This window comes from Myxocyprinus asiaticus, chromosome 37 (genome assembly GCF_019703515.2).
Source record: "Myxocyprinus asiaticus isolate MX2 ecotype Aquarium Trade chromosome 37, UBuf_Myxa_2, whole genome shotgun sequence".
Taxonomy (NCBI): domain Eukaryota; kingdom Metazoa; phylum Chordata; class Actinopteri; order Cypriniformes; family Catostomidae; genus Myxocyprinus; species Myxocyprinus asiaticus.
In genome coordinates, this window is record NC_059380.1 from 19,920,526 (window position 1) to 20,026,495 (window position 105,970).

Genomic DNA, 105,970 nt, shown 5'->3' on the forward strand with positions numbered 1-105,970 from the left:
GGGGTGGTCCTGGGTGAGGAGGGGGGAGTTTCCTGATATTTCTCTTAACTGGCTCCAGTTTGTGGGTTCTCTCTTCCATTCTCCAACCCGTCCAGCCTCCATAATGCATGTCCAGCTCACCCCAGCGTTCCTCACTGCATTCCGCCCCAAAACATCATCTTTCTAAAATCACTCCCTAAAATCTTTCGGCTTCCCACAGCATTGTTCTGTCTCCAATACCAATTCAGCTATGACTCCTTATATACTGTACTAATGTCATGCCCTCTTTATAGCGCTACTAATACTGTACGGATTTGGTTAGGTGTTGATTTTAAACATGTCATAGGAAGTCCATAGGAAAGAAAACCTTCTAATCACTGTTCTCCTAAACAGCAATGAGATTAAATGGAGAATAAATGGAGACTTTAATGTCCTGCATCTCAGATTTTTATTCATAGTAATCTCAGAAGTGTCTGCTTTAGAGTTTCAGAAAAGATCCCAATAATGTCAAAACAAACTGTGCTCAGATTTACCAAGATTCATGACATTTCAATATGAACTCAAACATTTACAGTATGGTAATCAAAATTTTCCATGACAAATTATCAGAACTGTGCTATCCACATTTATTGATATTTACTCCTGTTATATGTCAACATTTGCCTCTTTTGTTCCTATTTTTAATTCTCCTTAGAAATTTCAATGCAAAACATCTGAGACAAAGTGGATACATATAGGAAACATTACTGAGACCTCTAATACCTCCACTAAAGGAATATTCCAGGGATTAATACAAGTTAGTTTCAACCTAACCCTTACCACAATAGTCAATTTTGACTTGTCCCTCCTTTTCTTTCAAAAATAGCAAAACTCTGGGTTACAGTGAGGCACTTACAATGGAAGTGAATGGGGGCCAATACGTAAATGTTAAAATACTCACTGTTTCAAAAGTATAGCCACAAGATGTAAACAATATGCGTGTTAGCTAGATTTTAGTTTGTCGCTTATTAACCATTTCTGTATAAAGCTGCCAATTTTACAACTTTGTTGCTATGATGACGTTAACCGACGTAAACCCTAAAACTCTAAAATGACCGTAAAAACAAAACAACTTTTAAACAACTTTACAGCTCAAATAATATGTACGTTTTAGCAGGAGAATTATTGTAAGTGCTTTTATAAAATAATAAGCTTTACATTTCTTCCTTTAAACCCTACAAAAATTGGCCCCCTTCACTTCCATTGTAAGGGACGAGTCAAAATTATTTTTTGTGATAATTTATGTTGTGCCACAAATGCTGTCAGTTGAGCTTAACTTGTATTGAACCCAGAATACTCCTTTAAGTCTTCTGGGCTATGTGAGGACAATCTCTGATTTGTTTGGTTCTGGGCTGGCGCAGGCGGAAGTCGGCTTTAGATTTTAGAGGACATCATGTCTGGTGGTCAGACACTTAGGTTGGTGGACGGGTAAATTAAGAGCTACATGGGAAGCAGCTGGGAAAGGAGGTCACTTCCAGTATGTCAAATAGCTCTGAACCTCAGTCTTCATTATGTGTCGGTGGGCAGCACACCTGGCCTCACCTTCACGTTCCGCTCTGACAGGTAGAGGGCAAATAGTTAATGCCGAGGGGCAGGGCCAAAAATCTGGAGGGGAAAAGAGAAAGAGAGCAAGTGAAAGTATGAAAGGAGGACATGGAAAGATGTTTTGAAGTGTCAGGGGACATAAGCAAAACTCTTTTGGTCTGTGCTGAGCTCAGCGGGCTATCTAAGTTTCCTATCAGCAGCTGAGTAGGGGAAAAAAGCTGCCATGGAAAACAGAGGGTTAGACTTATGGCCAATGGGAAGTGACCTTGCCCTTCCAATCATTCCAAGTTTATAAGAGTATTGAATGTGTGTGTGTGTGTGTGTGTGTGTGTTTTGGGTTATGTACACAGATGGTTATGGTTTTGAAGACATTAAAAAATGATCAAATATGCATCTACATATCTGTGTGTGTGTTGTGTCCTGAAATGGCTGGACTATTGTATGAGTATTTTGACAGGGAGCTGAGTTGAAACTACATTTGGAGTCATGTTGAGACAAAGAATAACACACACTCATGAAAAAACATTAGACGGGGATCTGACACAGGCATGCTTCCTTCAGAGATGAATCAGAATGGCTGACTCCTTCATAGAGCCCAGAGTGAAAGAGCTTTGATGAGATGCCATGTGGCAGAAATCAGGGGGTCTTAGCTGGAGCTCTGGACAGTGACAGAAATGGGGCGGAGAGCAGCAGGATTAGACAATGATCAACACACTTCTTCGCCCATGTATAACAATAATTTTAATTAAAATATGCACTTCATATGATGAATCAGGCATATAGATGTAACCAGTCTGATCAAAAAGTAATTAGTAACTATAATCAAATTACTTTTTAGTCAACAGTAGTGTAACACACCACAATTTAAATTCTTGTGATCAGATTACTATTACTGACTTTCAATTAATTTAATTAGTTTTAAGTACATTACTAGGGTTATAAATATATCTAAAATAACATTATGTAAAATACTTTTAAAACATGAATTATGTTAATATGAAAGCCTTGTAAGCCTAATATGTAAGTATTAAGTCTAATATGTTTTCTTTTCTGTTTGTCTGTATGTTTGTCATTATAAGATAGAAATTTAATATGCTGTTATTTCTTTAATGTAACATGAAAGTAGAATGTTTTGAAGAATCTTTCATCTTCCTATGCAGCAGTTCATAGTGACAATGTTTGTCAAGTTCCAAAAAAAGACTAAATAGCATCAACAAAGTAGTCCATACAACTTCAGTGCTCTAAGTCTTCTGAAGCCATACAATAGCTTTGTTTGAGGAACAGACCAAAATTTTTATCACTGTTATGTTGGTTTGACAAAGCCAATATGCTTTTATTACAAAAATGGTTTAGGTTTTTTAACTAAGACCAACATTTATAACACTACCTCCTCCTAGAGCTTTTAAGTTACATCCACCAAACTTGGTACAGACGTTCAAACTGTTCTGAGTTAGTGTGTTATGTCTTTTCTAACAGATCGGAAATACAGTTTTTGCACAGCACACGATCAAATAACGAAAAATCCCATAGACTTGGTGATTGGCTCTTTTACCTGCAAGGCGGGACTTTCATAACTACACCCGCCATATTGAGTGTTCCATTTCTTTCATTCATTTTAAAACAAAGCTATCTTGGTTTGTCTTTAGGTCCAGCACCATGTTTGCAGATACACTTGGTTTTATATTTTGTTATCTAATGCAATGACATTAAGACATTTTTAAGAGTGATTTAATTGTTCAAATACTTTTTGGGGCCACTGTGAAAATATTCTCTGCTGAACATCAATAGTCAGGCACACACACTTGCACAAAAAGCAGCATTACTCTTTCCTATATACCTCTTTCTTCCACCTGCCCCTACCCTCTTTTAGAAAGAATGCGTCTCTCCGCACCCAGGACCCAATCCGCCGTTTGATGTATCACCGTCAGAGCTTTCCTTCCATCTTTCTGTCTCTCTCCATGCCTCTTCCCTCCCCTCCTCTGTCGTGTCTGTCTATCTGTCAGCTGGACTCATCTCCACCCCCTGCAGCTGTGTGCGAGAAACAGACCGGTCCTTTGTGTCCCTCTGTTCCTGCCGTCCCTCATCTTTTACCGCCGTGATCACACCTGCCACCTGCGCAAGGCACCACTCACCTTTCATCCTGCTCTCTCTCTCTCTCTCTCTCTCTCTCTAACTAAAGCTCTGTCAGTGTGGAATGACCGCCGGAGAGGGCAGTGCCTGGCCTCTCTCACATACTCTATTGTTGTGCACTTTTCTAAACAGGCAGGCGCTGTGGTCATGAGCGGACTGAATTAAGCTAAGCAGTGAGCCACTCGAAGCCTTGCATTACAGTGATTTTAAGGTATTTAAGGGTAAGGGGTGTTCTTAAACCCCTTAATCTCTGCTAAAAATACCAGGTTAAACAGCATGCAATTCCCAAGCTGATCTAGTCTGGTTTCTGCTGGTTAGTGCAGTGGTCTAACTAGTGGACCAGCATAGCCATTCTTTTCACTAGCAAAACCTAGCTGGAGAAGCTGGTTGACCAGCATGGTCTTTCTGATGAAGCTGGTTAAGCTATTTTAAAAACCTGGTGGGAACATCAGCATCCCATTCTGGAGGATCAGCATCCAAAACACAACATAACCTGGTGACGAGCAATGCTGGTCTTTACAGCAGAAAAATATGCTTAAACATGGTTAAATCACTGTAATGCACTGCCAAGAGTGGCTTCCTGTGGCTTTTTTAAACAGAGACAAAATCAACATGATAAAAGACCACATGAGAACAATTTCAATTTATTAACAATAATAATTGTCATAAACAATTAATCTGCCAAATTTAATAGCCTGTAGGCTGTTTACATTTGCCAAGCAATGTCAAGTAGGTATAGCTGCAAGCCAGAGACTTACAAATGGGGGTGGGATCTCCAAAAGAGGGTGGGGTTACTCAAGGAGGGGCGTGGTTACTCCAAAAGGGGGTTGCACCAACTTCAAAAGGGGGCGTCACTTCGGTTAAGGTTAGGGAAAGTGTTAGGTAAGGTGCTCCATATATCTAATGGCGGTTTGGAGCTCCCGCCACTTTTTGGAGCAATGCCTGCAGCTGTATCCTTCTCAGCAATGTAGCAATTCGGTAATCATGGTCATGTCTAAAAGGGAACCCGTGATCTGAGAAAAATTGTGAGAGTCACATTTGCTGTTTCTAAGGTTAGGGTTAAGTATAGGGGTAGGATTAAGAATAGTTTCAGGGTTAGGGTTAGCTTTAGGGGCAGGGATTGGGAGAGGCCACACCTACGCTGATCCTTTTTCATTTGAAAACTCCATTTTCAGTTTCTAGCTTATTTTTCTAAAGTATACGGTAATGTAGAACTTTTTCAAAACGCTCCATTTCTGGGGGAGGAAATCATGTTCTTGTGTTGATGAGAGGTGTAAACGTTGTGAAATCAATGCATTTTCGAATAAAAACATATTAGTGTGGACCAGGGTCAGAAATTAAGGGACAGCTCGGAGCAAAAATACTACAAGAAATACAAAAATGCAACCTCTAATATTCCCTCAGAAAAGTAAAAAAATGCCAAATCCAGGGGGCAAATATTGCCCCTTTATATAAATGTTCATTTCGGACACTGGTGTGGACATGGCAAAAGGGGTTCTGTGGGACTCCAAATAAAAACTATGAATGAATGTCACAGGCGAATCTTGCAAGACACAAATGTCACAAGTGGCCGTTTATCGACATTTTACAAGAGGCTTCAAACATGGCTTGTCAGAATACAAAGTTGGAACTATCCATTTAAAATTACATTTAAAGATTTAACAGAAAAATATTTTGAAAGATGTCAAGGAGAAATAAAGAAGTGGAGAGATGCAGAGTGAGCTGCAGCTGGACTTTGTCTTTCTTTATTAAAGAAAAAAGATGAGATAAAGGAGAGATGAAAGTGCGTTTAAGATAAAGGTTCTGAGGGGCCTCAGGCCTACGGGCCACTTTATGTGTGGATGTTCTGGGGTCATACATTGGCCGACTGACTTTCACAGGATGAAATGTTTATTTCCTGTTAGACTATTGGCCTACTACTAAAGGGGTGTCTTATTGCTTTTGGCAACTATGTTATAAAAATAGGATACAAATTTTCATTTAAACTTTATTTAATTTAGCAAATTCATCAAGTGTCCAGTTAATAGTTAGTGTTTTGTGATATACACAGTACCTGGGTGAAGAATTGTTTTACATTATAACTGTAGCATATATTTTAGCATGGCTGAAACTCTGTATCAACCAGTCAGCATCCTGGATTGAAACTGTTTTATAATTGCATCAATATCACATGTCACGATTCTTCTGTTGTGAAAGATCTCAGCTAATAAGTTGAATATTTTTTTGCCACCCCAAGTCAGGTGCCACAATGTAACCTTTCAAAAATGCTCCTTTTATGTAGTTGCACAGCTTGAGGTTTTCTGACAGAGTGTGTGTGTGTGTCATGGTGTGTGGACAGTGAGGGCGGTGTCTCTGTCACCGTGGTGATTTATGAGCATTCTCAGTTGCAAGCTGCACAGTGGAGGATATTGTTCTCTGACACTGACGGGTCTCTCCTCAGGCTGTCAGGGTGTGTGTGCGTGTAGGGGCTGCAGGTGAGCCCGGGCCGGTACAGTCAATCAACGGTGGGTCAGCACAGTCCTGAGGCCTGAGACCACCTCACACTTGCCGCTATTTTTAGCACTCTATCGCTAATGAACACTGGCCAAGTTGGAGTCTTTGTTTGGTGCTGGAGTCTTCTTTAGCTTCTTGAGCTTTGAGAAACTGTCATTTAACTCTCAGCTTGGGAGGTGTGTGTGTGTCGGTGTGTGTAGCCACATGATTCTACCCCAGCTTCCCCCCACCCACACCCTTACATACACCTCTTTTTCTGCATCTCAGCTTTCATAGTACACCACATCAGGATACAGTACTGCTGGTAGATTCCGGTTCAAACTGAATGTGAGCTCCGGTTTGGTCAACAGCTAAACCGCAGCTTTGGCAGGAGCTGACTGTATGTTAAGAGAGGGGCATCACCCATAATGAACTTCATACCCTTCTTTTATCAACCAATCAGCTCACACTGGAAATCAAGACAAACCTAAACATGCATACACACATGGACTTATTCATATAAAATATTTGGCTTAGTGTTAAAATCAAGTTAAAAAAGTAGTTTCTTAAAGATTACAAAAAGCTTTTTATATTTTCTTAAGAAATTGTGAGTGGTTCCTGCCTGGGCAAAACTCGCTTCCACAATACTAGGTTGTTGTGGGTGGTTGCCAAAGCATTGACATGCAATTGCTGGATTGGTGTAGGTGTTTTTATGGTCCATCATAAAAATGAAATGATTTGAAGAGTAATAGAATGCCCTCTTCAACAGGCTGCACAATTTAAGGTATCATTCATGCAAGTTATGTGCCAACGTTTTAATACTTAGAGTTAGGGTTTTTTTTCTAATCCCTAAGCCTAAGTATGTGGAATAGTAATAGTGATGCTTCCCTTGGTTTTATAAATCTCTCAATAAAGTCCATGTGTGTACACACACTTTAGTAAGACCCAAAATAATGTGCTGACAGATGCTATCAAGTTTTTTAACTACTAACATATGAGCTACAGCAAAAGTACTCCAAGAAATGTTCGCCATTAAAAACACAAGCATGTAGCTGCATTCTTTAACCACAACCATTCTCAAAATGTTTCTTATGCACATTCAGATATGTCCACAAAAGCCACTTTGACAGCATTTGTCTGTAAATGTGTGAGAATAAGGGTTTCATAGGGTTTCCCACCCTTCGGTGCAAAAGACTAACCACAAACACAGAGGGTGTGCCATTGTACGGTCTCGCCACCCCAAGCATCAGTGCTAACAGATATTGTCTTGGTTTCCCTCCCATGTGTATTTTCAGAATGATTATTGTACAGCATATACAATATGTCTGCGTTATCATGGAGACGAGAATGGCTCTTGTTATTTTGGCACAGGAAATGGCCCTTTGGTAACCAGTTGTGACCTCATGAGGAAAGTGATGACCTCAGGTTGGCCTCTTGGGTTTGGCTGGGAATGGGATGCGGACACTGTGAAAGTCCTGCGTAGAAGCAATTTAAAGGTAAGTAAGGTGGCCTGCAGAATACAATGATTTCTAACATGTCAGAAAATAATGGAGAAACTGATGATTCCATTACAAAGTGTGAAATTTGACAGCTGTTTATCAAGTGAAGCTACAAAATAGTGCACTGAACATACATTACATTCCCCCTCTACATTCACTGAACACGGCATATCATTGCTATGAACTGACAACGATTTTTAGATATAGTATTCATATTTTAGCAGAGATATCTAGCAGAGGGGTTAATGTCAAAGAACATTAATTACAACGAAGACAATGGTTTAGATAGGTCTTTTTAAATCTCTCTCAGGCTATGAATTGACAACAAATGTCAATAATGCAATACTGCCCTCTTCTGGTCATAACATGCGAGCTCATTATAGGGAGGTACAATAGGTGAATATGCAAATGTTTTCCTTTCATGCATATTTACTGGGCTAAGGTGATATAAATTAAAACATTAAATGTTTATATATATCAGCTATTATCTGGATGCAAAATTGTTAAACAAAATAATTTATGCCTGTAGTACCTTCCCTTAAAGAGAGACACTTTGGCTCAACTAAATATAGTAATCTATCATCAAAGTGGTCTGACAAAAGAAACTTCTTGCAGATATGTTAATGAAGTCAGGTACAGTTTTGGACCGGTGATAGTAAAAAGGCTATGCTGCTTCATTTAATGCCATAAAAATTAAATCAGACCGTAGGTCTGGATTTAAACACCTTTTTTATTTGTCATGGATTGAAAATGTTTCACACACCAGCGAAATCTGTCACATTTACCCTTACAAAAATCAATATTCTGACATTCATTGAACCGAAGTACATCATTTACAAAAGCTGAAAAATCATACAAAAATGACAAATAACCCAATAGAACATTTGCAAACATGCAAATCTGTAGTGAGTGGTGACAATTACAAAATCAGATGTTCAACATTTTTGTTTGTTTCAGGACAGGGAAGAATTTGAAAAATGTTTTTTACATTAAGTGCAAAGATGTTTTTCAGGTGAGTTTTACATTAAGGTTATGGAACTAATATCAATTCACACTTGACCCCAAACCTGGTTTGCTGGACCATGAGACTGAAAACTGCATCTGACATTCAGCAACTTCAAGAAAAGAAAAAAAAACATGAGTACACACATGAATCCCTCTTAGACAATCACACACATTCAGCATACCAAATACAACACAACATACACATCCTGCAGAAATAAAAAAAAAAAATCACTTTATGTCCCACAAAGTTTCACTTTATGTCCCACAAAGGCACCAACATGAAGTGTTCACAGAATGATGCATATTGTATGTATGTGTACACTATTGATCTGTTAGTCCGGTCTGCACTGAGCATACGTGACCGTTTGGGAGGGTGGGGTTTCATGAATGTTTGATTTACAAGGCATCCAGCAGACTGTCAATTCGGCCAACCAGCTCGTGCCTCTTGCTTGCTAGAGTTTTATCCGATTCGATGTAGGCATCCTTCTTCACCTTTCCGGCCACCAGCCTCTCGGCTTCCTGACAGGAACGGCTCACCAGATCCTTCAGTTGACTGTCCAGCTTCTGGATCTCTCCCACCTGCAAGGGGGAAGATACAGAACATTCAGAAAACCAGCTCATGCAATTTGAAGTGCTGTAAAAGACAGACTTCCTCTGCAATATCCACTGCCCCAGGATTTTCTACACTGCGCCACTGCCAAATCTGTTGTCCTCACTGACTGCATGCAAAAAGGAAAATCCAGTGCCTGGATTTTCACAAATCCTATCCATTTGTGAATTGGATCGCCCGATTGGTGTGGTTCTTTTTAATAAATCAGTTGAACTGATTGGTGAATCAGACTGAATCGAGTCATCGATCTGAATCAGTCAGACAACTCACTTTTTGTCACTGAATCAGCTCAGATAACTCACTTGCTTGCTAAACCACAGGTTAAGTCAATCTCAAAAAAAGCCGAAAACATTACTCTTATTTTTACTTTTTGAAAGCAACGTTGAAAATTTGTAAGGTTAGCAAATCTAGTGAAATAAGTCCATAGTAGACACATAGTTTGTTCAAATGGGGGCATGACTAGGGTTGAGGGTTGGTGCCCGTTGCTGCCAACACAAAATCCAGTAGGAAATACTACACTGCCCCGTATACCTTTTCAGCTAGATCAGAGCCCTCTGCTTTGAGCCGGGCTTGTAACGCAGTGATGTCATTGGTGAGGGTGCGGTGTTCGGCCTCCAGGGTCTTGCGGCCGCTGTTTAGAGCTCCTGTATCACGAGACTGCTTGTAGCGGTTCACAACTTCATCCATGTGGCGGTACAGACCTAGACGCTTGTTCACCAGAGTCAAGACCTGCTCGGTGATGGAAGCCACTTTCATGCGCACCTCTGCTGCTGGGTCCTGAGGCAGGAAATTAACAAAGCAATAAACCTCCCGAAAGAAAGATTTCAGTAGCAGTAAGAGGTTACACTCAGATATGGAAGCAATGCACCATCTGAATACTCATTTCAAGGAGTATGTACAATGCTGAGTGCAGTACATTTAAATGACTTTGATTTCAAGATATACCTTTGTGATGGAGAAGTCAAGGCGCACATAGATGATCACGGTGAAGAAGAGGATGTAGAAAGCTCCCACCACCAACAATGGCTCCTGCAGCATCAGGATCTTATTGAATGTGTAGTGAACCTAGTGAGCAACAACACATGTTAGACACATACAGTGCTGTGAAGAAGTATTTGCCCCCTTCATGATTTCTTCTATTTTTGTGTATTTTTCATACTAAATTGTTTTAGATCTTCAAACGAGATATAACATAAAACAAATGCAACCTGAGTAAACACAAAATACAGTTTTCAAATATATATATATATTTTTTATTGAAGCAAAAACATAATCCAGCACCTAGATCACCCATGTGAAAAACTAACTGCCCCCTGAAACTTAATAGCTGGTTGTGCCACCTTTAGCAGCAAACAACTGCAACCAAACACTTAAGATAACTGGAGATCATTCTTTCACAATGCTGTGGTGGAATTTTGGCCCACTCTTCTTTGCACAACTGCTTGAGTTCAGCCACATTGGCGGGTTTTTGAGCATGAACTGCCCGTTTAAGGTCCTACCACATCATCTCAATCGGGTTCAAGTCAGGAATTTTACTAGGCCACTCCAAAACTTTAATTTAGCTTCTTTTGAGCCATTCAGAGGTGGACTTACTCCTATGCTTTGGATCATTGTCTTGCTGTATAATCCAGTTACGCTTGCACTTCAACTCACCGATTGATGACTGGACGTTCTCCTTTAGGATTGTCTGGCAGAGAGCAAAATTCATATTTCCCTAAATTATTGCAAGTCACCCTGGCCCTAAAGCAGCAAAGCATCCCCACACCATCACACTACCACCACAATGCTTGACCGTATACATGTTCTTTTTGTGGAATTGTGTGTTTGATTTACGCCAGATGTAACGGGACCCGTCTTCCAAACAGTTACACTTTCGACTCATCAGTCCACAGAACATTCGCCCAAAAGCTTTGAGGATTATCAAGGTGTTTTGGCAAAATTCAGACGAGCCTTAATGTTCTTCTGGGTTAGCAGTGGTTTTTGCCTCGCCAATCTTCCATGAATGCCATTTTTGGCCATTAGTGGAGTCATCAACAGTGACCTTTATTGATGCGAGAGATGCCTGCAGTTCCTTGGATGTTGTCCTTGGCTTTTTTGTGACTTCCTGGATGAGTTGTTACTGTGCTCTTGGAGGAATTTTGGAAGGTTGACCACTTCTGGGAAGGTTCACTACTGTGCCAAGTTTTCTCCGTTCGGAGATAATGGCTCTCACTGTGGTTCTTTGAAGTCCCAGAGCCCTTGAAATAGCTTTGTAACCCATCCCAGACTGATTTCAATCATCTTTATCCTCATAATTTCTGGAATTTCTTTTGACCTTGCATAGTGTGCTACTGGGTGAGACCTTTTAGCCGAATTCATGCTGCTGAAAAAGTTCTATTTAGGTGTTGATTTGATTGAACAGGGCTGGCAGTAATCAGGCCTGGGTGTGTCTTGTCCAGCTGAAACCCATTATGAATGCAGTTTCATAGATTTGGGGATTTAGTAACCAAGGGGCAAATACTTTTTCATACATGCCCAGTTGGTATTGGATAACTTTTTTGCTTCAATAAATAATATTATAATTTAAAAACTATACTTTGAGTTTACTCACATTGCCTTTGTTTTATGTTAGATTTTGTTTGAACTTTTGATAATTTAGTACGAGATATACACAAAAACAGAAGAAATCAGATGAGGCAAATACTTTTTTTACAGCACTGTACATACAACTATTTAACAACTCATCCAGATTGTAATTCAGGCTTACCACAACATCCTGAATATGCTGCTCCACAAGATTATTCTTGGTGGCCACCAGCACAGGTCTGCCAAAGGTGTCCAGGTAAGTATAATGGAGCTCATCTAGACTGCGGCTGATGGGGTAGGGAGTGTCCATGTGGATATTTCTGAGGAAAACAATGGGGATGTGGTCAAACTATCTGAAAATTCTACTTTAAAATACTTTTGATTAGGGATGTGCAAAACTACCAATTTTCATAATCGACTAGTCCATCAGTTGGTCGGATAAAAGGATAAAAATGTAATTTGGCTCCGTTATGTTCACGTGTCCTGATCAGACACGTTTCAGAGTGATATACGGATATTAAGTGCAGCACTTCAACACAGTAACTAACGGATATTCAACAAAAATATATGGCTAAATAACTATAAACATATTATTGCTTAAAACTATCAAAGTAAGAGAAGAAATAAGAAAGGCTCCAATACAGAGCGGCACAAAATCGATTATGTGCACCCTGAAAGCAGAATGATGAGCTTCAATGTAACCGGAGTGCTTCAGAGAGATACTTGCTGCGCTTTCAAAAGCGCAGAACTGCTAGATAATATTGCAGGTACACAACATATAGTTTACGACATCCAGCAGTATAAACCTTTTTTACTTTAACTGTTTAAGCAGTGTCAGAAAGAACCAGACTTAAATCTCTCCAAAGCACCTCACAAATACGGGAACATTACTCACAGCAGTGGATTTAAAGTCCCACAGTGATCGTCTAATAATGTATTGTTGATGCGACGCTTTGATGGCTGAAACAGCAGCGGTGCATAAATGTAAAGCATTAAAGAGACAACACTTTTTGCAGAAGGTTTTACTGTACAGACCTTTATTCACTTTAAAACACAGCAAGCTATAATCACACAAAACCCCTCTCCAAGATGTTGTGTCTCTATATTAATTTGAGAATTGCATCTCCCATTAAAACATTAATGTTAGTAGTCGACCCCACAAATCGACTAGTCAGTTGTTGGACGACTAGTCGATTAGTTGACCACTGTGGCACATCCCTAGTTTTGCAAAAGTTACTATGTCAAATTACTCTAAACTTGTACATCTTATTGTAAGTGTTGATGCTAGTGCATATCAGTGTTAGATGCTCACCTAGCTCCTTCGGGAAGGATCAGCTTCACAGTTAGCTGATCAATAACCTGGTCATCGTAGACATGATCGACCAGACGCATCTTTAGGGCATACTGATCACCTAAAGCATAGAAAAAACCATAAAGACTTTGTGGAAAGTTACTGACCTGTAAGTTTAGAAAGGATATTTTATTTTCTTTGCCATGTACCCAGGTTGTAAAGATACTCGTAGCTGGGAAGATTGTAACCAATTATGTAGTGCGTTTTCCAGCCACCAAACAGTGGGAAACGAGGCCGAATTTCAACTTCTACAGAATCTTCGAGAACTTGCAAGTGAGAAGTAGAGATGTTTCCAATTTCGTCGCGGTAGTACACATCCTGAGCAGAGGCTGGAAGGATGGTCTGTGGGAGGACAAAACAGACTGATGAGTTGAAGAACAGCAAAGCCAAACAAATGGTGAGATGATCAGCTATGTTGTCTAGTGATGATGGACCAGATACTTTTAAATACCCCATAAAATCAAAACAAGAGTTTTGTGGGGCTTTTCGTCCACACGTTTTCTTTGAGTGCACTCTAAAATGTTGACAAAGTCCCTTGTAGCAGGTATACATGTTTAAAATTTTAGTCTTTTTCTTGCAGTATAGCGGACCAAACATACTGACAACTAATGCTGCACAATATTTATAAAACAGTTTAAAAAATGCATAAATTCTTATTTCTAAAAGTGTGAAAGAACTGTTTGAATGTGGCACTTCTCTTTAATTAAGGAAAATTTTATTAAAAACAAAGTTGGGCAAAAACTTGGCCCATCCATTTTTGAGGCCCACCCAAAAGTTATTTCCTGGCTATGCCCTTGCACTACACAGATGTTTGTCCAATTCAATTCATTCTAAAATGAGAATGTCCCTCCCCCTGCAATAGACAAGCAAGAAGCAAATGATGGTTCATGGCTGTGATGAAACTAAAGCCTACTTAGTATTTTTTAAATAGATTTTTTTTTTAATTATACCAGCCATTTCATGGTGTCTTCAGGGCACAAAAGTGTCAAAAAAGAAAAATAAAAAAAAAAAAAAAAAAGAAAAAAGAGAGATTTCAGACACCTTGAAAGATTTGACGGAGGAAATGCCGCTATCAGACTGTCTCTGGTAGTCATAGCGGGAGAAAGGCCCCTTCAGGTAGGCACCAGTGTGTCTTACATCGATGGTTTCCTCCACAGCGATGTTACCCCAATGAGAGACCTCAATAGTGCGGGTGATGCTGCTGATGGTGAGGAAGGGTGTGTTGTTTTCATAGTGAATCTTCATGACATCCTATTCCAACCAGAAACCAATTTTCAACAAGTTAGCATGATGTAAATAGCTGGAATACTTTGATGAATAGTTCTGTTTGGCCTTTCCAAAATGTAAAACCTATTTTTTTTTTTTTTTTTTAAAGAAACTAAAATGTTTTTCCTGAGGTAAAAGTTGTTTTAAAAATGTAAATACTCAGTCAAAATGATCACCTACAAGCAAACACTGCCTTTTAACTGTCGTTAATATGACTAAATTGTGCTGAGGTCAGGCACCTGGCTGAATGGAGGAACATCTTTGAATGGTCCATACTCGATAACCTCATCACTCTTAGTGGGGTTGCCCAGCTTAGTGTAGGTCTCCACGGTTTTGGAGGCCAGGCGCACACGTGTGGTCTGGGAGTGGGTGGGGTACGGGGAGTAAAAATAGTGGTTCCCCTGGAAGACCACCAGCTGCCGCTCAGCCTGGGTGATGTGAGTGGGGAAGGGCTTCAGCACGTGACTGAGCACAGCCTCAACCTTCACTTGCAGCTTACTGCCCGCAGCGAGAGGAGATGGCAACTTTGCCTCAAAGAACTGACCACTGCGAGGAGAAAGACACATAAGTTTGAGCTGTAAATGTTGTGTGCATCTCAAAGAAAAGGAAACATTGGCAATAAAGCACTGTCCTGCTTTGATGCTGATATACTGTACATGATGAACAACTCTCTATTCTAAGGACTGTTTCACACATTTTGCTTCTGCAGCTTGCAATTGACATTTTCATTTTAGTGCCCATAATAAAAGGTCAAAGCAAGCATGTTGCAAGTATTTTTGTCACCAAGCCGTTTTTGCTTATATTATATTATATTTCAAATAATTTATATAGTTTAAAGCCTACACTTTGGGGTTTGGGTGCCATGTCAATTATTTACCATTTGAATGTAAATGTAGAGTTCCTTCTTATGTAAATTAGATTTCACAACATCAAGTTTCTTAGAGTTCTCAATCGCACACTGCCAATAACCATTTTAAACCACTTTAAGGAATAGTTTAACCAGAAATTAAGACCACGTGAACTCCACCCTCTCGTGAAGCTTACCGGAAGCTATGGATTATAGTTAAATATTGATATTTTTCGCACCAAAAATGATCATGTCACTTTAGAATACATTAATTTAACCGCTGGAGACGTATGGATGATGTTTATGCTGACTGTCTGCTATTTTTGGAGCTTCAAAAGTCTGATCACCATCCACTTGCATTTTAAGGACCTACTGCGCTAAGATATTTTTCTTCAAATGTGGTCTGCTGAAGAAAGAAAGCCATACACACCTGGGATATCATGAGGGTGAGTAAATGATGGGTGACCTATCCCTTTAATGTGTGCCTGCCTTTGCATTTACTCAATGCAGACATAATTTGTGTGGAACAGGCCTTATGAGTATATCTCCAATGTTTACCTTTGTCCATGGATAGTCGTCTCTTTCAGCTCCAGGGCTTCATCCTCCTCTTCCTCCCCTTTTACCTAACGAGGATACAGAATTCATTTATAACGTATTTTAAAAAATGTAGCCTAATAATATTACGAAATACGGTCAATCAATTACCTGCTAAAATAAAACATTTGTCTACAGGAAATAGCATCTCGAAAAGTCAGCTAACAGCACACGTGCTCTTATGTACACATTTACAGTTACAGTTTGAACTATTTATTTACTAGAAACATTTCAAATTGTTGTAGTGATACAGCACGGAAATGTATCCAGCCTCCAGCGCTTACGTGTCACGCTGGCACTGACAGTGCAAGGCGGAAGTGGGCTGCACACCCACTGCTAATGCTAACAACAACACATTACACTTAAATTATGTCCAGTGCATTAACTCATAATTAATGTGAACCATTTATTTGAACCAAGATTGTATCAGAACCATGTTGTTTAAAATAACCTTTGTAACAAATGTGTGCAACTATGCAAATCACCTGGTATTAAACAGCTAGCAACGGCTTTAGTACATGCAAAAGTTGCACCTCCCATTGTCCCTCTACCCAAAAAAAAAAAAAAAAAAAAAAGTCCAAAATTAATTTCTCTCAATTCAATAAAGCATAATATTGTCAGGAATTATAACAAATGTCACAAGCGGGGGATAATCTTGAGTCATTCAGTACCACCCGGATATCACTCACTTCTGACTCTTTGCACTTATTTCTATTTTATTATTTCGCTTTAAAGTTATATTTACTCACAGATGCACCAATGAAGGCGAGGTGCGGCGCGAGCTCGGACTCCAGCGCGAGCGTGAAGCTCTGCACGTGCGAGTGTCCATGATTCGCGAGCTGAATCTCCGCTGAAATCTTCGCGAGGTGAGTACTCAGATCCACCGCGCGCTTCACCTCTTCGTTCACCAGCCCGTCAGCACACAGCGACGCGTGGATAAAACATGAGATTAGCACAAAACTTACTGCTCCGGTGCTCCACATTGTCTTGTGTCTATTTATTGAGAATTGATGGGTACGTTGTAGTTTTTGTAATGATTTGCCCTATCTATGAATGTGCGAGCGCAAGCAGTGAGGCCTCGCGCTGCAGGAGCTGCTTCTGAAAAATGACGCTTCATTCATTCCCTCATGTCGTGACGACACAATCATGGCGGACGTCAACCTTAACCTCTCAAAGTAGCAAGAGCACTGAAAGGTGATATTTGTCTCATAAAAAAATACATATACCCAGCATTATATTTTCTCCAAAAACATTTGTCTTAAAACGGCTATTTTATTTATTCTTCTTTTAGTGTATCCATAGGAAATTTCAGTTTTAGATTTCAACATTCCCTTCGCAAATAAAATTGAATAGAAGAAGAACAAGGAGCCCTATGACATGGCCCCCACAGAGCTTGGATCTAAACATCATTTGAGTAAGTCTGGGCCCTGGGATTACATGAAAAGCAGAAGCAAATGAGACAGCCTAATTAGATAAAAGAACCACGTATAGTTCTCCAAGAAGCTTGGAACATCCTGTTTGCCAACAACCAAGAAAAACTGTGTCCAGGTGTACCTAGGAGAACTGGTGCTGTTTTGAAGTCAAAGGTTGTCACAGCAAATATTGATTTAGCTTTTTTTGATATTTACTAGACTTTGTATCTGGTCAATTGATAAATGAAAACTATTTATTGCATTATTTTAAAAGACATCCTCACTATGCAAACATTTTTGCAAGCATATATATATATATATATATACACACACACACACACACTGGCGGCCAACAGTTCGGAATAATGTACAGATTTTGATCTTATGGAAGGAAATTGGTACTTTTATTCACCAAAGTGGCATTCAGCTGATCACAGTGTATAGTCAGGACATTAATAATGTGAAAAATTACTATTACAATTTGAATTTCTTAAACTACTTCAAAGTGTTCTCATCAAAAAATCCTCCATGTGCAGCAGTGACAGCTTTGAAGATCCTTGGCATTCTAGCTGTCAGTTTGTCCAGATACTCAGGTGACATTTCACCCCACACTTCCTGTAGCACTTGCCATAGATGTGACTGTCTTGTTGGGCACTTCTCATGCACCTTACAGTCTAGCTGATCCCACAAAAGCTCAGTGGGGTTAATATCCATAACACTCTTTTCCAATTATCTGTTGTCCAATGTCTGTGTTTCTTTGCCCACTCTAACCTTTTCTTTTTGTTTTTCTGTTTCAAAAGTGGCTTTTTCTTTGCAATTCTTCCCATAAGGCCTGCACCCCTGAGTCTTCTCTTTACTGTTGTACATGAAACTGGTGTTGAGCGGGTAGAATTCAATGAAGCTGTCAGCTGAGGACATGTGAGGCGTCTATTTCTCAAACTAGAGACTCTGATGTACTTATCCTCTAGTTTAGTTGTACATCTGGCCTTCCACATCGCTTTCTGTCCTTGTTAGAGCCAGTTGTCCTTTGTCTTTGAAGACTGTAGTGTTCACCTTTGAAGGAAATCTTCAGTTTTTTGGCAATTTCAAGCATTGTATAGCCTTCATTCCTCAAAAAATGATTGACTGATGAATTTCTAGAGAAAGCTGTTTCTTTTTTGCCATTTTTGACCTAAAATGACCTTTAGACATGCCAGTGTATTGCATACTGTGGCAACTCAAAAACAAAGACAAAGACAATGTTAAGCTTCATTTAACGAACCAAATAACTTTCAGCTGTGTATGATGTAATGGCAAGTGATTTTCTAGTACCAAATTAGCATGATTACTCAAGGATAAGGTGTTGGAGTGATGGCTGCTGGAAATGGGGCCTGTCTAGATTTGATCAAAAATGCCTTTTTTCAAATAGTGATTGTGCTGTTTTTTACATCAGTAATGTCCTGACTATACTTTGTGATCAGTTGAATGCCACTTTGTTGAACTGAAGTACCAGTTTCCTTCTGAAACAGCTAAACATTATTCCAAACTTTTGGCCGCCAGTCTGTCTGTCTGTCTGTCTATCTATCTATCTATCTATAATTATTTTTTAGGTTGTTCATGTAAAACTGAATGGTAGGTACTTTAAAATTTAGTTAAGTAAAATATACTTTACAAAAATGTACAATGTTAACCATCGTTTCTAAAATACTATAGCCACTACAATTGTTACAACTGTAAAGTCCTACTAATTTAACAAATTAATATGGGATATCCTTCAGAAAGTGTAAGAAGCTTTCTGTCATTTTGATTCATTTCTTGATTTAGGCCTAGGGGTGTAAATATTTGAACTGACAATGATTCATTTACAATTTTTTACCTAACGATTGCAATGTATTGTGAAATCGGAAAAATTTGGTTACGAATCACAATTCAATGAAATTATTTTAGAAAGATTCATAATTATTTCCAAAAATATGCAGAAAAAAGATTAATAGTTTTTACTGAACGTTCTGAATTTAAACAAAACAGACATGCAGCACACTTGAGCACTAGAGTCACAGATAAATTTAGGACCAATTAGGTTTGCTTATGTGTGGCTGCATACATAAACACAAAAATAATCCTAATGTTACATGCATTATAGATTTGAAATGAATAAAGGATAACATTATGCAACAATGACTTGACGCAAACACACACAAACAGATGGTATGTAAACTGTAGAATAAGCATTACAGATTTGCATATTATGTAACGTTAACATTGATTAAATATGTCATGTGCAGACAGATGGCCCATGTTAAAATCAAACAGTGTTATTGTATTAAAAACTATCTATTATTAGCGTATAAAGGTGGTTTTACACGGTATGTTGTACCTGCAAGTTCCCTATTCATTTTCAATGGGAGAGGTGGCAGAATGGAGGCAGCTCCACTTGTCAAGAGAATGACGGTATCTGTATCACATTGGGTATTAATATAGTAAAGATTATAGTTGATTAAATTCCGTAATCGATGTACCAAAACTTCTTTGACGCATCAATGCATTTTTACACCCTTATTTAGGCCTAATTCATTTTTGATGACAGTAGTGGCTAATACCATGTTGCTACACTTACAACAAAGTACCATGATACCACGGTGCTCTATGAATTTCCTTTAAAGAGATTGTTCACCCAAAAATGAAAATTCTCTCATTATGTACTCATCCTCCTGGCATCCCAGATGTGTGTGACTTTCTTTCTTCTGCAGAACACAAATTATGATTTTTAGAGGAATATTTCAGCTCTGTAGGTCCTCACAATGCAAGTGAATGGGTGACAAAAATTTGAAGCTCCAAAATCCACTTAAAGGGAGTATAAAAGTAATCCATAAGACTCATTTAAATTCATATCTTCAAACATGATATGATAGGTTTGGGTGAGAAACAGATCAATATTTAAGTAATTTTTCATCATAAATTGTCCTCCCTGCCCAGTAGGGGGCTATATGCATGAAAAATGAGAATCACAAAAAACAGAAGTAGAATGTGAAAGTGAAGTGGAGATTGACTGAGCAGGTAGGAGAATTTATAGTAAAAAAGGACTTAAATATTGATCTGTTTCTCACCTACCCCAATCATATCGCTTCAGAAGATATGGATTTACCCACTGGAGTCGTATAGATACTTTTATGTTGACCTTATGTGGATTTTGCTGCTTCAACATTTTGGCACCCATTCATTTGCATTGTATGGACCCACAGAGCTGAGAGATTCTTCTAAAACTGTTCATTTGCGTTCAGCAGATGAAAGAAAGTCATACACATCTGGAATTGCACGAGGGTGAGTAAATGATGAGAGAATTTTCATTTTTTGAGTGAACTAACCCTTTAAGTACCATTGTTTTACTATCTGATACCATCACTGTTTTACAGTAGTAGCTATAGTATTTTATTCGGAAACCAAACTGTTTGTTATTTTGCTAGGTATACTGTACATCAACAATGTGATGTAGTGTTAATGTTAGTTTATTGAAACAATAGGCAATGGTGTCCATTCCAAACTGACATTTAGCTAATACAACTGGGATGATATGAAAAATAGGCTGATTAGTTTTTTAAACATCTTACGAACTAAGACAAGGCCAAAATGGCCATTTCTACATTCTTTCAGAACAATCTTACAACAAAACGTATTCCTGTCAACTTACAATGCACAAACATCAGTTCAACACTTTAAAGTTCAAAATTTTATGAAAATGTTTAAATCAGTCTAAGAACATTTAACAGCCCACATACAAAAGTAGCCAACTGAAAGTGCTTTCAAGAAAAGTAAAATTGCAAAACCACTAACAAAGCCAACAGACTATATTTAGCATTACAAAACTCTGAGGACGTTATATCATAACAACATTGAAACTCTAAGAACGGCTCATCTCCTTGTATGAGAACATGAGAACAGGAATGGTTCAGAAATTATACGTCTGTTGAATATTTAGTGTGTCTTGTAGCATTAGGTCCCGCAGTCGCCACAGAGCATCAGCCATCGTCTTGTGAGCTCCCTTACTCTTCAGCCAATGAGAAGGCAGACGGCTCTCCTGCTCTTTTGTAAGGCGCACATCTTTCCTGCGAGCTGGGGTGACATATACACATTCACTAATACAAAGTATAAAATACTCCAAAACATGTGCATACTTCAGATGTGCATTATAAACTTTGTGGATTCTATAAAACTGATAAGGTTTTAATAAAACAACAACATTAAATAGTGTTAGACCAATATAAAACACAGGTCAATTAATCAGCCTACATTTGGCTATGGCCATTTTGAGCTGTGTTAGCTCCCTGTTGTGTCATGTTCCAAAAAATACAAACAGCCTCGTGAAATATAAGGAAACATTCAGCATACTGTATATTGGCATTATATCGGCCTTCAGCTACCCAGCTCTCTAAATATTGTCCTTGCCATAGAATAACCCATAACATCAACCAGTAATACATAACATACATCAACCATGGCATCTCACTCACCAGTGAGTGTCTGGTCCCACTTGCTGACAGTAGTTGACTCAGCACTGAGTCCTTCTATATACTTCAGATATGCCTCTGAATGTAGGAGGCGCTGGGGTTTGGGTGGAGGAGCCACAAATATTGGGGTGGAGGGCTGCTGCAGGGCAGGCTGCCCAACCAGCCCCGGGTAAGGTGGGGGGGCCTGTTGGCCCGAGTTCATTACACCCATCTATAGAAACGCACAAACTCTGATTTAGATCAGCTTAAAGTGAAAAGCAAAATCTGACAAAAATTGACATATTTTATGGAAGAAGTATTACAAAGGTTCGGAAGTGTTTAGTTTTACAGTCACAAGCACAGTATTTCCATGCAATGGCACAGAAATGAAAAATGGTAGATCTTCTATACAAAAACCATTTGCTTTAGTACCCCACCAAGAATTCAAACTCAGAAGCCAGATTTGCACCTGCTATAATTACATCCATCTTTGGTGATGCAATCACTAGTGGTGAGCACTAAATACATGTATAAATGGGGTTCAAAACGCTTTGTAATGATTACTAAAACTATATTCGTAGGTAGTCAGAAACGCATGTGACACTTCGCATTAGTAATGTAAATGCTAATGCATCCTGATGCAAAAATTACTATGCAAGAAAATGTAGAAAGTTTAAAACTTTTTATTTGGAAAGGCCCAAACATATACAGTACTGTGCATAACTCTTAGGCACATAAGATGTTTCACAAAAACATTTATCTTAAGATAGTTCTGTATATCTTCAGCTTTAGTGTGTCATTAGGAAATATAAATTTTAGACTCCCAAACATTACTTTTGTAAACAGAATAGAGTAGAATAGAAGAACAGGGAGCCCTACAACAGATAGCATGGCCCCCACAGACCCCCTATTGAACATCGAGTCAGTCTGGGAATAAATGAAGAAATAGAAGCAATTGAGATAGCCTAAACAGATAGAAGAACTGTGGCAAATTCTCCAAGAAGCCTGGAACATCCGATCTGCCAACAACCAAGAAAAACTGTGTCCAGGAGTACCTAGGAGAATTGGTCACATCAAATATTGATTTAGCTTTTTTATGTTTACTGGACTTTGCATGACATTAATTGATAAATGAAAACTATTTATGGCATTATTTTTGAAGGCATCCTTACTATGCAACATTTTTCACCAGTGCCTAAAACTTTTGCACAGTATTGTACATGCACAGGACCTCAAAAAAAAAAAAGAAAAAGAAAAGAGACTAAAAATGTATGTTTATTTATTCACATTAAAACAATCATGTCAAAATCTTGATTTTAGTCCAAAAATACATTATTTTTTTTAATATATTTTTTTTATTTCTCCCCTTTTTCTCCCAATTTGCAAATGCCCAATTCCCAATGTGCTTTTAAGTACTCGTGGTCGCGTAGTGATTTGCCTCAGTCTGGGTGGCGGAGGACAATCCCAGTTGCCTCCGTGTCTGAGATCGTCAACCCATGCATCTTATCACGTGGCTTGTTGAGCGCGTTAACACAGAGACATAGCGTGTGTGGAGGCTTCACGCCATCCACTGCGGAAACCATGCTTAACTCACCACGCACCCCACCGAGAACAAACCACATTATAGCGATCACGAGGAGGTTACCCCATGTGACTCTACCCTCCCTAGCAACTGGGCCAATTTGGTTGCTTAGGAGACCTGGCTGGAGTCACTCAGCACGCCCTGGGATTCTAACTAGCGAACTCCAGCAGTGGTAGCCAGCGTCTTTACCACTGAGCTACCCAGTCCCCCAAAAATACATTATTCTTAAGAATAAGTGACACATATTGGTAATATAGTATTGGTACAAAAAGGAAAGTTTGCTCTAAACCAGAAACCAAAAAGGATATTAAGATCTTTAGGATCTTTAATCCTTCTACAGTTATAGGCACTCCAAAAATTCTTATTCTTATTATTCATTTTTGGAATCACACCATTGGCATGTAATGCAGCAAGTGAACTGATTTTAGTAGTAGACCTACCTATCTCTATATAAACATAAAATAATGACAATGCCACCTTTCTAATGCAATTTTTTGACCTGCAAAATCATGGGTGAAAATTTGAGTTTAGTTTCTGAAATTTGGTTGATTTGACATGAAATAACCCATCAGCATTTAGCTTTATAACATAAAGGATAAATCCAAAACCCTTTGAACATATAATCCCTGGTTGTCAGCATTACCTGAGTCCCATAAGTGTTTCCTGTAGAACCTGGGGTCATTCCATTCATACCTGTAAAAGAGGTACCAGCACACAAAGTGACCAAGAGACTTTCAAAGTGCCCAATATCCTGTTCTCTTCATGTTTATCTATTGAGATAAAGACTATTTATAAATGAAAAAAGGGACAAATTCAATAATATGCCCCACCCCAACAACAATAAGAAAATATGTCAACACAGGACACACGCCTGTGCTTATACAGCAATTTCATGGGGTCTTTAAATGCATACCAAGCCATTCTCCTGAGGTGGTACTGCCTCTTTATTTACAATTATAATGTTAGCAGACAGTTCTGGTGAGAGGTCAGACTACTTAAAGAACCTTGGAATTTTCTTTAATTGGTTTTATCATGGCCAGGGCAGACTGGTTACTTAGTGGAAGCCCAAGCCTATGGTACAGGTAGCCCCTCTTGTTAGGATTCGAGAGGCAGACAGGAAGCAACTGCAAGTGGGGACATGTGGCTGTGAAGTGGTCCTTACCCAGATACGGCATGCCCGGCATACCCCACGGGAAGTGGTGGGGTAAGGCAGGCATCCCCGCAGGATGTTGAGGCATGCCGGCCATGTTAATCATGCCATTGATAGTGCCCTGAAAAGGCTGCATGGGTGGCTCGTAGCTACCCATCATGCCTTTGAAGGAAGGTGGTGATACAATACATGCATGCATCAGTATATCATGCAGCTAACTACAGTCATGATTCCATCCAATTTACGAATTTAATTTCTGCGAAAAATCAGAATATAGCAAAAACAATTTGTGAAAAAAAGCATTTCTATACCATGTGTTTAAGAGAACAAAATCGTTACTTATGAGGAAATTGCCGCAAAATAGAAATGACATTTTTGAAGCCACTTGTTGAAGTTGAAGCCACTGTGGCTCTTTTATTAAATGTAATAAATTCCAACTTGCGATTTAGAGTGTGCAGAAAAAAACACTCTGACAAACTTCATGTTTGCTAGCGTTCAGCGGTAGATGCCTTATGTCTGGGAGCAATAGCGTGTCAGACAGTTCTGGGAGGTAATAATAGCCAATCATTTTGATGGCAGGCTTTGGCATTTCAGAATAACCAGAGCAATTTGAGATGGATATATGATATTCTCTGAGTGAATTATGTATTTAAATTATGTAAAGTCACTTTACTTTTTTGATGGGCATCTATATTCCTATATAGTTTTATAGGAATATATTCGGTTTATGAACAAGTCTTCTTAACAAATAAAATCCATGCACATTCATGGATGACAAAAGCTTGATGCATTCAAAATCATATCTATTCAGATAACAGATGTTATTTTTAGAATTACAGAGACCAAAACATGTCAGAAAGAAAGAAAATTAATTGGATGAAGATGAAAAGTGCATTGGAGATGAGTGTGCTAGCAGTTAGGCTTCTTATTGCAGCTCTGTGTGGCACCAGAAAGGTGTGTCCATCACACCTGAGAGGGGTTACCTGCCATAGGCGTCATGCTGTGGCTAAGCATCCCCATTGGGGTCGGGGGAGGTACCACCCCCATGAGTGCCCCAACTGGGGTACCTGCTCTTGAGGAGTTCTGCTGGTGTGCCGCCCTTTCTCGTTCCTGATGCTCCGCTACCTTAGCTGCCCGCTCTGGATCAACAACAAAGACAAAAACAAGTTGATTTTACCAGCAGAACCTGTAGACTTTGTATTCCATGCATCAGCGTCCATTTATGAATAGTGTGATGTAAACTTTGACATTTCACCTTCATACTCCGCTTTCTTGGTGGCCTCCAGGTTTCTCCACTCTGTGCCCACCAGACGACTGAGCTCTCCAAAGGAGAAGTCAGGGTGCTGGGCCTTAATGACAGCTCTCATTTCACTGCTGAAGAGGATGTACCCACTCATATTGATCTTCCTCTTCGCACCTTCCTTCTTCGACAGCCCCTTAATTGACTTTGGAGTGGACTGTGGCACAGAATGAAATATTGATCTTGATATCTAATCTTGGCCTTAGAAGGCATGCCTATGGGCCACCCACATCCAATTTATATTGCAAACAAACAAGGCAAGAGATTTCAAAAATTGCAGGCTCCAATCTGATTGGAAGGATTCTATGCACGTTACAAAGTTCAGGGTACATAGGTTTACAAGGTACCAGGTTGCAACAAAAATGGCTTCCAAAGAAGAAGTATTTGCTGGATTTGAACTATCAATTATTGTGGTAAGATCCATTTCATGTTTACCTGCCCTTATGAAATATTGACATGTTATCCCATCAGATCCACTGCCCTTAAACAATTATCCAGTACTGAGTGATATACAAATTACAGGTATAGAAGAAATTAAATGCAACCCTTTACATAATACTACAACAAAAACATTTATGAACTATTATTTCAACCTTTCTGAGATCTATGGTTTTTCATGCATAAAGCATGGAGGGCAAAATAATGACAAGTACAGAGAATCTATGACCTGTTGTGGTTTTTGTTTGCTCTTCTACACAAAAGTTCTCGATTCTTATGTGACAACAGCAGACTGCATACCTGTGCTGGTGCGTATTGCAACATGTCCATGTCGCTGGTCATCGGAGTCTGTAGCTGTGGCATGCAGTGGGCATCAGAGCCATCGTCATCATCACCCAAATCCTCCAGTTCTTCATCTGTCATGTCTGCAAACTTGGCCTCCAACTCATCAATCTTCTTATCCAGCAGTGGAGACGGCTCTTTCTGAGGCACTATGAGCTTTCTGATGGGATAACCAAAAGCCAAATCTCAGGGATCCAAACTCATGAGGGGTGAAAAAGGTGAGACAAACACACGTCCACGAGCATGTTTCCACGGGATCTTTAAATAAGCTAAAGGGCATCTCATTGTGGACCATTTGCTTCAGTTTCACATATAAAAACAAAAGACTGAGCACAAGCTGGTCTTTGAATAAAGAAATATTTAATCACTTACTATTATGACATTTGTGTACCATTTTATTTGTTCACTTATCCTGTCAATTAATACCATACCAAGATTTTGAAGTGTATTTTAATGTTCAGGCATGTATCATTCAGCATTCACATTTTGGCACTGTTGCATTTGTCCCTAACCTAAACAGTGAGTAACTTCCATCTTAGTGTTATATTAATGCAATTATGTTATTATCATAGTTTCAAAAATCATTTTTGATTTGTTTATCATGAAGTATGGGTGCATCACCACATTCTCTGAAGTAATTCAGAATAAAAACACTCCACTCCTGAATCACTACATGTGCTGCTATAGGCAAGCACGCAATTGGTCACTGCTAGAATCAAGCATGCAATCTGCTGCAAATCCACACCATGGAACACACCATGAGCTGTAAATTAGCTAAGTTGTAAATTAGCTATAACTTTTACACAGTAAAGGTTAGTAAGTGATTTTATCACACTAAAATCATGTTTTCATGCATATCCTTTATGTCTTGTGGTGATACTTTTGAAATAGTATTTTAACATTTACGAATTGGCCCCGTTCACTTCCATTGTAAGTGCCTCACTGTAACCCAGATTTTTGCTTTTTTTTAAAGAAAAGGAGGGATGAGTCAAAATAAATTTTTGTGGTAATCAACATTATGCCACAAATGATGTCAACTGAGCATAACTTGTATTGAACCCTGAATATTCCTATAAGAATACTGGCAGTTCAGCCAGCGAGCGTCTCAAAGAAATGTTTTGGTTGAGCATATATTAAAGAGACAGGAGTCGAATGGCTTCTTTACCGCATCCGTGCAATGTGTGATAAGAGTTAAATGTTTCTTTTTTGTTGTTTTCCATCAACAACTTACTCTAAAAAAACAAAGTATAATAAGAGACATTTTTCAATGAAAAAATGGATTGTATGGATCTCATATTTGGATACACATTACATGGAACAAGTCATACCAAAGTTTTACTCTCAACACCTAATCTGACCTGAAGTAATAGATTTCATCCTCGACTACTTTGGCAGACAGAGAGAAACGCTTCAGCCCTTTGAATTTCTTCATTTGCTTCTCACTCTCTATGTAGCGGCTCTCGCACAGCAACACATCGTCCTCTGCCATTTCAGTTGGCCTGCATGACAGGAAATCTTTGAAGGAAGACACTGTACACTTCCCTGAGGAAAAAAACAAACAAACATTCCAGATGTGGTACAAGACAATAATGGTGCTAAGATTTAATCCAACTAACCATTTACTTTATGTAATAGTAGTCCTTTCGATGTAAATATTTCAGTGACACTCTGTCAAATCATTCTGGAGTGCCTATATCAAGTTCCTTCACCTGTCCTTTAAACCACTCAATAACACAATTTTTATAATGTAACTTTACTGGAAGGTAAGTAAATAAAGACTGTTACCTGCAATACAGGTCATAGGGCAGGATTCTTCTAGGTTGCTGAGGAATACTTCCTTTTTGTAGAACATCTTTGTGGGTTCATGCTCTGTCTCTTCAGGGTGGATGAAGATGGGCCCAAAGAAGTACGCAGCTTCATCTCGCACCCACATCTTCTCTATTCTATTACAACACAAATCCACTAATATATCAGGAGACACAGTAATTAAACAGTTCATATGGCAATATATCTAATATGAACACCGCAACGAGCCAATCTGGTCTGCTGGAAGAAACCCAGTGTCCTACGCAGTACATAAAGAACAATCTTGTAGTAAATATCATTATACCCTGCTGACAACAAGCATAGCTAGTTACCAGCAAATGTTGTGTTTTGAATAATGGTCCACAACAGGGGAGGCTGGTGTTCCAACAAGACTTCTTGGCTAGCTTAACGAGCAAGACTTTCTTGATTAGCCAGCATTACCAGACAAAATGGAAGTTTTGCAGTTGAACAACATGGCTATGCTGCTCCACCAGCTTGACCAGCACCAAACCAGCATAGAACAACATGGGAATTACATTTTATGTACTGTTTTATAGTTACAGTTTGTACAAACTGAAATACACTAACCAAAAAGGCTTTGCATGCAACATCAAACTAATTTTCCTTTGTTAAAATAGTGAAAGTTTACTTGAAGTCAACATGAACCGGCATTCGTAACAAGTTACTTCCGTAAAGTTACATATTTACGAGTGATATTCAACAAGAAAAAATTTAGGGTGGTTTTACCCAATGGAAATTGATTAGATCATAAAAAGTGGTTGGTCCATACCAACATTAATGCTGACCTGAATGAAAGTTTACAGTCGATTGTGGCAAGTGATTGGAGAAAACGAGTTGAAAAATAAGAGGGCTTGGTAACATCAGCCAAAAAGGTAAAGCCGTTTTAAAAGCAAAGCAAGTAATTACAATTTGATAAAAGATTACCAAGGGTGCTTTCACACTAGCACTTTTGGTGCGCACCCAGGTTTGAATGACATCAAAGTTTGGTTCGTTTGGATGATGTGAAAGCTGTTTTCCGAACTCTGGTGAACCGCACACGAGTCCATTTGAAAAGGTGGTCTGGAGTTCGGTTCATGTGAACTTTCGCTGCTGATATGAACGCAACTGTACCAAATTGTGGAAGTGAACTGCTATTGGTGACGTATAATTTGTGTCTTCGCAGGCTCCTGATTAATTTATTATGGTATTAGGGATTTCTCATACCTGCTTGTCTCCAAATAAATCGCCTCCAGAGAGCAGCTCATATTCTTCACATCTTTTGCAATGCATCCGTGGGCTCGCGGCAGACAAATGCTAACATTCATCACATCATTGCACATTCAATGCATCTGTGGCAGACAAACACAAGTGCCGTTCTGTGGATGTAAAGTTTTGGTGGTAAATCCAAAGAGAGGAACACAGTGTATCTGATGTCTTCTTGAGTTGTTACCTAGTTACAGTGGTAAACAGCTGCCGCTTTTACTCGCGTTGATGATGTAATCGGACCATGGTTCGGACCCAAAATAAAAGATGTGAACAGAGATCAGCGGGGGCAAGGGGAAGGGGGGAGGAAACAAACTCGGGTTCGGTCCAAGCAATCGAGCCAAGTGTGAAAGCACCCTAAGACATTTATAACACTTTTTTTTTTTTTTATCTTAAAGGATCAGTGCAGAATAATGTGCACTGATGAATTTTACACAATAAGACCAGTAATGTGTATTAAGAAAGTAAATATTTCACATTGACTTTAAAACTGCGACTGTATGGTCTTGTCATTGGCACTCCACCTGCCCACGCGGTTGCGTACAAGCCCATGAGAGCGGATGTACACACAGTCTCCCACTTTCAGCCACATGTCGTTGTAGCAGAGCTGCTCATAGTACTGGCATCCTGGCTCTCCGTTACTGATCTCCATGGGAACATCCTCTCTCTCCTGAAGAGAAAGTTTGATGCTCAGACAACATCTAGTAAACCAATTTAAAGTTCATAAAAAATAATTATGTTGTCTTATAGTCTTCACAATTATACAGGACAGAATTCAGCTGGCTCTTACCTTATCGATAAAAGAAGGCCCAGTTTTGCAGTCCTCTGCCACCTCAGTTGGCTTTTCACTATCCTGTTTGGGTGCAAACATAGAGGCCACACGGACCACAGGCAACGGCACTTCACGAGGGACAAACTTCACTGAGCTCAGGGGCATCGTCCACATCTTGATCTTTTTGAAGGACTTGGTCTTGGCAGAATAACGAGACTCGCAGACAAAAACATCTTCAGGTCTGAAGGTGTCAGGCTGAAGCTTGAAATACTCCTGAAAACAGATACATATTGTTTTACAATTCACTAGTAACACGAAAACATGTTGCTTTTAGAGGGAATCATTGCTGAATGATTTTACCTTCACAAACATGACAACACATTTGCCCAGTATTTTACTGACAGGTATTTTGTTGTAATAGTCACTTTTGAAAACTTCTTTCTCCAGAAATTTGCGCGTAGCAAGATGGAACGTTTCATTGGGTCTATAGAACCAGCAACCATAAAGCCATTTATCTCCTTAAAGAAAAAACAAGGCAGAATTCATTCATTCAAAATAATCTCAAACATCAGATTACCAGAGCCTAGATTCTCTTTCAACAGTGTTAGTGAACAACATCATTCATATATATAGCAACATGGCAAAAACGTATTTACTTTCTTACATATTTTTAAGTGTAATACCTGCATCGTCCTGCCAAAGGCGCTCTATGCAGACAATGTGTGGCTGCAGGTTTGGTTCAGTGGGTTCCACATACACATAGTCTCCCACATGGTACATGTTGTCTTTGAAACTGCAGTCCTGGCTGTAGGTGCGTTGCAAGGTTCCCTGCCACCCACCACCTGCCGAGTCCTCACTCTTCTCAGCCTCTGCAGATCAATACGAAAGTAGGGGTGGGCGATATGACAAAAATCTTATATCACGATATGAGTAATTTTGTATCACAATAACAATACATATCACATTAAAGTAATTTTTTGGGGGGGAAATCAATACAAATCGGCTTATGTATTAAATAACCATATTGTAATGTCTATTTTTGGGTAATTCTGTCAGTGAATTATACTTTCAAATATTTATTATATACTACTGGTCAAAAGTTTGAAACACTTACCATTCTTTATTATAATTTTTTTTTCACATTTTAGAATAATAGTAAAGTCATCTAAACTATGGAATAACATAAATGGAACTATGGGAATTATGTTGTGACTAAACAAAATCCAAAATAAATCAAAACTGTGTTATATTTTAGCATCTTCAAAGTAGTCACCCTTTGCCTAGAATTTGCAGACATGTACTCTTGACATTTTCTCAACCAACTTCTTGATGTATCGCCCTGGGATGTTTTTAAACAGTATTGAAGGAGTTCCCATCTATTTTGGCCACTTATTGGCTGCTTTTCTTTATTATTTGGTCCAAGTCAACAATTTGAAAAACTTTTTTTTTATTTTTTATTTTTTTATAAAATTTTAGTTTTATAATGAAATAAATTAATATGGCGGCACAATTATATTTTTGTCTACAAAACTAATTTCAAACATTTAAGCATACGCCTTCAGATCAAAAGATTTTTAAGATCATGAGAAACATTTCAGTCAAGTGTTTCAAAACTTTTGACCGGTAGTGTATATTATATAATTATATAATTAATTATAGAATTGTCTCTATATTTGGAGCTTGACAATAGTCAAAGTACAAAAAACAACAACTTTGTTTTAAATCATTCTTATCATAATGCTAAATTTTACATTATGCCACATTTCAGTCTGATATGTTGTTGACCAATATTATTATAAACTTTACTCAAGAAACTCGAGATCTTCCTAAATTTATTCTCTATTATTCTCTCTTCCCATAGAGAATAATACATAAGTAAAAAAAGAAACAAATGCAACGAAAATAAACACTTCTTGCAAAAAATATCCAACATTATGTAAACACTTATCTATATTACTTTCACAATATTCTTTTGCATGCTTCATTTTGAGGTAAAACAAATTGCTTTAATTATGAGTGATTATCGTCATGTGACAGTTTGCAAATAATTTTTATCTGCTCTGTGTTGGGTTTTATGAACCTACACCACAGATGTTGCACCTGTTTTAATAACAAGCTCCTCTTCAGGTACTTTACTTTTTTGAGAGTTGTCCCATTCTGTGGAGATGTTTTTGATAGATAAGCCAGCGCTGCACATGAATATTTACATATCGTGATATACATGATATAGCAAAATCTCTATCGACTGACACTTTATATTGTCCTCACTATATACTGTATATCGTCATTTCGCCATGCCCTAATGAAAAGATTCATAAATAGTCGTTAGCACCACACAACTGAACCACTGCGTGTCTCTTATTCGGTTTGTTTGCCGTTAGGAAATACTGATACATTTTAAGTTAGTGAATACCATTGGAACAGTACCTTTCTTCTCCTCCTCTCTCTTGAGCTTGTCCTCTTCATACTCTTTAGGCAGCTTCTCTTTCTTCTCCTTCTCCACGTCGCTGTGCAGGTGTTTAGTGGTGTAGCTGAGGGCGGGCGTCAGCAGAATCTCTCCGTTCTTACACAGCTCATCTCTGATCCGGATGAAGAACTGCTGGAGCTCCACAGAGTCCTCAAAGATCTCTGAGTCTGTCCTATATTACACAAATAAAACAGACAAAAACATGACAATGAAATACATTTCACTGAATACATGCGTCTTAAATAACTGGTGTCCAACTCTCAGCCATAGATGTCCACTCCATGCACAAAAAATGGCAAGAGTTGGCTGAATAAACCAGTGTCAATGGCTTGCTACTACTTAACTTCTGGGAATCAGAGTGCACAGGTTTTTACCTGTCCATCAGGTATTGGATTGCTGCAATGGGCGCTTCCAAAAAGAACTAGTCGATGGGTTTCCCAAAGTCAGCAAGGTTAAAGGCAGGGCTATTCAACTTTAATTGACAAGTGGGTCAGATGGAAAAAGTCTTCGGGGAACGCAGGCCAAGCTAGAATATTTTGTAATCGAAAAGCTTCTATCTACAGATATCATGTTACATTAGGGCATTAATATTTGTTATGTGTTTATCACATAATATGTGTTTATAGCTTTCATTTTTTATTTTCATGAGAAATATTTCCACCTAGCAAGAAATTCTGAATATACACTGGCGGCCAAAAGTTTGGAATAATGTACAGATTTTGCTCTTATGGAGAGAAAGTGGCATTTATCTGATCACAATGTATAGTCAGGACAATAATAACATGAAAAATTACTATTACAATTTGACAAAAAATGTTCAGAACTTCTTAAACTACTTCAAAGAGTTCTCATCAAAAAATCCTCCACGTGCAGCAGTGACAGCTTTGCAGATCCTTTGTATTCTAGCTGTCAGTTTGTCCAGATACTCAGGTGACATTTCACCCCACACTTCCTGTAGCACTTGCCATAGATGTGACTGTCTTGTTGGGCACTTCTCACGCACCTTACAATCTATCTGATCCCACAAAAGCTCAATGGGGTTATACCATAACACTCTTTTCCAATTATCTGTTGTCCAATGTCTGCGTTTCTTTGCCCACTCTAACATTTTCTTTTTGTTTTTCTGTTTTTCTGAAAAAGTGGCTTTTTCTTTGCAATTCTTCCCATAAGGCCTGCACTCCTGAGTCTTCTCTTTACTGTTGTACATGAAACTGGTGTTGAGCGGGTAGAATTCAATGTAGCTGTCAGCTGAGGACATGTGAGGCATCTTATTTCTCAAACTAGAGACTCTGATGTACTTATCCTCTAGTTTAGTTGTACATCTGGCCTTCCACATCTCTTTATATCCTTGTTAGAGGCAGTTGTTCTTTGTCTCTGAAGACTGTAGTGTACACCTTTGCACAAAATCTTCAGTTTTTGGGCAATTTCAAGCATTGTATAGCCTTCATTCTTCAAAATAATGATTGACTGATGAGTTTCTAGAGAAAGCTGTTTCTTTTTTGCAATTTTTGACCTAGTATTGACCTTAAGACATGCCAGTCTATTGCATAATGTGGCAACTCAAAAACAAACACAAAGACAATGTTAAGCTTCATTTAACGAACCAAATAGCTTTCAACTGTGTTGAATGGCAAGTGATTTTCTAGTACCAAATCAGCAATTTAGCATGATTACTCAAGGATAAGGTGATGGAGTGATGGCTGCTGGTAATGGGTCCTGTCTAGATTTGATAAAAAATTACTTTTTTCAAATAGTGATGGTGCTGTTTTTTACATCTTTAATGCCCTGACTATACTTTGTGATCAGTTGAATGCCACTTTGGTGAATTAAAGTACCAGTTTCCTTCTGAAACAGCAAAATCTGTACATTATTCCAAACTTTTGGCCACCAGTGTATATGTACTGTGTGTGTGTGTATATATATATATATATATATATATATATATATATATATATATATATATATATATATATATATATATATATACACTGATCAGCCACAACATTAAAACCACCTGCCTAATATTGTGTAGGTCCCCCTCGTGCTGCCAAAACAGTGCCAACCCGTATCTCAGAATAGCATTCTGAGATGCTATTCTTCTCACCACAACTGTACAGAGCAGTTATCTGAGTTACCGTAGACTTTGTCAGTTCGAACCAGTCTGGCCATTCTCTGTTGACCTCTCTCATCAACAAAGCATTTCCGTCCACAGAACTGCCGCTCACTGGATGTTTTTTTGTTTTTGGCACCATTCGGAGTAAATTCTAGAGACTGTTGTGCATGAAAATCCCAGGAGATCAGCAGTTACAGAAATACTCAAACCAGTCCGTCTGGCACCAACAATCATCCATGCGATTATCTAATCATCCAATAGTCCTTTTTCACTCTCCGGGTTTTGGAACGCGGAAGTAAACTTCGACAGCGGTGAATGGGAGATCACAGCAAATATTATTTTCACTTACTCATTTGCTCAAAGACCAAAAGAAAAAATCCACTATTACATTTGAATGACATTCCAGAAGAGGAAAAAAATAGAGATGCCAAATTTACTGTCACCCTCTCAGCAGCTGTAATCAAAACCCCCTTCGCAGCTGTGATAATTCATTTTTTTAAACTAATTCCAGGGTAATATAACACAAAGCATAATGTTTTAAATTTACACAAAATTAAAAAAAATGTATAATATAAAAAAATTGCGAGATTTACGCTGATAAATAAGACGGAAACACGTCGTCACAGTCCGTGAAAGAGGTCTATCTTGTGGCAGAAGTGCAGTGCATAAAATCATGCAGATATGGGTCAGGCGCTTCAGTTAACATCAACCATCAGAATGGGGAAAAAATGTGATCTCAGTGATTTGGACCGTGGCATGATTGCTGGTGCCAGATGGGCTGGTTTGAGTATTTCTGTAACTTCTGTAATCTCTGTAATTTTCACGCACAATAGTCACTAGAATTTACTCAGAATGGTGCCAAAAACAAAAAACATCCAGTGAGCGGCAGTTCTGTGGACGGAAATGCCTTGTTAATGAGAGAGGTCAACAGAGAATGGCCAGACTGGTTCGAACTGACAAAGTCTACGGTAACTCAGATAACCGCTCTGTATTGTGGTGAGAAGAATAGCATCTCAGAATGCGCTGTTTTGGCAGCACGAGGGGGACCTACACAATATTAGGCAGGTGGTTTTAATGTTGTGGCTGATCGGTGTACACAGTTGAAGTCAGAAGTGTACATACACCTTAGCCAAATACATATAAACTAAGTTTTTCACAATTCCCAACATTTAATCGTAGAAAACATTCCCTGCTTTAGGTCAGTTAGGATCACTATTTTATTTTAAGAATGTGAAATGTCAGAATAATAGTAGAGAGAATTATTTATTTCAGATTTTATTTCTTTCATCACATTCCCAGTGGGTCAGAAGTTTACATACACTTTGTTAGTATTTGGTAGCATTGCCTTTAAATTGTTTAACTTGGGTCAAATGTTTTGGGTAGCCTTCCACAAGCTTCTCACAATAAGTTGCTGGAATTTTGGCCCATTCCTCCAGACAGAACTGGTGTAACTGAGTCAGGATTGTAGGCCTCCTTGCTCACACACACTTTTTCAGGTCTGCCCACAACTTTTCTATCAGATTGAGGTCAGGACTTTGTGATGGCCACTCCAATACCTTGACTTTGTTGTCCTTAAGCCATTTTACAACATTGGAGGTATGCTTGGGGTCATTGTCCATTTGGAATACCCATTTGCGACCGAGTTTTAAATTCCTGGCTGATGTCTTGAGATGTTGCTTCAATATATCCACATCATTTTCCTTCCTCATGATGCCATCTATTTTGTGAAGTGCACCAGTACCTCCTGCAGCAAAGCACCCCCACATGATGCTGCCACCCCCATGCTTCACGGTTGGGATGGTGTTTTTCGGCTTGCAAGCCTCACCCTTTTTCCTCCAAACATAATGATGGTCATTATGGCCAAACAGTTAAATTTTTGTTTCATTAGACCAGAGGACATTTCTCCAAAAAGTAAGATCTTTGTCCCCGTGTGCACTTGCAATCTATAGTCTGGCTTTTTTTGGAGCAGTGGCTTTTTCCTTGCTGAGCAGCCTTTTTGGTTATGTCGATATAAGACTCGTTTTACTGTGGATATAGATACTTGTCTACCTGGTTCCTCCAGCATCTTCACAAGGTCCTTTGCTGTTGTTCTGGGACAAACTACATTCATCTCTAGGAGACAGAATGTGTCTCCTTCCTGAGCTGTATGATGGTTGCGTGGTCCCATGGTTTTTATACTTGCATATTATTGTTTATACAGATGAACGTGGTACCTTCAGGCATTTGGAAATGGCTCCCAAGGATGAACTAGACTTGTGGAGGTCCATACATTTTCTTCTGAGGTCTTGGCTGATTTCTTTTGATTTTCCCATGATGTCAAGCAATGAGGCACTAAGTTTGAAGGTAGGCCTTAAAATACATCCACAGGTACACCTCCAATTCAGTACACCTCCTATCAGAAGCTAAATGTCTAATTGTCTAAAGGCTTGACATCATTTTCTGGAATTTTCCAAGCTGCTTAAAGGCACAGTTAACTTAGTGTATGTAAACTTATGACCCACTAGAATTGTGATATTGTAATTAAAAGTGAAACAATCTGTCTGTAAACAATTGTTGGAAAAATTACTTGTGTCATGCACAAAGCAGATGTCCTAAACGACTTGCTAAAACTATAGTTTGCTAATATTAAATCTGTGGAGTGGTTAAAAAATTTGTTTTATTGACTTCAGCCTAAGTGCATGTAAACTTCTGACTTCAACTGTATGTAACTTGAGACAAAAAATAAAAAATTCAACAAAGTAAAAAAAATGGGTCCATAACAGAGAGAGTAAATCTGACTGATACTAAAAATTGTATTGAACAATAACAGTGAAGTTTGTTATAGATGCAATGACTTAAACTTTTGACTTTTCAACCTCACGCGGGCCACTGAAAATTTCAAATGGGCCAGATTTGGCCTGTGGGCCACCAGCTGAATAGGCCTGGTTTAAATATTTACCAATATATCAATAATTTATCAATAATAGTACTTTTTTTTACTATAAATTCTCTTCCCTGCTCAATCTCCACTTTCACATTTTTCTTCTTGTGTTTTTGGTTATTCACATTCTTCATGCATATCGCCCCCTACTGGGCAGGGAGGAGAATTTCTAGCAAAATAGGACTTAAATATTGATCTGTTTCTCTCCCACACCTATCATATCACTTATGAAGATATGGATTTAACCACTGGAGTCATATGGATTACTTTTATGCTGCCTTTATGTGCTTTTGGAGCATCAACATTTTGTCACCCATTCACTTGCATTGTATGGACCTACAGAGCTGAAATATTCTTCTAAAAATCATAATTTGTGTTCTGCAGAAGAAAGAAAGTCATACACATCTGGGATGGCATGAGGGTGAGTAAATGATGAGAGAATTTTCATTTTTGGTTGAACTATTCATTTAAGGATCAAATCTTTGATTTGTTTGATGCGCTTAGTAGCAAGTAAACTAGATACACTAATAGAACTGTTTATTCCACTTTTTTATAAGTTATTTCTGAGAAATAATCATACTGGTTCTTTTGGATAGTCTGCCCTACACTTTTTTAACTAATTTATAGTGTTTTTTGTACAACCGTTCACAAATCTGAAGGATTTTTTCCACAACAGTCTTTTGATGTGGTATCTTCCGATTTCAGATTTACCTGCCCTTAAACAGCAATTATGTAAAATAATAAGCTGCAATGTGTAACCAACTTTATGCCAACAGACAAAAGTCTGGCTCAGCCAAGTTAGTGCCCAAACTGGTACTGAAATACTTCTCTCTAGATATTTAAAACTCTAATTGGGTATTGGGTATAGAACGTCACCTATGCAGACGTCTAGCTTTCTCCAAAACTTCAAACATTTGGTCCTGGAACACATCCAGTCTCCTATAGCGACACTTATCCACGTTAGTTCTGATGATTTCAAAGTTCACCCGAGGCTTATCGGGATTGTTGGGATCAACGGCTGGAATCTCTGCGAGTGAATCGCTATAGCAACGTCCCTCATCATCCTGGTGACCAAGCACTGACACAAATAGATTGCGAATAAGTTCCTGAATGAGTCGTGCTACATCTGGGACATGTGCATCTTCACCTCCCTCTAGGTCTCTCCTGGTCTCCAAAAGCACTTTGTGTAGCACTAATGCATCTTTATAGATCAAAGATTCAGGCTCGTTGTAGGTACAAGCGTTGTTGAACATCAAAACTAAGTCCTCCACCAGGGCATCAACATCCTGGTACTTGTTGGCCAGCATGTGGCTCTTAACCTTCTCCATGTCAATAGGTCTCTTGATGGCCACATAGTAGTCGGGAAGCTCAGCACGGGATGGAAGACGGAGAAAGATTGTGCTGAGACGCCGTCCGCGTTTGTCAGTGTAGTTCTTCACTGCTTCATAGAGCTCATTCAATTTCTGTTGCAGAGGAGTCAGGTACTTGGACTTTTTAGAAGAAACACCACTCTTCCCTGGAATTACAATGGAACACGGTTAGTCACAGCTTCTCTTAAAGGGATAGTTCACCCCAAAATAAAAATACTTTAATCATTTACTCGCCCTCATGTCGTTCCAAACCCATATGATTTCTTTCTTCTGTGAAACACAAAAGGAGCTGTCTGGCAGAATGACACCCCCAGTCACCATTCCCTTTTATTGTATGGATAGAAGATGCAATACATGCAAATGGTGACTGAGGCTACCATACAGCCAAACAAATATTATTTTGTGCCCACAGAAGAAAGTCATATGGGTTTGAAACAACATTAGGGTAAGTGGTGACAATTTTTATTTCTGGGTAATTTATTAGCAAAGTCCACACCCCTGAGACGTGACTCAATAAAATAAATCAGATTAAAAGTTAAATGTCTTTTTTTAATATATTTTTTCTGATATTAAAATACTTTCTCCTGTCCCAGAATAAGTAATTCTTAGGTTGATTTCACAAAAAGTATTAACACTGTGGCTCTGTGACACTTTCAAAACATTTCTCTGTTTGTTTGTGGGGCATGATATGGTCAACTTCTGGTTTTAAATCCAATGATGTATAAACTGGAGGCGGGATTACCTGTGATAAACTGTTTAGTAGAGCGTAATGAGTGGTAGATGTGTTTGAGAAACAATCATGTATTGCCATTCTGATTGGTGCCACTAGTGCAAAAATTATACGCTTCGTCTTTAACCCCTTACACCCTGAAGGCATTTTGATGGATTTCCGCTAAAATGGCATACCCAAAAGTAAGAGCTTATAACTTTTAAAAAATGCAAAGAACGGCAATTGCATGGTATACATTTTTAGAAAACCTTTCAAAATGTAAGAAAATATATTTGGATCCCGCTCAGAGACTCTTATGCTACAACAATGCTGACAAAACACAAAACATTAAAAATAAACTTTTTCTTAAATTTGTTTTTTTAGTTATTATTCAGTTTTACATTATACCTTTTAGACAGTAAGTCTGGATGGCCAAAAAATTTACTTTGGTGTTGTTCTCCAACATGTCAACTATACCAGGAAAAAAACAATTTGTTGATAGGACAAAGCAATCCAAACTTATAGCATACTGAATCATGGTTTCCAAGGTGGACTTTTATTTATCCAAGTATCAAAGTGTCCAAATAAACTCTCCACGCAATAATTAATGTGTTTTATTTAATATTAAAACAGAAAAACTGAAAATTCTGTTTTCATTTTTCTGTTTTAATGTTAAATAAAACACATTAATTATTGCTTGGAGAAGTTATTAGTCCCATTTGATACATTTCAGTGCACTTTGGCTCCTTTTTCCATCACTTATTCCATCACTCCAAAAAATGTGCGTTGAGCGCCCTCTTGTGTGCTCTGGTTCAGGTCCACAAGTGGGACACATCACATGCCCAAATATGTAATCTGACACTATAGATACCCAACCACAGCCATCTGACACATCTATGATGTAAATGATTGTATGTATTTCAGTGAGACCTCCCAGAGAACAGTGTTGCTATAACGATCCATATTCATGCTGGCCTTTGGTAGCTTTCTTGACACTCTTTGAGCAATATCTTTTTATGACCTCATAGGTCTATATAATGTTTATTTTTCCAAAATGTGACGGAAAGGCTGTTTATAATTTTTTTGATAAATACATTTAAATTTCACACTCTAAAACTCACTGTAGTTTGGTCTATGAATGAAACAGATTTGCTTGTTATATTCTGCTAATCAAGACCTTTCCAAAGATATATAACACATGGCTGTGTGATCTTTTTGATCTTTTTTACTGTTTTTTTTATATGATTGTTGTTATCGCAAATTTGCAATTTTTTTTTAAATGGAACTGTTCTAATTTATCAGCAAATTTAAAAGCAGTATTTTATAATTGGTCAGATCAGCTATATACATTGTAAAGAGTCTAAGCTTTAAAATTACACTTAATTTACATAGGTCATGTGAGTGGTTGTTGAGTAATATTCTTTTTTTGTGATCAGCGCCCACTTGATGGCCCGGTACCGGGTTGCTCTGGGTTTAAGAGGTTAAAGAAATAGTTCACACAAAAAGGAAAATTCTCTCATAATTTACTCACCTTCATGCCATCCCAGATGTGTGTGACTTTCTTTCTTCTGCTGAACACAAACAAAGATTTTTAGATAAATATCTCAGCTCTGTTGGTCCATACAATGCAAGTGAATGGTGACCACAATTCTGAAGCACCTAAAAGCACATAAAGGCAGCATAAAAGTAATCAACGAGACTCCAGTGGTTAAATCTATGTCTTCAGCAGTGATATGATATTTGTGGGTGAGAAACAGATCAATATTTTTTATCCTTTTAACTATAAATTCTTCTCCCAGCCCATTAGGTGGCGAAATGCACAAAGAATGCGAATCGCTGAAAATAAAAGAAGAACAACTCAAGCAAAAATAGTTCTTAGGAGGGCTGGTGAAAGTAGACATTTATAGTAAAAAAATTCTGTTTCTCACCCACACCTATCATATCACTTCTGAAGAAATGGATTTAACCACTGGAGTCTGTGCTTTTTTGGAGCTTTTTTTCTAAAAATCTTTGTTTGTGTTCTGCTGAAGAAAGTCATACACATCTGGGATGGTATGAGGGTGAGTAAATGATAAGATCATTTTCATTTTGGGGTGAACTATTGCTTTAAATTGGATTATATTTGCTGATTTAAGTTCACTGATGAAAAATTGTCCTACATGGAGCATCCTACAAATATTAATGCATGTGTAGAAATAGACAACAAAACTAAGACAAAGTGAACTACACAGTAAGGTGTCTACATGCATTTAAAACATACTCATTTTCAGCTTGGGTGAAATAATGTCATCATCATCTGGCGGGGGACCGAGTTCCCTTCGTTTTTCTCTTAATATCTTCTCCAGAATATTGGCGTCATTATAAACCTAGAGTCAAACCAGTTAACATGCAAGTCAAGAAAAATATAGTGCAATCTGTATTTTAACACCTCACTGCTTCTGTTCAAAGCTTCACAAAGTTTATTAATTCAGGGGTTCTTTTAATACAAAGTTACTCTATAAGGTCTTTCCAAGTGTAATAAAAATCCTCATATGTTGTCACACTCACCTGTGAGCCTTCTTCATTGTAGTGACGTGCATTACGAAACATCAGCTTCATATCCTCCATCATGGAGTCCTCACTGGGATACCTGTCGGAGCGGATGTTGTGGTCTATGGTCCTTAGGTCCATTGGCTCTAATATGATTTTGTAGTAGTTTGGGTAGTCTTTCTTCGAAGGTTTGACCATGAAGAGGTCACAGAGCCTCCGACCTGTGCCCATCTCCCGAGCCTCTGCAACAGCAGCGTACAGAGCCTTCATGCGGTTCTTCTTTGTGTTCTTCTTATGGCTGCCATGTTAAGAAAGTAAATTGTCAATGAAGACCTCAAAGGTTTCGAACTGAGGTGAAACAGCTGATCCAATGCAACACTTACAAAGGCTCAAAGATTAAATACTAGCCCTTGAGATGAACTACAAGAAGTTCAGTATATCTGTAGATGTATGTTTGACATGTTTGATAACACTCCCAATCATCATTAGCACAAGAAGCAATTATGTACCTCTTGCGCTTGATGCTGCCTCCATCAGAAAGAGTGGATGAGAGCATACTGTCCCCATCTTCATCATACCTCCTCATCAGTTCTTTTCTCTTCATCTGAACATACACACAAACAAACAGCGATATTACTATCAACTAGTGGTGCCTTTTTATATTCTTGAACTCTTGAGGCACTTAAGAGATAATAAAAAAAGAAATTCTGTCATCGTTAACTCAACCTGATCCCATATGACTTTCTTTCTCGCATGGAACGTAAACTGAACAGAAACAAAATGTGAAGAATGTACTGGTCGCTTTTGTCCATATAGTTGCAAATGAATGGCATTGAGAGTTCATGAGAAAAGTAGCGGTGTCTGATTTATGAATGAGTCGTTCAGACTTGTTTTGTGAACCAGATCAACCGATTCATTGAAAAGATGGTCCTCAAAATAATAAATCATTCATTAATTGGACACGGCAACTTCCCCTATGAACAAGCCAAGGAGAGCTAAAGCAAATGTCAAGATCTTCAGTGAGTGGGTCACTAACAAATAAGGTTGTCCGAAGTGACAAAACTGAGATATCTTTTAAAAATCTGAATTACAAGAGTGCATCTCTAGTGCATATCTAAAATGGTTTAAAACACATGTGTCAAGTTCTTAGAAATGTGTCCAATTTGGTTTCATACATTTTTGAAAAACATTTATAGCAGTTTCTACAAATAATATACTTTTTAATATACTTTCCTTGCTCCTTGAATAAATGAGAGTGTACAGAAATTAATAATTATTTTCAAAAACGTTTTCAATCACATTTTAGGTAGATATTATAATTTTTTTAATCTAGAATATCAGGAAGTTATTTTATGGTTACACCAAATGACCTGAAGAAAATGTGCCTTTTCATAAAAATGTTAAAATATTGGATATAAAAACTTCACACTCAGTCTTGGGGGTCTCAACGGGTCTTCTCTGTTTTTTTTTTTTTTCCAACATATACAACAAAAAGGCTTCCTTGATGTTGGTTATATCACATGACCTTGATTTGAAGATTATTCTGCACTACTCATGCCAACATTTCTTTTTTTAAAGAATTTCAGCTTTTAAATAGACTTTGACATATTTTTCTGTCTCTGGACGGTTTAACCACAAGACATTTTTGACTTCAGGCCCCAGAAAAATATCAAAATGACTTGGAACTAAGAAACTGAAAATATGCTTATCATAGAAGAGATGTATTCAAGTAACTGTTTTGTGTGAATTGCATTTATTATGCTTTTTTGAATAATTTAATAGATCTGGACAAAACAATCACATCATGACTCAGTAACAACTCAGATTTCCATCTGTTTCCCACCCAAAATTGCTGGATGATTTTGGAATATGGAATATAGCACAAAAGTAATATAGACTACTTTTATGATGCTTTTATGTTGCTTCTGTGTCCTTTATGAAGCTTGAAACCTCCAGTCCTCATTCACTGCAATGTAAAAGAGCAACCAGTACACTCTTTAAAGTGTTCTAAGAAGAAAAAAAATCTATATGGGTTTGGAACTAGGAATGCAAACTCATGAGAGGTGAAAAATATGAGATAAACACAGGTCCACAAGTACTTAAAAAATATAATAAGCTTAAAGCACCCATTTCAAGCTATTTCATTATTCAAATGTAAAAAAATAACTGCACAATTTTGTAGAATTCGCTGCAAAAATAAAGAGCATCTTGGTGTGGAATACTTCTGTTTCACACATAAAAACAAAAGACTAAGCACAAGAGGAATTAAAACCGTAAAACAATTACAATTCTGACTTTTGTGTACAATTTCACATTTTTGGGGGGAAGTTTTAAAATAACATAGCATAAAACCCTTCCACACATATTTCAGAGCCTCTAAATGCTCTTTTATTTATTTATTTATTTTATTTTATTTTATCCCCTTTTTTCCCCCCCTAATCTGGAATGCCCAATTCCCACTAATTAGTAGGTCCTCATGGTGGCGCGGTTACTCACGTCAGTCCAGATGGCGGAGGACAAGTCTCAGTTGCCTCCACTTCTGAAATAGGCAATCCGTGCATCTTATCACGTGGCTCGTTGTGCATGACACCGCGGAGACTCCGCATATGGAGGCTCATGCTACTCTCCTTGATCCACGCACAATTTACCACACGCCCCATTGAGAGCAAGAACCACTAATCGTGACCATGAGGAGGTTACCCCATGTGACTCTACCCTCACTAGCAACCGGGCCAATTTGGTTGCTTAGGAGACTTGGCTGGAGTCACTCAGAACACCCTGGATTTGAACTCGCTACTCCAGGGTCTAAACGCTCTTTTAAAATTTAGGGGCACACTCAGAAAATTACAAATTAACAATGTATTGCCCTTGTCTGACAGGCAATGTAGTTAATATGTAATCATGTAATCCATATAAAAGTAACGGTTATCTGATTATGTGTATTTTAAATGAAATGTGGTCTAATTACAAGTACAGTAACACAAATGCTTTTACTGCACTGTTACTGTTCAGACCAAAACCATTTATTTTCTAATCTACATGCTTGAATATTGATTTTACACAATACATTATTTTCATAATTAATATATAAAGCCCTTGTCTTGCCTATTTACTTGGTTGATGATATATATATATATATATATATATATATATATAGATATATATAGATAGATAGATAGATAGATATAATTTTTATACATACAGTATGTTTCAAAATTGCTACTCTTTTTTAATGACAAAATGACAATTTTCAATATATTTATAATGAAAGACCCAGTGCTCCAGAAAGCTTTATTTAAAAAAGGTTTTCTATTAGATTTTTTAATAGAAAGCCCTCTATCTGTCTTGGGCCTTTAGAATCATCCCAACATTTCCCCCTGTTACAGCACCCCTGACACTGTAACTCTAAATCTGCGACTGGCACAGAATGGAACACCGTTTATATGTGTACTCTGTATTACCTGCAATATGTGCTGCAACTTTATGACACGCTTGTAGATTTGAGAGTTGGGAACATTGTAACGCTTTGCGTTCTCAAACATCAGGTTGAGATCTGCATCTATCTGTTCCACACTTTCATACTCATTAGTCTTCATCTTACCCCTGAAGAGAGACAAAAAAATAAGTAACTTGAACATGTACATAGAGTTATACCAGGGCACTGTTGAATGCTTGATTCTGATTGGTTGACAGATGTTCTAAGGTGTTGGTTATTTTTCAGTCACTGCAAGGCTATGAGGTAGTTCTACGTCTTGACAGCATTACGGTTTCATCTCACTTTGCCAAATTATATACTTTTTTTATTTCAAAGAGCCGAACAGCCTACCAATTGTATAAAAATTACAAATAAATGTATATTCCCTGAAACAGAGACATCGCGCGCACACACAGAACCGTGGGTGACTTTGACACACTAGAATGTTTTAGGGATGAAAACCTGAAAATATTGAGACAAAAAGCTAAAAAATGTCTAGGTGTGGTAACAATGATATAAGCTGAATAATCGTCTCCAGACCTTTATAATAATTTAACGGTCTGTCATCAATTATGCCTTACTAACAGGTAAGACTGCAGAATGAACAAGTGAGTAATTATGTTTATCTCAACATGATGCCACCTACCGGTAATTATAAGACAATTAACAGAATGTTTAATCAAATCTGGGTTTGGGCTGAGTTAGCAAACATAATCTGGGTTTATCACTGAAGACACCTGTATTGAAACAGTGGGGGTCATTTTAATCAATGACTTTTCGAAACCAAAAGTGCCGTTTATCCCGCAATGCCTGCTGTTATTCTGTTGTACCTTATCTGCTGGAGAGAGATTGGATGGCTGATTTGCTGGAAGTAATCGGGGTAGTCCTTCCTAGAGGGCAGCTGAAGAAAGGGCTCGGCTAAGAGCTGCCCCTGGCTATTCCTGCCGCCCCGCACTGCCTCATACATCTGGAAGACAGGGTTTGCCATGTCTATGCTGGAGTGGATGCTCTCAGCCTCAGATTCACCCTCTTCGTAATGAACAGAGCCTTGAAGACATGGATACAACAAATCAAATTAATATACTATGTATGCCAATGCACAAGTGTTTACCAAATCAAAGTAAGACACAACTGAAATTTGGGGTTTTCAAATATTTTTGTAGGTGTTAAGTCTGATGCTACAACAACCTGTGAAATTTTGCATATAAAAATCATTATGCCCAAGATACCAGTCAGAATGGCGTCCTCTTCGCTCTCTGATCCATACTGCAGAGCTGTAGTGATGGAGGAGAGACGGTCTCCTTGTGCAAACCTTCTATTCCTGCTCACATAACAATATCTGATTTTAATGATATAGTGTAATCAAATCAACACTGTTAACAATGTATGCCATCAAAAAGAAGAATAGAAATGTGCATGTTTGAATATCAAATTTGGATTTTAATTGTTAAATGAAGTGGACACAGCACATATATTATATTGTCAATGACCAAATATTTTTAAAACATCATATATATCATGGATAATGTTCAGCCAGCTTGTCATTACCACAAAAAATACGCCCAGAAAGGATGATCTTGACCCCGATACGAAGTGGAGGATGCTTAATATATAAATCAATGGGCATGAAATATTGATTTGAGTCTATATTATTTTATTATGTGAGAAGAGACCAGAAACTAGCACAGCTATGTAGCAAATAGGTTGTCTGCGATAACTGTGAAAGGTTTTATCAGTCTTTACACAAAGATATTGCAGAATGCCACGACTGACCAAACCAAACCAAACCAAACAATAAGTATTCCAGAGAGCCAAGTAATAATTGTTAATAACACCTGAGTAAGCTAAAAAGCCAGCTTATAAAACCTGAATTATGACATTTCTGACTTTATCACACTGTGATGAGGTAACTTGTTTTAATTCACAAGACTAGTTCACCCTAAAATGAACATTTTCTCATTATTAACTCACTGTATGTCATTCCAAACCCATATGAATTTCTTTCTTCTGCGGAACACAAAAGGAGATATTTTAAAAGATTTTCCGTTCGCTGATTTCATTACAATAGCAACAGATGGTGACTAACTTTAAAAAAAAAAAAAAAAAAACACACAAAAAACACCCAAACTTGTAATAATAGTAGTCCATACCAATTGTGCGTCATATTCCAAATCTTATGAAGGCATACAATCACTTTGCATGATAAAAAGGCCGAAATTTAAGCCATTCGCTCTCAAATCAAAGCAAATCATTGATCAACTCCTGTAAACAAAGCACAAATCAAATATGGCGACACGTCAATAACATCAAAACTCATGACGTTTGGTCACAAGGCACACAAGAACCAATAAGGTTTGGTGTTATGAATGCCTTCAGAAGAGTTGGAAGATGACGCATGATTCACACGGACCACTTTTATGACACTATTGTTTTGTTTTTCTAAGCCTTAAAGTGAGTCACCATTTACTGCTTTTATATTCAGATTAGCTTTAAATATCTTTTTTTGTTTTCCGCAGAAGAATGAAAGTCATACAGGTTTAGAACGACATAAGGGTGAATAAATTAAATGATGACAAACTTTAAATTTTTGGGTGAACTATTCCTTTAGTACTTACAAATGAAGTCAGAAGTGTACATACACCTTAGCCAAATACATTTAAACTCTGACATTTAATCGGAGAAAACATTCCCTGTTTTAGGTCAGTTAGGATCACTATTTTATTTTAAGAATGTGAAATGTCAGAATAACAGTAGAGAGAATTATTTATTTTAGCTTTTATTTCTTTCATCACATTCCCAGTGGGTAAGAAGTTTACATACACTTTGTTAGTATTTGGTAGCATTGCCTTTAAATTGTTTAACTTGGGTCAAATGTTTTGGGTAGCCTTCCACAAGCTTCTCACAATAAGTTGCTGGAATTTTGGCCCATTCCTCCAGACAGAACTGGTGTAACTGAGTCAGGATTGTAGGCCTCCTTGCTCACACACACTTTTTCAGGTCTGCCCACAACTTTTCTATCAGATTGAGGTCAGGACTTTGTGATGGCCACTCCAATACCTTGACTTTGTTGTCCTTAAGCCATTTTACAACATTGGAGGTATGCTTGGGGTCATTGTCCATTTGGAATACCCATTTGCGACCGAGTTTTAAATTCCTGGCTGATGTCTTGAGATGTTGCTTCAATATATCCACATCATTTTCCTTCCTCATGATGCCATCTATTTTGTGAAGTGAACCGGTTATACTTGCATACTATTGTTTGTACAGATGAACGTGGCACCTTCAGGTGTTTGGAAATTGCTCCCAAGGATGAACCAGACTTGTGGAGGTCCACAATTTTTTTTTTTGTGAGGTCTTGGCTGATTTTTTTTTTTTTTTTTTTTCATGATTTCAAGCAAAGAGGCACTGAGTTTGAAGGTAGGCCTTAAAATACATCCACAGGTACACCTCCAATTCAGTACACCTCCTATCAGAAGCTAATTGTCTAATTGTCTAAAGGCTTGACATCATTTTCTGGAATTTTCCAAGCTGCTTAAAGGCACAGTTAACTTAGTGTATGTAAACTTATGACCCACTAGAATTGTGATATTGTAATTAAAAGTGAAACAATCTGTCTGTAAACAATTGTTGGACTAATTACTCGTGTCATGCACAAAGTAGATGTCCTAAATGACTTGCCAAAACTATAGTTTGCTAATATTAAACCTGTGGAGTGGTTAAAAAATTAGTTTTAATGACTTCAACCTAAGTGTATGTAAACTTCTGACTTCAACTGTATAATACAGGTGCATCTCAATAAATTAGAATGTCGTGGAAAAGTTCATTTATTTCAGTAATTCAACTCAAATTGTGAAACTCGTGTATTAAATAAATTCAGTGCACACAGACTGAAGTAGTTTAAGTCTTTGGTTCTTTTAATTGTGATGATTTTGGCTCACATTTAACAAAAACCCACCAATTCACTATCTCAAAAAATTAGAATACGTCATAAGACCAATAAAAAAAACATTTTTAGTGAATTGTTGGCCTTCTGGAAAGTATGTTCATTTACTGTATATGTACTCAATACTTGGTAGGGGCTCCTTTTGCTTTAATTACTGCCTCAATTCGGCGTGGCATGGAGGTGATCAGTTTGTGGCACTGCTGAGGTGGTATGGAAGCCCAGGTTTCTTTGACAGTGGCCTTCAGCTCATCTGCATTTTTTGGTCTCTTGTTTCTCATTTTCCTCTTGACAATACCCCATAGATTCTCTATGGGGTTCAGGTCTGATGAGTTTGCTGGCCAGTCAAGCACACCAACACCATGGTCATTTAACCAACTTTTGGTGCTTTTGGCAGTGTGGGCAGGTGCCAAATCCTGCTGGAAAATGAAATCAGCATCTTTAAAAAGCTGGTCAGCAGAAGGAAGCATGAAGTGCTCCACAATTTCTTGGTAAACGGGTGCAGTGACTTTGCTTTTCAAAAAACACAATGGACCAACACCAGCAGATGACATTGCACCCCAAATCATCACAGACTGTGGAAACTTAACACTGGACTTCAAGCAACTTGGGCTATGAGCTTCTCCACCCTTCCTCCAGACTCTAGGACCTTGGTTTACAAATGAAATACAAAACTTGCTCTCATCTGAAAAGAGGACTTTGGACCACTGGGCAACAGTCCAGTTCTTCTTCTCCTTAGCCCAGGTAAGACGCCTCTGACGTTGTCTGTAGTTCAGGAGTGGCTTAACAAGAGGAATACTGTAGCCAAATTCCTTGACATGTCTGTGTGTGGTGGCTCTTGAGGCCTTGACCCCAGCCTCAGTCCATTCCTTGTGAAGTTCACCCAAATTCTTGAATCGATTTTGCTGGACAATCATAAGGCTGCAGTTCTCTTGGTTGGTTGTGCATCTTCTTCTTCCACACTTTTTCCTTCCACTCAACTTTCTGTTAACATGCTTGGATACAGCACTCTGTGAACAGCCAGCTTCTTTGGCAATGAATGTTTGTGGCTTACCCTCCTTGTGAAGGGTGTCAATAATTGTCTTCTGGACAACTGTCAGATCAGCAGTCTTCCCCATGATTGTGTAGCCTAGTGAACCAAACTGAGAGACCATTTTGAAGGCTCAGGAAACCTTTGCAGGTGTTTTGAGTTGATTAGCTGATTGGCATGTCACCATATTCTAATTTTTTGAGATAGTGAATTGGTGGGTTTTTGTTAAATGTGAGCCAAAATCATCACAATTAAAAGAACCAAAGACTTAAACTACTTCAGTCTGTGTGCATTGAATTTATTTAATACACGAGTTTCACAATTTGAGTTGAATTACTGAAATAAATGAACTTTTCCACGACATTCTAATTTATTGAGATGCACCTGTATATTACATTCACATGTTTGCCATGACTGACTTACATGACACACCTACAGTATTATAAGACCTCATTGAGATAAAATACCTGATTCTGATGCTGGTTTTAACCGGTTCAGCATGTTCAAGCTCCATCTTCCTCTGTGCAAAGATCTTTTTGATTGTGTTTGCATCCTGAAAATATTTATGATTTTACATTACATCAATTGCTACAACAGGCAAAAGAATTAATGTCTAAGATATGATAGAGGTTGTATACCAGGGATACATTACTTTAAACACTTGTGATCCAGGTTCGTTGTAGGTTTTGGCATTTTTGACTAACAGGTCAATATCTTTTACCATATGGTTTACACTTTTGTAGAAGCCCATCTATTGAAAAAAGAGATAAACTTCCAAATAAAATAAAGAATAAATGATGCTATTACATATGCTATACATGATAGTCATGAAAGATACCTGTATTCTGTGGGCAATGGCCTTTAGGTCTATTGGTTCTTTAATAATAGCGTAATAATCTGGATATTGCTGAAAAAGAAGGTAAATTGATTTTAAAAATAAAAGAATAATAGCAAATATTATCCAAACAATAGTGTGTGCAGGTGCTATTAGGCTGTAAAAAGAATCTGGAAGATTTTCACATACCACTTTAGAGGGAAGCCTCTGGAACAGTTCACTAATAAGACGTCCATGTTCTGTGTAAGTCAGCACAGCATCCAGAAGCTGTCCGAGAACTTCCTTTAGGCTTGAAACAGACTGGAAACACAAAACAAATCAGAATAAACTTGTCTGGACACAAATAATTCACATTTTACAACACTGAAATAAAATGTACTTCATGTAATAACATAAAAAATAATATTTTTTTTTTCTCCAAATAAAAATATTACTTAACATCAGTGAATCAACCTGTACATATTAGATTACACCAGCAAAACACATTTTAAAGGTTAGATCAGGTAGAAATAGCTCCTTAAGGTAACAATTGCAAGTTACCACTTTCTATAGTATACAGTAGGTGACCAAAAGCATGTCTTGCGACTTGACATAAGTGTAAGAAAATATAGAGAAAGGCACAAAATGACATAGAAAGACAGAGAAGGGGTCTGCCATCTCTGACCTCCTCTTCAATGAGGCTTCCATGGTTTTCCTGTGTGTCGTCCCCATCATCATCATCTTCGTCATACTCCCCTCGCTGTACAAACTCATTCTTGGTGCGAATATACAGATCCCACAGCTTACAAGCTGCTCTGTACTCCGGAGTCTCTGGCTGCACAGGAAAAGGGGGTTTCAGTACACTTTTATTAGGACTGGGTTTTTTTTTTCCTGCAGTTACAAAATTTCTCACTTAAATGGTGGCAGATCTAAAACAAGAAAACAAGAAAAATCTCTCTCATATCTTTATACAACAGTCAATTCCAGTCCTCGAATCTGATTGGACGAACAGCATTCCAAGAGTGTTGGTGTACAGTCCAACAGCACTGGGACGCTTCACTATTTGTAACAGGTGATGACAAATGAGTGTCTTTTATGTTATAAGTGAGCGATTGAGTCATTGACTCAACTGATTCGGAAAAACAACACCAAGTTGTTCACAACAATAGAACACAGATTCATTATGAATGAAACCACCACCAGTTTATAACCAAAGTATGAGAGCAGAGAGTGGAGTTGTGCTGGATGCTTTGACTTCTTTCTCGTTTCACTGGCGGAGAATAAATGCAAGAACTAACTGGCTAATTTTTGTCTAAAATGAAAGTTTAAACCTGATGCTATGGGGAAATTCCTCAGGAGTGATGATCTCTGAAGCCTTTTAAAATCACACCAATCTATTGGCAGATGGTGACTGACACTTCACCCCTGATGGGCGCATCATCGCGAGCATATAAATCGGAGTGCAGCGCCATTTCATCAGAATTTTTCTCTTCAGGGTAGTGAAGGCATCTCTCATGCTCTGGATGCCCACCTTTACTTCATTGATACTGCACACTTTACCAGCAAGTCGATTATTTTCAACCTCCCATTGTGCTCCGTCAGTGTATCCTTAATCTGTCACGTCTGAAACGCAACTAATATTGTGATTGCTATTGTGTGTTTTATTACAGGTGAACGCACATAAAAGAGCCTTTTGTTTATTGACACGGATTTACTTGCTCTGGCTCCGAAGAAGGCGTGGACTACTCCTCCATGTTCCTGCAGAGTTTCCCCCCGTTAGGCTTGTTACACATGAGCCCTTTGTGACAGACGTCCAGATTTCGGCACCTGGAAGGCGTGGCCTGGAACTGTTTGTTGTCTTTTTTTTTTTTATCCCCTTTTCTCCCAATTTGGAATGCTCAATTCCCACTACTTAGTAGGTCCCCGTGGTGGCACGGTTACTCGCCACAATCCAGGTGGCGGAAGACAAGTCTTAGTTGCCTCCGCTTCTGAGACCGTCAACCCGCGCATCTTATCACGTGGCTCGTTGCGCATGTAAAGGCTCATGCTACTCTCTGCGATCCACGCACAACTTACCACATGCCCCATTGAGAGCTAGAACCACTAATCGTGACTATGAGGACTCTACCCTCCCTAGCAACCGGGCCAATTTGGTTGCTTAGGAGACCTGGCTGGAGTCACTCAGCACACCCTGGATTCGAACTAGCGATTCCAGGGGTGGTAGTCAGCGTCAATACTCCCTGAGCTACCCAGGCCCCTGTTTGCTGTCTTTCTAGCTCTGAGAGCATTTCAGTCAGTTATGCCCCCCCACCCCTCTCCATTTTCTACACATGGGGTCTGTTCCAAAACTTAGTGAGCTGCCTCGCTGTCACCTGCCTACATAGGCAGCTAGCTTCTATGGCAGCATCCTTACTGAAATGATGCCTCATAAGAGAGCGATTTGGAACACTCTACATATGCAGCAGCTCAGTGCATCATTCAAATAGCGCTCCTCGGGTGAAGCGAGAAAAAAAAATGCAATCCTCTAAAGAGCCTAAATATGCACGGCACACACACATTTTGGGTAAAATAGTCGGTTTTGTGTCATATTAAACTGTTATTTATCCATACTTTTCAGTATTGAATGGATTATAAGTACTTATATTTATAATCTAAATTTCTCTCGCTTCGTCCGCCATCGTGGATTTATTTTTATGCCCAGCTCATCACTGTGCATTCTGGGATCACCTACCCAGAAAAAGATACATACGATGACACCTTAGAATTTGGCAAAAACAAGATATCTTAAGAGGCAGCATAATTAAGATAACTACCCTTAAAATGCTGCCTCCGGAGGATGTTCACTAGGTTTTGGAACAGACCCCAGGTGTTGTGGAAATTCCAGGAGGACAAAGAAACCGTACTGTTGGTTGCACCAGAGTGGCCCAACCGTCCTTGGTTTCTGGAGCTGGTGGAGTTGTTGGATGCCCCTCAGTGGACAATTCCACTTGGAGGGATTTGCTCTTGCAAGCCCGAGGCATGATTTGGGATCCTTGGCCGGAGCTGTGGAGACTTCATATTTGGCCCCGAATGGGGCTCGGTTGACACAGATGGATTGTGAAATTTTTACGAGGTGTGAGGCGGCTCAAACCCTTTCGCACTGCTACTGTCCTGGTCTGAGACCTGGCACTTGTACTTGAATCGACTGATGCTGTAAGTTTGCGCGTACTCTCTTTGAAGATCGCAATGTTGCTCGCTTTGTCTTCGGTAAAGTGTGTTGGGGACATTCAGGCCCTGTTGGTCCATGATTCTTGTCTGGAATTCGGACCTGGCTGGTCTAATACTGTTATCAAGCCTAAGAAGGGTTATGTGCCAAAGGTTTTGGTAAGCCCCTTTAGGGTTCAGGTAATAACATTGCATGCTTTCTCCCCTCCTCCATTTGATTTGGACGAGGCATGGACATTAAACATAATACTGAGACTGGTGTGGTCTGTTTGTGGTAATAACATACTTTGTAGTACATCTTGGCATTGTTGAATAAGAGCTGAAAATCGGCTGTGAGATGTTCAACGTCATCATACTCCTCCATCTTCAGCTTCTGTTGGATCTTCATCATGTCAATCGGCTGGGACACAACGTCATAATAATCCGGCTGGTTCCTGGAGGGAGTTACCATTTGTTTTATTAGGATGTTAAAACTGCACTTTTTGGATGTTTTTTCACTGGTCTCAACAAAACCTAAACTGGACCAAAAAGCAGTTACATTGGAAAAGGTCCAGATTAAGTTCCTAACAGTAAACTATGATGGTGTAGGAAATGTTAAAAATGTAAGCAATGTTCAGTTTGAACTGAATAAACCTGTATTTTATCTGTTTTTAACTGACCTTCTCTTAGGTGCTCTGATAAACAGTTCACACAGCATCCTGCCCTGATCATCCTTGTAGTCTCTGACAGTGTTGTACAATTCATGACACACAGCAATCTGTGATAAAACAGACAGGACACAGATAAAGGGTGACACATCACAACTAAATACATCTACAATGTTTATAAAGCTAGACACAGTGAAGTTATTTGATCTGTATAGAGTAGAGCAGTTAAAACATCAACACATAATGTTTATTATTGCATTACCATTGTGCATAAGGAAAAATTGTGTTAATGTGCAATCTCCAATGCTCTCACATTAAATACATATGTTAAGTGTATTAAACTCACTGGGTCAACAGTGGGTATGTTTGTGGTCCTTCTCCTCTTCCGACTGGTTGAAGGTATGGATGTGCTTTGGCTGTCCTCAAACTCTCCTCCACTAACACTGCTGGACGGAGACGTGGCTCTCCGTCGTTTGGAGCCCATCGCAAAAGCCCTTTTACACAGGTAATCCAAAGGATGTGATGATAAGTAAACCATTAGCTTACTACATACAGCCGAAGCACTTTTATTGCTTTTGTAGTAAATAAACAGTTATCTTGTTAGAATAATCTTACAGTACAGTAATACTAGTTAAAACAGGCTTATTATCAGAATGAGGCAATTGATGTATCAGGACATCCATTTGCCGGGGTTGTTTTTAAAAAATTTACCCCGACACCCATAGTTCATAATAAAATGGCATCATTAGCACAGTTATTATTACGGCAACAAAACTGTGGTAACTTGATATGAGTCATACAAAGGAAAAAAATCTAATAAAATGTCAAAGATTCTTGAATGCTTGAAGGAGATCCCATATTAATTTCAACATTATGTTACAAAAGTAATACAATGCTATAATTAAGGCATTTTGGTAGAAACTATGGTGACCGTTGTAAATTCTGTAAGGGGGAAACCAACTGGAAATTATTCCCAAATCAAATTTATTGATCATCAGCGTATCCTAAAAGATGATTATTGCTGGTGTAGTAATAAATTAAAATCCTATTAGTGTAATCCTACAGCACATTAATACTAGTTAATCCCATCTTAATAACAGTTTGTGGCAACTGTTATGTCTCGACATTTTGGTGCCATTCCTGAGGAAGACGTCTACAGCTTTGAAACAGACAAGAAACATTGCATCTCTGACTGCTTTATACAAAACATCTCCTGCGATGACCAGAACTTTAAAATGCTGTAATTACAAGCGCATCTCCCTTACATGAGTGATGTTTGGGGATTAAATGGATGTTATGAGAGAGCGCATGAAACTCTAATCAGATGCATGTATTTTCATGTCTAATAATCATTGCAAAGCCACTTCAACAGTGTCTGCAGGGTTCACAGTGTCTGCGGGGCTCAGTGTGTTCGGGGCAAAAATGATGATGATGATGATGATGATGATGATGGTCGTACCGTCATGTGTCTGCACACTGCACAGTCAAGCTGTATGACACATGCATCAGCATGGGCGAATAAAAACAAAGACACGCACATACACACATCCACACACACTGGGGCGAGCTGGGCCATGCAACACTATGCGCGATGATGCGCGAGCTTTATTATAACACGAACAGCAGGCATGGCAGAAAATACACACAGCGGCGCGAGCTGCAGGCCTTACCGTCAGAGTCTGCTCAGCTGTCTCTGTAAGCTGTCTGAGGACTCACTGTGACACATTCAACATTGAGGCTGATCTGATTGATTTCTTAAGAAAGCGAGAGGGAAAAAAATTAACCCTTCACAGTGCATGGGCGGAAGCGGAAATGAGGAAGAGGCTCACGTGCTGGGCTGTGTGAGGCAGGAGCGCGTGCTGGAGCAGTGAGAAATATGAAGAGACCGAGTGAGTATATAATTCTAAAATAACTGTCATTAATACATATTTAAATCATTCTAGCATAAGGTAAAGCGCAACACTAGTGTAATTATTCGCTATAAGGCCTAAACAAACTAACAAGAGCTGTGTTAGATTACAGCTGCTATGGTAAAACAGTACCGTAAATTGCACGTGTCTCTCTTGTAGAGTTGAAGAAGGCGAGCAAGCGGTTATCATGCGCCAAACGCTTCAAAATACAGAAAAAGGTAAGAAATTTCAACTGTTAAGAATCATAAGTTATTTTGGGCTTTGGTCCTTGAGTTGTGAACAAACTGGAGTAAAGCACATTTGTGTACTTACTAACTTTCTCACAAAAAAAGTGCCATGAAATTACCATGGTGCCCTTAGATGTATCGTGTACATTGTAAAAAAAAACAAAAACATGGTATATGAATGTGGTAATCATTCAGTACAGTGGTATTACCATCACTATATCATGGTACTGCCTCAGTACAGTTATGTAGGCTAAGTGGTGTCTTTCGAATATTCAGTTTTTTTTTCTATTTACCCGCAAGTTTTGTCCAGTTTTATTTTTTTTTCTGTGATTTTATTATACCATATCTTCTATGTATTGTGTGTGCGCGTGCTCGTGTATGTACGTAAAAGCACATTTTATTCTAAAATCTAACTAAATAGTTCACTCAAAAATAAATTCTCATCATTTACTCGCCCTAATGCCATCCCCGTATGTGTATGAATTACTTTGTTTCTGCTGAACAAAAGCAAAGATTTTTAGAATATCTCAGCTCTGTAGGTCCATACAAAGCAAGTGAGTGGTGACCAAAACTTTAAAAAGGACATAAAGGCAGAATAAAATTAATCCATATGACTCCAGTGGTCAAATCCATCCATGTCTTCAGAAGCGATATGATAGTTGCGGGGGAACAGACCAAAAATATAAAACCACTTGAGTTGTGTGGCTTACTTTTATCCTGCCTTTATATGCTTTTTTGGAGCTTCTAAGTTTTGGTCACCATTCACTTAGTTGCACTGTGTGGACCAACAGAGCTGAGATCTTCTTAAAATCTTTGTGTGTGTGTGTTTTGCAGAAAAAAAGAAAGTCATACACATTTTGGATGGCATGAGGTTGAGTAAATGAGAGAATTTTCATTTTTGGGTGAACTATTCCTTTAAGCACAACGTAAACATTTTATTTAAAAGGTTTAATTTTTTTTCACGTCAAGGTTCGAGAACACAACCGTAAACTACGGAAAGCGGCAAAGACAAAAGGAATAAGCAGAAAGCCGAAGAAAGATGTTGGAGTACCGAACAGCGCACCTTTCAAAGAGGAAGTGCTTCGAGAAGCTGAACAGAGGAAACAGGAAGTATGATCAATACTGACACTAGCACATAACTAGCTGCACAACTTTATCCTTCTAAACAACGTGCAAACGCCACAAGTAATAATAAGCTTAACGACCTGCATAAACTCTGCATTTACTCTGTCAAACTATTCTGTTTTTTTTTTCTTCTTACAGATACATAGCACAGATCAGGGATGCATTTCCCAAAACATCATAAGCCTAAGTTAGTCATAGAAACCATTGGCGCCAATGGTCTCTACGATCAACTTGCACTTGATATGCTTTTGGGAAAAGCAGCCCAGATTTTGTTGCACGTGTGTAAACACCAAAAAACACTTAAGATATTGGATTTCTTTCACATCCGATTTGAGACACTTCCAGTTGTGCATTCAGAAAGTAATAATTTACTTAATGTTTTTCACATTTTGCTATGTTGCAACCTTATGCTAAAATGCTTTATGTAAAAAAATGAATAAAATTAACATCAATCTACACTCCCTGCCCCATAATTACAAAGCAAAAACCAGATTTTTGATAACTTTAAATGTATTTAAAAGAAAAAAAATCACAATGACATAAGTATTCAGACCCTTATCTCAGTACTTAGTTGAAGCACATTTGGCAGCGATTACAGCCTCAAGTCATTTTGGGTATGATGCAACAAGCTTTGCACACCTGGATTTGGGGATTTTCTGCTACTCTTCTCCGCAGATCCTCTCAAGCTGTGTCAAGTTGGATGGAGACCATCATTGGACAGCTATTTTCAGGTCCAGAGAAGTTCGATTGGGTTCAAGTCCAGTGCTCTGGTTGGGCCACTCAAGGACATTCACAGAGTTGTCCCTAAGCCACTCTTGCGTTGTCTTGGCTGTGTGCTTAGGGTCATTGTCATTTTGGAAGGTGAACCTTCGGCCCAGTCTGAGGTCCTGAGCGCTCTGGACCAGGTTTTCATTAAGGATATCTCTGTATTTTGCTGCATTCAGCTTTCCTTCAACCCTGACCAGTCCCCCAGTCCCTGCCACTGAAAAACACCCCCACAGCATGAAGCTACCATCACCATGCCTCACCATTGGGATGGTATTGCGCAGGTGATGAGTGGTGCCTGGTTTCCTCCAGACATGATGCTTGTAATTGAGGCCAAACAGTTCAATCTTAATTTCATCAGACCAGAGAATGTTGTGTCTCACAGTCTGAGAGTCCTTTAGGTGTTTTTTTGTGTCTTGCACTGAGGAGAGGCTTCCGTCTGGCCACTCTGCCAAAAAGCCCAGATCGGTGGAGTGTTGCAGTGATGGTTGTCCTTCTGCAAGTTTCTCCCATCTCGCACAAACAGAGTGACCATCGAGTTATTGGTCACATCTCTTACCAAGGCTCTTTTCCCGATTGCTCAGTTTGGCCGGGCGGCCAGCTCTAGGAAGAGTCCTGGTTGTTCCAAACTTACATTTAAGAATTATGGAGGCCACTGTGCTCTTTTTTTTTTTTTCTTCTTTTTTTTATATAACTATATATCGCCTTCCCCAGATCTGTGCCTCGAAACAGTCCTGTCTCTGAGCTCTGCAGGCAGTTCCTTTGACCTCATGGCTTGGTTTTTGCTCTGATATGCATTTTTAGCTGTGAGACCTTTTATAGATGGATGCATGCCTTTCAAAATCATGTCCAATCAATTGAATTTGCCACAGGTGGACTCCAATCAAAGTGTTGAAACATCTCAAAGATGATCCAGAGAAATGGGATGCACCTGAGCTAAATTTCAAGTGTCATAGCAAAGGGTCTGTATACTTATATCAATGTGATATTTCAGTTTTTTCTTTTTAATAAGTTTACAAAGTTATCAAAAATCTGTTTCTTGCTTTGTCTTTATGGGTATGGAGTGTAGATTGATGTGATAAAATAAAAATTAAAGCATTTTAGCATAAGGCTGCAACATAACAAAATGTGAAAAAATGAAGGGGTCTGAATACTTTCTGAATGGACTGTACATAACATCTGACCTCCCAGCAAAACACATAATGTTCCCCTAATGTTAGCATATGGTTCCCATTTGTTTTGTTTTTTTTAATTTTGGGAACCAGTTCCTAACATTACTTAAGAACTTATTCAGAACATTCTCTAATGCTTATTTTGTATTTTATATATAGTTTCTATTTTTATAACCATAAACTAACCTTCCCAGAACGTTACAGGGAGGTATTTGTGGGACAACTTTAAAATAACATCTAATGGTTATTTTAGGTTTCATTTTTCATTCACAGTTTTCATTAATTTTCATTATTTTTCTTAAACATTGCATAGAGGTTGACAGAGAACAATGATTGAATTTAGTGCAGTATTAGTATTTCATTAAAAGTAAAACAATTATTATAGTAAATGGGAATTGAACGCATTATAATGAACATAAGAAAAGCATTCAAGAATATACCTCAATACCTAATCTTCTTACATTAGTCGCTGTCTGATAGCTATATGTGAATGCACATTTGATCCACACGTGCTTTGTTCAGCCACAGAAATTCTTACTCTTGAGCAATTTAAAAAAAATTAATGGTCATTCTGGGATTGACTCAATGACTGAGAATCTTTTAATGCTTTCCTTAATAAATAATAACTTTTAAATGTGATACTATAAATGTTATTTATTTGACACAGATTTCACTCATATTTAATTGAGTTTTGTTGTTTATTGACTACAAATGAACAGAAACAGATGTCTCTGCTAAACTGTACACAGTGGTAATTAATCAAACATTAGCCTTGTTAAGGTTAATTTAATAGTTTATTGATTGCTTATTTGATTTTTAATGTCGGTCAATAAATTTCAGATTTTATAAACACACTATTGTTTAAGTCATTGGTTATTTGGAATAATTTCCTTCAATATCTGCATATTAATGGTGCTGAGGCAGTGTTTTAGGGAACTGAAAAACAAGGCTCAATTTTTAGTGTTGATTACACACAGCTGGGTTGAAGATAGAATAGTCTTCCAAAATGTTTTGTGCCTTATTTTAATGATTATATAATAATTATAATTGATTATAAAAAATAATCTATCGATGCTTGTCTGTTTATTGAGGTGGCAGCATGGTTGCTGAATGTTTCTAGAAATTAAGAGGTTAAGGGAACGTAAGGGGAACCATCGTGATCAACCTAAAACAAACGGTTCTATTTCTGTAAAGACACCAAAAACCAGCCAGAATGTTCTGGGAACCAAAAATTGTTGGGCTGCATCTAAACACTCAATTACCCGATTCTCCTCTTATTTCTGACATTAAAATCCGCTATAACAAGATTGTGTATATATCTGTGAATACGTAACAATGTTATTCTGGAAATACAAGACCTCAAGCAACTGTAAAATTTCAAGTATGCATTTGCAGCGAGCAGACATTTCAAACTTGCAATGAAATGAGCATAAATCAATATACAAATGAGTGAAAGCCCCATAGGCTTTAAGTGAACGTAAACGGACGGGATAATAAAAAAAAAAAAAACAGATACGGTCAAAAGATCTGATCTGTGCAGTGCAAATGCATCTTTCGTTACTGGACAATCACTGCACAGCAGGTTGTATCTCTTCACTAAACAAATGCATCATTAAATGTGGTTCTTACAGCTTGAAGCCTTGAAAGAGCAAAAAAAGATTACAAAGCAGCAAGAAAGAGCAGCGAAGAGGAAGAAGGGAAAAGCGGCTGAAGCTGAACCCACTGCTAAGAAATCTAAAAAGGTGAGAGAGGTATAAATACTGAAAATGCATAAATAACACACCGACCTTAATTTTCACCTTAAGCTTCATTGTCCACTTGCAGGGGGAGAAAGCTAAAGAAGCAAAGGCCACAGCAGCTAAAGAAGCAAAGGCCACAGCAGCTAAAGAAAAAAGTGCTAAATTGTTTAGATGCTGCGAGCTGAATAAGGCAAGTTGACAAACTTCACTTCACATTGACTCAAATATGTTCGAACATGGCCAGAGTCATCATTCACAAGGTTGATCTTAAGTTCCATTAAATTCTTCTCCAGGTGATTGAAGCTTCTGATGTGATAGTGGAAGTCTTAGACGCCAGGGACCCTCTGGGCTGCCGCTGTCCTCAGCTAGAGGAAACCGTCCTGAAACATGAGGGAAAGAAAAAACTCTTGTTCTTATTGAACAAAATAGGTACAGACCCCTTAGTATTGCATTTGACCTTTTAGATGTTTCATTGACAAATGGAATTTGATTCTTAAAAATGATTTTTCTTTTATAGATCTTGTTCCTAAAGAGAACCTAGAGAAATGGCTCAAATACCTTGAAGCTGAATGCCCAACCTTTGTCTTCAAAGCATCAACACAACTGCAGGACAGAACTGTGGTGTGTAAGAGTGCTGGGCCCTTCTAGACTTAACATTTTGTCTTAATTCAAGAAGCTGATCTTCAAAGTTGCCATCTTATTCTCTTACACAGCAACAGAAAAAGCAGAGAGCAGCTAATGCTGTTTTGGATCATAGCAGAGCAGCTTCATGTTTTGGCAGTGATTCTCTTCTACAGGCACTTTGTGATTTGGCTAACAAGAAAGATGATGAGAGCATGCTCAAAATTGGTGTTGTCGGTAAGGTTTGTTAAATTGTATGGAGGGCTGGGCTGTATGACGCTATATGCCATGCAACGGTAGAAATGTCAACCGGTAGAGATTCTGCTATACTGTTTTAGATGCTGTATATTTGCATGGCTGGCTGTTAGTGGACCAGACTGTCTTTCTTTGTTTACATGTGAGAAAAACAGATGGAGAATGCAAAATTATGGAGTTTGGGATGTTTTCTAAACAATTAAAGATAACATTTTAAGGGGTGATGTATTAATTTAGTTATTAGAGGAATATTTCCAGGTTCAATACAAGTTAAGCTCAATCAGCAGCATTTGTGGCATAATGTTGATTACCACAAAAATTTACATCGACTTGTCCCTCCTTTACAAAAAGCAAAAATCTGGGTTAGTGTGGCACTTTAAATGGAAGTGAACAGCAACAGCGGCAATCCGTATTGAACCCGGAATATTCAATTTAAGGGGTGTAAAACAGAAGCAAAGTTAAGTTGTTTACATTTGCTGCTGTGCAACTTTTTTGCTGTATACTGTTACGGTGATAGAAACTTGTATCATGTCAGATTCCATTCTTAGACCATTAGGCCTCATGTGAATTTTTACCTTAAAGGAGATATGATGACTCCTGTACCTAGTATAAGTCATTGCTGATACTAATAGACTCTAACACTTTGTAACACAAATAATCCAATATTAAGCTGCCTTTCATTGTTCCTTCTTCAGGTTTCCCTAATGTTGGAAAAAGCAGCATCATCAATAGTCTGAAAGAAATCAGAGCATGCAATGTTGGTGTACAGAGAGGACTGACCAGGTAAAGCTTTTCAATTTTTTTGTTATTACCATGTACAGGGTTCCCACAATCATTGAAAGCCTGTAAACCAGGACATTTCAAAATTTGTGATTTAAGGGCCTGATAATGGAATTTTGAAATAATCTAAAAGTAATGTACATTTTTGTCAGTTAATTTTTTTATATAGTTGGAGCATTGCTCCAAAATATTTCAGTCTGTTCATTGAGGGTAACCACCTGTGTGATTCATTGGGAGACAAACGTTACTAGGTAACTACAGTTGATGATATACGAAGTGGCCTTCCTTCAAGGGGGTACATTCAAATCTTAGATGTTTCTTCTCTTATTCGTTTACAAATGTCTCCAATAAGTACAATTGTTTAAATCTATACATTTCAAGGAATGGTTCCTAAAATACAAATGGAAATCCACAGCAAAACAACATTTTAATTCCACTACAACTGGAAAAGTCATGGAAATTCATTGGTCAAAAGGTGTGGGAACCCTGCATGTTGACGTGAATTTGAAGCATGATGAACTCCTATTGATCTGAGCATGACATGAAGTCTACAATCAATCCAACACTGAACTTCAAATCCCACTATGCATTTCTACTGCATGTACTTAAAAGGCACTGTAAAACTGCTCTCAAAAAATTCTTCCCCCTTCCATACAGATGTATGCAGGAAGTGCATATTTCTAAGAGAGTGAAGATGATTGACAGCCCAGGGATCGTGGCGGCCCCTTGTAACCCAGGCGATGTGATGGCTCTCAGGAGCCTGCAGGTGGAGGAGAAAGAGGAGAGTCCGCTGGAAGCAGTCAGGACTCTACTCAAACAGTGCAATCAGCAACATGTAAGGAGAACATTTTTGTTATATTCAAGATGACTTTGTCACATTTATGCAAACATCCTTTATTTCTTAGACCATATACAATGTATACACATGCATCTGTTTGTAAAAACAAGCAAAAATAGTGCCTAAGGTAATGTGCTTAAGACCACTGCTTTCCAGTGTGTTTAAAAGAAATTATAAAGAAATTCTATTTCTTTTGAACCCTTTGAAAAGCAATGCCTTTTGTAAGTTACCATAGACTAAATTTTTGCTTGTTTTTGCAAACAGATGGTTAGATCTGAATTATTTTTTGAGGTAATTGCCAGCATGTTGCAGGTGCTGCCCATCAAGTTTAAAGGGGCTTTAAGCGATTTGGCCATTCTGGAACTTCATGAGACTGAGCAGTTGAATTAGACATGCACCCTCTTTCCCATACCGTTGTACCATTGAGACCCTCAACTGACAACTGTTATGAACCTGAATATGGAGTTAAACCTGAATGATCCACTTCAACAGAGACTTTGGCTTCAAGTACTGCTCTATGAGAACACACAAAATGGTTGACAGGCAGAAAGCACATCAAAGTCTTCTGATTTTCTGAATAAAGAATGTGTCCGTGGCTTGCAGTCATATTTTTGTTTGCTGTTTACACAGTCTAGTGCTGTCAGAGAGACCAGTGAGATATTTCAGGTCTTAGTGATATCTTTCAGCGAGTAGGAACATTTTCTGCATACCATTCAATACAATGAAAAAAATAAAAAAATCGCTGACAGCATCTTTAACTTGTTTTAAGCACAGAACATTCCTTTAAGTAGTTTTACATACCTTTTCATATGTCTGTTTCAGATAATGCTGCAATATAATGTCCCAGACTACAGAAACTCTTTGGAGTTCTTGACCACATTTGCCAAGAAACGAGGCTTCCTGCAGAAAGGTGGAGTACCAAACACAGAGCTGGCAGCGACAACATTCCTCAATGAATGGACAGGGTTAGTTTTGGCCAACAGTCATCATAAGTTTAGATGCTAAAATATCTCTGCTAGGGTGGGCATACATGGTGCGAATTTGGTCAATCGGGAGGTTGTGTGCCCTTGCCCGTTTGAGTCAGTCAATTTACCTGATATAAATAATCTTAGAGAAGCAGTGGTACATGATTGTACGACCTGGCGAGTTCTGATGAAAACTGCATGCATTTTTGTGCTACCTAGTCAGAGGATGAGATTGCTTTCCTTGTCACTGCCATGGCCTGGGAAAGTCTACACAGTTGTAACACCTATTTTTTCAAAATGTGTAAAAGCTTCATGAACAGTTAATATAGTTTTCAGAGATTGTGTGCTTGTAATTGCCATATTTATACAGTACATAATCCATTTACCTGCATATAATCAGTGAAGCTTCACAAAGCTAAAGGCACTTCGGCATGAAATTGTGAAAACTTCTGTTGTTTTCAGTACTCCAATTTTTTTGACATGTTTAAAAATTATTGGGAGATCTTAAGCTGATCTGCGCCAATTGTAAAACCTCTCACACAATGTGAGCCATGACCATATGAGCATTAAGGATTTCCATATGAAAAAAAAAATAAAAAATCTGCTGGGAGCCCTCACAATGTACTCTGCCCTTACTGAGATCTTTTTACCCCACAAGCTTAAGCATTGTAAATTCGTTGTGCTGCTTTGATGAATATTTCTTCCTGTGACATTGTGTTAGGGCTAAACTTAGCTACCACAGTAGAGTTCCAGAGCGACTGGGCCTCCCCTCCTTCCTCTCTGATGCCATGGTGACAGATCTGCAGTCAGGTTTGGATATGGACAAAGTGCGGAAAGGCAATGAGGATGTTATCAAAGGTAAATCTCAGATTTCATGAATTGATTTCAATAAAAAAAAATTTTTTATCTTCCTATGGTATTAATTTTGCAGTTCATTGAACTTTTCAGAAAAAACTAAAAATGTATGGGGTGGAACCTAAACATAAAATGTAACTGTTGTCAGGTGTGCGGTTTCCAAATCTAGCAAGCAGCATAAGTTTTAACTCAAAGGGTTTCACTGCTGGTGTTTTGAGTGTCAGTGAGCTGCCTAAAGAGATTCCAACATCGTCAACAACAGCAGATGTGGAGGTGATGGACATGACGGCCAACATAAAGGAGGTACTTCATATGAGAGACTAGGAAATGATCAGTAATGACACATTTTACCTCTGAAGCGCCTTCTGTTATCTGAAATGATGAGTCTGTTGTTCACAGAAGTCTTTGATGACCTCCTAATCCAACTCTGATCTCTCTGACAGAAGTCCACTTGCTTGAGTCTAACTCTGTGCATACATACTCTATGCAAGTATGCAGATACAAATGCTTGGCCATTGCAAGTGTGCTGTCCCTTTGTACATGTGCAACAAGCGTTAGGGCACTTACACAATAGAGAAAGCTCTGATGCATTTGACAGTTAGGAATGCATAAGATGCATGTGTTCATAGGTAGTGATCATTAAAAATCTGAATATTTTGCAATGAAAATTAAAATTATTTCTATAATTTACAACTTTAAATCAATAGTTGTATATTTTAATTCAGTTATGTCATATGCAATGCTTCCTGGTATTGTAGTTCATGCCCTCATGAAAGATGTTAAGTACAGTGATGTACTTTTGTCATTTTCCTATTTTCAAATATTTTATTTGTTTCAAATCAAAGTTTGAAATGTTGTGATTCACCTCAGAGCTGGTTGGTTTGGCTCTTTTACAAAAGATTTTATGAAAATGAACGTGAAAATACTTCTGGAACCAAAACAGCCGAAATAGCGGGTGGGCACTGATGCCCCCACTCTATTCTTACTGCAACACAAGTATACATTGCATACTTTTAAACTGTTGTTAGACAGTTAGCTATGTGAAAAACAACATTGGTTTAATGGTGCATCCAGTTGATGTTAAAGGGATAGTTCACCCAAAAATGAAGATTCTCTCATTATTTACTCACCCTCATGATATCCCAGATATGTATGACTTTCTTTCATCACCGGAACACATTTGAAGAAAAATAGAGAAACATCTCTTCTCCGTAGGTCCTTGAAATGCAAGCGGATGGCGATTTCTCTTTTGAAGCTCCAAAAATCACAGACAGCATAAACGCCATCAGTACGACTCCAGCGGTTAAATCAATGTCTTCTAAAGTGACACGATTGCTTTTGGTGCTAAAAAGATAAATATTAAAGTACTTTTTAAAACTCTGAATCATCACTTCCGTTTTGCAGCGGTAAGCACGTGTGAGACAATCGTATTGGCATTTGAAACACGTGAGAACTGACGCACGTGTGACAGCCTGAAGAGCAGTGCTGTTTTCAGCTGTGTAGGAGGAATGCTGTACAGAAGCTTGGTTGGTTTTGGTTTAGATCTGTATTTATCTGTTTCTTTACTCACAATGGTGTGTTTGTGTGCTTGTCCTGGATGTCTCAACCGAGTGGAGAATGTGAAATTACCTCTGTATCATAGCAACAGAATACAGTGCATTCAGAAAATATTCAGACCCCTTTAATTTTTTCACATTTTGTTATGTTGCAGCCTTATGCTAAAATGCTTTAAATTATTTATTTTTTTCACATCAATCTACACTCCATACCCATAATGACAAAGCAAAAACCAGATTTTTGATAACTTTGAAAATTTATTAAAAGAAAAAAACTGAAATGTCACATTGACATAAGTATTCAGACCCTTATCTCAGTACTTAGTTGCAGCACATTTGGCAGCGATTACAGCCTCAAGTCTTTTTGGGTATGATGCAACAAGCTTTGCACACCTGGATTTGGGGATTTTCTGCTACTCTTCTCCGCAGATCCTCTCAAGCTGTGTCAAGTTGGATGGAGACCATCATTGGACAGCTATTTTCAGGTCCAGAGAAGTTCGATTGGGTTCAAGTCCAGTGCTCTGGTTGGGCCACTCAAGGACATTCACAGAGTTGTCCCTAAGCCACTCTTGCGTTGTCTTGGCTGTGTGCTTAGGGTCATTGTCATTTTGGAAGGTGAACCTTCGGCCCAGTCTGAGGACCTGAGCGCTCTGGACCAGGTTTTCATTAAGGATATCTCTGTATTTTGCTGCATTCAGCTTTCCTTCAACCCTGACCAGTCCCCCAGTCCCTGCCACTGAAAAACACCCCCACAGCATGAAGCTACCATCACCATGCCTCACCATTGGGATGGTATTGCGCAGGTGATGAGTGGTGCCTGGTTTCCTCCAGACATGATGCTTGTAATTGAGGCCAAACAGTTCAATCTTAATTTCATCAGACCAGAGAATCTTGTATCTCACAGTCTGAGAGTCTTTTAGGGTTTTTTTTTTGTCTTGCACTGAGGAGAGGCTTCCGTCTGGCCACTCTGCCAAAAAGCCCAGATCGGTGGAGTGTTGCAGTGATGGTTGTCCTTCTGCAAGTTTCTCCCATCTCCACACATGATCTCTGGAGCTCAAACAGAGTGACCATCAAGTTATTGGTCACATCTCTTACCAAGGCTCTTCTCCCGATTGCTCAGTTTGGCCAGGTGGCCAGCTCTAGGAAGAGTCCTGGTTGTTCCAGACTTCCATTTAAGAATTATGAAGGCCACTGTGCTCTTGGGAACCTTCAATGCAGCCAAACATTTTTTGTAGCCTTCCCCAGATCTGTGCCTTAACACAATTCTGTCTCTGAGCTCTGCAGGCAGTTCCTTTTGACCTCATGGCTTGGTTTTTGCTCTGATATGCGTTTTCAGCTGTAACACCTTATATAGAAAGGTGTGTGCCTTTCCAAATCATGTCCAATCAATTTAAATTGCCACAGGTGGACTCCAATCAAGGTGTAGAATTATCTCAAAGATGATCCAGAAAAATGGGATGCACCTGAGCTAAATTTCAAGTGTCATAGCAAAAGGTCTGAATACTTATGTAATTTTTTTATTTTTAATAAATACGTTTTTGCTTTGTCATTGAGTATGCAGTGTAGATTGATGTGGAAAAAAAATGTAAAGCATTTTAGCACAAGGCTGTATCATAACAAAATGTGCAAAAAAATAAAGGGGTCTGAATGCTTTCCAAATGCACTGTACGTCACACGAGAGTCTGCTTGGACTCCACCCTCTTGTGAAGTTTAACGGAAGCGATGGTTTACACTTAAAGTACTTAAATATTACTTTTTTTTTTCTTCGCACCACAAGTGATCGTATCGCTTAGACATTAATTTAAATGCTGGAGTCGTATCGATGACGTTATGCTGACTGTCTTTGATTTTTGGAGCTTCAAAAGAGAAATCTCCATTCACTTGCATTTTGAGGACCTACTGAGGTAAGATTTTTCTTCAAATGTGTTTTGGTGAAGAAAGTCAGTCCTACACACCTGGGACATCATGAGGGTGAGTAAATAATGAGAGAAACTTAATTTTTGGGTGAACTATCCCTTTAACATCAACTGGCTGCACCATTAAACCAATGTTGTTTTTCACATAGCTAACTGTTTAACAACAGTTTAACTTAAAAGTATGCAATGCATACTTTAGTTGCAGTAAGAATAGTGGGCAACAGTGCCCACCCGCTATTTCAGCTGTTTTGGTTCCAGAAGTATTTTTCCCATTCACTTCCATGGGGGTTTCATAAAATCTTTTGTAAAAGAGCCAAACCAACCAGCTCTGATGTGACTCACAACATAACTTTGATTTGAAGGAAGAAAAAAAAAAAAAACATTTTTTTGAAAATAGGAAAAAGACAGAGGTACAAGACTGTACTTAATTTATTTCATGAGGGCATGAACTACAATCCCATGAAGCATTGCATATGATATAACTGAATTTAATAGCAATAAAAATATTTTTAAGTATTCATACATTTACAAATAAAGTGGTTTTAGAGTGTAGGAAGACCATCTCAATTGCATCATTCACAGTATGTCATACAAGTGGGTGATCACTGCCTTGTGTGTTTCTCTGGAGCGTTTTTCTTTAAGATCATGGATAATGTAGTTCTTGTTCCACTATTAAACACAATGTTTAAAAAAAAATTTTCAAATAAAGCAGACTGATAGCTTCAACAGAAGCATATACCGTTTATTTACAGCCTCAGAGCTCATGGTAGGTCTGTCTTTAAAGTTTTTTTTATAAGTAATCAAAACAAAAGTCACCTATGGCAGAAATGAATGGGATTTTTTACTTTCAGAGCCCAACTGCTGCGCTCTGTCGAGGTCTAACACATTTTGGAAAGCAACACCAGAAATTGAGTTTGCGTAGCTAGAAGCATTTGCATTCACTTGACTTGCAAAGAGTGTGTTTTGGGCCTTAATTCTGTTTGATATAATTTACAAATTATATCACAAATCGGTGTGCATTAATACCTCAGAATACTGTAAATGAGTATGATGTTAAAATATTGATTGGACCTTTTGTTTTTAAGCCCGAGGTTGAAACCCCTGATTCCACGATGCTGACACAGATATGTCAATCAACAGAGAAGAGCAAAGGTATGTTGTATTAAGACTACCTTTTAACTGTCGCTTTGTGTCATTTTCTTCAAGTCTTGGTTTTTCTTTTATCTCCTATAGGCAAATCAGCTAAAACAGTAAAGTTTGTCCCCATCAACAACGACCTGACTTCAATTCAACAGAAAAACAACAACAATGATGACGCATATGATTTCAACACAGACTTTATGTAAAATGCTGGCAGCAGCAAGGAGCACAGAGTTCGGTTTCTGGGATAATGTTTGTATTCTATGTGTTGACAGTTTAACAAGTACTGAGAGGAATCAGGTTCTGGGACAGCACTCAATTTGAGTGCATATTATGGAATCTGTATCTATAAGTGTTTGCTGATTTTAACCGAAATTTTTTTTCTAAAAACAATATAATTGTTTCATCTGGTGTTTGAGATTTCAGTCATTTGACAAAATAAAAGTGCAAACTCTTGCATTGCATACAAAATGTTTTTTGAACTTTATGTATTGTATCAGAACAATTTTTTCTTCATGTACAAATTGGCACATTTCCCCTCAGCTAAAGCTTACAAAGGACAAAACAAGACTTGGCTGAGGTTATGTAACCAGTAAAGCATTATAAAACAAAAATACATGCATCTATAGAAATGTTTATAGTATTACAGAATGCAAATGTAAACATTTGACCATACAAAGAAAATAAAGTAGGGAAAGTGGTTTCTGTAGTGTCAATGTCACAGGTTTGTGTGTTACAGACATTGTTCACTTTTGGGTGAGCTTTGTCATCATTTACTGACCTCATCAATTTTAACTTTCAGCTGAACTGCCCTGAAGTTGTCTAAAATATCTAATGAAATGAAATTGGAATACTGAGCTAGCAGTGGGTCCACAGTTTCCAGCTAAAATGTTTGGTTAGATACCATACCTAAAAAATGCATGGATGTAAAACAAAATTAAGATTTTAGAAGTTGTACCATCAATGTATTAGTGTTATAACTTTACAATTAGACAATGAATGCTGAGGTAGTGCATTGGTGCTGAATGTTGCCTTTTGGTCCCAGTAATTGTGATATTGTTAGGTTTGATCAAGATCTAGCAAGTACATTTAGAAGGTCCATGTTTTGCCAGAACAAAGTAAAATGTATGTTCCAAATCTTTCCTCCATCAAAGCAGTTAGGCAAGTTGTCATGTTAAACCAAAACGGGTCAAAAAAAGTTATGTAGTTAAAACCAGTCTATTTGTCCTCGGTGTGTCTCCGGATTGGGTGGAATTTACCTGTGGGATCTGGAATGTACCACCTGTCCCAAATATCAGAGAAAGATGAGGTCCTGCCCCATGGTTTATAATGTCCATTCCAATGGAGAAGTTTGGCAGCCTTAACAAACTGAGGAGAATACCGATTCCCTGCGCCAGTTGCCCCTTGAAAGAGATATCAAAACGACAATAAATTCTATTGGTCACAGAGACTGAATGTAGCCTATAATTACATGTAAAGAAATGAACTACTTCTGACATATGTTTAAAATGATGTACAATAACATGAGATATGCAAGACTAGTATACATCAGAGGCCAAGAAAAATCCCCCTCATGGTGTCACCCTGCTGTGTCATACCATTTACTGCATCTCAACAAACACCATATTACCAGATAATTTCAGTCATGGAATAATTTAATCATAGGTCACAAATGTGCCTGCAAATTAAGGGATTTCTACAATGGCATCCAGTAAACAAAAACTTGTGATGCTGCTGCATTCACATCAATAGATGACGGTATAAAGTCCAAAAACTATTGTTGTATCGGCAAACATTACTTGCTTGTATTGAGATAAGCAAAATGTTACAAATACTTTTTAATGTGCATCTAATGCTTGTTATTTACACTGAATAATGCAATGTAGTATTTCACATGCTCTTGAATCCCAATTGTCTCCTGTGTTGAAAACTAGAGTTTCAACAACTTCCTTACCGAGGTGTCGGACATGCCACATGGGATCAATGCTTGAGTGATGCTTGTAAAATACAATGAGCAAAGGTGGCGTTGTGATGCTGTCTGCTAAAGTCTTACTGTAAAGGTCCTCCCTAAAAATAAGAAAAATAAAAAGCCATCAACAGGCCCCATAGAGGCCTAGACCTTAACCAAAGAGGATTTTGAACTGAGATTCACTATTGATAACAATTAAAACTGAAGTATGTAATTTCTGCACCACCAAATGGAATTGCAAAAATAAACTTTGTTTTCAAAACAGCTTTCTGAATATGCCCCGTGTGCCGTTGGTCAGATAGTCCCGCTCCCAATTCACGGCATTGGTCAAGTCAATGTAATTGTGTTCGTACAGACGGGTCGCTAAAAACAGAGGATTTTCATAGCGCTATAGAGACACAGTGCTTACAGTTTTCAAGAAAATGAACCTATGAATAGCTTACTTCTAATTGTCTCTGTATATTAAAGGAATAGTTCACCCAAAAATGAAAATTCTCTCATCATTTACTCACCCTCATGCCATCCCAGATGAGTATGACTTTCTTTCTTCAGCAGAACACAAACAAATTTTTAGAAAAATATCTCAGCTCTGTAGGTCCATACAGTGCAAGTGAATGGTGATCAGACCTTTGAAGCTCCAAAAATAACAAAGGAAACATAGAATTAATCCATAATACTCCAGTGGTTAAATCCATATATTCAGAAATGATTTAATAGGTGTGGGTAAGAAACAGAACAAAATTTAAATCCTTTTTATTCTAAATCTCCATTATCACTTTTACATCTGAAAGTCACATGTGGTGCCTGTTTAGTTTCACTTTCAAATCTGAAAGTGGAAGTTACAGTGGAGATTTAGAGTAAAACATATTGTTAAATATTGTTCTGTTTCTCATCCACACCAATTATATCACTTCTGAAGATATGGATTTAACCATTGAAGTACTTTGTGATTTTTGGTGCTACAAAGGTCTGATCACCATTCACTTGCTTTGTATGGACCTACAGAGCTGAGATATTTTTCTAAAAATCATGTTTGTGTTTTCTGAAGAAAGTCACCTCTGGGATGGCATGAGGGTGAGTAAATGATGAGAGAATTTTCATTTTTGGGCGAACTATCCCTTTAAGCTGGGATAGGACAAAGTATTTTAACAGAAAAATTTACATACTTCAGCTTTAACCAAGGAGAAGGCTTGACCAAGAACAGCTTTAATCAGTCTGAATAGCTTTTTTCACTGATAAAGGAAGCAAGCAAGTGTGAAGTGATGAGTCTACAGCACTTCCACTTACCTATGTGAACCCCAAAATGAGAATTATGTCTCAGTAAATTAAATTTACTCACCATCATGTCGCTTCAAACCCGTATGACTTTCTTATGCAAAACACAAAAAGAAAAATAATAATGACAATAATAATAACTGGTCCATCTTTTCAATACAATGGCAGTGGACAGAGCTTCACTTTAAAGAAATAGTTCACCCAAAAATTTAAATTCTCTCATAATTTATTCGCCCTCATGCTATCCTAGATGTAGTTGAATTGGTTTCTTCTGCAGAACACAAAAGAAGATTTTTAGAAAAATATGTCAGCTCTGTAGGTCAATACAATGCAAGTGCATGGTGACTTAAACTTTGATGCTCCAAAAAGCAAATAAAGGCAGCATAATATGACTCCAGTGGTTTAATCCATGCCTTCTGAACTAATAAAGGACAATGCATCTATGTGAACTTCTACAGTTAATCCAGGATGGACTTCAAAGACATTAGTCATTAATCTTACATTTCATAATATATATATATATATATATATATATATATATATATATATATATATATATATATATATATATTATTTTATTTTTATTTATTTTTTTACACACTGGACCTTAACACTTACTTAGTTTACTAATCTTAAACCATGACCTGCACTGCACATAAATAACTAATATCGGCATTATGTTCATGTTGGTTAGCCAGAGCGGAACTGGCCCCCACAGTGTGCCTGGTTTCTCCCAATGTTATCTTTCTCCATTAACCAACATCTTCTGGAGATTTGTGTTCCTTGCCAAAGTCGCCTTCAGCTTGCTCACAGGGGTTCTAAATACAATTATTATTTATTTATTTCATTTTTATACACAATTTACAATCATATTTAATGACTTTATAGATATTACAGTTTCATTTTTTGTTAATGCATGATTTTCTGTAAAGCTGCTTTGAAACGATGTGTGTTGTGAAGTGCTATACAAATAAAAATGACTTGACTTCTGAAGCAATTCAAACTGTTTTTGGTGAGAACAGACCAAAATGTAACTCCTTTTCCATTGCACATCTTGTCATTGCAGTGTCTAGACAGGTTCATGATTTCAAGCTCGATTACACTTCCTAGCGCTTGATGCATGTGCAGAGTGCTAGATGGCGCTTGGAAGTGTAATCAAGCTTGAAATCATGATCGTGCCTAGAGACTGCTGATGTCAAGATTTATAGTGAAAAAGGAGTTACATTTTGGTCTTTTCTCACCCAAAACCGATTGGATAGCTTCAGAAGACATAAATTAAAACACTGGAGCCTTATGGACAGTGTTAATTTTTTTTCACTGTTTTTTGTTTTAGTCATAGTTTTAGTCTTTTGATGAAAATGTCCTTTAAAATGAGTAAATATTTCGTCATGTCATATTCATTCGAGTCATTTTACTCGAAAATGACATATAATTTTAGTCAACGAAAATTACATCTTTTAGCTGATGACATGCAAAATGTACAAAAAGTGTGTGACACTGTAACAGACCAAACCTTTTTCAACATTTTGTAATGTAAACCTGTATCAAACATATAAATATACATACTGTCCTTGTTGTGAAAAACCTGAGCTCCTGAAACAATAATGTATAGACTGAAGTATTAGCTACTTTTTTAGAAGTTAGCCTACTGTATTTAGAATTCTTCATGTTTTAGAGACTTATCAATTTTCTGTGAAAGGACATTACATTGCGTGTGAGTCTTTATTACATAAACAGCATATTAACAACTCAAGTTACGCAATGCAAATTATGCATGTTCTGACTAGCGCGTCATTTAGTTCACCTGTTCATTCATTTCACTGTGCAGATGTAAGTTGTTATATTACATATACAGTATATTGTGGATATAGTGATTAAACTCATGTATAAATAGGATGCGTTTGAATTAGGTATTTACCCCGTTTTGAAGCGGTTCATTATGCCGGTGTTCAGCGCGTTCAACTCACGCAGCTCAAGCAGAGAAATCCCCAACATAGTGGATTAATGAATTAGAAGAATCCATGTCTAATATCTTCTTTTGTTTACAGATTAATTAAAATTACTTAAAGTTTCTTCTTCTGTTTATATCTTGCACTGTAAATATCTTGCAGTATCATTTTTATTTTGTCATATTTTCGTCAACAGTATGCTTTGTTAAAATCGTTTTATTATTGTCATGATGCGCCTTTTTCGTCTCGTCTTCGTTATCGTTGACAAAGTCAAAAAATGCTTTGTCAACTAACATTTTCGTCAGTGATTTCATGGCGAGATTAACACTGCTTATGTACAAATTTCATGCTGCCTTTATATGCTTTTTGGAGGATCAAAGTTCTGGTCACCATTTGCTTGCACTGTATGGACCTACAGAGCTGAGATATTCTTCTAAAAAATTTGGAAGTTGGAAATTGTGTTCAGCAGAAGAAAGAAAGTCATACACATCTGGGATGGCATGAGGGTGAGAAGATGATGAGAGAATTTTCATTTTTGGGTGAACTATCCCTTTAAAAGAGTCACTATCAACTGCAAAGGCACAAATATGAATATTTTTCCTTTTGTGTTCCACATAAGAAAAGTCATATGGGATTGGAACGTGAGTAAATTAGAACAGAATTTTCATTTTTGGGTGACTTTTTCCTTTAAGTTTCTTTGTTGTTATATCTATTAATATACAGCTGAAGTCAGAAGTTTACATACACCTTAGCCAAATACATTTAAACTCAGTTTTTCACAATTCCTGACATTTAATCGTAGAAAACATTCCCCGTCTTAGGTCAATTAGGATCACTACTTTATTTTAAGAATGTGAAATGTCACTCCAGCCAGGTCTCCTAAGCAACCAAATTGGCCCGGTTGCTAGGGAGGGTAGAGTCACATGGGGTAACCTCCTCGTGGTCGCTATAATGTGGTTTGTTCTCGGTGGGGCGCATGGTGAATTGAGTGTGGTTGCCGCGGTGGATGGCGTGAAGCCTCCACACGCGCTGTCTCCGTGGCAACGCGCTCAACAAGCCACGTGATAAGATGCGCGGGTTGACTGTCTCAGACACAGAGGCAACTGGGATTCGTCCTCCGCCACCCGGACTGAGGCGAATCACTATGCGACCACGAGGACTTAGAGCGCATTGGGAATTGGGCATTCCAAAATTGGGAGAAAAAGGGGGAAAATCCCCCCCCCCCAAGAAAAAAAAACCAAAACTTGGGTCAAACATTTTGGGTAGCCTTCCACAAGCTTCTCACAATAAGTTGCTGGAATTTTGGCCCATTCCTCCAGACAGAACTGGTGTAACTGAGTCAGGTTTGTAGACCTCCTTGCTCGCACATGCTTTTTCAGTTCTGCCCACAAATTTTCTATCGGATTGAGATCAGGGCTTTGTGATGGCCACTGCAACACCTTGACTTTATTGTGCTTAAGTCATTTTGCCACAACTTTGGAGGTATGCTTGGGGTCATTATCCATTTGGAAGACCCATTTGCAACCAAGCTTTAACTTCCTGGCTGATGTCTTGAGATGTTGCTTCAATATATCCACATCATTTTCCTTCCTCATGAAGCCATCTATTTTGTGAAGTGCACCAGTCCCTCCTGCAGCAAAGCACCCCCACAACATGATGCTGCCACCCATATGCTTCACGGTTGGGATGTTCTTCTGCTTGCATGCCTCACCCTTTTCCTCCAAACATAATGATGGTCATTATGGCCAAACAGTTCAATTTATTTTCATCAGACCAGAGGACATTTCTCCAAAAAGTAAGATCTTTGTCTCCATGTGCACTTGCAAACTGTAGTCTGGCTTTTTTATGGTGGTTTTGCTGAGCAGCCTTTCAGGTTATGTTGATATAGGACTCGTTTTACTGTGGATATAGATACTTGTCTACCTAATTCCTCCAGTATCTTCACAAGGTCCTTTGCTGTTGTTCTGGGATTGATTTGCACTTATCGCACCAAACTACGTTTATCTCTTGGAGGCAGAATGCATCTCCTTCCTGAGCAGTATGATGGCTGCGTGGTTTATACTTGCGTATTATTGTTTATACAGATGAACGTGGTACCTTCAGGCATTTGGAAATTGTTCCCAAAGATGAACCAGACTTGTGGAGGTCCACAATTTTTTTCTGAGGTCTTGGCTGATTTCTTTTGATTTTCCCATGATGTCAAGCAAAGAGGCACTGAGTTTGAAGGTAGGCCTTAAAATACATCCACAGGTACACCTCCAATTGACTCAAATTAGCCAATTAGCCCATCAGAAGCTAATTGCCTAAAGGCTTGACATCATTTTCTGGAATTTTCCAAGCTGCTTAAAGGCACAGTTAACAGTGTATGTAAACTTCTGACTGAGAATTGTGATATAGTCAATTAAAAGTGAAACAATCTGTCTGTAAACAATTATTAGAAACATTACTTGTACCATGCACTAAGTAGATGTCCTAAATGTGGATTGGTTAAAAAATGAGTTTTAATGACTTCAACCTAAGTGTATGTAAACTTCTGACTTCAACTGTATTAATAAAACATGACATAGCACTATAGAGTAACACGTAAAATGTGCCTGAAACTAACTTTGCATTGCGCTCCATCCAGAACTCAAGCTGGCTGGTGATATTCTGCTGTTTCCACTCGGTTAAATTGGCCACAATGACTCCAGGATTGAATGAGCAAGTGCTTGCTCTCATTCCAAGCTTCTTGATTGCCTCTTTCTTGAAGTTCAGAAAGCCAATATAGCTGTTCTGTAGCAGGCAAAATATACATACAAGTATGCAAATGTATAACAGGTATGTAAAACATATTTAAGAAATCTTTCTGAAAGTTGACTGAAATACTCAAATCCAGTCGGGTGAAATCAGTGCAGAATAATCATACCTGATTTCCGGCTCCTCTGATGATGCCTTTGGAGGAGGCAGAATCACAATCTTCTGAGAAGGCAGCTGCGTGTCCTAACTTAAGATTGGTGTCAAAAAGCTCCCGGATATCTCCTGAACAACAAAGAGAAAGTAAACGTAAGTTACCCATTCAGAGTTGCAGAAATAACAAAAATCAAGAAAATGCAAGATTTATTTTTTCAGTTACTGATAATGATTGCTTATAATTTTTTCTGCTCAGAGTTCCTTTCACTAGGGCTATGTTACTATGAAACAAAACTATAAACTTCACCTTGTACAATTATGTCATCGTCTAGGTAAACAGCCTTCTCTGCATCAGGCAAGAACAATGGCATGTAGAATCTGGCAAAGTTCAACTAAGAAAATAAGACAAACAAAGCTTTATTTCGCACATTTGCACAACCTCATTTAAAAGTTCAATGCAAAAAGTAGCATTTGTGATTACCGGCTTCAATGCCTCCATCTTCTGAGGATCTTCAGAAATCTTTCCTGCAAGAATCTTCGGATCAAATACGATGATCTTATGTTTCATATCAGTCTTACTCAGCCACGTTCTGGAACATTTGATAATCATGGTTAATGAAACAGTACTCTTTTAAATTGTTGCAATGTAATGTGCACAGTGTACCTGATATGACCCACAGATTCATTTAGAGTTACAATGTTGAACACTATGTTGGCTTTGCTATTGTGGTAGATGCTGTTCATAGCAGCGAGCGCAGCGCCCAGTCTCTCCTCTGGAGCAGTGATGAGCACTGGAATCTCATCGCCTGTCCTGATGACCTTGTTATCGAATAGGAAATCAGTCTCAAATGGCAGTATCATCCCAGGCACTTTCTCTGCAGAGATAGATGTAAATCAGTGAGGTGATGTAACGTGTTTTCAAAAACTTAAAGGGACAGTTCACCCAAAACTGAAAATTCACTCATCGTTTACTCACCCTCATGCCATCCCAGATGTGAATGACTTTCTTTCTTCTGCACAACACAAGAAGAATATCTCAGCTCTGTAGGTCCGTACAATGCAAGTGAATGGTGGCCAGATTTTTGAAAATCCAAAAAGCACATAAAGGCAGCAAAAAAGTAAACCATACAACTCCAGTGGTTAAATCCATGTCTTCAGAAGCAATATGATAGGTGTGGGTAGGGTCCAAAATTAACTTTTTAGCCCACCAGCCAAGGTAGATGAAAAGAATGTACCAGCCAGTCAGATTTCTTTCTGGCCATTTTTTTATTGCAATTTACAAGTGGATTTTACAGACATATGAGACAAATAAACAATACTGTATGTTTAAATATGAACTGAATTTTTAAAGAATTGTATAGTTTTATTTTTTATGAAATATTTAATTGCCTGATAGTCAATTTAGAATAACTTTTCAGATTATTCACTTATTAAAACAAAACTAAATTTGTATTTTAAAGTACATGTTGTCGAATGAACGACCAGTAAGTAACTCTCATGAGCCTAAAGTATACAACATAGTAACAATTCTTGGTTTACTTGGAGTGAGTCAATTAATTCAGTCAGCTCCAACGGATTCATAAGTCTTTTTGATTCACTAAAAATAGCCGGTTCATGGAGTCATGCATTTGGGAATCTGAGAACAGTTGTTGATTCAATAAAAAGAACCGGTTCAAAAGAGTCATTTGTTTGAGAGTCAGATTACACTGACGCTTGTTATGTCTCGTGCTGTAGATTCAAAAGAACTGGCTCAAAAGCCTCATTTTTTTGGGAATCGGTCTACTGGTAGTGATTATATCTCGTCTCGCACTGTAGATTCAGTAGCAGTGTTGCTGTGGCGCTTAAAAGTAATACAGGAAACACTGTCTGAGTATTTTAGTCCAGTTTTATGTCTGCATTGCCAGAATAATGCACGTTCAAAAACCGTTAACGAAACCGAACGTCATGAAAATCATTCAGTTTTTATTATAATCCCATCATTACCAGATAATTTGTAGGTGTGGTTGTGGGTAATTAAAACTTAAATCGCACATCTACTGTAAATCCAAGAGTGTTCTTCCCTTCATACTGATGGCATGAACACTCCTGAACATTGTCTTGCATCGAGATGTACTGCTAATGGTACGCCCACTGGCGTGGAAGAAATCAGCTCACCACCAGAGAGCTGCTGCTTCAGGCCGAGATTAGATTTGAGTATACGAGCAATGATGTCATCTTAAATATGCACGATTACAGTTGAAAAAATGCCAGCTTCATTTTCAAATGCCCAAAGTATACAAACATTGTTGATTTATTATTCGTTTGCTTACCCAGCTATAAGTAATCATCATTTGAAGTCTGGATTAAAAGCACTGAATCCACCTTCGCACACCACGCGCCAGTGGACACACAGCGTTTAAGAGTATTGATGAGCAGCAGGACTACGAGCTAATAAGAGCCGTTCTATGGAAACACCTGTGTTACTGACTGTACTGTAGGCCTACAGAGCCCCCTTGAGGACATAACTAGAACGTGTTTACATTTATTTTAGAAACTGATAGAAAGAAAAAACAACCGCTAGAGTGGCCTGTGACGCAGCGAAACTCACTGGCCAAATGGAAAATGTGCGCATGGTGGGTGTTAATTTCGGACCCTGGGTGTGGGTAAGAAACGGATCAATATTTGATTCTAGTTCTTTTTTTACTATAAATCTCCACCTTTGACCAGCCTGTCCAGTAGGTGGCAATATGCCCTAAGAAGAGTGTGGAAGTGAAAGTGAAGGTGGAGATGTATTGTTAAAAGGGACTTACATATTGATCTGTTTCTGACCCACACCTATCATATCACTTGATTACTTTTATGCTGCCTTTATATGCTTTTTGGAGCTTCAAAGTTCTGACAACCATTCAATTGCATAGTATGGACCAACAGAGCTGAGATATTATTCTAAAAATATTTGTTTTTGTTCAGCAGAAGAAAGTCATACACATCTGGGATGGCATGACGGTGAGTAAATGATGAGACAATTTTCTTTTTTTGGGTGAACTACCCCTTTAAATAACATCAGTAAATTCATACCTGGATTCTCTTGCTTCAGGAAATCATTGAGGTTCAGCAGATTTCGATGTACAATGATTAAAAAGGCAATGGCAAGCAGCACAAGAATGAGCACGTTCACTGGAAGAGAGAAGATATACAAGACATTGTGTTTTTATTTGGCCACATAAATTTTACATGGCTGATCTTTTTTTTCTGGACAGATTTAACTCTATAAAACACAGCATTTTGAATTCTTGTTTTGAAGTAAAAAGAAATAAGACTAGTTTTTTTCTTTCTTTGTAGGTTAATAGTTCATGCATCAGAGGGTTAAAGTTTATATTAAAATGTATATGAAAATAAATAGAGAATAACAACAAAAGTTCATGCAAACTTGCTTTATTGGTATTTAAAGTATATTCACCTCGCCGGACGGTCATTGCACTTGATCAAAAGCACTTCAGTTGTTCAATTCTGAATTAAAGCAAGACAATAACAAGAGAAAAATTTGTAAACTGCAAGGAAACCTGCAGAAAGGTGGGTTTAACTACATTCTGATGTGGAATAGAACGTAAGTAGATTTATAATGTTGACATATAATCACGCAATCAAGTACAAAATCTCTGCATACAAGGAACTGATACACCTTCAAACAACGTGCAATTTAACAAGTAAGCAAAAGCCTAAAAATGTCAGGCATGCAGACCTTATTTGTTGTAGTGATTACACTCTGTTTGGCTCTTCATCCAAAACGCCAACTCAACATCAACAAGTCCAGGTACCCTTCAGCCTTGCTCTGCTGGGAGGACGGGGAACACGCCACAGCTCATACGACCATTCACTGCTCTAATACTACAATCATAGAAAACAGCAGCATTGATGCACATGAGCCATGTCCGTTAAGATGAGCTACAGATCGGACTATTTCCGCGCCTGGTGACGTCATTGCACATGCCCATGACCATATATGCCTAAAGAGTACTGCCTGATTAAAAAAAAAAAAAAGGTTAATGTCTTTTAATGTATTATTATATTAAAATATGATTAGTACTTTCATCTTAATATTTAAACTCATAGTTGCACAATAAGTTTGAAATGCAATCACTGGAGGCATTTTCCTCACAGTGCCCCGGTCTGCGCAGATTGTGCGCATTTTAGCCCGTTTAATGTTTCTTGGAAAAGGGTCCTGCGGAACTCTACGTACACATTTCAAACAGGAAACCTCATCTGACTAGAAAAAAGAAAATCTAGCGGCTTTATTTACCGTTTCAGAATGCTGTCAATGTTTAAATCCATCCCAACTCATATGGTGAGTATTGTGTGTTTTTTTAAGTAGCCAGAAAAAACTGATAGTACGAGTCAGCATATTGACACACGTTGGCAGATGTTAACGCATTAGCGATGGACCTGCAAATAAAGTGTAACTGCAATGCATTTTATTAATTCTGGCAGTGGAACAAAAGCTACTCAAAATGTTTGCATGTAGCGTTTACAAAGCGGCTTTGCTAATTGGGCTAAGTGCTAATCATTGTTAATGGCTTGATGTTTACGTCAAAATATTTCTTAAAGACGCATACAGTAAATGTTGTCCAATTAAAACCTGCAGTATTACATACTTACAATATCATATGTATTCATAATGCGGACTGTTCTATTTACTTCTTATTTTATGGTGTATCTTTTCATTTATCCTTTGTATTTTATTAGTATGTCATCATCCACTCCCAATAAGTTATTTGTTTATCTTAGTACTTGATAACTAAATTTTGTAAAGTTTGAACTGAAGGTAAGTTGAGTAAGGTTTTTTTTTTCTTTCCCCAAATAGGCCTTCCAATTAGAAAACAGGATAATACAAGAGACCATTCTGCTTGGTCAAATGCAAAACACTCAATAAGTGAATCATTTATCAGGATTAGAGAAACATATATTCAATATATAATCATACATTTATTCTGATTATTTTGCAGGACTATAAAGGACAGAAACTTGCAGAACAAATTTTCCAAGGAATCATTCTAGTGTCAGCAGTAAGTAATAGCGTTGCACGACATTCAACTTCACAACCATCAAAGCATTATCTCACCTCTGACCTGTCCCCTCTCTTTACCCTGCAGGTGATCGGATTCATCTATGGTTTAACTATTCAGCAGTTTGGGTGGACAGTTTACATAATGCTGGCCGGATTCACAGTATCCTGTCTGGTATGTCATAAGATCTGCTTAAAGTTGCAAAACAAAATTAATCCCTTATGTATGCGAGTATTCATGGCTGCATTCTCTTTCTTAGCTCACTCTGCCTCCCTGGCCGATGTACAGGAGAAATCCTCTGCATTGGCAGCCAGTCGTACCTGAGACATCTGGAGAGAACCGTGACAAACCTCAAGAGAACCTAAAGAAGAAAAAGCACAAGTGATTCGTAGCAGTATTTTAGTTTGGATTTGGTATAGTAAACCATTACAGATATAGAGGAGAAACATACAAAACCTACATGAAAATTCTGTCATTTTGTCATTGTTTGAAAATTTACAATACGTAATAAAGGTGTCTAATTTGTGTCTGGTACGTTGTGTGCCACTTATTTGTTTGACTGGAGATGTGTTGGTTCATTGGTGCAAAAGAAAAGCACACAATTTCCTAAAAATGTAATTTATTATAAATCATTTCTTATTGATCCAATTTTGTATAAATTACAGTTTGTCCATAAAATAGAAAAAAACAAAAACAAATACAAACTATTTTCAACATCTGTTTTGTGATTATGTTCAAGTTTGCTGTCTACATAGCACAGGTTCCCGTTTTCAATTATCTACAGTAAAAGGTTTATGCTTGTGTGAATTTCAAAGGTGCATAATAACATCAGCTTTATTGCATATCTAGTGTTTGACTCCTATCACTATGTGTACAAAAGGGTAAAAAAGGTAACGGTAATTGCTGAAAAGAGGCTTTAATTGAGGTGTTTTTTCTGTAATGTCTACTGTCCATCAGCAGAAATGACATTAGTGTGTGATAGAGGATCACTCGTCTGTATCTGGCTCAATCTTTGAACGCAATGTCCTCAAAGAACTGTAGCTGTTGTACTTTCTCTGCATACAGCTTGTATTTCTCCTCTCCCATTTGCTGCTGCAGTAAATGCTGAATTGAAAGGCATAAAAAAAAAAAACTCATTTTACAATGTCATTCAATTAGTTTGCACTCAGTAGCAAATACTAAGTTTAAATTCAAAATGCAGACTAGAAAAATAAATGACATGATCCCCTTTAAATAATAAAGTTTGATGATCCCTTTTATACATTTTGATGTACCATGTGTTGTAGACATATTTTAGTGTTTACACTGCAAATCTCCCCCCCAATTCAATTATGCCATTTAAGAAAGCAAAGCTGCAAAAATGGCTAATTTAGAATTTGTCATGGTATTCACATCAAAATCATGAGAGCATTAACACAGAGGTTGTCAAACTGGGGTTTTGGTGACCTCCAGGGAACCGCTAGGGGGTCCGCAAAAAAAAAAAAAGTGTAAAAATGTTGACATTATTACAGTTGTTCAAGCCCCAGTACTGCCAAGATGCCACTGTTGGGCCCTTGAGCAAGGCCCTTGACCCTATCTGCTCCAGGGGCGCCGTATCATGGCTGACCCTGCACTCTGACCCCAGCTTAGCTGGGATATGTGAAAAAAAGAATTTCACTGTATATGTGCAAATGTATAATGTGTGATAAATAAATAAATTATTAAATTATAATTATTAATTATTAAAAATTATAGTTTCATTCCAAAATCATGAGATTAATATTGATTATTTTATTTTATTGACAACCATAGTTTTAAACAATAAGAAATAAAAACATTATGCATTTAATTTCGTGGAAAAAAAAAAACTTTTTATTTTTTAAGAAATAAGGGTTGTAATAAATTTGAATTAAACATTTTTCTCTTTGGGTTTAAACAACTAACATTAATAGAAAAAGACACATTGTCAGTTTAATAAAAAGGTAAATATTTTCAATATACATTTTTAATAATGAATTTTGCTTTAGTACAATGATAATATACAAGCCAATTATTTAATTTAGCAAACAACATGTCTAATTTTTAACACACAGGAGGTCATCATATTTGGGGGTCTTTGGCATCAAAAAGTTTGAAAACCCCTGCACTAATATATGTCCACCCACATTTATGTGAATGTGCTCTAAATGTTACGTTTAACATTTAGAAGTTAGCTTGCCTCTATCTTGTCTTCATCTTCTTCCTGCATGATGTTCAGGACTCTGTCCAATAGCTTCACGCCGAGTCCTTTCACTACATCTGTTCGCAAATGCTCAATCACTCTCCTGATCTTTGCTGGACCTGTGCTGTCATCTAAAAAGAGAAAATTGAACATGTCTAGCCAATAAATTAATGTAATCAAAATCCATACCACTTCATATCACTTGATAAAATATTGCCTAAAGTCACATTTCATGTTTTAACTGTTAAAATTTCTTTGAACACTTTAAAGGGATAGTTCACCCAAAAATGAAAATTCTCTCATCATTTACTCACCCCCATGCCATCCCAGATGTGTATGACTTTCTTTCATCAGCAGAACACAAACAAGATTTTTAGAAGAATATCTCAGGACTGTAGGTCCTTACAATGCAACTGAATGGTGATCAGACCTTTGTAGCTCCAAAAATCACATAAAGGAAAAATAAAGGTAATCTATAAGACTCCAGTGGTTAAATCCATATCTTCAGAAGCGATACAATAGGTGTGGGTGAGAAACAGAACAATATTTAAGTCATTTATTAGTCTAAATCTCCACTTTAACTTTCACTTTCAGAAGTAAAAGTGAAAGTGGAGAGTTAGAGTAAAAAAAGGACTAAAATTGTGATCTGTTTCTCACCTACCCCTATTATATCGCTTCTGCAGATATAGATTTAACCACTGGAGTCTTATGGATTACATCTATGTTTCCTCTGTGATTTTTGGAGCTACAAAAGTTCTGATCACTAGTCACCATTCAGTTACATTGTATGGACCTACAGAGCTGAGATATTCTTCTAAAAATATTTGCTTGTGTTCCGCTGAAGAAAGTAAGTCATACTCATCTGGGATGGCATGAGGGTGAGTAAATGATGAGAGAATTTTCATTTTTGGGTGATCTATCTTTTTAAGTGTACTGGTAGATTTGTTTTGTGGAACAATGTTAGAGAAACAAACATAAATTTAATTTCTCTGGTGAATTACCAACCTAATGGAAAGTCACTGATCTGTAAGTCTCCCCGCCCCTCTCTGGCCTTCCCATGAAGCATCAGAGTATCCCTGTACTTTCTGTTTAACCTGAACTCGGGCAGTGGAGGAGAGCGGCCTCTTGGCCCAGCAGGTTCAAATGATACATCTCTGGTGTCCATGTGTAACGTCTGTGTCATCATTTGCACCAAGTCTTGCATCTCATTGGTCTCGCACTTTCTGTAAAAAATAAAACAAGGTCACTAGCACATACACTCATGCCACAATCAACATCTTAAAATGTGGATTTAGTGCTTGTATAGGGTGGATAATAGCTTGTTCATGCACATATTAACCAGCATATCACAGATGCTGTCGATGCAGCTTAACTTGTATTGAACCTGAGAACATTCCTTTAACAGCGGGCAGCAGGGAGGACCATTTTTATGTGTGATTGGGGTCTATGAGGGGGAGGTCTTACCGTTCTCTGTAGTCCCCTTCTGACCGCTCAGTGGAGCTGGTTGAGGAGCTACATTCATCTTCATCAGTCTGTCTCCATGAGGACTTCCTCTCCTAATAGACACAGACATCTACAACAGTTCAGATAAGGTCCCTTTTGACCAAGTAGTCAAGATCTTTCCAACTCATTCTGCATATACTGTATATATTTAGCTTTTTTGATGAATGAGTGGAATTTTCTTTTGATGTGTGATGATAGATGCATTTTCTTTAAGTGAAGATTTCATCTGAAACAGTCTCTTACTATAATTATTTTGACGGTCGGTCACGAGTCAGTGAGTAAAAATCAGACAAACCTTTTTTGTTTCCACAGTTGTGCTCGCAGGACTTTGGCAGTCTAGTTGATCTGTCTGCTTACTGCCTAATGAGGGGACATCATAGGGCACCCTTCTGACCACAGAGGCTGATTCAAAGAAGAGCAAAGAAACTTAGTAGTAACTTTCAATCAAATGGTACTTTCAACTGAATTCATGTATGCAGCACCTGTGTGCTTTGATCACAATGGACGGCTCTAGAGCCCTTATGCATTCTAAAGGACACATACAGAGATGTCTTGCTTTGATCCACCAAAATGGTTCTTAAGAGTGTTTTCACACTTGAGTGTAGACTGTGGACCAAAATGTTACGAATCCTGTTCTCTTTGTATTCGCATTGTCCCTGGCCCTAAAGGTGGACTCAGATCTAGTAATATATAGTTAATATGAATTTGTCTTATTATTATTACATTGAATATTATTATACAATAGTATTATATTTTTGTTACAACTTCTTCAATTTGATGGCCAATTGAAAGGTGGTCTGGTTAAACATTCGAGCATTCATTTTTGCATAAAACTTTAATAGGAAGGCCTTTGAGAGTCTGTGAGTCATTGAGAATATTATGTTTCTGATTGTGACATCTCCATAAAAGTAGAATAAGCAGCTCATCTCTTCCATTTGTGTTATTATTACCTTGGTATGGTAACATGTACTGGCCAATATTTGGAATTTAAAGGTGCACTCAGTAATTTGTCCTGCAATAAAAAAAGTTTTATTCCTAAAGAATTTAACAGTAATTTTGAAACACATGTATAAAATCATGAGCACACACATGAGATGAATACTCCTATCATTTCAGTAACCTTATAAAAGCTGTTGTATTCTACATTGAGAGGGTCCCTTCATGGGGGTTGCCATGTTAGGATCACATGACCAGCCAAATACTTCTCGCTTAATTTCAGTAACCGTGCTGTTATTGGATATTTTCACTCATGGATTAAATTAATCATAGCTGACTGTGAATAGTGAATTTCTACAATGGCATCGGTAAATAAACTATTCAAAACTATTGATTCTGAATGATGCTGCAGCCAAGCCACTAGGTGTCACTGTAAGTCCAAGACAATATAAATGAAAAAATACTGAGTGCATCTGACATGGTTTGTGTCCTGTTATACGTGAAGTGCATCACAGATTTAAAGGTGATGAGTGTAATTTGTTCAATGTTAAAATAATTTCCCCTATTTAAGTTTAATTTACTGAGACCATGCAAGTAATACATTACTAAGTGATTTTCCCCCAAAGTGTGAACACTGGGGTGCTATCAAAACATTGCTCTGTTTGTTTCAGCTTGACCCACAACATTGGCTCAACCAATGGCGTAATTTTGGAGCTCAACTATCTGTTTGTTCGGCCAACGGTAGATGGGGTAAGTGTTCGTAAAACCTATTTGAAAAGTCATAATTTTCTTAATTCTGTTTGGTGATGCTAGTGGTGCAGAAATTACACACTTTAATTAAAAGCGCACCATAGACCACCTCCCAAGATATTCTTAATTTGGTTTGCTTTAAAGGGGTACGAGTCCATGTGGAGCGCTCACATTTAAGCCAAAATTCTCGCAAACCACTTTGTTTTAGCCTCTGAAACAAACCAAGGGTTAAAACACCATATAAAACATTCCAAGCACAATTTAACAGCACTCAAAGAAATCCCCAAACCTTGTTGTTTTGAGTTCTCCTGCAATTGCTTTAGTCTTCTCCTTTCCCTGGCTGATAGTGGACGAAACTGGAAGTAAAGCGATATCTGTCAGCAACAGTACGCATCATGTCAAAACTCACAGAAGAAGATTTTACTGACACAAAGCTGCAAAGACACCGATTAGATGTAATCTAAAAAATATCAGATTAAGCACTTGTATACATACTTCTTTGTAGGCTACATTGTCTACAGTGGTCTAATATTTTCTACACAGCCTCACCTGTTCCTCTGCAGGGTTCTTGGTAGAGGGTGAGAGACTGGAGGGCTTGTTTTCCTCTGAGATACTCTTGTCTTTTTGACCGCTGATCGCTGACAGGACATCTTCAGGAAGAGGCGGCAAAGGTCTGGGCACAGCTTTGACCTGAAGAATGAAATCAGGAAGAAGTGAATTAATTCTCGTTCATGTTTATTCTTTGCCAAGCATTTATGTGATCACAGCGGCCCCAAAAAATATCTGGAAACTTAATAACACAACCTCTAGTCACAAACACAATCTTTCCAAGCAAACATTCCACAAAAATAGGTTTTTAGGGTTTCAAATGATAAAACAATAAATATACTGTTCAAAATGAAGACAAAAAAATGTATGTGGAACGTCATATACGCATGTTTAATGTGAAGAACTACACCTGTGGTTACCTACTAGGAGACCTCTGTGAACTTAAAGTGAATTGATATCATGCATCCACTAAAAATCCCCTTGAGACCAGTTGGTTAAAAGTAATTTCAGAAGAGAAAGCTAAAAAAAGAAGTTGGATCTGAGGAATGTTTTGGCATAATTTGTTTGTAGATAGTCTACCACCAGATTTGATATTTTGTTTTCTAATGCAAAGATGTTCATAGATTTTCAGTGAGACTTAAAGGGATAGTTCACCCAAAATTGAAAATTCTCTCATCATTTACTCACCCTCATGCCATCCCAGATGCGTGACTTTCTTTCTTCAGCAGAACACAAATATTTTTTGAAAAATATCTCAGCTCTGTAGGTCCTTACAATGGAAGTGAGTGGTGATCAGACCTTTAAAGCTCCAAAAATCACATAAAGGAAACATAAAAGTAATCCATAAGACTCCAGTGTTTAAATCCATGTCTTCAGAAGCAATATCATAGATGTGGATGAGAAACAGATAAATATTTAAGTAATTGTTTTACTATAAATCTCCATTTTAACTTTCACTTTCAGATGTGAAAGTGAAACTAAACAGGCACCACAAGCGACTTTCAGATGTTAAAGTGAAAGTGGAGATTTAGAGTAAAAAAGGACTTAAATTTTGATCTGTTTCACACCCACACCTATTATATCGCTTCTGAAGATATAGATTTAAACACTGGAGTCATATGGATGACTTCTATGTTTCCTTTATGTGACTTTTGGAGCCACAAAAGTCTGATTACCATTCACTTGCATTGCATGGATCTACAGAGCTGAGATATTCTTCTAAAAATCTTTGTTTGTGTTCTGCTGAAGAAAGAAAGTCATACACATCTGGGATGGCATGAGAGTGAGTAAATGATGAGAGAATTTTCATTTTTGGATGACCTATTCCTTTAAGTGGGGCTACTAAGATTCTGGGTGACATTTTATAATGTCAGTATGAGGACCTATATATTAAAAATACATTTATTTATTTTTTTTAACTTCGATAGCTTAAAAATGCTAAATTTCTTATTCAAATTCCAGGGGAACAAATTTCAGTGTCCATACAACTCACTCTATCCTGGTCATTGAGGGACTTGTCCTCCTTCTGCTGATGTGACATTGACGGTTCAGAGGAAGAGGAAGAAGGCTGAAGAAATTGATCTGCAGAGGAATCTAATTTGGGTTCCTCCTAAATGTCATTACAAAACCAAAAAAACAAACAAAAAAAACAATTCAAATTGGTTTAAATCATATTTAAAGGAATAATAAAAAAGACATTTGCAATTGGATGAAAAACAAAAACAATAAAAATACCACTATTTTACCATCAAAATAGCAGGAACAGGCTTGAGAAGTTTCTCTGTGGAGTGTAGACTTTCCTGCAAATGGACAGACATAAAATACATTGACTTTAAAAACCAGCAAAGGAAGGAAAATATTAATAAAATAAAAATTATTTACTGATTTTGGCACCTATCAGATCATAATACAAATTTAAAAAAACTTCACAAACCTAAACTTGACCAAATAAGGTTTAAGGTTAAAGATTTAATGATACACTTTAGCATCAGAATTCAAATAACCACAGTAACATACCTCACTCTCCTCCGTTGAACTTCCAGCAGGAACTTCCTTTAGGATGCATATGCTTTGATTAACATCAACAGCCTCTGAAGCTCTTTGGGTCACTGTCTTTGTCTCAGCATCACGATGTAGTTCAAAGGGCTTGTGAGGAACATCCTCTATCACTGCCTCCTGCAATAGTTTCATAGTGTCGTCCTTGAGGTCCATGCTACCATCAGGAGTCTTATTCTCCTTTAGAGTCTTGGTTCGGTCTGCAGGAATGGATGCAGCTGAGCTTTGTGATATCAGTCTATTCGCTGTCGTCTTATCCTCTTTCTTGCCAACACCCAACACTTGTTTTGGTGGGTGTGTATGAGGAGCACTGGGATTTTCTTTCTCCTGTCTTTCTCTCCTCTTGCTCACAGAAGGTGGTTTGTTATTGTGATGGCTGTTGGGTTTTGGGTGAGGTGGTTTAGCCTTTTTCTGCTTCTGTATCTGGTCTTGGGGTTGGACTTCAATGTCTATGTTGCTTATGGTTGCTATAGAGTGACCTGTTGAGTCAAGGATTTCTCGACTGGGATATTTGGGGGGCAAGTGCGAGTTATGAGATGCGTTGTACATGGCACCATTACAGGATTTTTGGTCTTCAACCTGTGAAATATGTTGTGTAAAACAAAACAGATAAACAAGGGATGTTTTCTATGCCACAAATGGACACACACAGGGGTGTAGAAACCATTATAACTTTTAGAAATCACAAAAAAAATTTCCAATCCACATTTTGGGAGATAGAAGTAACAAATCTTGCCAGCCACATAAAAAGACAACTTTAACACCAAATACAGTGCTGTGAAAAAGTATTTGCCTGATTATCCCTGATTTCTTCTTGATTTTTGTGTAGTTTTCATACTAAATTGTTTTAGTTCTTCAAACGTGTAACATAAAACAAAAGCAACCTGAGTAAACAAACTACAGTTTTCAAATATATATTATATATATACACACACACACACACACACACACACACACACACACACACACACACACTACCGGTCAAAAGTTTTGAAACGCTTACTCATTATTATAATTTTTTGTCACATTTTAGAATAATAGTAAAGTCATCAAAACTATGGAATTACACAAATGGAACTATGGGAATTATGTTGTGATTAAATAAAATCTCAAATAAATAAAAAATGTGTTATATTTTAGCATCTTCAAAGACCCTTTGCCTAGAATTTGCAGACATGTACTCTTGACCATGTACTCTTGACATTTTCTCAACCAACTTCTTGAGGTATCACCCTGGGATGCTTTTTTGGGGGGGGATTTTCCCCCTTTTTCCCCCAATTTGGAATGCCCAATTCCCAGTGCGCTTTTAAGTCCTTGTGGTCGCGTAGTGATTCGCCTCAATCTGGGTGGCAGAGGATGAATCCCAGTTCCCTCCACGTCTGAGACCATCAACCCGTGCATCTTTTCACGTGGCTTGTTGAGCACGTTGCCACGGAGACATAGCGCGTGTGGAGGCTTCACGCCATCCACTGCGGCATCTGCGCTCAACTCACCACGCGCCCCACCGACAACGAACCACATTATATCGACCACGAGGAGGTTACCCCATGTGACTCTACCCTCCCTAGCAACCGGGCCAATTTGGTTGCTAGGAGACCTGGCTGGAGTCACTCAGCACGCCCTGGGATTCTAACTAGCGAACTCCAGGGGTGGTAGCCAGCGTCTTTTACCACTGAGCTACTCAGGCCCCTGCTGCTTTTCTTTATTATTTGGTCCAAGTCATCAATTTCAAAAACTTTTTTTTATTTTTTTTTTATTAAATTTTAGTTTTATAATGAAATAAGTTAATATGTCTACAAAACTAATTTCAAACATTTAAGCATATGCCTTCAGATCAAAAGATTTAAAAAAAAAAAATTTCAGTCAAGTGTTTCAAACTTTTGACAGGTAGTGTATATATATATATTTCTTTAATGCATCCTTTATTAAAGTTCAAATATAAGGAAGCAGGCCATCTAAATAAGTACAAACTCCAAAACTGGTATTTCTGTGTGGTCAAAGCTGCTTCTATGAGTCACGTGAAGTGACCCGATCTAAAGGGGAGAGACTGAAACGGCATCCCGGCTGATGCACACTCTGGCGCGTTTGCTACAGCTAGATTATAACGTGATGGCTCGTGATGAATTGAATCATAATATATGTGTGTTTCTGTGTGTTTCTTATCGTGAAGAAAATCGGCAATACGCAGCTTTATTAAGAAAAGAGAGTTTTTGTTTTTGTGAGTTAAAGATGGTTCGAAGTGAACAAAAAGGTGAGAGAGGTAGTCTTCGCCCATTATACACTGCAACAAAATTAGTTTTTGATTTGTTGTTGTTTTGGCTTGTTTTCCCATATAAATATCTAAAACTCCATTAAAACAATGTACATTTACTTTAAGAACTATACTGCAGAAGAAAAAAAATGTTATCTGGGAATGTTGAATGTAATATTAAATATTTTTATATTTTAAAATATCTAAAAATCCTTAAAACAAGATACATTTACCTAAGAAGCAACATATATGATATTTAGACTTGCTTTCAGAGAATATATCTTGAATATTCATGTATTCTGACTTTACTGCACTGGCAGAAGTATGAACAAGTGAAAAAATACACTTATATGCAACATTTTATATACAAAAAAACAAATAAATTCTCGAGTAAAAGTATCTTGTTTTAAGGACTTTAGATATTTTTAAATGGAAAACAAGACAAAACACTCGATAACAATAGTATATTTTTGCAGTGAATGTTATACTGAATTCAACTTTAAAGTATTTTTTCCCCCTTAAATTCAATGAGTCATTTAGAGGTATTTTTAAAAGATGATTTTGTCCTCTTTATTGTTAGTAAGCATGTTTAATACAACCTTTTTAGTCACTCAAGGCAAAAGCTGAATAATTGGTTAAGAGCTAATGATTAATCGTTGCAATAATTGGCTGAATAGTAAATTAATCGTTCTAATAATCGTTAGTTGCAGGCCTAATCATCACTAACAGAAACACATGAACAACAGAAGAGAGGAAAATTTGTCTTTGACAAAAATATGCATTTTTATATTCATAGTTGTGGCACTAATGTTTTAGGCCTTATTACTACGGTGATGTGTGCAGTTTGTTTTCCGCTGTAAAAAAACATTCTACAATCCCAGCTTAATATACAGAGACAACTTTAAGTATGCCATCTGAAGGCAGATTTCCCACAAAAAGACATTGATTTGTTTGATCACTTCGACCAGCCTGACAAAGCAATCTTGGTTCAACCAATAGCGTGAGTTTGGGGCGGAACTATGTTAACAGAGGAGGGGGAGTGCTCGGGAAACCTGTTTGAAAGCAATCCTTATTTTTGTAATTCCGTTTGGTGATGCTAGAGGCGCAGACATGGCATAGTTTAGCTTTATATTTACAGATTGAGAATTTGCATTGTGCAGCTGTAAAAACAACTCAAGTTCTTGCATTACTGCGCGTTCCACTGTGAATGAGCTACTTTTATTGCGCTAATGAACGTGCAATGGACGTCAAGATTTTTAGAGAAAAATTACTAGCATTTTGGAATGGTTCTCACCAGAACCCATCGTAGGCCTTCAGAAGACTTGAAATATGAGGCACGAGTCACATGGACTACTTTTATGAAATTTTTCGGTCCTTTTTTGTGCTTTACATTGAGGCACTATCCACTGCCAATGTATTAAAATGACAGGCCGAGATTCATAAACATATCTACTTTTGTGTTCTGCATAAGAAAGTCATACCTGTTTGTAACAACATGAGGGTACACTGTGACAGAAGTTTCATTTTTGGGTGAACCATTCCTGGGAAGAGAGGCTGATGAGATTTATAATTAGGGCTGTAGATTTAACACCTTATTTCAGCGCGATTAATTATATAAAAAATCACGGGTTTTGAAAAATGTATGCAATTAATCATGCCCCCTGATCGTAATAAGGAATTTTCCTACTATCGGAGTAATTCAAGCTTGAAGTACCACCTTCATGTTTTTATGAGTCTCAGTCAGCATAGGGCATTAGGCCCATCAGCAGCTGTACAGGCAACAAACACAATCGTGCATTGCGTTCTTGCATTCAAACACAGCTGAATGGAGCATAACTATGAATTTAGGGGTCTTGAAATGTGATTTTCTAAGTTTCATACTACGTTGAAATTAACACAGCATCCTAAACATGCTGTTTATGACACGACAAAACAAAACTGAGACACTCCAAAAGCGTCTATCTGATGCATGTGTGAATTGACGCGTCCTTAGAAAAGCCCTTATAACAAGTCTTCCTCAGACAGATTCATTAATTTAATTGCAAAACGGATTGCTGTGGACTTATAGGCCTATGTTCAATGATTTGAAAATAAACAATACATTGCCTTCTACAGCCAATTTTTGTATTGCCTAATCAATGCTTTACTTGTCTGACATAATAATGTAACGTATTTTAATTATCTGAATTATATTCACTATATACTGTATAGTATATACATAATGATTTAAATATACTTTTAATTTTTAATCATTCTATTGCATCACTTTATTTGGGGGGCTTTTGCAACAAATATTGATGTTGTTGATATTTGATTTAATTAATCGGCATATCATGTAATTAATTTGATTACGATTTTTAATCGATTGACAGCTCACCACCACCACCACCACTTTGGATCAGTCATAAGCTCCTGGACACACAGACCTCACAGACCCCCCCCCCCCCCGCCCCTTTTTTTGTTTTTACCTTTTTTCCTCGGCTGCTTGACTCAGAGATGGGACAGTGTGGCTGAACCTCACAATTTGTTTTGGTTGATGCATCCGAACCTGCGTTGTTCGGTTTGCTGTTCACTGCATTCTTCCGTGATTTGGCAGTTTTCCTGTCAGTTAGGACACAGGATCTTTGTTAACTTCTCACATCTTTTTGTTTCTACTGCAAATGCAGCATTTTATCGGGATGGTATGAGACATACACATTCAGTTGTATTTCCAAATACAGCATGACTGCACAATGCACATACTCTTTTGTGGCTTCCAGAAACATGGAGATCTGCTTCTTGATGTATGGCTGTCGCAGGATGTGTTTGACATCTGGCCTGTCCTCTGGTTTCTTACATAGCATCTGCTTGATCAGCTCTCCCAACTGGGGGTCGTACTTACTCGGCATCTGGGGCAACTGGACAAAACAAACAATAGCTTAAAATATTAATTCCATTAAAATTGCACTATTCAATAAAACATAACTAAAATACAAATAATATTTTTGTTTTAATGTAGATAATATCAGGATAAATGAAATGAGAACTGACATGAAGGCAAGTCTCTTTAGACCTGATGCATGCATATTTACAGCTAATGAAACAGATGACAAATATGTTCCAATACCTTCCCTCCTACAATCCGACACACAAGTGAGTTCATGTCCTTTGCATTGAAGGCATGTTTTAGTGTGGCCATCTCGTACACACAACATCCTAATGCCCACACGTCTGACTGCAAACACAAATGTGCGATTAAAATTAACAAACATAAATAATGACAACAATCATTGATTGATCATTTTCAACACAAAATCTCAGTGAATCTTAGGAAAAGAAGCTCAGGTCCCAATTTAAATTACAAATCATATATATATATATATATACACTATATTGCCAAAAGTATTCGCTCACCCATCCAAATAATTGAATTCAGGTGTTCCAATCACTTCCATGGCCACAGGTGTATAAAATGAAGCACCTAGGCATGCAGACTGCTTCTACAAACATTTGTGAAAGAATGGGCCGCTCTCAGGAGCTCAGTGAATTCCAGCATGGTACTGTGATAGGATGCCACCTGTGCAACAAGTCCAGTCGTGAAATTTCCTTGCTACTAAATATTCCACAGTCAACTGTCAGTTGTATTATAACAAAGTGGAAGCGATTGGGAATGACAGCAACTCAGCCACGAAGTGGTAGGCCACGTAAAATGACAGAGCGGGGTGAGCGGATGCTGAGGCGCATAGTGCGCAGAGGTCGCCAACTTTCTGCAGAGTCAATCGTTACAGACCTCCAAAGTTCATGTGGCCTTCAGATTAGCTCAAGAACAGTGCGTAGAGAGCTTCATGGAATGGGTTTCCATGGCCGAGCAACTGCAGCCAAGCCATACATCACCAAGTGCAATGCAAACGTCGGATGCAGTGGTGTAAAGCACGCCGCCACTGGACTCTAGAGCAGTGGAGACGCGTTCTCTGGAGTGACGAATCATGCTTCTCCATCTGGCAATCTGATGGATGAGTCTGGGTTTGGCGGTTGCCAGGAGAACGGTACTTGTCTGACTGCATTGTGCCAACTGTGAAGTTTGGTGGAGGGGGGATTATGGTGTGGGGTTGTTTTTCAGGAGCTGGGCTTGGCCCCTTAGTTCCAGTGAAAGGAACTCTGAATGCTTCAGCATACCAAGAGATTTTGGACAATTCCACGCTCCCAACTTTGTGGGAACAGTTTGGGGATGGCCCCTTCCTGTTCCAACATGACTGCGCACTAGTGCACAAAGCAAGGTCCATAAAGACATGGATGAGCGAGTTTGGTGTGGAAGAACTTGACTGGCCTGCACAGAGTCCTGACCTCAACCCGATAGAGCACCTTTGGGATGAATTAGAACGAAGACTGCGAGCCAGGCCTTCTCGTCCAACATCAGTGTCTGACCTCACAAATGCGCTTCTGGAAGAATGGTCAAAAATTCCCATAAACACACTCCTAAACCTTGTGGAAAGCCTTCCCAGAAGAGTTGAAGCTGTTATAGCTGCAAAGGGTGGGCCGACATCATATTAAACCCTATGGATTAAGAATGGGATGTCATTTAAGTTCATATGCGTCTAAAGGCAGATGAGCGAATACTTTTGGCAATATAGTGTATATATATATATATATATATATATATATATATATATATATATATATATATATATATATATATATTTTTTTTTTTTTTCGCATTTTAGTAATAACTATGAGACTTTTTTGCATTACTGTAATCAGAATTGGGGAGGAAAATGCACCTAATTGACATAAAAATAGTGTCGCAAATTTTAACTATCCTAATAATAAGCTTAATTTTCTTTAAGTACAATATAATTTCAATTTTTTCATTCGGTTTTGGGAAGAAATATAACCCGGACATGTTTTTGAGAGGTTTCATGAAATTCATCCATTTAATCTGTGATCATGAGTTGTGTCCACACAGTACCTTATAGTTGTAAGGTTTGTTGGAGAAGAGCTCTGGACTCATGTAATAAGGTGTGCCGATCAGAGTGCTGGCCATATCATTCTGACTCTCCAAAACCCGTGCAATACCCAGATCACCCACTTTGATTATGTTGGTCTTCGTCAAGAAGATATTCTGTGTTTTTAGGTCTCGATGAAGGATGTGCTTCTCATGTAAATACTACAGATCACAAGAACAATATAGTATTTTATATGGCTTTAGTATTGAGATATAAAGTCTGTAATTTACACAAAGTTAATTTATGGATGTATGGCTGGATAGATGGAAATTAATTTATGTATTTATGGATGGATGGATGAATGGATGGGTGTATGGAAGTTAATTTATGTATGTATGTATGTATGTATGTAGGGATGGGTGGATGGATGGAAGTTCATTTATGGATGTATGGATGGAGGGAGGGATGGGTGGATGGATGATTCTTACCTGAAGAGCCATGGCGATTTGGACAAACCACTCCACCACCTGTCTCTCTGGCAGCAGTTCTCCCTTCTGCTGTTTGAGTCTGTGGTATAGATCTCCCCCTTCACAAAAACCCATCACTATATAGAGCTGACAGTCTTCACCTTCCCATGATTCCCGGTATGTGACGATATTGGGATGCTTGAGCTGTGAGAGGAGCTGGGCTTCCTGTTCCGCGGCTCTCCGTTCACGCCTGGAGGATGTTCTCAGATTCAGCTTCTTGATCACATACTGTCAAAACAATACAAGATATCATACTACAACTTTGCTCATAAACAAAGTATAGACATTAATTCAAAATTCCACATTTTAAGAAAACACTACAGAGTTACACTCTGTCTACACCGGGTGAGTCGACACCAACCAACGTTCTAAACCGTTTAATTTGTGTAGTTGCGCAAAATGGAGCGGGACAACAGTTTATTGTCGCCGTGACGGACGCGCCACAACGGACGCTCCCAGTGTAGACAGCATCATTGATTATAATTGGGTTCTTTTACTTTTGACGCAACACTCCGCTCGCGTCAGGTGTAGACATGGTGTAGAGGTTTAATGCACTGTATTCCCTGCCATTCAAAGAAGGGTAGAACAATATCAAAATTACAAAATATCAAAGTACGCTAAGCAATCATACATGCACAAAAGTGCATCTATATCTCATGGATTAGTGGAAAATTTAAACGGTAGCAATGTACAATAATTTAATGATTCCATTAATTATTGGTAGTTGACAAATAATGTCAATTTAAGATAGACAGACAGACAGAGATAGAAAGACAGACAGAATCTAACTTTTTAAAATACAAATATTCCATGTGGACTCTTCATCAAAAAAAAGAGTTCATAAAAAGTGCATGTTTTAAATAAACAGAATAATGTTGTTTAAAATAGTTTTCGATGAGGTAAAGTATGTCACACTGCAGGTCACTGTTGTCAATGCTTGAGATATCAAATATTTTTAAACGTTAATGATTAATAATAATAACATTAACAAACATTAGTCTACTTCATATAGGCTACTGCTTAACAGATCATTTGTCCATGTAAATTTAAATAGTAATACATTTCGTGAAACGTTTTTATATTTCCATATACTGAATATTAATATTTGAATGAAGTTTTGATCTGTTACGCATTAAACAGGTTCATATTTTGTCAAATAGCTAAGTTTTGTATTATTTTAAAGTGATCAACTATAAGGAATACTATATGCATCACACAATAATTAAAAACATCAAGGCTCTACCTAAAAGAAGCATATAAATACATTTTTGTAGATGTGGCAATCAGTCAACTGTAAAAACAAAAACACATTTCTTATTAACTCACAAGCATGTAACACACTAAGAATGAGTTCAGCCTGGCTACTGATTAAATATATAAACGAGTGTGTTACTGATCAGTAGCAGGTCTGCGCATGTTGTGCAGTAAACACAACTCAAGTGTGAACAAACAAACACGCATGCATCACTCTACCTGTTTACGGTCTGATTTGTGTCTGACCAGGTTCACCTCCCCATAGCTCCCCTTCCCCACAACTCTCAGAAAAAGGTAATTTTCCATGATCCTCCTTAAAGAAATCGAAATCCTGTCTGCATCACATAGCGAGTGATTTTCAGTCCATCCGCAGAGCTTAAACTACGAGCAAGCGCGCTTTCCTCAACAAACGGACTGTGATTTGTCTCTTTCAAACTTGTTTTAAGTGACAAGCAGCGTAGAAAAAACAGCAGAGTACAGCTTCAGCGTCACCAGGCAACTGATCTATTAAGGTGTGTTCAATTTGAGCACAGCGGCCTCTATGGGCTCGGCGACATACGTACCATGACAATAATAAAACCCCCAAACACTCGAACATGGGGCGAATAACAAACTGCATTTTTGCGCACTTGAAGGGGACGGTACTGGAAGGGTCGTTCGTGCTGCCTTCAAAGTACCCACTTTAAGGGCTCTGCCCTTCTGAATAGGGCATAGGGATACTCATTTTCGACTGAAATTTCCCCATGATGTGACAAACATTAAACAGGGAACTTCTTATTACAAAGAAAACCATGGTCCTATACCATAGTATTTCTAAAATATAGCCTACTAAAATAATGTTTATATTATCTCTGCATTTGCATTTGAATGTCCAAAACAAGGATTAAACAAGTCCTTTAGGATTAATGAAATGTTTTATACATTTTATAAACAAGATAATTGGCATGTGTATTTTGTTGATTCATGTTTTACACATCATGTGTTCCCTAGTCATGTGATGTCCTGTTTTCCCTCCATGTCCATGTGTCTTGTTTTCATTGGTTCATTGTTTGATTATCTTGTTTAGAGTTCTGTTTGTTCATTGGTTTATTTTCTCCCATGTCCATGTATTTAAGCCCTCATGTTTTCCATTGTCCTTTGTCAAGTATTATGTGTGTTTGGTAACATAGCCATGTTTATGTCAAGCCATGTTTAAGTCAAGTCAAGTCAAGTCAAGTCAAGTCAAGTTCATGTTTATGTTTTATTCACGTTTATAGTTAGGGTTTTTGGATATCACGTTTGTTAATAAAATTGCACTTGGGTTCTTCACGTCTTCGTCATTGCCAGCAGCACAACGTTACAGAAATACTTGACCGCAAATGAACCCAGCAATCCAGCTCCTCTGCCAATGTCAGGGGAATCATCCCCTGGAGCATTATGCAGAGGACGTCTGCGCTCTGGCCTGCCGGGTGGACTTCAATGAGGTTGCCCTCAAAGACTGTTTCCAATTTGGACTAAATGAACCTATCTCCACCTGGTGGTCGCAGTTCCCTCAGCCTCGCTCGGTATATCGACCTTGCCCTGCAGATCACTGGTTCTACATTCACTGTGGGGGAGGCAGATGCCGAGCCAGCGTTCCACGACATGGCCGCTGAGACAGCGTTCTCAGCCTGCTTCATGCCACGTCACAGCCACGCCTGAGCCTGCTCCATGCCACGTCACAGCCACGCCTGAGCCTGCTCCATCCCACGTCACAGCCACGCCTGAGCCTGCTCCATCCCACGTCACAGCCACGCCTGAGCCTGCTCCATGCCATGTCATGGCCATGTCTGAGCAGTCGGACCTGGAGATGGTTCCCACCCTTAGTTCTCCTGAGCAGGCAAGGGGAACTTTCAACCCTCCGACCCCGCCTGGACCCTCCTATCCCTGGACTCCACCTTGGCCTGTCGGTCCCTCGACATTGTTTCGGCTCTGCGTTCCCTCGGCTCCACTGCATTCCCTCGGCTTTACCGGGGTCCCTCGTCCTTCCGGCTCCTCCTTGGTCTGTCGGTCACCTGGCTCCGCCTTGGCTCTCCGATCCATCAGCTCCACCGGGGACCTCCTTCCCTACGGCTCCACCTTGGTCCTCAGTCTTCCAACCCCCCAGCTCCGCCTTACTCCTCCGAGCCTCCGGCGCTGCCTTGGTCCTCCCTGCCTCCGGCTCCACCCTGGCCCTTCGAGTCTTTGGCTACTCACCGGGTATCCAGTTCTCCATGGTTCCGCCCCTCGAGCCTCTCACGGCTCTGCCTTCCATGGCTTCGCCCCTTGATCCTCTCATGGCTCCACCCCCCACAGGCTCCGCCCTGATCCCATGCTCCACGCCCTGCCAAGCCATGCCTCAAGACCACCCCAGCTCCATATTGAACTTTGAATATTCATGTTTTATGTGTTTTGTTCATATGTTGGGGCGTCGGGAATCACCCATTAGTGGGGGGATATGTCATGTGTATTTTGTTGATTCATGTTTTTCATGTCTTATTTTGAAAAGTTTATTTCCTGTTTCATGTTGTGTTCCCTAGTCATGTGATGTCCATGTTAATGTGTCTTGTTTTCATTGGTTCATTGTTTGATTATCTTGTTTAGAGTTCTGTTTGTTCATTGGTTTATGTTCTCCCATGTCCATGTATTTAAGCCCTCATGTTTTAAATTGTCCTTTGTCAATATTTGGTAACATAGCCATGTTTATGTCAAGCCATGTTTGTTTTATTCACATTTATAGTTAGGGTTTTTGGATATCACGTTTGTTAATAAAATTGCACTTGGGTTCTTCACGTCTTCGTCATTGCCAGCAGCACAACGTTACAATAATAAAGTACCGCACTGTATCAGTACCCAGATTAAAAAGTTAAAGGTGCACTCTGTATTTGTTTATGTATAATCGTCCTCGGTATGGATGCAGGATGATTCAAAAGCAATAGTTTTCAGTCACTGATGCCATTGTAGAAATTCACTATTCACAGTAAGCCAAGATGAATTTAATCTGTGAGTGAAAGTGTTTAATAAAAGGCCAGTTGCTGACGCTGCGTTCAAGTCATGTCAGAATTTGTATTACGAGATGTCAGCCCTGAGGTTCTACTTGGAGCTGTTCATGTCCACGTACATCGGAAGTTATTCATTTCTACAACAACACAATGCCAAAACGGCTTTGTTGTTAACAACAACAAAATGTTTATCATTACGTTAATTTACCTTTATTATGTTGTTGTAAAATGTTTAAGAACAAAGAAAACACTTCAGTCAGGCTTCCTAAGCAACCAATTGGCCCGGTTGCTAGGGCGGGTAGTGTCACGTTGGGTTAATCTCCTCGTGGTAGCTATAATGTTGTTCTCGCTCTAGGTGGGGCATGTGATGAGTTGTGCGTGGATGCCGCGGAGAATAGCGTGAGCCTTCACAGGTGCTAGGTCTCCACGGTAACGCGCTCAACAAGCCACGTGATAAGATGCGCGGATTGACGGTCTCAGACACGGAGACAACTAAGAATTGTCCTCCGCCACCCGGGTTGAGGCGAGTCACTACCCCATCATGAGGACCTAGAGCACATTGGGAATTGGGCATGCTAAATTGGGGAAAAAGGAGAGAAAAAAAAAAGAACAAAGAAAACGCTTCAGGTAACGATAGCATAAAAAAATGGCATATGAAACAGAAATACTCCATACTGAGTTCACTACCTTTAACTTTTGAGGCTGCTGCCATATTTACATGACGTCACAACTATCAAGTAGGCGCTTTCATAGAATTCCGAGTTTACAACTTGTAACTATGAGTTCTTTGAAGAAGTGAATGCTTTTTACAAATCAGAATCTTGTAATTACGGTAATTCCGACATGACGTGAATGCACCATGAGATTAAGCGAGTAGAATTCGGCTGGTCATGTGATCCTAAAATGGCACCCCTTGATGAGGGGACCCTCTCCATGTAGAATAAAACAGCTTTGACATGACTGGAGTCTTTATGTCATGTCAGACAAGTGCTCATGATTTTATAGTTTCAAAAGTACTAATCATTTTTTAGGAGATTTTTTTTATTTTTTTTTTTAAATGAAGAAAACATTACTGAGCGCACCTTTAATTAAAGTATGTAGCCTAATGTGTGTACAGGATGAGTAGGCCACTTTTGAGCTAGTTTAGGTTATACAGTACTTTCACCAGCAGGTGCCGTAATGACTATTCATGCGTCAACCACACAATGGGATACAGGGTGACCAGCGAAACGTTTCTGAATATTCTGATACCTAAAAAGTTTCTTTTGATAAGACATAACCTACACACAATATCAGTTGTGTTTAAAAAGGACAGCCCCTGCCATTCAACTCAAACAAACTGTGGAGTCACATATTTTAATACCCTGTGAAGAGACTCACTATTCAAG

General features: G+C 38.2%; 6 protein-coding genes across 10 annotated transcripts; 2 read left to right on the forward strand and 4 right to left on the reverse strand.

Moving 5' to 3' along the window:
- Positions 1-8,374: 8,374 nt before the first annotated feature.
- LOC127428081 (dolichyl-diphosphooligosaccharide--protein glycosyltransferase subunit 1-like) lies at positions 8,375-17,035 on the reverse strand. Its single transcript, XM_051676145.1, has 10 exons — positions 16,652-17,035; positions 15,867-15,931; positions 14,701-15,007; positions 14,237-14,446; positions 13,345-13,537; positions 13,157-13,256; positions 12,026-12,164; positions 10,225-10,344; positions 9,811-10,056; positions 8,375-9,248 (listed from the first exon to the last, which is right to left on the reverse strand). Exons 1-10 carry the CDS (start codon positions 16,883-16,885, stop codon positions 9,066-9,068), a joined length of 1,797 nt encoding a protein of 598 aa, XP_051532105.1. The 5' UTR covers positions 16,886-17,035; the 3' UTR covers positions 8,375-9,065.
- Positions 17,036-20,759: 3,724 nt separating this feature from the next.
- Positions 20,760-57,449, reverse strand: pbrm1 (polybromo 1). 3 transcript variants are annotated; one of them, XM_051675586.1, is made up of 30 exons: positions 57,319-57,449; positions 55,995-56,142; positions 55,661-55,758; positions 55,288-55,435; positions 52,483-52,632; positions 52,008-52,118; positions 51,822-51,890; positions 51,636-51,734; positions 51,451-51,536; positions 47,243-47,334; positions 46,844-47,060; positions 46,000-46,141; positions 43,048-43,142; positions 42,557-42,836; positions 42,270-42,375; positions 38,807-39,446; positions 32,858-33,069; positions 31,114-31,299; positions 30,791-30,948; positions 30,449-30,703; positions 30,183-30,328; positions 28,375-28,532; positions 27,948-28,131; positions 26,548-26,749; positions 25,765-25,966; positions 25,493-25,648; positions 24,522-24,671; positions 24,003-24,052; positions 21,802-22,009; positions 20,760-21,403 (listed from the first exon to the last, which is right to left on the reverse strand). In XM_051675586.1, the coding sequence occupies exons 2-30, from the start codon at positions 56,130-56,132 to the stop codon at positions 21,240-21,242; spliced, it is 4,902 nt and encodes a 1,633-aa protein (XP_051531546.1). In that variant the 5' UTR covers positions 56,133-56,142; positions 57,319-57,449; the 3' UTR covers positions 20,760-21,239. The 3 variants fall into 3 exon arrangements, with proteins under 3 accessions (XP_051531546.1, XP_051531544.1, XP_051531545.1); XM_051675584.1 differs by lacking the exon at positions 24,522-24,671 and having other exon boundaries at positions 20,761-21,403; XM_051675585.1 differs by lacking the exon at positions 24,522-24,671 and having other exon boundaries at positions 20,761-21,403; positions 25,577-25,648; positions 57,319-57,448.
- On the forward strand, positions 57,436-72,126 carry LOC127427801 (guanine nucleotide-binding protein-like 3). The gene is made up of 15 exons (XM_051675591.1): positions 57,436-57,537; positions 57,718-57,776; positions 58,755-58,895; positions 62,479-62,589; positions 62,672-62,776; positions 62,880-63,015; positions 63,104-63,207; positions 63,300-63,444; positions 64,158-64,245; positions 64,900-65,077; positions 65,903-66,045; positions 66,767-66,903; positions 67,049-67,203; positions 71,458-71,524; positions 71,606-72,126. Exons 1-15 carry the CDS (start codon positions 57,525-57,527, stop codon positions 71,716-71,718), a joined length of 1,695 nt encoding a protein of 564 aa, XP_051531551.1. The 5' UTR covers positions 57,436-57,524; the 3' UTR covers positions 71,719-72,126.
- Positions 72,127-72,722: 596 nt separating this feature from the next.
- LOC127427802 (glycosyltransferase 8 domain-containing protein 1) lies at positions 72,723-84,822 on the reverse strand. Its single transcript, XM_051675592.1, has 11 exons — positions 84,693-84,822; positions 83,316-83,461; positions 83,034-83,083; positions 82,652-82,750; positions 80,259-80,469; positions 80,076-80,184; positions 79,902-79,986; positions 79,611-79,723; positions 79,311-79,477; positions 73,467-73,579; positions 72,723-72,915 (listed from the first exon to the last, which is right to left on the reverse strand). Exons 3-11 carry the CDS (start codon positions 83,047-83,049, stop codon positions 72,731-72,733), a joined length of 1,098 nt encoding a protein of 365 aa, XP_051531552.1. The 5' UTR covers positions 83,050-83,083; positions 83,316-83,461; positions 84,693-84,822; the 3' UTR covers positions 72,723-72,730.
- On the forward strand, positions 83,753-85,161 carry LOC127427804 (signal peptidase complex subunit 1-like). Its single transcript, XM_051675593.1, has 4 exons — positions 83,753-83,918; positions 84,577-84,636; positions 84,724-84,810; positions 84,896-85,161. Exons 1-4 carry the CDS (start codon positions 83,883-83,885, stop codon positions 85,019-85,021), a joined length of 309 nt encoding a protein of 102 aa, XP_051531553.1. The 5' UTR covers positions 83,753-83,882; the 3' UTR covers positions 85,022-85,161.
- A 146-nt stretch (positions 85,162-85,307) lies between these two features.
- On the reverse strand, positions 85,308-102,082 carry LOC127427800 (serine/threonine-protein kinase Nek4-like). Of its 3 annotated transcripts, XM_051675589.1 has the most exons (17): positions 101,803-102,082; positions 101,573-101,620; positions 100,291-100,557; positions 99,826-100,023; positions 97,987-98,094; positions 97,623-97,777; positions 97,349-97,481; positions 92,591-93,208; positions 92,320-92,373; positions 92,067-92,183; positions 90,575-90,715; positions 90,315-90,381; positions 88,635-88,741; positions 88,301-88,392; positions 87,842-88,059; positions 86,834-86,967; positions 85,308-85,740 (listed from the first exon to the last, which is right to left on the reverse strand). In XM_051675589.1, exons 3-17 carry the CDS (start codon positions 100,402-100,404, stop codon positions 85,642-85,644), a joined length of 2,355 nt encoding a protein of 784 aa, XP_051531549.1. In that variant the 5' UTR covers positions 100,405-100,557; positions 101,573-101,620; positions 101,803-102,082; the 3' UTR covers positions 85,308-85,641. The 3 variants fall into 3 exon arrangements, with proteins under 3 accessions (XP_051531549.1, XP_051531548.1, XP_051531550.1); XM_051675588.1 differs by lacking the exon at positions 101,573-101,620; XM_051675590.1 differs by lacking the exons at positions 85,308-85,740; positions 86,834-86,967; positions 101,573-101,620 and having other exon boundaries at positions 87,879-88,059; positions 88,301-88,409.
- Positions 102,083-105,970: the final 3,888 nt, after the last annotated feature.

What these genes read in the sequence shown, in the direction of transcription:
- LOC127428081 (XM_051676145.1), bottom strand. Translation starts at nt 16,885, where the DNA reads ATGTGGAGCACCGGAGCAGTAAGTTTTGTGCTAATCTCATGTTTTATC. An exon ending in ACGACTATCCATGGACAAAG is followed by an intron (nt 15,008 to 15,866) that starts GTAAACATTGGA and finishes TTCTCCTCGCAG; the next exon opens with TGGTCAGTTCTTTGAGGCAA. An exon ending in CGAGTATCTTTACAACCTGG is followed by an intron (nt 13,257 to 13,344) that starts GTACATGGCAAA and finishes TCTATGCTTTAG; the next exon opens with GTGATCAGTATGCCCTAAAG.
- LOC127427801 (XM_051675591.1), top strand. An exon ending in CTGCTAAGAAATCTAAAAAG is followed by an intron (nt 62,590 to 62,671) that starts GTGAGAGAGGTA and finishes GTCCACTTGCAG; the next exon opens with GGGGAGAAAGCTAAAGAAGC. An exon ending in AACAGTGCAATCAGCAACAT is followed by an intron (nt 65,078 to 65,902) that starts GTAAGGAGAACA and finishes TGTCTGTTTCAG; the next exon opens with ATAATGCTGCAATATAATGT.
- LOC127427802 (XM_051675592.1), bottom strand. An exon ending in CCTGAAGCAAGAGAATCCAG is followed by an intron (nt 80,470 to 82,651) that starts GTATGAATTTAC and finishes CTATCTCTGCAG; the next exon opens with AGAAAGTGCCTGGGATGATA. An exon ending in AGATGGAGGCATTGAAGCCG is followed by an intron (nt 79,987 to 80,075) that starts GTAATCACAAAT and finishes TTATTTTCTTAG; the next exon opens with TTGAACTTTGCCAGATTCTA.
- LOC127427800 (XM_051675588.1), bottom strand. Translation starts at nt 101,889, where the DNA reads ATGGAAAATTACCTTTTTCTGAGAGTTGTGGGGAAGGGGAGCTATGGG. An exon ending in ACAAACCTTACAACTATAAG is followed by an intron (nt 98,095 to 99,825) that starts GTACTGTGTGGA and finishes TTGTGTTTGCAG; the next exon opens with TCAGACGTGTGGGCATTAGG. An exon ending in GAAGGGGACTACAGAGAACG is followed by an intron (nt 88,060 to 88,300) that starts GTAAGACCTCCC and finishes TATTTTTTACAG; the next exon opens with AAAGTGCGAGACCAATGAGA.
- LOC127427804 (XM_051675593.1), top strand. Translation starts at nt 83,883, where the DNA reads ATGCTGTCAATGTTTAAATCCATCCCAACTCATATG. An exon ending in AATCCATCCCAACTCATATG is followed by an intron (nt 83,919 to 84,576) that starts GTGAGTATTGTG and finishes ATTATTTTGCAG; the next exon opens with GACTATAAAGGACAGAAACT. An exon ending in GATTCACAGTATCCTGTCTG is followed by an intron (nt 84,811 to 84,895) that starts GTATGTCATAAG and finishes TCTCTTTCTTAG; the next exon opens with CTCACTCTGCCTCCCTGGCC.
- pbrm1 (XM_051675586.1), bottom strand. Translation starts at nt 56,132, where the DNA reads ATGGGCTCCAAACGACGGAGAGCCACGTCTCCGTCCAGCAGTGTTAGT. An exon ending in ATCAGAGCACCTAAGAGAAG is followed by an intron (nt 55,436 to 55,660) that starts GTCAGTTAAAAA and finishes AACTCCCTCCAG; the next exon opens with GAACCAGCCGGATTATTATG. An exon ending in GAAGCCTCATTGAAGAGGAG is followed by an intron (nt 52,119 to 52,482) that starts GTCAGAGATGGC and finishes TTGTGTTTCCAG; the next exon opens with TCTGTTTCAAGCCTAAAGGA.